Source organism: Taudactylus pleione, unplaced genomic scaffold, assembly GCF_031769625.1.
Source record: "Taudactylus pleione unplaced genomic scaffold, aTauple2 ptg000303l, whole genome shotgun sequence".
NCBI lineage: Eukaryota > Metazoa > Chordata > Amphibia > Anura > Myobatrachidae > Taudactylus > Taudactylus pleione.
Window position 1 is genome coordinate 4,513,317 of NW_028284704.1, and position 144,179 is coordinate 4,657,495.

A 144,179-nucleotide genomic window follows, 5' to 3' on the forward strand; every position below is an offset into this window, starting at 1 on the left:
TATAATCTCACAGGCTGCATGGGTTAATGTCGCATCACATGGGGGCGCTCTGCGATTGGTGAGGAGCCAGAAACTATAATGATGCTGATAAGAGGGGCTGTGTTGAGAGGGGGGGACTCCTGAGAGGTCGCTGTATCCTTTATTACTGTACATTCCCCCACCTAGCACAGTGACCTCCCGTGCAGCGTACATGGGGTGTTGCTGCCGGGGTAGGACGAGGGTCTGTGCATGCACTGCAGGAGATCTATAAAGGGCACAGTGTTACCCTGCTGCAAGTCCCACTCCCTCCCAGAACAAGCAGTACTCAGTGACGCCCATACTTGTGGGTGAGATGTCCACAGCTTGCTTATGTGTCTCCAGTGGGACAAGTGTCCAAACAGTAAGGTTGGGTACACACGTAAAGATTTTCTGTCCAACCATCTAACTAGTTGATTGGTTGGAATGAAAATCCGGATAACGTGTGGGAGTAACTGATGATCAGCAATTTGCTCCCAAACGCTGGAAAATGGACGAAAACTGTTGTTTCAACAAATTGTTTAGATCAAACATTTAACAAACTTGTCTGACGACCATTTTCATCTGTTTTCTGCCATTTAGGAGCAAATTGCTGATCATCAGTTACTCCCATACGTTACCAGATTTTCATTCCAACCAACCAACTAGTTTGATGGTTGGACAGAAAATCTTTACGTGTGTACCCAGCCTATGTGTAACTGGTGGGGTTGGGTGGTGGTGGGCTGATGTTCTGGTTGGTATGGGGCCCCCACAAGTTTGTTGCCCTGTGCCCCCAGTTGGAGTTCTCTCTCCAGAACCAAGAAGCCTAAGAAGACACTAAGGGCCAAATGTAATAGGGTGAGAGTTTAGAAAATGTGAGAGTTTAGCAGTAAACTCTCACATTGGTTGAGTTTTATCTTCAAAATGGGAAAACATCTGAATGAGATTTTAAATCGTGAGTGTTTTTTAAATCTAAAAAAACATGCAAGTTCGCTCTGTTACTTTGTTTTTGTTTTTTACATTAGCAAAGTTTAAAAAGTGTCAGAAACTCTCACTTTTCTAAACTCTCACCCTATTACATTTAGCCCTAAATGTATGATAAGTGGTTTTTCCACATCTACGTGTAAATCTACTAAAAGGGGTAATTTTTTTAATTCAAACCAAAACACATCGGGTGCAGTGTTTAGCTCAAGCCAGCAGAATTCAAACTGCAGGACTATTGTTAAGATGTACGCAGACAGGCGATTGTTGCGTACTGCGATCATGGAGTCCACGCAGAGCCATCGCAGAGTGATTGACAGGCAGTGAGCTTTTGGGAGTGGTGACGGGGGGGGTGGTCAATGACCGTTTGAACGCCGTTGCATGAGCGTGCATAATTTAGCCATTGCAATTGCTTTCGCAGCTTGAGTACTTGCTGCGTGCAATGAGGTTAGCAATTTCTAAGTAAGGTCAGGGCTGCTGTAATTCTGCGTGAGGGGCCGATGGTACTCGATGTTACCGATGCTTATGGACAGTGGCGTAACTAGGGCAGGGCGGGCGGGGTTCATGCCCTGGGCGCCGTTGGACCAGCGGCGTGGGGGGGCGTCGCCGGCCATGGTATCGGCCCGCCCGCCCTAGTTAGCCAGTGTAGCGCTGACCGCAGTGAGTGCGGTCAGCGCTACACATTTACACAGGACCGGCGCTAGGCTTCCAGCGCCGGTCCTGTGCTGCACGCCTGAGCCCGTTCCCTCCCCCTGAGCGCTTGCCCAATAGCGCCAGGAGGCGGGCTCAGGCTGTGCATAACACACGCATCGCCGCCAGCGCTGGCAGCGATGCGTGTGTTAAACAGCAGCCAATGAGAGTCAGATAGACTCTCATTGACTGCTGCAGCACCCACTGCAAGAGCAGTGGGTAATGGGTCTGACGTCATGACGTCTGTCCCATAATGCTGAGCGCGCCCGCCCGGGCGGGAGCGGCGTCGAGAGCAGGAGCAGGATCAGGACCAGGAGCAGAGATTCAGGTAAGTATATTTTTATAGATATATATATATATATATATATATATTATTTTTAACCTATCTGCACAACGGGGGAGGGGGTGGCTACTACTGGGGGGACCTCTCCACTGGGGGAGGGGTGGCTACTACTGGGGGGACCTCTATTGGGGGAGGGGTGGCTACTACTGGGGGCACCATTGGGAGGACCTACTCTACTGGGGACTACTACTTGGGGGGGGAACTACCACTGGGGGCATTATAAAAGGGGCCTACTAGAGGCACTGCACTCGGGGGACCACTACTGGGGGAAATAATAGGAAGGGCCACTACAGGGGGCACTGGATAGGGGAGATCACTACAGGGTGCCTGCATAAGGGGACCACTACTGGGAAAACTGCATGGGGGGAGACTACTGCTGGGTCACTATATAAAGGGCACTGCATAGGGGGGGGGACTACTACTGGGGGCACCATATAAAGGGCACTGCATAAGGGGATACTGCTACTGGGCGCACTGCATTGTGGGGACTGCTACTGGGGACACTGCATAAAGGGGAACACTACGTGGGGCACTGCATTTGGGGGGCCACTACTGGGGGTACTGAGTAAGGGGAACTAATTGGGGGCTGTATAAGCGGGACCACTACTGGGGTTACTGTATAAGGGGCACTACTATGGGCCTGCATAAGAGTATGCACAACTGCACAACTGCATACTGGGGGTACTGTATAAGGGGTACTACTGGGCTTAAGGTGCATATGGATAGGAATGTTCAGCGTGAAAATAAAGGGGTGTGTCATGTTGACACGCCCCATTTTTATGTGACTACGCCCATTCTTTCCGCGCACGCTTTCGGCGCGCGCACATATCGGTGTGTTAGTGGGGGGGGGCTCCGTTTTCAAATTTGCCGTGGGCTCCAAATACCCTAGTTACGCCACTGCTTATGGAGGTTTGCAAGCTATTACGGATGTGAGATATCGGTAGTGGAAGGCAGTGGGCGTTTCTTTGCTGGCAGTGCGATAGCAATCATTAGCATATTTTCACAGCAGACCTGCGTGCGATTACGGAGCTGCGATCGCAATAGCGATCGTTAATTAATCAGACCCTGAGTCTGAATATGCAAAAGGCATCGGATGCCTGGCGGGTTGAAAACCCCTTAAGCACATGCAGTTTAGGCATAATTGCATGAGGTTTATAATGTGCTGAGTGACATTTCAGACAATTGCTACTCTTATTAAGACCAGTCTTCTGGGTTCCTTTTTTTCATCAAGAGTAACAAGACCAAATCCTGCATTTAAATAACAGAAATCACATTTGTATAAGTCAAGATATTACATAGATAGATACATGATAGAAAAAAGTCACATAATACATCTTACTTTTTAAAGAAAACTCAAGAAAATGTATGAGTTATAATAAATGTTAAAACTCACAAAAAACTATACCACAGAATAATCACATTAGTTCCAGTTGTAATGATGCCCACTTTGTGTAATTAAACTCATTTTTGTGTTTTGTAATCCTTGTAAGCCTTAGTTGTATACAGTGAGATTTCATGGTAATGTGTGAGCAAAGGGATGCCAGGTTATGTGCATACAATCAAGCTGAATAAGCTTATCTACTGTATATGTGGTACCCTGGGTGTTGGTGTGGCCACAGATAAGTTAGGTATAGATGATACCTTACAGCTGAGACTGGAGCTGTAACTAGGGGTGTGTGACGTCCCGTTGCACAGGGCGGAGGGCCCTGGGGAGGGCAGCCTGTAGCCAGTATCGCTGCTGCAGTGCCACCCAGATCATCCTTTGGACACTCCAGGCAGGCATCCTGCACTCTGGGCCTGATTCAGACCCAGCGCTCGCAACCCGGTCGATGGTGGCCCACAGCACATGCGCACGATGGAGCCGGCTCCGTCGTGCGCATGCGTGAGACCCGGCTAGCGACAGGCACTCCGTCGCTCCGGGTCTCGCAACAAAGGGGGCAAGCTGTCAATGTTGAGTGACAGCTCGCCCCCTTTGGTGGGCGGGCCGGGGGGGGTGGCTGCCCAAATGGAGGCGTTTGGGAGTGGCCCCACTGACATCACGAGTGATGTCAGTGGAGAGATTTTGGCCTGTTAGACCCGAAATCTCTCTGGGGCTTGCGGCCACGAGACCCTACCACAAGGGTCTCATCGCAAGCCCGATGCTACGATGGCCTTGACCATCGCGACCATCATCATGGCCACTCGCAGTAGCTGTGGGTGGTCACCCACAGCTATGCGATCGGCCAGGAGGCCATTCTAAAAAAAAAAAACCCGGCCCTGATTCAGAGCGAGCGTCATAGCGACCGGGTCTGAATCAGGCCCTCTGTGCCCTCTGTGCCGGCCCCGGGAGAGTCCTCAGGATGCTGCAGGCAGTGCTGCACTTCCTCATGCTGGCAGTCCCACCCCCTTCTGAGCACCCGGCCAGCGTGTTGTGGTGCTGGCTGAGACAACAGCACCAACTAATCATCCTTCTTCTTTGGAAACGATTCCACAAGCTTTACCCACCTCAGGCTGTAGCAGAGAGGCTAGCTCCATGGCACAGTACGATGACGGCCTTGATAAATAGAATAATCAAGTAGATTTATTAAAGGGGGGTAGGAGAACGTCAATCATCTTATAATTCACACACAATGGTTGCCACACTGGTAGACTCAGAGAACAAGATGTATATAACGCTGTCTGTACAAACTCAGTCTCTTGCACAAGTTAGAATTACATTGCACAGAGCCTATGCTTCTTAATATCCTTTCTGTATCTTTCAGAAGATCTCAGTATCTCTCAAGAGCTCTCGGTATCTGTCAGTAGCTTTTAACATAATTAATATACTCTCTCAAAGGCTCTGTAATAGTTCTCAACAGCTCTTAATCAGTTCTCAGTAGCTCAGTAGGGATGTCTCCCTTTTACAGCTCTTTTACCCGCCACTCACAGCCTCACACTGTCTCTGGCTCTCAGTCTCACTCTCTTCTGGTGTCTCTGCAGTGGTCACTCAGCACACCATCAGCGGGCACTCAGTGACTTCTGTCACCCTTACTGATTCAGCGATAATGCTTTCCCCAGTCTCTAGTCTCTAACAGCAGACCTGAGGCACCTCACCCCACTCTGCACTCTGCTTCTTGGAAACTCCAGCACTCAACTGCGCATGTGGTTATGTTTCTGGCTTGTCTCTGTTTTGGTGCACAATGGCTCCATATAGTGGCAGCCTCCTAAATTACAACATCCATTGGCTCCTATGGAGCCATGGGTAACACATATATAATAATCAGCTAAAGCCCATTCCATCTCTGACAGGTGCATTCCCCACCCCAACAGCTCCCACTACAACAATGGAACAGACCAGCAGTGGGGTCAAAGGACCACTCTGTGCTTGGAACAGGGTGTGGTAAGTATACTGTGGGGACAAGGTGGAATGGAGCAGTGAGGGAGGCAGGTTTGGGGACAGCAGGGATGTGGGCAAGGTGGGGGTTGAACATGGCTGAGAGGAGGTGGGGCAGGGGTTGAACGGGTTTGGGGAGTGGAGCAGGGGGTGGGCCATGAGGACACAGCATATGCCATGTCTCTTTGCTAGTATTATGTATGCTAATCGCTATGTAGCTGGTATGCATAGCTAGCATATGGGTACTGGGGATTATTGACTAAGGGGTGCTCGCTCATGCAGGTTTTTCTTTGCTATCTCATCTCTGCAGCACTTCCACTCAGACTTTGGGGTTCTTCAGTTGCCTCAGCTCTCCCTCACTTAGGTCTTCATCCCCTAATTTTCTCTATCATGGGGCCTCCAATGACCTGTTTAGATTCACAAGTTGCCTCTGCAGTGACCCTTCCCATTACTGGATGCTGAGGGCTTCTGTATGTGGGTACTTCCCCCTCTTCTTTAGTTACAACGTGGGGCTCTCACTACTTCTCTCCAAAACTGGGTTCATGTCCCCTCTTCATAAATGGGCTCTTTACCCCTGCTTTGTGTGGTGTTATCCCCTCACAAAATGATTGAGAGTGACACTTTCGACTGATTTGCAACTGATGCTGTGTCTTTATTAAGTTTCAGGTGGCGAGATGACATCCAAGATGAAATGGCAGAAATACATTCAGTGACACGGACCAATACAGATGGTGATAAATCTGGAGAGGATAGGTAGATTTGAGTATCATCTGCATACAGATGGTACTGAAATCCAAAAGAGCAGATTAGTTTGCCAAGAGAGGTGGTATAGATTGAGAATAGCAAAGGACCTAAGACAGAGCCTTGTGGTACTCCAACTGATAGAGGTAGCGAAGAGGAGGCAGAATCAGAAAAACGAACAGAAAAAGAGCGATCAGATACGTAGGAAGAGAACCAAGAAAGAGCTGTGTTCTTAAGACCTAGGGATTGTAATGTTTGTACGAGAAGAGAGTGGTCAACAGTGTCAAAAGCAGCAGAGAGATCTAGATCTACCAGGAGACAGCAGCAGCAGCGGCCTTAGCGTTCATCTTTGCATCATGCCCAGAGTTTGGGTAGGAGTAGTACAGCAAAGCGAGTAATAAATACAGCAGCTGAAATACATACAATTACATTTATTTTATCTTCATTCGGTGCACCACAATTAATACTAGTTAATTTGTCATGTTCTGTTTTTTTTCCCAATGGCTAGTGGCTAAGGGCATCAATGAGTCTTTCATTCACAACGAGTGATAAAACTCATTGCATATGATAAATGGTGCTCCAGCCAATCAGCTCCCAGCTGTCATTTTTCCTAACAGATGACAGTTGGGAGCTGATTGGCTGGAGCACCATTTATCATACGCAACAAGTTTTATCACTCGTTGTAAATGATAAAACTTGTGGCTAATTGAGGCCCTAAATCACTTAAAATGGGTTTCTGCGGTCATTCACATTGGAATGTTGCTGGCAAGTTGGCTTGTTGAAATTCATTGCATTAATTGTGATTCTGGGGATAGGTAGGCTTAAGATGTACCTGGTGCTCAACTTCCTGGCTTCCTGTACTATGACGTCATGACATCATATGCATACCTCCCAACTTTTCAGAGCGGGAAGGAGGGACAGGGCGCGCGACAAAGGCACGTACACCCGAAAAGAGGCGTGGCTTCCGAAAAGGGGCGGCACCAACTGAAAATGGGGCGGAGCCTCGCGGCTTCCCCCCATTTTCGTCAATATAGGGGGCGTGCCCAGCGCTCTCCGAGATGCTGGGCAGCCCCCCAGGCTCTCCCTACGCTAGTGAACAGATGTCGTGCGATGCGCACGGCATCTGTTCACTTTCTGCACACCCGCTGCTCTGCTAGGCAGAGCAGCGGGTGTGCTCTCCCCAACTTCCCCCCCACCGCGGGACACTGCGGCCCGCAGGCAGGACAGCGGGACAGTCGCATAAAAACGGGACAGTTTGGAGGTATGATATGTGCTGGGGGTGGCAGAGCCCACCTAGGGCGTGGTAAAGCCCTGCAAGCAGAAATACGCCGTAACTGCTTCTGCCTTCTGTACAGGGTACTAAGGATCTCATTCAGACCCGCTCGCTAGGATGCATACTCTCGCTGCTGCCGATGGTATGAGGTGTGTGTGCATCGTGCGCATGCATCGCAGTGCGCGTGCACATATCTTAGCAAAAGTTCACAATGCATTCGCTCGCTGCACATAGACAGCTCAGCAGAGTGAGTGACAGGGGAAGCATTTTCTAGGTGGTAACAGGGGCTGGCCATTAAAAATGGGGGAGTGGAGGTGCAAACGCAGGCGTGCCTGAGCATCTCAACGGCGTATTAGAGGTGTGCATAATTATAAGACAGCATCACAGTACACATCACCTGGCTTGTTTTTACACTGAAGTGCTCCCAGTGCTTGCGGCAGGGTATAGTCAACCTCAAGCGCTGCGATAGCATCCGATGTTACCCGATGTACCGATGGTTGCATACACTTCCTGGACATGACGTGCACAAGTGGGCATCTTAAAACAGGCTGGTGGGTGTCAGTATACACTATGTGATCGCGCTCTAACTCTAACGGTAGCAATGCCTACGCAATTTGCATACACATCGTGCGAGCGATCGCATCTAGCGAGCGGCTCTGAATCAGGCCTTAAATGCATATTCAATTTCTTGCACATACTGTATAGGGGTAAATGTACTTAGCCTTGGAGAGAGACAAAGTGGAGAGAGATAAAGTACCAACCAATCAGCTCCTAACTGTAATTTTTCAAACACGGCCTGTAAAATTACACTTAGGAGCTGATTAGTTGGTACTTAATCTCTCTCCACTTTCTCTAAGGCTTAGTACATCTCCCCCATAAAGAGTTGTTCGCATCTTTGAGAGTGGACCACCCTTATGTCTATACTTGGATTGATACCAGTCATCATCATCAGTGCAGAGATACACCCAGAAAATACATATTATTTATGCACCTGCCCCCTTGATACAGCATGCGCAGAACATTACCTACACGAAAATGCCTCATTACAGCCCAATTCTGCCCATTCAAATGTAAGAATAGAGTAGATGTGTCTGGAATGCGCACAGCCCCGCCTCATGCACACTTGCATACACTTAGTTCTGGAGCATGCGCAGGGCGAAAACACTCAAGGGGCGGATGCAGCAACGGGAGAAATGCGGTCAAACCCCCAAAATGTGGGTTTGACCACATTTCTCATATGCACCAAGCCCCAACTAGGATGCGGTGGGTAATGCCATCTTCTGATGGTGTAACCCTATAGAAGCCAATGGGCTTCTATTCGGAGAGTGCTGTGAGAGGGATCCAATCGGATCCCTCCCAGCACCCCCGCCGCATTCTGCGCATGTGCAGAAAGACACCAGAGGGACTTCTTGGTCATAGACCTGGACATCTCTAATTTGCAAAGTGCCACTCTTACCCGTAAAGCTGTCCTTTGTGATTTTGTTCATGCATTCCGGCATAGCTAACGCCGGCGTGCATAAGAGTGGTGGGACGCATCGCATACCGATGCATCATGCATTCCATTCATTATATGCTCAGCAAGTGGTCATACTTTCAATTCTGCAAAAGCCCTATTACGTCACACAACATTCTGCATTTTAGCACTGATAAAAGTTTAGGACAGCATAGTTACATCTGTAGCAAAGATGCAGGACGTCAGCTGGGATTCATGCAATTCAATCTGGAGTTTGTGTACCAGAGGAATTACTAGTAATTAAGCAATTTGAAACAGAAAAAGAGTGTGGTGAAAATGCAGAGCCAGAACATGACTGCTAAGAGATTGAAAATGTAAGCAATCAAACTCCTAAGGACGCAGCTGCACTGGCACTTTCAGCAGTCTTAGCAGAATCTATCTAGCCTTGATGAGGTAAATGAGGAGGAAAATAGTCGTTCTGAAATGAGAAACACAAGTTCTGTGGAACAAGCTGTCTTATGCATTGGTGGCATTAAATGACTGAAGAGCAATCCCGAATCTCCCTTAGCAAGAACAGCACCTAAACAATCTTAAGTATTTATTGCCCTACATGCGGTTAAAGGAATAAAAAGCAAGGGATTTATTTTTTATTGGTGTCCTTACATTAGTGTAGACAAACTGGACTTGCATTTGTTAAAAAAATGAATACAATTAGCATCCAAAAATATATAATTGCCCATTTCTAAAGAGCTACTGTAATGCAACGTTGTGATCCTGAAGACAAGTATAATGATACTGAGAGACACAGAGGAAGAGGAAAGAGGCATAGTTACTGTACTTTGGATAAAGATTGTGGGGTCTATTTACTAAGCAGTGTTAGGAGACAGAGTGAAAAGTGATAAGGTGCCAGCCAATCAGCTCCCAACTGTCATTTTTCAAACACAGCCTGTGACATGGCAGTTAGGAGCTGATTGGCTGGCACCTTATCACTTTTCACTCTGTCTCCTAACACTGCTTAATAAATAGACCCTTAAAATATTGATGTGGAAAGTAAGGGTACTGATGAAGATATGTCAGGATGTCTCTTCCATCCTTCCTTGAATACATTGGGTACTATCTCTACGTGAAATGATAATGGATAGATTAGTTTGCCATTATTTTCCCAGTCATTATCCCTTTGCGATATCCTTCCACATTCCACTAACATACAGCGCTTCTGCACCACCGATACAGTTCTGCTATGTGTGGTTACGAATATTAGTTTAGTTGCACCACTGCCTGCCACCAGTGATGATAGCAATGATAAATCTGCTAGCCCTAAGTTTGGTCCTTGTATTTCTGCTGACAAGTCACAGTTAATTTATAATAATTGTGTTAATGTAGTTGGAGGGAATGCTCCGAAAACAACCTACTGTATAGTAAGCAATGCTTCAAGAAAGACAAAAACAATTATGTGTTACACTAATGCTGGCCATACACGCTACAATTATCGAGGCGATATCCGCGGATTGCCCCAATAATTGTAGTGTGTGTGTGGGTGACCGAGGGTTAAATATTGCTCGGTCGGTCATGCCGGATTGTCCAGCATGCCCGTCCGATGCGATATTTATGAGTTAAACTGTCGGCTGCATCGGGCTGTGTATGCCCAGCCGTGGCCGACAGACAGACATTTCCTGTGTTCCTTACCATGGAAAGAACAGAGAAATGTCTCCTCCCCGGGGGCGGAGCGCAGATGTTGGGGCCAATACACGTGGCTGGCGCAGGCGTTTTTTTAAATCTGCTAAAAAAAAACGGCTGTGCCAGCGACGTGCAATTTTTAAAACACTCTGAGATACCAGACCCAATATGTTCAACGCATTTTTCACAAAAAAAATAAAATGATTTGACCGAAATTTCAGTGGTCGTCTTTCGCCAAAGTACGTAACTTATGAATTTTTTTTCAGCTAAAGTATCATTACGGGGGGCTGTTCAAAGGGTTCTGTAAGAAATCCCCACATTTTTACCCAAAAGTAGGGATTTTGCAAATTTTTTCCCCATTTCTCGAAATGGAGAAAAGTTTTCTCCAATTTTACATAAAAAAATCAGAGTTAATTTTTGCCGATGCGATAATATCGCAGAAAAATCGGTGATATTATCGCGGGTGCAATAATATCGCCGCTACTTGAATACCGGACAAGTACTTTCAAATCAATAGCAAAGTCACCAGTTCAGCTGCACAGGAAGTGGGTCACCTCATGTGGGTGCCACGGACAGGTTGGATTCAGAATGTGATACCTATGGCAGCTTTGATATCATATGCAGGAGCAGAGTGTGCTCCTCAACCTCACTCACAATCCTCAGTACAAGAAACTCCAACACCTTCATCACAATAAACACTAGCACCAAGGTTGCCCGAGGAATCCTTGCTACGACCATCCTGCAGTGATCTGTCATGTTTCACTATTGTAGGAGTAAAACTGGCGTACACAATTATGGATAACAGAGCAACCATAATAACCATTGGAAAAGAGTGAAAAGGAAAAATAAGAGGATAATGAAATGTAAAAGCAGCAGAATAGTCACTCCCAATAACAACTCAATATTTCTTCATTGCGTAAACAACAACATACGCTAGGCGATATTACCATAATGCCTCCATTAAGTGATCATTTTGATGATGGTGGTACAACTGTGGGTTCTTCCTACTCAATGACTATGGGCTTGTTTCAGAGGTGCCTGCAAGTCCTGCCAAACTGCAATTCCGTACACAGTAGTTTTGCAAAAATATGCAAATGCTGCAGCTGCTGGTAGTTCTACTGAGACGCCCACTGGTGGTGACTCAAATAAACCGCTTGTGTACAAAGACGCACCATCGATCTTCTTAGAAACCCTATGGTCGCTCAAAATGTCCCTAAAACAGTTGCGACATTCCTGCGTTTGACTCAACACCCCCCCTTACCTCCCACAAATGCTACATGGCTGTTAGTCATACTGTATCCAAGTCCTCACTGCGACCGCTGTTGGTCATCTAACTTGGTACGTGCGCAGTAAGACTCATACTTATGCATAGTATAAAAATAATCGCCCAACTGCACAACCATCAGCAGTGCGGCCACCTCTGATTCAGGACCTATATCCTCTAATTCGGCTGTGACCTATATGCCCATTTTTACCTACCGACCTTCCGTGACTGAATCAAAACATTTTTAACTCACATAATACATAATAGGGTACTTTTGGCTAAATTTCAAGTCCAGGAACTGATGTCCTATAAATGTGTGGGACACTCATCATTCTGAGCTGATGTTGCACTCAGAAGGGAGGTGGAGATTTCCCAGTAGGCACTGCTTTTCATGTACGGCCATTCTGCATCTATAAAAGGACTGTCTACCTGTCAGACAAGTCACTTAGCCATTGACATGTGGAGTACTTACAGTTTGCCCGTCTCAATTGTAATCATGTGCAGCTTCAGTCCCGGATAAATTAAGATGTACATCATCATCAGCAAGGACCGCAGTGTTAGACTGACAGTTGTGTGCACATTTCCTTTGTGCAAACACTACACACTTGACCATTGATGATTTTCGGCTTAGAATGGTGACTAGCCTTTTACATAATATATGGGTTATATTTTTTTAATTGGGAACATTTTTAAAGATGAAGATGATGGAGAACTAGCAGCCATGACACTTTCTAATACAACATTATTACGTTTTACTTACAGTATGTTTTAAATTGCACTTATATTCACAATATAATGTGTTTTAGGTGAGGGAAGAGTGGTTGGTTCTATGTAGAATATAAAATAAACATAGGAAAATTAGGCAATACTGCTATGTACTAAATGCACACAGAACAAAGGTAAAGATGAGAATAAACTCTATATCGTCATATGACAGATGAACCATAACTAATAATCTTAACACTATACAGTTCACTAAATAAAGACATGAGACCGAATGTGCCGTTCAAAAATAAATGGTCAGCTTTATTTATTACAACAGAAGAATGGTGGCAGAAGAAAGAACGGCAGCATATTGAAACCACTTGACTTTGGAAAATGGTGTCACAAATTGCGAGGGCCAACTATCCCATTGTCAAAGGCAAATGTGAAATTACAACTTGCAAGGGTCAACTCTCCCTTTCTAAGCACTGGGGAGGTATCCGACACCCATGCCAATGCACTATTCAGGCCCACTCAGATGAGAGGCGCCGCTGACCCTAGTAGGGTGAAATCAGCCTAACCAGTGCATTGAAGGGGAGTGCACCCCCCATACTGCAGAAAGCTGGCCGCCAAGTTGCCGTTCTATCCCTGCCCATCAATAAAGCTGACACAGACAAGACACAAAAGGGGAGGGGGGTGGGAGATCAAATCAAAGAGACTGGATAATACCATCAACTGACCTAAAACCTCTCTAAACCCCACCCTAAAGATGATGCCCACCAATCCTACTTCTACAGTACCTGTGCTGTCCATCAACAATAAAAACAACCCACCTAACTTTTTAACTCATTCTGTCCCTAACTAGAGGTTAATGAGCCTTCAGTTCTAGGGCAAACTTCAGTTACCGCATCACAAATAATAGCATTCTTAGGTGTTTTTCCCTAGAGCACAGGTTCTCAAACTCGGTCCTCAGGACCTCAAACAGTGCATGTTCTCCAGGTCTTCTCACAGAACCACAAGTGAGATAATTAGCTCCACCTGCGGATCTTTTAAAATGTGTCAGTGAGTAATGAATACACCTGTGCACCTGCTGGGTGACCTGCAAAACGTGACCTGTGTGGGGTCCTGAGGACCGAGTTTGAGAACCACTGCCCTAGAGCGATATAGGATGAGCGACAGAAGAGCTGTAAATCCCCTTTATCTGGCTGCAGACATTTCTTGATCCTTGCTGATTGGTTAATTTATCTTCCATTCACTGTGATTGGTCTGAGTGCATATTGAAAGTAGATTATTGTTAGACACCTTTTTGCTAACTCTGGGAAGATTTAATTAATGAATCCTTGAGATCTAACTGAATTTCAGAATCAACTGAGACAATTCACCCAGGTTTACCAGTTGTCCTCACACATTTAGGGGTCTATTTTCTAAGCAGTGTTAGGAGACAGAGTGTAAAGTGATAAGGTGCCAGCCAATCAGCTTCTATCTGCCATCTCACAGGCTGTGTTTGAAAAATGACAGTAGGGGAGCTGATTGGCTGGCACTTTATCACTTTTCACTCTGTCTCCTAACACTGCTTAGTAAATAGACCCCTTAGTTGTTTAACACAACCACATCTAGGGCCAGTACATTCTAATCAGTTACAGCGCATACTCTATATTAGTTCCTCCAGGGAGACTTGAATCCCTTACCAAGATGGCCACCATCTGTAGTTTCTATGCATGAGGGGCACCATGTTGTCAATGTGTTAGAGTGCCACAGTGGAAGACCCTGCGATTACTGCCTATCCAACCCTCTCAGAGACGCTGATACCACTTGCATCCTGCACCGGACCCACATACAGTCACTGGCTGGTGACCTGTATACTCCACTTGCAAGCAAGAAGTCTGTGCCCGGATAACTATGAGTACGGCTGCACATTCACATTGTTACTAAATAAACCACCTCGCTAGTTAAATACTGGGCCGTTTATTGTCTCACACATATTCCAGCAATCGCCTGAAATGGTATTAGGACTTGTTTGATCTAATCCAATTATGGTTTGACCTGCCGATTTGATACTTTACAGTAGAGATGTGCGGGTCTGGTTCTCAGATAACCGACAACAACCGAATTGAGGGGTTCTGAGTAGTGATGAGCGGTTCGGATTCTGAGGAATCCGAACCGCTCCGAACAGGTGGAATCCGAGTCCACCCGAACGCAAGTTCGGGTGTTCCCGCCTGACTCGGATTCCACCTCGAGGCCGAACGTCACCCGTCCGGCGTCGGATTCTCGCGAGAGCCGAGTGACGTTCGGCCTCAATTAAAAGGCGCGGCGCCCGGCAGTCGGCGCCATTTCTCGCGTGACGCGTAGTTAGGTAGTTAGCTAGTGCGCTGTCTGTTCTAGTGTTAGATAGATTAGAGTAGGCAGTGCTCTGTGACTTTACTGGGCATAAGCCCTTGTGTGTGCTCCGTGACTGGGCATAATAAGCCCACTGTGTGTATGTGTACTCTACTACTCACTGTATTATACAAGCTCCGTGACAACTGACAGGGCATAGCCCACTGAGTGTATTATACAAGCTCAGTGACAGGGCATAGCCCACTGAGTATTATACAAGCTCCTTGACAGGGCATAGCCCACTGTGTCTATTATACAAGCTCTGTGACAGGGCATAGCCCACTGTGTCTATTATACAAGCTCCGTGACAGGGCATAAGCCCACTGAGTGTATTATACAAGCTCCGTGACAGGGCATAAGCCCACTGAGTATTATACAAGCTCCGTTACAGGGCATAGCCCACTGAGTGTATTATACAAGCTCCGTGACAGGGCATAGCCCACTGAGTATTATACAAGCTCCTTGACAGGGCATAGCCCACTGTCTATTATACAAGCTCTGTGACAGGGCATAGCCCACTGTGTCTATTATACAAGCTCCGTGACAGGGCATAGCCCACTGAGTGTATTATACAAGCTCCGTGACAGGGCATAGCCCACTGTGTCTATTATACAAGCTCCGTGACAGGGCATAGCCCTCTGTGTCTATTATACAAGCTCCGTGACAGGGCATAAGCCCACTGAGTATTATACAAGCTCCGTGACAGGGCATAGCCCACTGAGTGTATTATACAAGCTCCGTGACAGGGCATAGCCCACTGTGTCTATTATACAAGCTTCGTGACAGGGCATAGCCCACTGAGTATTATACAAGCTCCGTGACAGGGCATAGCCTACTGTGTATATTATACAAGCTCCGTGACAGGGCATAGCCCACTGAGTGTATTATACAAGCTCCGTGACAGGGCATAAGCCCACTGAGTATTATACAAGCTCCGTGACAGGGCATAAGCCCACTGAGTATTATACAAGCTCCGTGACAGGGCATAGCCCACTGTGTCTATTATACAAGCTCCGTGACAGGGCATAGCCCACTGAGTGTATTATACAAGCTCCGTGACAGGGCATAAGCCCACTGAGTATTATACAAGCTCCGTGACAGGGCATAAGCCCACTGTGTCTATTATACAAGCTCTGTGACAGGGCATAAGCCCACTGTGTCTATTATACAAGCTCCGTGACAGGGCATAGCCCACTGAGTCTATTATACAAGCTCCGTGACAGGGCATAAGCCCACTGAGTATTATACAAGCTTCGTGACAGGGCATAGCCCACTGAGTGTATTATACAAGCTCTGTGACAGGGCATAGCCCACTGTGTCTATTATACAAGCTCCGTGACAGGGCATAAGCCCACTGAGTATTATACAAGCTCCGTGACAGGGCATAGCCCACTGAGTGTATTATACAAACTCCGTGACAGGGCATAGCCCACTGTGCCTATTATACAAGCTCCGTGAAAGGGCATAGCCCACTGTGTGTATACAAGCTCTGTGACTCCAGTTCATAGTGATAAAGTAATATGGATCACGAGAATGAACTGAGAGGAGAGCAGAAACAACATGTAAATGCTAGCATTGCAGCGGCTGGAAGTCCATCACTTTTATCTAAAGCTGATGCTCAAGGGCGTAGAGGCTTTAAAACCTTAGGGAACCTGAAATCAAAAAATTTAGATTTTACAGGGGTAAAGACAAAAAAAAAACCTCTAAAGACTACTACTTTTGCAGAGAAACAGAAAATTGGCAACATACCATTCACCACACGTAGCGGCAAGGAAAGACTCAGGCTTTGCCCTTTATTTCTGAGTGGTGGTTCTGCAGCTGTCAGTGAGGCATCTTGTGCCTCTCATGATGATAAAAGACCTTTTCAATCAGACTATAGAAGTGTGAAAAAATTTAAAACCAATAAGGCAGTCGAACAAACTGTGTTTTTTGAAACACAAATGTCAGAAATCCCTGAGGAGAGTCTAAGTGGGTCCACAAGTGACATTTCTATGTGTAAGCCTGACCTTTCAGAGAAGCCGCCCTCCACAGTTTCTTTTCCATCTGTAGTTGTGGGGATGAGCAGTATTGCCGAGGACATAGAAATTGAGGATGCCACCGTGGAATTGCAAGAGGATGAGAGGAATATATGTGCAGCTGATGCTGGCACTAATGAGGATGTTGAGGATGAGGATATTATTTGTATAAGTCAGGCACCAGTGGAAGCAGCTCTTGGCCAAGATAAGAAGGCCATTGCCATGCCTGGGCATAGAACCAAGAAATCCACATCTTTTGTGTGGAATTACTTTTACCCAAACCCTGACAACGTTTGTCAAGCCATTTGTAGCCTCTGTGAGACCACAGTTAGTAGAGGTAGGGACGTTAAACATCTAGGAACCTCTACGCTATTACGTCATCTGCAGCGAGCTCATGACAGGTGTTTGATAACAGAAACTACTGCAAAAAAAATAACAACAAGCAGTCCAGCATTAGCTAGATGCCTTCTCTCTACTAAATCCCAGCACCTGCAATCTCCGCCGACAACACCTTCCTCCTCAATATCCTCAGGAATGATCAGTGGTAGTACAACATCCAATTTGTTAGTGCTAAGTCACGGTGACTCCTCCAATTTCCAGGACACCTCAGAAGAAACTGAATCTTTGAGCGCTAGGCCTGCTGCTGCTGCTGCTGGTGGATCTTCATCCCAGAAGTGGACAAAGAAGACTACTAGTAGTATACCAAAAAAACAATTGACTGTTAAAGAATCTCTTGCAAGGGGAAGCAAGTATGACAGCTCTCACCCTGTCGCACAGCGGATCACTGACGCCATGACAGCTATGCTAATATTAGATCTGCGTCCAATATCCTCAATTAATGCAGTGGGATTTACACAGCTAGTTGAGGTCATGTGTCCCCGGTACCAAATTCCATCTCGGTTTCATTTTACCCGAAAAGCCATTCCTCGGCTGTACCAGGACGTTAAACAGAACCTAATTATTGGTCTGCAAAATGCTATTGTACCCACTGTCCACTTAACCACAGATATGTGGACAAGCGGTAGTGGACAAACTAAAGATTACATGACTGTGACAGCCCACTGGGTGGGTGAATCGCCTTCAGCAGCAGCAGTATCTAACAAACAACACCAGCTCATTCAGAGGCAGGCAACTCTGTGCATCACCGGATTCAATAAGAGGCATACCGCTGACAACCTCTTAGAAAAACTAAGAGATGTCATAGAAACATGGCTTACCCCACTTGGACTCTCCTCAGGATTTGTGATTTCTGACAATGCTACAAATATAGTGAAAGCATTACAGCTGGGTGAATTCCAACACATCCCCTGTTTTGCTCACACAATAAACTTAGTGGTGCAGGGTTTTTTAAAAAACGACAGGGGCGTTCAGGAGATGCTGTCTGTGGCCCGAAAAATTTCGGGACATTTTCGGCATTCAGCAACAGCGTGCAGGAGATTGCAGCACCTGCAAGAGCAGTTTAATTTGCCCTGCCATCAACTGAAGCAAGAAGTGGTAACGAGGTGGAACGCAACCCTGTATATGCTTCAGCGGATGGAGGAGCAGCAAAAAGCCATCCATAGCTATACGACAAGCCATGACATTGGGAGAGGAGGGGGAATGTACCTTACCCCAGCACAGTGGAGAGTACTTTCTGTCTTGTGCAAGGTGCTCAAACCATTTGAAGTTGCCACTTGTGAAGTGAGTGCTGACACTGCTAGCTTGAGTAAGGTGATTCCCCTGATTTCGCTTTTGGAAAAGCAGCTGGAGAAATTGAAGGATGATATTAAACAAAGTGATTCCGCAAAGTATGCTGGACTGATAGATCAAGTCCTTTGTTCGCTTCGCCAGGATCCACGGGTGGCCAAGATCTTGAAATCTGATCATTATATTTTAGCAACCATTCTTGATCCTAGGTTCAAGTCATATGCTGTGTCTTTCTTTACAACTGACCCAGATCTTAAAAGAACCAAAGCGCTCCTGGTGAGCAAGTTGGCAGCTGAAGTGACACATGGCACTACGATGACGTCTCCTCCTTCGGTTTCTCCAGCAGCAGCCAGAAAAAAATGCACCTTTTCCAAAAGACCCAGTGGTGATGCAGATAAGTCAAGTCAACATTTTGACATCTGGTCGGGTCTAAAAGATTTGCCCAACACCAGTGACACCTCTACCGCAACTCCATCTAATACGATTACCATCCAAAGAATGGTGGAGGATTATTTTCAGGACACCATACACGTAGACATGTCACAGAGTCCCTTCGAATATTGGAAGAAAAAAAAGGCAATTTGGAGACCCTTGTATAAACTGGCTTTGCATTATTTAAGCTGCCCACCCTCCAGTGTGTACTCGGAGAGAGTTTTCAGTACAGCCGGGAACCTTGTGAGTGAACGACGAAGGAGGCTACTTCCACAAAATGTAGAAAAAATGATGTTCATTAAAATGAACTGGAAATTTCACGAGGAAAACCTTTCCCACCAATCACGTCACAGTACAGATACTTCTGTAATGGTAGATTCCAGCGGGGATGAATTGATATTGTGTGAGGAATCGGATGATGTACACACTGATGAGGGTGAGGATGGCAATGATGGTGACATCATGCCACTGTAGACCTGTTGCCTTTAGTAGATTGGAAGATTTTTTTGTGGGGGCCCAAACAAACCAAGCACTTCAGCCACAAAGTGGCAGTACCTGTCGCTGAAATGCTTTGTTTGTTAAAGTGTGCATGTCCTTTTTAAGATCCAACATAAAGGGTGGGTGGGAGGGCCCAAGGACAATTCCATCTAGCACTACCTTTCATTTCTGCCACTGCTGTGTGGCATAGTTTCATAGATGTGCTTTAAACTGTGGTGTCTGTGCCACTGCGCCGCTGCTCTGACGCTTGGTCACCAGTCAGCTCACTGCAACCTTTGGCCAATAATGGTGAAACCAATAATTTAAGCTGTGAGGTGGTCTAAATTGACTGTAAATGACTGGAAATTAATGTTATTGAGGTAAATAACACTCTAGGAAGAAAAAAAAGCCCAATTTATGTAATTTTAGCTTTTTTTGCCAATTTTGGCAAAAAATCCAAATCCAAATCCAAATCCAAAGCCAGTCACCGCAGTTTGGCAAATCCAAATCCAAAGCCGGATGACGAATTAGAACCAAATCCAAATCCGGCAAAAATGGTCCGGCGCACATCCCTAGTTCTGAGTCAAACCGAGTCCGAGTTCAGATCTTCCAGCGGCTCGGAAATCTGATTTAAAAAACGAAGTCGGGTTTTGCATTGCATGCTAACAGATCGCAATGACGTAATTTTAGCTGTTTTTATTATTTATTTTGAAATACAGATCCAAAACCAAAACACGAAGATAAATCCGGATCCAAAACTAAAACCAAAGCCAAGGGCACATCTCTACTTTACAGCTTATACAAATTTTGGCACAAGAAAACAGCACATTTGTAGTCTCCACTTCAAAATGTCTTACCTAGTATTATCACCATCCATCAACTTACCTTAGTTAAAACACCATCCTTCTAAGAGCTGATAAGTGTTTTTTATTTGTCTGGCAGGAAATAACAGATTTGCATCCAGGCTCTGAAACTTTGAACAGATGTACTAAATTGAATTATGCTGCATGTATATTTTCCATTCCATTTCCATAATAGCATAACTTAGTATAAGAGAAATTAAAGAAATCAATTAAGATGACACTGGGTATGCTTTAGCTCCACACTTTGAATTGAATTAATGAATGTAAGATGGAATATTCAATATGAGAGTGATAACTATAATAGCTTCTTGCACATTTAAGTCATCAGTAGCTGGTTGGCTCATTTATCCCTAATGTTATACTTTCAAGTACTCCTAGGGATTATTTAGGGTTAACATCTATTTTATGAGCATACTTCTTTTTTCTCATAAATACACGTTTATTTCATTATTCTAATTCAGAGACATAAATAAAATGTAAGATTAATCGTCCCTCATTATAAACAGATAAAATCATGTCATTTTTGCAATCCAAAACCCGACATTCGGATGTAAAATACGAATTCCAAACGGCAGTAAATCAGAATCGTGACCCGGATCAGTACGGATCTCCTCAGGAGATCAGAACCGCGACTCGGATCTGTCCGGATTCACAAAATTTGTGTGTATTCGGATTTCTAGATTACCGAAACGCAAACGTAGGCCTGGCGGAATAAGGTTGTTTTTTGGGGGGAAATATATATATATATATATATATATATATATATATATATATGTATCAATGATATAAGTGGCGCACAAAGCTCAATAAAACACAAAAAGATATATATACATATACAGTGCAATCAAATGATAAAAAATACAACAATTTAAACACTCCCAAATTGAGGTGGCAGCCGATAACTTCCCTGGGATAGTTAAATCAGTAAACCATCAAAATGTGAATGTGGGAAAATTTGTGGAAGACAGGCGCCTTCAGTGTACCAGTCAGTTGGACAAAGTTCACAGAGGATTTTTAGATCACAGGATCCTTTGGGAAAATTCCTGAAGTGTCCTCACATAATGACCTTCTTGATGTGTGCTCATTCACACTTGAAATGGTGAAAATACATTCAGTGAAAAAAGCACTTCAAACGTGCTCACAACAAGCCAGGGTGCACAGGGTGTAGCTTCCAGCATAGACCAGCTCCTTGTCCAGATGAGAGACAAGGAGCTGATCTATGCTGGAAGCTACACCCTGTGCATGCTGTAGTATAAGTGAGACGTGAAACAATACAATCAGACACTGAAAGAGGCGCTATAATATGGATTTGAAGGAAGTCCAGGATAACTAAAGAATCTGATATATGCTAAGTACAAAGACAGATAGTCGGTGCGAGTTTCTGATATTATTGGTGCAGGAAACTGGCTTGTTGTGAGCACGTTTGAAGTGCTTTTTTCACTGAATGCATTTTCACCATTACATCCAAGGCATGTAAAACAGCCCTTTTTACATGAAAGAAAATGCGTCGTATCAACGGTAGAACGGCTAGAGATGTCCTTGCGTACATCCCAATCACCTATGTTCTTAACCTGGTAATAGTCTGGAATTTTTCAATGATGGAAAATCAGACTTGATCAATGGCCAGAATTGTTTATCAGATTCCATCACAGATTGTGTGGTATCATTATAATCATTGACCCAGATTACAGTATTAGTGACCCTGAATGTGCTGGTCAAAAACGCAAGCCTTTTTTAGGGAAACCACCACCTGGAGTCATCACCAGAGCCAAAAAAGATCAAAAACCCAAGGACGCACTAGACGAGTGGGCCAGTGGGACAGGACACTCAAAAAAAAACACAAAAAAAGAAGACTTAGTATATAACTTATCTTCTAGGGTCCTGTCCCCAATGGAACATAAAGTCCTGAATAAAGGACTTTCGTTCGTCCCCACAGATTCTTTTGATTTGTTCCAGAGCAAAATTGACCCATGCAGACTATAAAGACAATTGCGCATTAAGGAATTCTTTGGCAATAAAGATATACAACAACGACGAACATTACCAACTTGTCCCATCAAGACGAAGTCTAATTTTTATCCTGTCAGTTACAATACTACCATTAAGAGCTTCACCAAAATGATGGATTATAAATTAGACTCAAATAAAGATTATAAACATAGGAGTCACAATAATCTTTCAGGCCCTGAAAAGAAAGCCCTCAGAGACTTGAAAAGCTATCAGGACATAATTATTCGTGAAGCCAACAAGGGAGGCAGCATCATAGTTCTAGATATGGAGGAATACAAAGCAGAGATCTATCGCCAATTGGCAGATGTTACTGTCTACGGGCAGATCCTACATTAACCTTCTTGAAAGATTTAAAGGATATTATTGCTGAGGCAGTTTGCAATAACATCATTGATGACAAAATAGGACAAATCCTCATTCCCTCGCATGCGCTGGCACCAATCCTTTATTCATTACCAAAGATACACAAGGACCCCGTGCATCCGCCAGGGAGACCGAAAATATCTGTAAGAGGGTCTCTTTTATATAATGTAGCACAATATCTGGATAACTATTAACAGACAGTAATTCAATCACAAACCACCTACCTTCAAGATACTACCAGCTTCATTACCAAGTTAAAAAATCTACTTGCATTGCCTAAATATTGTTTGTTATGTTAATAGATGTAATAAGCCTTTACACTAACATTCCGCATTCACGTGGATTGGCAGCAACAGAGAGATTATTGATCAACAACCCTAATTACACAGGGCCTGATTTTAATTTTTTTCTGGGATTATTACATTTAACATTAAAGTGGAATTATTTTTTGTTTGACAGTAAATTTTTCATCCAATTGATGGGATGTCCCATGACATCTTCCGTGGTACCATCATTCGCCAATACATTTATGTTCTCATGTGAGAAGGACTTATTTTTTTCTAATCCAGAAGTTGATTCGAATAATTATTTTTTTACATGATATATTGATGACCTATTTATAATCTGGTCTAGTACAGAAGATCAATTTCGGAGTACAATGGAGAAGATCAACATGCAAGATGACAACATTAAGTTTGCATATGAGGTAAATAACAAATCCATCCATTATCTGGACGTCCAAATCTCCTTCCGTGAGGACCAAATCCATACCAACATCTTTCATAAACTGACAGACAGGAATACTGTACTACATATGGACAGCTTCCATCATGCTCCATTAAAGAGGGGGTCTTCCCTTCGCTCAGATTTTAAGGATACATCGTATATCGGACGATATCAAGAAGAACTCCAAACAAATAGATTTATTGATTAATAAGTTTATTGAAAGGGATTATAATACTAAAGAGTTGCAGAGAACAAAATCAAAAGTTCTACTAATTCCAAGAAATTAGACTCTTAGTTCCAAAGTCAAAAAAGACTTCTCTAATACTGTAATCTGGGTCAATGATTATAATGATACCACACAATCTGTGATGGAATCTGTTAAACAATTCTGGCCATTGATCAAGTCTGATAAAGATCTTCCATCATTGAAAAATTCCAGATCATTACCAGGTTATCGCCGCGGCAAGAACATAGGTGATTGAGTTGTACACAAGGACATCTCTAGGCGTTCTACCATTGATACGACGCATTTTCTTTCGCGTAAAAAGGGCTGTTTTAGATGCCTTGGATGCACCACTTGGTGATACATGGAAATAGGAGACACATTTGTACATCCCTATTCAGGCAAAAAGTTCAAGATTAATTTCAATTTAACCTGTACGAGCAGCTATGTCATCTACTACATTAGATGCCCTTGTGGGCATCTTTATGTAGGAAAATCTTGTCGCAAGTTTAAGGAAAAAATGGCACTCCACCGATCAGCAATTTGCCAAGCAAATGAAGGTAAATCTATTGATCAACCGGCTGCATGTCATTTTAAGGAGTCCAAACACAATCAATTTATCTGCTTTGAAATATAAAATCATAGACTTTGTGCCCCCAAACCTGAGAGGAGGAGATCGGGATCGAGCTCTTTTGCAGCTGGAAGCTCGCTGGATTTTTAAATTGAACACTATTCAACCATTTGAAAGAAAATTTGTCCTTCAATTGTTTCCTTTAATACAATAGTTTTCTCTAACATATGTAATATGTCTACCTCTGTGTATAACACTTTAGATTACTTATGGAAGTTTAAAAGAAGAGGCTATTGTTTAGCCTTTTTGTCATGTCCTGTTTTATTGTAGATTTTGGGTGATGGGTGTGCACTTTGTTTTACAGCGTCTGCTCCCATAGCAACCTCCCAGCTGGGTCAGTGACATAGCCAGAGGAGATGGGAATCACATGCCCGGCTCTCACTGATGTCGTCAGCCAGCCGGGACGGGAGGCGTGAGCGGGACGCTGTACAGCACTGGGTGTCTTTACTACTTAAGGGTAAGTCATGCATGTATTGTTTGTTATTTCCCTGACGAAAATTCTGAATATGAATTGAAATGTTGGAAAGCATCTGCGTGTCTGCAGTTTTTTGTTTATTATTATTAAGTCCTGTGAGTGCCGCCGCCCTGCTTGGATCTCTCTCTCTCTCTCTCTCTCTCTCTCTCTCTCTCTCTCTCTCTCTATATATATATATATATATATATTTTTTTTTTTTTTTTTTCCCAAAAAAAACAACCTTATTCCGCCAGCCAATGAACTCCCAACTGTCAACTGTTAGAAAATGACAGTTTGGAGCTGATTGGCTGGAGCACCATTTATCATACACAGTGACATTTATCACTCCTTTTGGTGATAAAACTCGTTATAAATGGGGGGCCTAAATCTGTAAAAGGCTGGAAATATACCCTTTGTCCTGGTTCCTAGACAATGTGTTAAAATCCGGGACAATCCAGTCGAAAACTGGACAGGTGGTAACTCTAATCATACCACTTTAACAACCTTCCATAAGGTGTATAATCACAAATTGTACTAATCTAAGTCCTTTATATCAAGCAAAAGTTCATCTGTAATTCCAAATCCTTTTAATGGACCAGAGACTTTGAAGGTTACAGCAAAGGATGAAATTATCCGTGCTAGGGAATCTTCTTGAATGGTCAAGTGAAGAATGCAAAAGACCTCTTTGTGAATCTGAAATCAGATCCTCACACCAAAAACACCCAAAAAGATGGCCAAAGGCCGCACATTAATTACTGTTAAGAATGTTTAATCATAAAAATGTTTTTGAGTTATTGACATAAAAAATGGGCTTACATAACTCTTTAATAATATGTAGTGTAGCCCCACTAATGGTGAGATGCTAACAGCCTTCTGTCTCACCCTATCATAGGTTGTGATCTCCTGACAGTAACGGCACCTAGTGTGTGGATTCTTCTGTAACTTCATGTTTCGTGCTTTTGGAGACTTCATCAGGGGTAGGTCAATAACAGATGATGTATCTTATTATTGCAAAGCGCTGTATCTTCACTTCTGTAGTATGGTTCTGGCAGGCAGATAGCAACGGGACAGAGTGTTAAAATAAAGCAACACATTTATTCATAAAATACATAAAACAAACATGAAACATATATGAAAAATATATGGCATTACAATCAAAATGCAAGGATAAAAACAGTCCAACTAGGGACTTTTAGCAGATTGATGAAACAAGCAGACTGCAGGCATGTTGTTATATATAAGCAGCCATGTTGTTATATATAACCAGGTAGAAACTCCAGATTTTCTGCTTCAATTTTTCAGGCAGCAAAACTACAGGGAAGGTTCCCTCCTGGTTGCCGAAATGAGGAGGTTTCCAACGCATTTTGAGACTCCTGTCTCTTCCCCAGGGCATATTGCTCTGCTCTCCTGGGTGTGATTTAAATAGTGAGTGAACTATTGTCAAACTTTTCTCACTTTCAGCCTGCAGGTGAAATATAATATAAAGGACACAGGGGGAGAGTTAATTAAGCATGGAGGGCTCTATTTATTAACATTATTTTGAAATAAAATAAAGTGAAAAAGGGTGTTTTTACACCCTTTTCACATTATTTTAGTATCTCCTATAGTTATTACAGGGCAATTGGAGTAGAATTCGTAAAATTCTACTCCAACCCCTAAGTATCACTTATTTTTAGTAATCAGATCGCATTTCCCATAACTGTAATGGGAAATGTGATCCGACCAGAGTTACTAAAAATAAAATGTGAAAAAATATCGGGGAAAGCCTGGAGGTGGCGTTATCCAGGGTCTCCCCCGGTTACCGGACTCCTGGCCTGCTCTAACGGGGAGAACAGAGCTGGGAGTCGGTCCCTGTAATCAGCTGTGTGGTCTATACAGACCGCAAGCTGATTACTGTAAAAAAAAGAAAAAAAAATAGTAAAAAAGAAAATTGACTTACCTGACTCCAGGGACCGGTGATTGGGCCTCCGGTGATGACTCCCCTCCGGTCAGCTGGTCTCCCATAGTGCACTGCTGCCCGGTCATCAGGTGATCGGGCCCCAGTGCAGTATGGGAGATCACCTGACCGGAGGAATGGAGAACATCACCGGAGTCCCGGAGCATGCAGGTAAGTGTAATTAAGGGAGAGGGGGGTCGCGAGAAGGGGAGGGGGGGTCGCGGGGGTCTACGATTGCAGGGGCGGAGTTTAGCGCCGGGGGCGGGGCTTAGCGCCTGGGGGGTAGCAGCGGCGACCGGTTGGCGCATGTGCGGGCACTTAATCATGGTAATTTTTTGTGAAAATACTGTGATAAGGCTGTGGAAGGGATTCGCAGGGACAGAGCTTTATCGCAAGTAAATCCCTGTGATATTGCCTGAATTCGTAATGCGAATTCAGTCGTTAATATCACATTACAATCTGCATTCAATATGCGGATTGTAGTAAATAGAGCCCGGAGAGAGATAAAATTGGAGATAAATAGCACCAAGCAATCAGCTCCTGTCACTTTACAGACTGTGCTTGAAAAATGACAGTTAGTAGCTGATTGGTTGGTCCTATTTACCTCCAATTTTATCTCTCTCCAAACTTTATTAAATCTCCCCCACAGAGCCATAGTAGGACCCCCTAGGCCATCACACCCAGCCCCCTACCCACATCAGAGAACAGCGCCGGGGGAGCAGGAAGATCATTGTTGGGTTGGCCTTTCAAGGTAGCGGGGTATAGCACCCTGCAAGCTGCAAAAAGGTACCATCAGGGCAGGGGTGCCCCCTTAGCCTTACACTCTGGGAAGTGCCAACCGTTGCACACCCCACGTAATGTCCCTGGAAAGACTATGGGGTCTATGTACTAAACAGTGATAAGTGACAGAGTGAAAAGTGATAAGTCTGTTATAAGTGCCAGCCAATCAGCTTCCAACTGTCATCTCACAGGCTGTGTTTGCAGAATTACAGTTGGGAGCTGATTGGATGGCACTTATCACAGACTTATCACTTTTCACTCTGTCACTTATCTGCTTAGTACATAGACCCCTATAACATTTAAAAACACTAATAATAAAATACTAACCCATGTTCATTAAAGTAAAAGCAACTACACAAGGTTACTTGATGCATATTTATTGACACTGTGCAATATGTGAAACACCATCTGGCTTCTCCATTTTTAAATACTTATTAAAATCTTGAAATACTCTCAGTTGGCTGAGCCTTTCTGGTTCTCACAAACCTCCCACACTGCAACTGATAGAGAAATTACTTCCAATATATTACAATTCCAACATACCAATACACTAGGAGCCGTATTCAATTTCAGCGGACCCGCCATACTTTTTCACCTCCCCAGACTTTTCGCCTACTTCGCCTATTTTGCAGGCAGAAAAGTATCTCACGCATGCCCGCGTATCGCCGTATTCAATTTGAAAGTAGGCGAAAACGGGACACGGCGAAACTTAAACAAGCGGAAAGTACTTTCAGATTTGGGGAAATCAGCCTGACCTCCCAAAAAGATGCTCTGACATGGAGGTTCCCTATGGTACCCCCCGATTTGGCTTGCTGAAGGTGTTTGGTGTTTTTAAATGGGCTCAATAGCTGCTAAATAGCGTTTATGTATTTTAAAGTTGCTAAAGTTAAGTTTGAAAAATTGTGAAAAATCCACCTGCCGCAAGCCCCTGCAATGTAAAAAACACCTGGGGCACACTTGGGGACCCCCCCAGAGTCAAGTTTGCTAGTTTTTAACTTTGTCCCCCAACATTTTTTTTTTTCGCCCCCAAATTCAAAGTGATTTTTTGGGGTGATGTTAAGTGTTTTTTTTTTGACACAGTTTACCTTTGGGGGACTGTCTGAAGGCTGCACGGGGGTTCCCGCAACGTTGCACCCCAAAACCCCAATTCTGCATTTTTTTCCACCTGCTATTCATAGGAGAAACTTTTCAGCCTATTACATTGCATTGACTTTCCGCCTAGGCGAAAAGTCTTCCAAATGGAATACGGAGTAGGATCAAAACAGGCGAAAATGACGTCATCTGCGAAGAGTTTCCGCCAAAAACACGCGAAAACGGCTTTTCGCCTCAAATTGAATACGGCCCTTACTTTGCAAACATTTCAAGATTCCTTTTATTGCTCTTTTCACTTTTTCACATATTGTAAATAGCAAACACATTCTGCTAACTGACAGTATTGTGTGTTCCATGGTCACTGTTTTACTGTTGATAGTTATACAAGTGTAATCTGCATGGAAACAGATGTTATTTTCTGTCCTTGCTCAGTTTCCAGCATCATTTTCCCTTACATTCTGCCTATTACTAGCATCAATTAAATAAATTAAATTTTGTAAGAGAAAAAAAAACTATTTGATTAAAGAAAGAACAATTGTAACCACATAATGTCAGTTAGAAGATATACAAATGGAGTACATTTGTTTTTGAGAAACGACCATTATACAGTACCTCCCGAATTGCAAGAGTGTGCCGTGTTGTGTCACATCAAGTGACAGGTGCTCGGCTGCAATCTCCACCTCAAATAATCATGTAGACAAACAGACGTAAACCTAATATTGTGACACTTATATAAAGACAGACCTAATGTCACCTTGTTTTTATGAGTAAGCATAATAAATAAGGCTATGGAATAGGAATGTGTTGAAATTAAGCAATTAGCTGAAAATGCTACAAAAAAAAGGCTTGATTACCTCTAATTAGAAGATGTGCGGTGACCCCAGTTTTTTTTGTTTTGGTTTTGGATCTGGATTCATCTTCGTGTTTTGGTTTTGGTTTTGAAAAATCACCCTCAAGTGTTTTGGTTTTGGATCCGGATAAAAATCGTCCAAAAATCAATAGAAAATAGATAAAAACAGCTAATATGTCCGAATCCAAAACCTGAGTTCGTATTTTAAATCCGGGTTCCGAACCAGCAACAGATCCGAACTGGGACTCGGTTCCAACTTGGTCACAAAAATGAATCCGAACCTTGACCCAGTTGTACCTGGAACCCCTAAATTTGGGTGTGTTCGGATTTCAGAAATCCAGACCCGCACATATCTACTTCTAATACAAATAAGAATTTTCTTTATTGGTAAAACGTGTTCCCATTAGTTATTTTGTGCAGCTAACAATTCATATTTAAAACATGACAATTAATTAAATATCCTGATATATAATAGCGCATCCTATATCTCTATTAGGCAGTGGGCAGTGTGTGTACAAACACCCTGATTTAAACTATGTTCCACTTATTGTAAGTTATATATGGACAATGGCTGTTGGGGCTTTTTAATAAATGAGGGGGTCCGTGTGCAAGATGTTTGCTTGGACCCCTTCCCTCCAGAAATATGGCGCCTGTGCAGAAGAAGATAACCGAGATCAGAGGGCACATAAACCCCTAGACAGGAATGCGTGGAGTTAATAAAGTTGGGCAGGAGTGTTAAGTGTTGTAATGGGCATTGGCACTGAGTCAGAGATTGGTGAGTGTTTTGTTGTTAAGGAGGAGTGGTTAATAGGAGTGTGGGTAGGGCTGTAATGTTATACTGCCTCTTTGAATTTTATCTGCCACCAGTATGAGCGGTGCACCCCCCTTCAAAGCACTGGTTAGGCTGATTTCACCCTACTGGGGTCAGCAGCGCCTCTCGACAGAGTGGGCCCAAATAATGCATTGGCATGGGGGTTGGACACTGCCTCACTTGCTAAAAAGGGATAGTTGGCCCTTGCAAGTATTTATATCACTCTTACACTTGAATTGGGATAGTTGACCCTTAGTGAGTGTTTACATCTTTTACTTAAATCAAGTGGGTGTCAGGTCATTTGCCGTTCTTTCCTCTGCCACCATACTCATTATTGTAAAATAAATATAGGTGACCATTATTTTTGAATCGCGTATAGTTGGTCTGTGTCTTTATTTTTAGCAAAGTTTGGTTAATGAGTTTATGGGTTTTACACATTATCTGCTGATAGGGAGTATATAGAAAATACACAGTGCATATTTTCGGTGCTCTCTGTGGAGACAGTCAAAGCACTTAGGGTCTCATTCAGAGGCGGTCGGAGGATGCAAGCGGTCGCTCAGAAACTGGGCGGCCACTTGCATCCTGACCGCCCGCCTCTGTTGTGGTCGTTAGGCTGTGGGTTAACACCCACAGCTCTAACGACTGCTCCGGTGATGGTCTCGATGGTCAGAGAACATCGCGACCATCGGGGCTTACGACGAGACCCTAGGGTAGGGTCTCCCTTGTCGTAAGCCCCGGAGAGCTTCTGGCTCTGTCTGAGCCGGAAGCTCTTCACTAGTGATGTCAGTGGGGCCGCCCCCAAACGGTAGGCGTTCCCATGGGAACACCTCCGTTTGGGCTGCCACCCCCCTGGCCCGCCTTCCAAACGGGGCGAGCTGTCAATCAACATAGACAGCTCACCCCCTTTGGATCGAGACCTGCTACGACCAGCGCTGTCGGTCGTAGCGGGTCTCACGCATGTGCATGCTCTGTGGGGGGCCATCGACCCGGTCCGAGCGCATCGGTGCTAACGACCGGGTCTGAATGACCCCCTTAGTTCCCTTACTGTTCTGGAGAGAACTTTGCCAATATAATGATGGTGCAGAAGATAGTGTAGACTGGCACTGATATCAGAGCCTTTGCTATCTTCTGTGCAGATGCAGGGGCTATAATTCTAAAGAATGCATTAGAAACCAGTGGCTGCTGTGAGACACCCTGCTCTAGGTGCACGGTGGGCGGCACATGCCCTCTTGGCTCAAGGGCCCATATGCACCTGAAAACTGTACCCATTGTAGATATGTACTAGGCACATGGGGCAAATGCAGAGGGTATCATATACCCCCAGTCATTGCGAGATATCTGTCCAGCCAAAATAAAATAAAGTTGCACATTAAGTTGCACGGTGTATTCCCGTGGGTGAAGTTCCTGGAGCTATACAATCCTCGAGCAACCCCAAGACAGCATTTAAAGCTTGTTTTTCCACATATCCTTCATTTTGGATAAATCAATCAAACCTAGCCTAAGCCAATAACAGCTACTTAGATCATTTCTATTAACAATTCAAAGCTGTCTTCTTCTTAGATAAATATTAAGTCAACATCTTTCCAATTAAAAAAAGAAAAAGAAAGAAAAGAGAAAGCCCAGATCTGGAACAGTTTTTGTGCATATTAAACCATTATTTTTATAAAAAAAAAAAAATCACATTCCTGTATTTTTTATTTTATTTACATGGCAATTTTTGAATATTAGTTTTAAATGCCCCATGGCTTTTGATAACTAAGATTCAGTCATGCTCACTCAACCTTTATTTTTTTGGACACACCTCATTAATATTGAGGCAATCGGCATTAAATGTCAATTACGCAAGGTTACCAACATGGCACGCCACATAAAGTGATGACAGGCTTTGAACTTTTATTTTCAAATATCAAGTATCCTAGCCTTATACTATCTAATTATTCCAAACTGAAATGTAAAATTAATGAGCTTGAGCCCATACAGGGCAGTATATTATATTTAGTGCTGCTTAAAAAAGTGAGTACATTTTTAGTTGTATATAACTTCAAAGAATGTTTATAGGAACAAACCCCAAACCCTCCTAAAATAAGACAGCCTAGTGCAGAGCTGCACACATGTCATTTGTAATTACACCCACATTGCGCTGATCTATGTGATTGCACCTTCTCTATCTGTACACTTGTTTTCATAGCCGTTATCCTGGCACCAGGTCTGTCCTTGATGCAAGTAAACCATCTGAAAACAGCCGCAATATGTACTCAAAACTCTTTATAGCCAGCAATTTCATCAACATGCCACCAGGAGCAAGTGGATATACCAGGAGTAATGGATGGAAAATCGGCAGGTGACATCACAGAGCAGGGAGAAACGTCTTGTGCGCTTCAACATCTGCAGTTTTGTGCATGTGCATGTGATGCCCATTTCCTTTCAGTTATTATTTTGTGGAGAAAATAAACAATCTACAATTTTACATATTTATTTTGCCACAGTCCCAAAATGGTATTTCATTACACATACTGTATAACGGCAGGCAAGGTGATAGAAAGGTACAAGCTTGAGCATACATATTTGCTAATTAAGAATACTAGGCAATGCCTGTTCCAAATACAGCTCTGGGTCCAAAAATGGTAAACACCAGTGCAATTTTCCTTTAGTATCACTGTGATACAAACGAAAAATTTACTGGTATTTACCAATACTTACACCTCCGGCGAGGTCCCGCAAAGTCCTCCTCCTCCGCTGGGCTGTTGGCAGTCTAACGTTGCCAGTGTTATGCGCAAGCGCAACGGTCCGTCTGCGCATGTGCATAACATGGGGACTCGGCAGTGCCTGGGAGGCATTGCTGAAGCTGGAAAGGCACCACTGGGTCTCCCTTGCTGGCATTGGGGACCGCATCGCTCTCGCCATCTAAAAGTTTCAAAGTTGCACCCAATTTTTTTTTTTAAGCAACTGCGCATGCGTCAGAGCCTGCATACACAAATTTTCATCTATGGTCTATTCAGAGTTGTAATCTCAGTCACATTCAGGGACGAACTAGGGGTCCAGATCAGCACTGGCAGTCCCCCTGCGCACATGCCGCTCACAAATGGGGCATGACCTCGCCACAAAAGTGGCGTTGTTACCTCTTATGAAGCGGTGCAGCGAGTCACGGGGGCTTGGCCTCATGGCACGCCCCCGTCTTCCAGTATCCTGGCCGAGCAGGTCAGGGTTTAACACTGCACCGGCCCATCAGGCCATTGGCCCTTCTGGCATTTGCCAGAAGTGCCAGATGGCCAGTCTGGTCCTGGTCACCTCCATTTGCAGATTAGTGGGTGTAACTGGGGCAGCGTCGGTTCATTCACACATTCTGTATGATGAAGGGGCAAGTAGGCGGCAGATTTGCAGGCTATTCGGAAACAACACAAAAGCCATCAGCTAAACATCAGCTGCTGTTATCAAGTATAGCTAAATGTTTCATATATTACTTTTTGGCTGCATTTTTTTAAGCATCTTTCTAATGAAGCATGTACATCAATACAAGTTGAATTAGCAGTAAATAGATTGCATACATGGTTGAGAAGAATTACTGTATATAAAAGACATAATAATACAGCGTACAACTCAAGGTGTTTGACAAATTACATGAGGCACAGTATGTGATATATATAACAAATATTCATATAGGATACAAAAGGATAGACCAAAAATGAAACAAACATTCACCACAGACTGATAAAGTGATACAATACTTCTAACACTAAAATTTTCTAACCATAACAACAACGGAAGCTACTACTGCAGCTCGCGTCCTGAGAATATACTGCATACTACTAAAATATAACATAAAATGTGACAAGTGTTGAATGTAGAGATATAGGAGACATAAATGAATACTGAAAAATACTAGAAACGTAATGTGAGCAGGATCTATTTGTATAAACAAGACCTACAGTAGAATACCTCAAAACCAAAATGATATGCTGGTATACATGCATACAGATAACACCTAAGTCAGACAATAAAGATATCTGAGATGCCTTAAAATAAAGATGCACTTAGCCTTGGAGCATGATAAAGTGGAGAGAGATAAAGGGTCTCATTCAGAGGCGGTCGGAGGATGCAAGCGGTTGCTCAGAAACTGGGCGGCCACTTGCATCCTGAACGCCCGCCTCTGTTGCGGTCGTTAGGCTGTGGGTTAACACCCACAGCTCTAACGACCGCTCCGGTGATGGTCTCGATGGTCAGAGACCATCGCGACCATCGGGGCTTACGACGAGACCCTAGGGTAGGGTCTCCCTTGTCGTAAGCCCCGGAGAGCTTCTGGCTCTGTCTGAGCCAGAAGCTCTCCACTGACATCACTAGTGATGTCAGTGGGGCCGCCCCCAAACGGTAGGCGTTCCCATGGGAATGCCTCTGTTTAGGCTGCCACACCCCCGGCCTGCCTTCCAAAGGGGCAAGCTGTCAATCAACATCGACAGCTCGTCCCCTTTGGATCGAGACCCGCTACGACCGGCGCTGTCGGTCGTAGCGGGTCTCACGCATGCTAACGACGGCGCCGGCGCCGTCGTGCGCATGCTCTTTGGGGGGCCATCGACCCGGTCCGAGCGCATCGGCGCTAACGACCGGGTCTGAATGACCCCCAAAGTACCAACCAATCAGCTCCTAACTGTCACATTACAGGCTGTGTTTGAAAAATGACAGTTGGAGCTGATTGGTTGTTTCTTTGTCACTCTCCAGTTTTTCATTCTCCAGGGCTTAGTGCATCTCCCCCAGTATGTTTGCACATAAGTAAATAAGACTGTCAGGGAAATAACCACAGCTGAAAGGCCTAAAAACAAGTGATAGGTATATGACAGGAGAAAAGCCTAAACAAAATGGGCAAGGACTAACAATGTAAAATTTTAAAATAAATGAGAGGTCTAAAATAAAAAGGACAAAAAGGTATAAGGATATAAAACGTCAGCTTAATAGTATTACCCATGTGTCAAAACTCTGAAGGATATCAGTTATCAATAACCATATCCAAGATATTGAGCATAACCCCAATGTAAAAAAACATGAGCAGAAGAGTAACTAGGTATTTAGAAAGTATTGTGGTCTCTCATCAGCTTAATGATATTGCCCAGGTGCTTGTAAAGGGCGGGGTTTACACTGAACCACAGAAAAAAAGGGATATTCCCTCCTGCACAATGCAGCAATATTAGCAAAAATACTTAAATCCTACATGATAATAGAAATTCAGGGGTATTAGTTGCATACATTTGCAAATATATGATTAAGCACCGAGCCAGCATCAAGGCTCCTCTATACCGGCATCCCTAACATTAAGGGGTTCACGTCTGAGGCGCAGGGCACCTCAAAAGAATCCAGCCAAGGACCATCCCCAGGGCATCACACGAAAAAGGGAAAAATGATGATAGTGTAGTGTAGATTATATTTGCAGTTCTGAGAGGCATGAAGGGAGCCAGCATTGGGAGGATGTGCTTGTCCGTATAGTGCCATTTGGAGGTTTCTGGATTACCTCCTAGTTGAGTCAGCGCTCAGCTTATACATGTGTTGTTATTATGCAGTACATTCATTGTAATTATATGACCCAGAGTGGATGCTACTATTAAGTATTAAGTAGCAATAATTATTTAAAACTCTCCAGTTTTTCAATAACATTCATCTCCAGTCATTTTTTTACAAACTCACAGCACCTGAAGCCATGATGGTGAAACTTAAATGCAATCCAAAACATGAGAGAACCGGTTTAATTTTTACTGCAATTTATGACATCATTATTAAATAATTTTTAGCACATTAAAATAACCAGGGGCGTATTAAGAGAGGAGGGGGCCAGTGTTCACTCCCCATCTGGGGCCCCCTCCTCTCTCCTCGGCTGCCGTCAGTGAACTGGCAGCAGCGATAGACTCCGGGCACTAGAGTGTGTCCGCAACATTTTCCCGGTGATTTCCTATTGCGTGTGCGCAAAACGCCGGGAAAATTTTAATTTTTCAGGTGTTTTCTGTAGCGCTACTCCAGGGAACATCGGAGAGGTAAGTCTAAAAAAAAAGTATGGATGCAGGGTGTGCGGTGCACATGGGCCCCTGGGTCCAGAGGGGGTCCCCGCACACCCTGCACCCATTATAAATAAGTCCCTGAAATTAACCCCTATCCTTCATCACACTGCTCCTGTTACAGTATCCTCCATCTTATTCTCTCATTCTTATTCATTCTTATTCATTTTATGAGCAGTAACCTTTCATTAGCTGTGATTTGAAAATGGATTTAAAAACCTACTGGTTCTCAATGACAATACTTTGTAGGTGTCATTTGTAATACAGGCAAATCTGTTGATTTATTAGGGGACTGAATACTTTTACAAGCTACTCTACATAATTTTATGAGACATTAGTATTATTAGTTTTAATATAGTTTATAGCAACATTTCTTTCCTTTGTAGCTATTTCATTTGTGAAATGTGCAGATGTACAATCAAACCTGATAGCGTCCAGGCTAGACTATATTATTCAAAATAAAGGTGGGGATAGAGTAGGTGCTATATGTTATAGGGACGTGTGCTAGAGTTATTTGTTAATGTATGGTGTATTATATATCTGTATACTGTATATATGTTTCAGAAATAACATCAATGTGGGCAGTGTTTACCAGTATTTTAAGATTGATAATGGCAATCCACATTGGGGGCATGTGGTTAGAATTGTTATTAAATAAGTCTACTATTATAACTGGTGGGCAATATCTGTAGGCAGGATTTTCAAGCGTTTTATGTATACATATTTATACCCATAAACCAATAGTTCTTATGGTCAGGTGGGCAAAAACTTTAGGCAGTGTTTTCAGTATAGCTTGAATATTCAAAAGTCCTGAATAATGTGTTATAAATTGGTAATTCCTCCTTTTAACCATGTCTTATGTACATCCTCCTCTTCAACATCCCACGGGTACCTCAAAATAATAGGTGCAGTATCAGTGTGGTGTGGGCACTATTAGTGCAGATATTAGGTAAGTTGGATAATACTTACCAAACGGCTTCTGCTGGTCCTCTGGTCGCCAGTTTGTACTCACGTGGGTGTTGATAGGCACTTATGGGGGTTAGTGATAGTGGTGGTAATTATAGATATATAATAAGACTATATTATTAATTATTAACAATTATGTGGCGCGCACATAGGGCCTGATTCAGAGATGTACGTTTATCCGAGGATGAATGCACTTCTCCGATGTTTGGGGGTGTGTGTAGTATGGGTCCTGCAATCTCACTCGCAGACCCCCCAAGCCGCAGCATGATTGAGGTGCTCCAGTGTTTGGGGGGCGGAGTGGGGGCCTGGTCACCGTTCCCGGAAACGAAGGCATGCCATTTTGAGGCCAGGGTCTATGTTGGTGGACACAGATTCCTGGCCTCTTGCGTGACCAGACACCGGCCAAGCTGCGGCAAGCTTCAGCTCCTGCAGCCTGACGGAAGGAGCAACCATCACGACTATGGTTCCGATGGTGATCCCAGCCTGCGAAGTCAGATGCAGTGCTGGGATCGCAAATGCAGTAAGGAAGTGTCTGACACCTCCTTCTGCATTTGCCGCTTGTGTGCGGCTGTGTAAATCCGTCCATCTCTGCCTTAGACCCATGTTACACAATGCTATATAGGGAATATTTCAGTCATTTACATCAGTCCCTGCCCCAGTGAAGCTTAGAATCTATATACCCTATTGCATGAACACACATACACACAATAGGGGTAATTATTTGTCTGAATAAAATTAACCTACCAGTATGTTATTGGAGTGTGGCAAGAAACCCACTCAAACATGCAGAGAACATACTGTACAAACTCCACACAAATAGTTCCTTGGTCAGGAATTGATCTCATGACCTCAGTGCTGTGAGGGAGCAATGCTAACCACTGTTCTATCCTGGACCTCGTCTTACTTTTCAAATCACTCTTTCAGTGTTTGTTTCCCGGATCCACCTCCTCTCCTCTTCTTTTATCAGTTGGAGTACTACAAAGCTCAGTCCTAGTTCCTCTGCTCTTCTCTATCAATACCACGTTGCTTGAAAAACTAATAAACTCATTTGGATTTCAGTATCAGCTTCATGCACATAATACATTACCCAAATGTACTTATGCTCTCTGGATCTCTCTGACTCTTTATTGGCCCGTGCTACTGACTATTTATTTGACATTTTATCTTGGATGTCATCTTGTCACTTCATGGTTGATATTTCAAAAATGGAGCTTGGAACTGTCATTTGTTCCACACATTCAACCTGTCTCCAAATCCTGTTACATATACCTAAGAAAAATGTACAGAATATTCACATGTCATACACATTAAATTGCAAAAACTTTAATCTGTGCGCTCATTATCTCCCCTGTTGACTATTGCAATAACCTCCTACACTGTACTTGACATCCCCATAGCAGACCAATGCCCAATATTTCTACAGTACTAACATACAAAGCCATAAACAAGACCACACAGACATACATCTCTTGCTTTGTCTCAAAATATATTCCAGCTTAATCCCTATACTCTGCACAAGGTTTGCATCTCTCAGCCACACTCTTTACCTGCTCTTATTCATGGTTATAGGACTTTACCCGGGCTGCACTCACTCTGTGGATTGCTCTCCCATGCACAGCAAGACTTTCCTTTAGCCTCTAACCTTCAAGCATTCCCTGACAACTCACCTTTTCAAGCAAGCTTACCAAATTCCAGAAACACCCATATAACCTCTCTTTTACTTAATTACTTCCCTCCTACACAGTTCAAACTAAATTTACATGTGTTCTTTCCATATTAAAAACAACCTTCTGATCACAGGCCAACATTGCTGTGTGACTGGATCATCTTTAATTCAACTTATAGTATACCTATGTTGCTATTGTTGCAAATAACCGCCAAATGCTCTATTTAGAGATTAATAATATTATGCAATTAAAGCAAACCAAGCCAGCTTCTGTTTACTATTCTAGACTTATTATATTTGACATAATGTCTCCTTATGATAATTTCTATTTAAAAACGTTTGACATTTCATTATGTATTGACTTTCATTTTTTTATAACATCATAGCTAGTCAATTAGAATTTTAAATGTGAAAACCTACTGTGTTGAATACATTGCATCGATTGTTTTGAATATAACTGTCCCTTTCTACTGTACTTGTAAAAGAGACTACTCTTAGGGTGTGATTCAGCAAGGATCGCTATTCTGCTCATACGCACACAATGCAGTTCCTAATATCAGCGGTTATATATAAATGTTTGCATTCATATTGCGATTACAGCCTGACATAAGGATGGCTACTTCCCCTTACTCACATCCGTATACTTTAGCAATATAGCGAAATAATCGGTAACATCGAGTAACATCGGACCCATACCCACACTTGCACAAGCTCAGACCTTACTCAGAAATTGCGTATGGTATCGCAGTGGCTAATTTGTGCACGCCCCTGCAATGGCGTGTGAACGCAACTGGCACACCTGCGTTTCTCTGACCACTCCCCCATTACCACTCACAAACGGCACTTCCTGTCCATCATTTTGCGATGTGTCTGCGTGGGTCAGCGTAGCCGCTGCGGTCGCAGTCCCGATTGCAGCGCCCAGCCAGCGCACGCTCACTGCAACAATCGGACGATTGCGTGCGTATTAGCAACTGCGAACCAAGCTAAATCAGGCCCTTAGACATTGACCAGGAGTATATCTTTGTAGGACAAGTCTCAAAAAATAGTAACTTTACGGCATGTCAGCTATTTTTGAATATGAAACTTGTTGAGATATCTCTGGCTATTCCCATGTGTGAGAATCTGATTTAACTGGCATTCAACAACTTCCACAGTTTAATTGGCAGTTTGACAGTAACATAGTTCAGGTTGTGTAGGCAGAGACCGTTTTAAATTAAAGTGAAGTTAGAATTAGAGTAATAATAGCAGTGTAGCACTGACATTTGCTCAAACATGGTGCATTATGGGTCAGCACTGACTGTTACATCTCCACTGGAAAATGCAAGAATAATTGATTCACTGTTGACCAAGTAAGATAAAGCAACGACAAGAGACGATCCATAGGGCAGGGATGCAAACAGTCAATATTGTCAAGAACAAGCCAAGGTCAAGTTTCAAGACAGAAACCAGAGCTAGTAAAGTGTGGCCTAAAAGTGCAAGTCTATCATATTATCCAACAGATGTTTATAGTTGTAGCTGCTACCTTATTGTCTGGCCAACTGCGCACATGTGCTGCTCTTAATAAACACGTGGTAACTGAGAAAAGATAAAAGGAGATTGCAGCATATCACTATGAGAAAGGAGCACATCTGACAGGTCAGTTGGTAAGTATACGGATAGATTTTGCCAGGAAACAAAAGTTTAAATCCCAGAGCTGACATGACACTATTCCACGTCTAAGTATTAAGGTCCGTGGATGTAACTGAGCATTGACATTGAAATATATTATGTTGCTCATTACTGACCTAAGCTGTGGTCATCATTATGTTTGAGGCTGCAAAGACTTTGAAATGAAAAACCAGAACATATGCGAGCTGCAGAATTCATGGCCCTTCATTGCTTCCCCATTCTATACTTCCTGTTAGGCACCATAAAAGGTAAAACTTATCCCAGCCTGCTAATTAGACGTCTGCAGGAGTTCAGTGGGAAAATTAATATTCACAGTTACATTGTAGTTGGTAAACCATGAGACATGGGAGCCCTAACTGTGCAAATTAAACACTAGTGGGGTACATTCGGGGAAGAGTGGCAGCAGATTTAGGAGTAATAATACAAGGTAGCAGCAGCTTCAAAGTTACAGAATCCCATTTATGTATACGTGGGCAGGCTGGCAACTTTCAACCTTGGGGCAAACACAGACATGTGGTCCCAGCTTGTCTACCAGCAAACTGTGATGGAAAAATGAGTGTAACAAAAATCTAGCAGGAGGGGTTTATCTAATTTGGGTGTGGTTTAAGCAGATATTTAAATGTATAAAAAGTTATTGGTTAGCAAAACACAGTTAGTAAAAGCATTGCCCTTTTACATTTCAGGCATTAACACTATCAAAAGAACCGAGTTTTGGAACCCGACACTTAGTAAATAAACCGCCAATTTGACCGCCTCTCTTTGCTCATTAAAAATTATATGCCAGATTTGACCCCCCTTTGTTTAAAATCAAACCAGACCCCAGATTTCACTGACCCAAACCACCCTTATTAAAATTCATGTCCCCCAAACACAATTCCCTCAATAAAAATAATGCACTACATTTGCCCCCACATACACACACACACTCATAAGAAAACAACTCCATAATTAAAAACAATGACACAAATTAAAAATCTTACCCAAAATCTAAAGCTGGGTACACATTAGACCAGGGGTCAGGGAACTTTTTTACCTTTTACCCAAAAATATATTTAGATACACCGACGTTACCCCCTTGATTTGAAAGGAAGGAAATCATATAGTAGTGCCCCCATATAATGCCCCTGTAGTAGTGTCCCTGTAGTATTGCCCCCATATAATGCCCCTGTAGTAGTGCCCCCATATAATGCCCCTGTAGTGCCGCTTGTACAAAATAAAAAAAAGCCCACTTACCTTAATCCCCGCTCCTGCATCCGCCGCCGTCCTGTTCGCCCGGCTCCACATCGGAACTATGGGAGAGATGTCATGACGTCTCTCTCATAGTGCGCATGGAGAGAGCCGGAAGCTGGAGTTCAGAAGAGAACTCTTGCTTCCGGCTAATGCGGCGCTGCAGGGAAGGAGCTGGGCACCCGCTGGTAATAACATCTCAGCGGGCATCTGGCTTAGAGCCTCCCTACAGCACAGCCGGGCATGCATATGAATCATTCTATATTATAGAATGATTCATATGCATGCCCAGCTGTCCATCCATTACCCAAAGGAATACAATTTTTACCCCATGTGGGGTAATTTGCCCCTGTTCCCTGACCACTGCATTAGACGACATGTCATCCGATCCCACAGATCGCAGCAACATATCGGGTACATCGGCTAGTAGTGTGTACTAGAGATGTGCACTGACCCTCGTGTTTTGGTTTTGGATCTGGATCTCCCCTAGTTTTGGATCTGGATTGGTTTTTTCAAAACCTCACCTCCATGTTTTGTTTTTCGGTTTTGGTTTTGGATCTGGATTTTTCCTTAAAAAATCATAAAAACAGCTAAAATCACATAAAATGGGCCTTTTTTTGTTCCTACAGTATTATTAACCTCAATAACATTTATTTCCACTCATATCCAGTCAATTTTGACCACCATACAGCTCACAATATTGATTTTTTCAAATAGTTTAGGCCCAAAATTTGCACCAAGATAGCTGGCTAACTAAGCTAAGCTGCAGCAGTGGGCGGCACAAACACATGGCAATTCAACTTTAAACATGGCACATCAGGAAACACTTTTATTATTCAAGAGAGGCCTGAGGGAGTTGGAGAGTATATGTAGTTGAAGGCAAGGGGAGGAGGCATTTACTAAAAAAATGTGATACATTTACATCAGTCCTTGCCACAGAAGAATCCTTGAGCATGGCTGCTGCTGCTGGGAGTTGATTTTCTCATCCCAGAAGGGGACCAGGAAGAGTGCTTTCCAAAAAAAAAAAAAACAATTGACTTAAATAATCCTTTGCAAACCTTCTATAAAGGCATTTCCCAACCTGTAAAGGGACATAAAAAAACATAGTAAGTTAGTGGCCTCAAAGTGCCACTTAACCAGCACAGATATGTGGACAAGCGTAAGATCTATGATTTAAGGACAGGGGTAGCCAACCCTGGTCCTCGAAAGCTACCAACAGTGCATATTTTACAGGTCTTCTCACAGAATCAAAACTATAATAATGAACTCCACCTGTGAATCTTTGTAAATATTTTGGTGAGTAATAACTATACCTGTGCACCAGCTAGGACATCTGGAAAACTTGAGCTCTCGAGGACTGAGGTTGGCTACCCCGGATTTAAGGCCTTACATTGTGTCTTTCTTGAGAATCCTGTGCCTGCTTTTGCGGCTAGGAGTGGACCAGGAACAGGAAGCGTGCTTTCCAAAAAATAGATAAACAATTGCCATAAATAATCCTTTGCAAACCTTCTGTTCTGTAAAGGAATTTCCCAACCTGTACAGGGACATTAAAAAAACAGTTAGTTGGTGGCCTTCAAATTGCCGTTGTTCCAACTGTCCACTTCTTAGATATGTGAACAAGCGGAACAGAGCATTAAATGCAAAATTTCAGTTTAAGGTTTAAGTTTTATGTTGTGTCTGGAGATCATTTAGAAAGCAGAAAAAGAGCTCCGCCACAAGCGGCAGATGACTAAACTAACACACAAAGGTTTAATAGAAATAAATACAACACCAGATCAGATGTTTACCCTGGAGAATCTGTCTGATTCATCATGGTGCCCCCAAGACCAAGATTGTGCAAATTCTACCAAAAGAGAGACTGACACCATGGCTAAACATAAGAGTCACTGTCTGGATGGGAATTGTCTCATTTGCATGGGGAAAACTCAACCCTCAGATGAGATGGATCTCAGCCAGTGGACAACACTGAAATCACCATTAAAAAGTCACGATGGAAGACTACAGTGTGGAGGATCTTTCTTCACAGTCAGGAGAGGCCTTAGAGAACATGAAAAAAGATGCTCTAGGTGCTGAACTTCAAGGGATTTTTCCATCATGTTCTGCAGTGTGGAAAGGTTTCATTCACATGTTTTCTATAACGCAGTTCAAAGTTACAGCCTTCAAAGTGTCTGGCTATAACACCCACCTTTGCCAGGAATTACCAAAGATTATCACAAGCAAAGGATTCATCCCATCTGTCTGGGAATTCATGGATCGTATCTGGCCTGAATGCACTAAGACATCCAGTGATTCTGTGTTTTGTAGCCGACTTTATTCCTACCTGAATCGCAAACTGAAATACGGAATAGTGAGCACAGACAACATGGAGGCCTTTGTTATTCTGTTGCCTGCATGCCAACCAATACCTCCCAGACTACACCCACTGGGGGGACCAGGTCTTGATAATGACCATCCCCATCTGTTGCTAGGCCTTCTTCCAAACCATCCATCCTGGACTTCCTGTCCAAAAAGGATGAGCAGAGTACAGAAAGAGGAGCTAGATGCCCCCGATTACATTTTTTTTCATCTATAATAGATGATGTGGAGAGAGAAGAGCTTCAAATGTTGGAACAGGGGCTCCCACCTATTTGTCTTCCCTCCAGAGAACAGAGCTCTGTTCCTCAGGAAGTGTCTATGCCTAAGCTGATAGGTAGTCTCTGTCTGTTGGTAAACACCCTTCAGGAGATGGCAACCCAAAATAACAACAACTATAATAATAAAGTGTCCACTGATAAGTAACCAGCCAGATCAGTGGGACATACCCCATATGGCCAACTCATCTAACATGACACCCAGTTTGCAGCCTCCTCTTCCTTATGACACTAATCCAGTCGCCATGGTTGATCAATCAGCCATGTGTGGTCCACCCAATTTTTGGCCTTCAACAATCTAGCATCATAATAACACACTAAAACACACTAGATTTATTTTCTTTGCTTTTGTTTACATTTTTGAATAGAACAGTTTTAGAATTTAGGATGTCCTCTCTATATAGGTTTGTAAATAAATATAGGCTTTAGTTTTTTTAGAGCATATAACTTTATAAGCTGTTAGGATAACATTTCTTCTATGTTTAAGATAAAAAAAAACTTTTTGTAACCCAATAACTTAAAAAAAAGTTTTCATTGCAATATTCATGCAGCCCCTTGACAGGCAGCAGCACAGCACCCCTGCGCAGCTACGCCGATGACAGGTGTGGCTAACACGCACAGAAAAATTATTGTTTATTTTTTGGGCAGCAGGCCTTTGACAGACAGGAGCACAGCACCCCTGCACAGCTACGCCAATGACAGTGACAGCCAGGTGTGGCTGACAACGTGACACGCACACAAAAAAAAATAGTTTTTTTATTTTTGCTCAGCAGCCCCTCGATAGACAGCAGCACAGCACCCCTGCGCACCTATGCTGATGACAGGTGTGGCTAACACGCCACACTAAAAAAATATATATTTTATTTTTCTTTAACACTGGGGTGAACCCCTGAAAAGAGGCTGCAGCCCCTTAACAGACAGCAGCACAGCACCCCTGCACCGATGACAAGTGTGGCTAACATTAATTTTTTTAATTTTTTACACAATGGGGGTGGGTGAAGAGTACCCCTGAAGGACAGAGTACCCCTGGACAACACAGCACTATAGCCAGCCAGCCAGCCCCTATGGACAGGACAAGTACAACAGGCAGCCCCTATGGACAGGGCAACGATAGCCAGCCATCCCCTATGGACACGACAACGACAGCCAGCCCCTATGGACACGACAAAAGCCAGCTAGTCCCTCTATAGAAGACAACAGCCAGCCAGCCCTTATGGACAACAGTAGCCAGCCCCTAACACAACACAACTGCAGAGCAGCACAGCTCCCAGCTCCCTCCCTCTTCACTCTCCACAGTCAGAATGAAAAATGGCAGCGAATCGCGGGACCTTTATAGAATCCAAAACCCGTGAGAATCCGACAGCAGGATGATGACGTTTTGTCCCGTTTTCAGATCCAAAACAGGCGGGAAAACCCGAGCCGACTTGTATCTGCCTCGGATCTCCATAATTCGGGTGGGTTCGGTTCTCAGGGAACCGAGCCCGCTCATCTCTAGTGTGTACCCATGGTAAGTGTGCTGACGCGGGTCACTAGCAACATCACCCGTCGGTCCTACTGCAGTGCCGATGGGGAATGTTGCTAACTATGCCATGCTGCAGAATGACACGTACAGTAACTCCCACCGTCGGACCCAGCAACAGCAGGCGTATATGTACTTGCTGCATGCCAGGTCCTGTCACCGGCAATGTTGTGCTGGGTAAACATTGTGGAGAGGAGTGTTGATTTAACAAATAAACAAATGGGATTTATTTATTTTGGAAGTAAAGGCTCGTTAGGTATAGTACAAAAAACTACAAGGCCAATACAGAGACTTGTGTTTCCATTTGACATAGCAAGGTTTTGCCATCAGCATTACATAGAAACATACAATTTGACTGCAGATAAGAAGCACTTGGCCCATCTAGTCTTGAAAGAGAAGTCACAGTAAGGAAAATCAGACTGTGGAATTCTTTACCGCAGGAGGTAGTGATGGCAAACGTACTCAGTGGAATAAAAAAACAAGTACAGTGCATGGGTTATATGTATTATAGTTATAATAAGTTAACAAAATTTGTGTTTTTGGTCCATTTATTGTTGTTGTAAGTGATGTATTTGTATTAGGAGTATTATAATTAGGGATGTGCGGGTTCAGATTTCTGAAATCCGAACCCCCCCGAGGCCCTCCGATCCGAGTCAGGAACCGAGTCCGGCTCGGGTTTTCCCGCCTGGCTCAGATCTAAAATCGAGGCAAAACGTCATCATCCCGCTGTCGGATTCTCGCGGGTTTTGGATTCTATAAAAGGTCCCCGCGTCGGCGCCATTTTTCACACAGTGAAGAGAGATGGTGGAGGTTTGCTGTGCTGGTGCTGCTGTTGTCCATAGGGGCTGTGTCCAAAGTCCATAGGGGCTGTCTGGGCTGTCTTGTGCAGTGCTGTTGTCCCATAAAGGCTGTAGTCCTAAAGGGGTGCTGTAGTGTTGTCAAGGGGGTGCTCTGTCCATCAGGGGTGCTCCCCCCAAGTGTAAAAAATATATATATATTTTTTGTTGTTTGTGTGCTCATTAGCCGCACGTGCATCAACAAAGTAGCAGCGCCAAGCGTGCACCTGTGTCATAAGTCAAGGGTCAGCTGGTCTTTTGAAGGGTGATGTAACCCCCAAAGTTCTCCAAAAAATAAAAAATAAATATTTTTCTGTGTTTGTGACTTGTGTGCGCCTTAGCCGCACGTGCATCAACAAAGTAGCAGCGCCAAGTATGCGCCTGTGTCATAAGTCAAGAGCCGGCTGGCTCATCTGTTGAAGGGTGGTGTAACCCCCAAAGTGCCGGAAAAAAATGTAAATAAATTATTTTTCTGTGTTTGTGACTTGTGTGCGCCTTAGCCACACATGCATCAACAAAGTAGCAGCGCCAAGCGTGCGCCTGTGTCATAAGTCAAGGACCGGCTTGCTCATCTGTTGAAGGGTGGTGTAACCCCCAAAGTGCCAGAAAAAAAAAATATTTTTCTGTGTTTGTGACTTGTGTGCGCCTTAGCCGCATGTGCGTCAACAAAGTAGCAGCGCCAAGCGTGCACCTGTGTCATAAGTCAAGGGCCGGCTGGCTCATCTGTTGAAGGGTGGTGTAACCCCCAAAGTGCTCCAAAAAATAAATTATTTTTCTGTGTTTGTGACTTGTGTGTGCCTTAGCCACACATGCATCAACAAAGTAGCAGCGCCAAGCATGCGCCTGTGTCTTAAGTTAAAGGCCGGCTGGCTCATCTGTTGAAGGGTGGTGTGACCTCCAAAGTGCCGGAAAAAAAATAAAAATATATTTTTCTGTGTTTGTGACTTGTGTGCGCCTTAGCCGCATGTGCATCAACAAAGTAGCAGCGCCAAGCGTGCACCTGTGTCATAAGTCAAGGGCCGGCTGGCTCGTCTGTTGAAGGGTGGTGTAATCCCCAAAGTGCTGGAAAAAATTTAAAAAATATATTTTTCTGTGTTTGTGACTTGTGAGCAGCGCGCCTTAGCCGCCAGTGCATCAACAAAGTAGCAGTGCCAAGCGTGTGCCTGTGTCATAACTCAATAGCCAGCTGGCTCATCTGTTGAAGGTTGGTGTAACCTCCAAAGTGCTGGAAAAAATTTAAATAAATTATTTTTCTGTGTTTGTGACTTGTGTGCGCCTTAGCCGCACGTGCATCAACAAAGTAGCAGTGCCAAGCGTGCGCCTGTGTCATAAGTTAAGGGCCGGCTGGCTCATCTGTTGAAGGTTGGTGTAACCCCCAAAGTGCCGGAAAAAAAAAAAAAGTATTTTGTCCGATAAAAATAAAATAGAGAAAGATCAAGAACCACTTCCTCCAAGTGCTGAAGCTGCTGCCACTAATCATGACATAGACGATGAAATGCCATCAACGTTGCCTGCCAAGGCCAATGCCAAATGCCATAGTAGAGGGCATAAAACATCCCAAGTTCAGGAAAATTACCTTAAAATATAAATTTAAATCATCTGAGGAGAAATGAAAACTTGCCAATATGCCATTTATGATACGGAGTGGCAAGGAACGGCTAAGGTCCTTTCATATGTTCGTGACTAGTGGTTCAGCTTCACATGAAGATGGAAGCCCTTCTCCTGCTAGAAAAATTAAACGAGTTAAGCTGGCAAAAGCACAGCGAAGAACTGTGCATTCTAAGAAGATATCACAAATCCCCAAGAAGATTCCAAGTGTGGCGGCAGTTGTGATGCCTGACCTTCCCAACACTGTACGGGAAGAGGTGGCTCCTTCCACCATTTGCACGCCCTCTGCAAGAGCTGAAAGGAGCACCCACAGTCCACTTGCTGATATTCAAATTGAAGATGTCACTGTTGAAGTACAACAGGATGAGCATATTGGTGTAGCTGGCGCTGAGGAGGAAGTTGATGAGGAGGACTCTGATGGTGATGTGGTTTGTTTAAATCAGGCACTGGGGGAGACAGGTGTTGTCCGTGGGATGAAAAAGCCCATCGTCATGCCTGTGTAGAAGACCAAACATTCCACCTCTTTGGTCTGGAATTATTTCAGTCCAAATCGGGACAACAACTGTCTTGCCATATGTTGCGTATGTAAAGGTGTAATAAGTAGGGGTAAGGATGTTAACCACCTAGGAAAATCCTCCTTTATATGTCACCTGCAGTGCATTCATAAAGTGTTACTGCCAAGTTTCAGAAACTGTGGCTAAGACCATAAGCAGTCCAGGGACACCTAAATCCCTTTGTCCTGTTGTATCCAAGCGCCTGCAAACCACACCGTCAACTCCCTCCTCATCAATTTCCTCATCAGTCAGGATCAGAAGTAGTCCTGCAGGCCATGTCACTGGCATGACTGACTCTCCTATCCAGGATTCCTCCGGAGGATCCAGCATTGCTATTACTACTGCTGCCGCTGCTGATGTTGCTGCTGGGAGTTATTCATCATCCCAGAGAGGAAGTTGGAACACCACTACTACTTTTACTAAGCAATTGACGATCAAACAATCCTTTGCAAGGAGGATGCAGTATGACCGCAGTCATCCTCTTGCAAAGCAGATAACTGAATCCTTGACAGCTATGTTGGTGTTAGACGTGCGTCCGGTATCTGCCATTAGTGCAGTGGGATTTAGACAATTGATGGAGGTAGCATGTCCCATCTAGATTCCACTTCACTATGCAGGCGATACAGAGAATGTACAGAGACGTCAGGAAAAGTGATGTCAGTGTCCTAAAAAATGCGGTTGTACCCAATGTCCACTTAACCAAGGACATGTGGACAAGTGGAACAGGGCAGACTAAGGACTATATGACTGTGGCAGCCCACTGGGTAGATGTATCACCTTATGAAGCGACAACAGTGGCAGCATCTCAGAAAAGCCAGCTCGTTCCAAGGCAGGCTACACTGTGTATCACTGGTTTCAGTAAGAAGCACACCGCCGACAACCTCTTAGAGAAACTGAGGGAAATCATTGCCCAATGGCTTATCCCACTTAGACTCTCCTGGGGATTTGTGATATCTGACAACGCCACCAATATTGTGCGGGCATTACATCTGGGCAAATTCCAGCACATCCCATGTTTTGCTCACAAAAAATTTGGTGGTGCAGAATTTTCTGAAAAACGACAGGGCCATGCAGGAGATGCTTTGGGTGGCCCAAAAAATTTCGGCCCACTTTCGCCATTCAGCGACTGCATGCCGAAGACTGGAGCGCCAGCAGACACTCTTGAACCCTCCCTGCCATAACCTGAAGAAAGAGGTTGTGACACTGTGGAACTCAACCCTCTATATGCTTCAGAGGATGGAGGAGCAGCAAAAGGCCATTCAAGCCTATACATCCACCTATGACATAGGCAAAGGATGGGGTATGCACCTGACTCAAGCGCAGTGGAGAATGATTTCCGTGTTGTGCAAGGTTCTCCAACCCTTCGAACTTGCCACACGTGAAGTCAGTTCAGACACTGCCAGCTTGAGTCAGGTCATTCCCCTCATCAGGCTTTTGCAGAAACAGCTGGAGAAAGTGGAGGGGCTAAGACGGAGCGATTCTGCTCCGTATGTGGGACTTGTGGATGAAGCCCTTCATTTGCTTTGCCAGGATTCAAAGGTGGTCAATCTGTTGAAATCAGACCACTACATTTTGGCCACCGTGCTCGATCCTAGGTTTAAAGCCTATGTGGTGTCTCTCTGGCGGACACAAGCCTGCAGAGGTGCAAAGACCTGCTGGTGAAAACACTGTCAGCTGATGCGGAACGTGACATATCAACAGCTCCTTCTTCATTTTCTCCCGCAACTGGGGCTGCCAGGAAACAACTTAGACGTCCTAAGCTACCTGCTGGTGGTGATGCAGGGCAGGCAGGACCAAGTTTGGACATCTGGTCTGGACTGAAGGACCTGCCAACAATTTCTGACATGTCTACTGTCACTGCATATGATACTGTCACCATTGACAGAATGGTGGAGTATTAGATCAGTGACAGCATCCAAGTAGGCATGTCAGACCTGTACCTGTACTGGCAGGAAAAAGAGGCAATTTGGAGGCCCCTGTACAAACTGGCTCTATTTTACCTATGTTGCACCCCCCTCCAGTGTGTATCCGAAAGGGTTTTTAGTGCAGCCGGGAACCTTGTCAGCGAAAGGCGTAGGAGGTTGCGTCCACAAAATGAGACCAGCCTCCAGAAAGTACAGAGGGACCAGTGGTGGTGGATTCCAGCGGGGACGAATTAATACTCTGTGAGGATGAGGATGTACACAACACTGAAGAGGGTGAGGAATCGGTGGATGAGGAGGATGAGGATGACATCTTGCCTCCGTAGAGCCAGTTTGTGCAGGGACAGATTCATTGCCAGCTTGTTTTGTGCGGGCCTGAACAAACCAATCATTTCAGCCAAAGTCGTGTGGCAGATCCTGGCGCTGAAATGATTGGTTTGTTAAAGTGTGCATGTCCTGTTTATACAACATAAGGGTGGGTGGGAGGGCCCAAGGACAATTCCATCTTGCACCTCTTTTTTTTCTTTGCATTATGTACTGTTTGGGCCTAGTCTTTCAAACTGCCATCCTGTCTGCCACTGCAGTGTCACTCCTAGATGGGCCACGTGTTTGTGCCGCCCACTCGTGTCGCTTAGCATAGTCATCCAGCTACCTCGGTGCAACCTTTTGGACATAAAAACACTATTGTGAGGTGTGAGGTGTTCGGAATAGACTGGAAATGAGTGGAAATTAATGTTATTGAGATTAATAATAGCATAGGAGCAGAAAATCCACAAATTCTGTGATTTTAGCTGTTTTTATGCTTTTTTAAAAAAAAAATACAGATCCAAAACAGAAAAACCCAGAAGGGTGGTTTTGGCAACACCAATCCAGATCCAAAACACGAAGAATGATCCAGATCCAAAACCAAAACACAAAACACGAAAAGTGGCCGCTGCACACCCCTAGTTATGATACAGTATAATATAATATAAATAAGAAGGTGACAAATCCTGTTTAAACTGTAATACAAGCCTTGATATGTGTATGTCCCACAAACAACACAAGCACCTTCTTGCTGGCTTTCACTACAGTTTTCTATTGATCCCTTTAAATTATGAGTTAAACTAGTTAAAAAGCTGACCTTGATTAATGATGCAAAAATAGACTTTTGCTACCTCCAGCCAGAGGAAAAAAACTTTAATTAGCCTTTTGTTACTTATAAAGAGTGTCAATCAACTCAATTATAAATGGCAGTAAAAGAATTAAGTAGCTTATCCTTACAATTTCTGGTTTAACAGTCAATAAATGCTTTCAATGTAAAATCCATTCAATTTATTCACCGTGTCTTTCTTGCGATCATTTGAATGTATAAAATGATAACAATGATTAGGTTAGTGCCCTTGTAGCCTAAACGCAATGTATTGTGTCTTTTATTTTCCTGACAACAATCATCTGAAAAATGTAGAGTCCGGTCAGGGTAAATCTGGGAGGCGTTTAGACAGGCGGAGTGAGTATGGTTTGACCATAAATATGACAGATAATCAGTTTGCTAGAGGTAGGGGAGTGAGGGGGCAGTGTCAATGGAGGTATATTTACAGTACGTACGAAAGTGGGGATTTTTAGAAGTAGAGATGTTGCCCATAGCAACCAATCAGATTCTAGCTATTATCTTCTAGAAGGTGCAGAAGTAGAATCTGATAGGTTGCTATGGGCAACATCTCCACTTCTAAAAACCCGCACTTTTGTAAATATACCTCTAAGGGTTCAATTACCCACAAGGTTCCAATGATACTGATCAGTACTAAGCTGCCTTAGTGATACTGGCCCAGGGCAGTAAGCATTAAGTTACCTCTTTGCCAAGCCAGTCTTTGCCATTTGGGCTTTCAGTATCGCTAATGCTAATGTTGAAAATATGGTTCACAAATGTAAAATGTAAAAAAATAATAAAAAAAACCTATATAATTTAAAACTGCTTTATTCGGCGAATTAAACATTTTTTAAATTATTTCATCTTTTATCACCATAGTGATGGTGATAACCAGAACTTGTTTTTCGGTGGAATAAATTTTTAGCAGTGGAAGCATTTTGAATGCAATGCATTCCTCCAGTGATCGCATGCATACCGGTGTTTAGTAACGCCGCATGCATGAACATTTAAGCAAATGATAGTGCTCCCAATAAGAGCTGTCCATTTAAGGTGTGAGGACTTTCAGGTTGATGACCTGGGAGTCCTGTGCAAGGGCGGCCGTATGGACCAAGCTTTCGTGGAGCTTGGTGCATACGGTGACTGCAGTCAAACTTCCGAATATGGCATTTTTAAAAATTTGACTGCATTTTTAGCGTTGATACATCCCGTCTATAGGGTGAAACAAAAAATATCCTATTGCCAGTGAAAACTCTTATTTTATATAGACTGGTTGGCTTGTGAAAATATACACACCATAGACCAGAGGTTCAAATAATTATTCATTCATATAGTATTATAAAATTGCTATTAAAAACTTAGTTGTAAGTCAACTTAAGGCCAGTTTTTCGAAAAAATATGTGGTCTATGTATTAAGGTAATCAGTGGCGGATCCAGAGGTGAGGCTGCAGCACGGTCCAACATTCAAATAGGGGAACCACACCAACTGCCATTTCAAACGCTGCCAAACCTAGATGGCTGGGACTCACTGGCAGTTGGTGTAGTTCCCCTATTTGGATTTTGGACTGCACCCCTGGAGCCGCCACTGAAGGTAATTATGGAGGAAAGAATAGCTAACATTTTTCTATTGTTACCACTTACCTCTAATGATATGAGGTTAAAAGGCTGCAGGCCTGTACAAGGCTGCATAGGTTTTTATTTCAAAGTGTTTTTTTTTCTAAGTGGGACTACATGTACAGCATAACTTAAAGTATTAGACAGGAGTTCTTACTAGCTATATCCACTGCGATCAGTGAGGGATGATGATTTGACCGATTTTCCTATTCATTCATTGCAGGTAAACATCTACTTGCACCAGGCATCTATTATAGAAATACCAATGCTGTCTGGAATACACTGATTTTCTAGGTAAACATCTATTTGCACCAGGCATCTATTATAGAAATACCAATGCTGTCTGGAATACACTGATTTTCTAGGTATATTGTCTTTAATTAATATCTGTAAACTCCAGAGTGACATGATCTGACTATATAATTATGTATTATCTCCTAGATTCATGGGATGCTGTTTAGTCTCTGTTTGTATTAGAATTTTATGACTTGTATCTGGTGTGGGTGAGGTTATTGGGGGTGGGTGCAATCAGTGACTATACATGTTATGCTTCACTATATACTCAGTAGGTTACAAGGTTGCAGGCCTGTACAAGGCTGTATAGGTTTTTATTTCAAAGTGGGGTTTTTTTCTAAGTGGGACTACATGTACAGCATAACTTAAAGAGTTAGACAGGAGTTAAGCTGGAGGAAGACAGGAGGACAACATTTTAAAATAACTCTCTATAACTTGGAAAAAATTGCAAAGGATCTTCTGAGCTTCTGGATTCCCTGCAACTGAGCCACCAGCTTTCATTATAACCTGGACACACCTTTTGCCAACACCCTGCTTCAGCATTGCAAGCAACTAGCTGCTTGCTGAACATTTAATTCTTGTATGTTTGTGTTTCTACTCTACACTGTTTAAATCATTCCAGTACCACTGTCAATGTATCTCTATACCACTGTAGTATTTACCATTGTTTCACACCTATAATTTTTTTTAATAATCATACTTTATACTAATTCTAAAGTCCTGCAACTTTAACAGCTCTAAACTCCTTTTGTTTATAATATACTATTGTAGTTGTTCCTTTACATCTTCCAGCACTGTTCTTACTTTTATCTGATTTTGACATTTGAACTGTACTGCTCCTGTATCTCACACTCATTACTAATACTGACTCACCCCCCCAACTGCTTCATCTACACCATGTCTCTTTTCTTCTACTCCTCCCTCACTCAGCTGCTACATTATTTTCTCCTCTAACACCAGTTTTTACCTCTTTTCTCCATCCATAGTCCCCTCTACCTTCTCCCCCTCCTTCCCTTCCTCTGTCTCTCTTCATCACATATAAGTCTCTCCACTGCATCTCCCACAACACCAGTATTATTCACTTCTCTTCCACCATGGTCCTGCTGCACCCTCTCTTTTCTCCAAGTTACCTGTCCTTCCCCACCCACAGCACACTAAACCTCCACCTTACCCACCACCTGCTGTCACTCTTCCTCATTCAGAAGCCAGCCACATACCCCCACACTCCTTATCCCCCCTGCTCTAGATCAATATCACCTCCACACTACATCAACCCTAATATACTCATTCTCCTCTTGCCTCTTAACTCTGTCCCTCTATCCTGTTCCCTCGGGAAAGCCAGTTTTGTCTATAATAAACTGGTCCCGGTTCATGAGCGCTTCATCTGCAACGCCTTGATTCTCCTTGCCATCACCAACCCTGGATTTACCTATCTGACACCACTGCTCCTGCAGCTATCTCGATCTCCTTTGGGGGCCTCACATTCTCTCACACACCCTGGCCTGGAGGTTTCCATGGTGGTGGTCTTGGTGTCCTTCTATCCTTGGGTCACTTCTACCAACTCTTACCTTCTGAAACCTCCATCTCATTCTTTCCATTTGACAATCATGATATTTGCCTCTTCCAACTTCTTCGAGTAGCTGCCTTTTTTCGTCTCCCTGGCCTTCGCTCAAAATTCCTCCATCACTTGGCTTCCTGGCTCTTAATCTTCAAATGGGCTCTCAAGACCCATTTCTTCCTCAATGCTTTCCAGCACTCATCCTAACCCACTACTCTATGCTCCTTCCACACTATCTAGCCCATCTGTGTCATCTCTGTTGATCTGACCCTACCCTTTAGAATGTAAGCTATCGTGAGCAGGGCCCTCTTCCCTCACATACTTCTTCTTGCCTTACTTCTACTTTCATTTACAATGGCAATTAAAAATTGGTTACTGACTCCCTGCTGCTTATTTAGGTGTTATGTAGCATTGTTTATAAATCATGTACTTATCCTGCATTGTGTGTACTGTTAATAACTGTTGTCTTGTGTGCTTATTCGTATCTGTACTTTGTAAGGCGCTGCAGAACCCTTGTGGCATTATATAAATAAAGGATAATAATAATAATAATAATAATAATAATAATAAAATCCTCAGTGACTGTCTGCTGGGCAGGGAAGGTATTGCGGAGGAGCAATAAGGAAAATAAGCATTAAAATTAGGTTATAACTAGAGATGAGCGGGTTCGGATCTCAGAGATCCGAACCCACCTGAACACTTAGCGATCCGAGCTGAGATCCAAGTTAGCTCGGATTTTCCTGCCTGACTCAGATCTCAAAACGAAGCAAAACGTCATCATCTCGCTATCGGATTTTCACAGGCTGTGTTACTCTATATACTAGGAGCTGTGCTGCAGACAGAAGAGGGGGGGCTTTAGTGGCTCCTGTGTCACTGCAGTCCATAAGGGGTGCTGCTGTGTTGTCCAGGGGGTGCTCTGTCCATCAGGGGTGCTCTTCACCCCAAGTGTGAAAAAAATAATGACATTTTTTTTCTGTGTGTGTGTGTGTGCGCGTTAGCCACACTTATCAGCAACATAGTTGTGCAGGAGTGCTGCCTGTGTCGTTTATCAAGGGGTTGCTGCCTCGTTCAGGGTGCTCTCCCCCCCAAGTCCCCCAAAAAATTAATCCAATCAATCAATCAATCAATCAATCAATCAGTGTTCTTTTTTTCTGTGTGTGTGCGCATTAGCCCCACTAATCACCAGCAACGCAGCTGCGCAGGGGTGCTGCCTGTGTCATTTATCAAGGGGCTGCTGCCTCAATCAGGGTGCTCTCCCCCCCAAGTGCCCCCCCACCAAAATCCAATCAATGTGTTATTTTTCTCTATGTGTGTGTGCATTAGCCCCACTTATTATCACCAGCAATGTAGCTTTGCAGGGGTGCTTCCTGTGTCATTTATAAAGGGGCTGTTGCCTCATTCAGGGTGCTCTCCCCCCCAAGTGCTAAAAAAAAAATGAATCCAATCAATCAATGTGTTTTTTTACTGTGTCTGTGCGCACGTTAGCCATCACATCACAAATGCCTCAGCTGAGGTTTGCATAAACATTTTCAAAAGGTGAAAATAGAGCATATGGTTTAAAAAATGGAATACTCCCTACCCATGGCCCCTCTACCTGAATTTCAGCGAGTCAGAGGGGCAACTCCATGCAACCGTATTCCAGAGTGCAGCTGCTCCTCCTCTAGCCCAGGTCAGAAGATGTGTAAGGGGTGTGGTGATATGGACTAAAATGGAGCTCACATCCACTAAAGTTGACAATGACTCCCCAATCTAACAGGGAGCACAGTTGTAATTTATACACAACACATGATGGGATGATGATATAGGCTTGGGTGAATGTATAATCTGGGGTGATGTATACATCATCTTCTTCACACAATAATAATTTGTCCCCGCTGGAATCCACCATTACAGGTGCCTCTGTAATTTTTTGAACGTAATTGATGGTAAAGGTATTTCTCATAGAATTTGCAGTTCATTTTGATGGACATAATTTTTTCCACATTTTGGGGAAGTAGTCTCAGGCTGATCACTGACAAGGTTCCCGGCTGTGCTGAAAACTCTTTCTGAGTACACACTGGAAGGTGGGCAGCTCAAGTAAAGCAAAGACAGTTTGTGTAAGGGCCTAGAAATTGCCTCTTTTTCCTGCCAGTAGTTCTTTACATCTCTTCACATCTGTGTCTGTAAAGAAGACGAAACAATGTCTTCATCCCTTCTGAGATGAAAATCCACTCCCAGCAGCAGGCATGGTGCTCAAGTATTCTCAAGAAAGACACAAAGTAAGCTTAAACCTTCAATCTGAAATCTTACATTTGCTGCTCTGTTCTGCTTGTCCACATATCTTCTCTGGTTAAGTGGACAGTGGGTACAACGGCAGTTTGAAGGCCACTAAATGTGAGCACACGGTAGGGAATATAGATTGAAAGCTCCACTGGGGCAGGGAGTGATGTGAATGGATAAATAAAGCGCTGCGGAATATGTGTGGGCTTTATAAATAGCTGGTAATAAACAATAAATAACTATGTTGTTTTTAATGTCCCTGTACAGGTTGGACAATGCTTTTCATGTAGAATCTTTGCAAAGGATTATTTAACAGTCAATTGTTTTGGAAAGTAGTAGCACTCTTTCTGGTCCCCTTCTGGGATGAAAATCCACTCCTAGCAGCAGAAACAGGTGAAACAGGTGCAGGATTCTCAAGAAAGACACAACGTAAGACCTTAAGGGCTAAATTTAATTAACTAAAGTGAGAGTTTTTAGAAGTGAGTTTTAGAAGAGATGTTGCTTGCCCAAAGCAACCAATCATATTCTAGCTATTATCTTCTAGATAGTGCTAGGTAAATGTTAAGTAGAATCTGATTGGTTGCTATGGGCAACATTACTTCTAAAACTCACTTGTAAAAACTCTCACTTTAGTAAATTAAATTTACCCCGGCTTAATCTTAAATCTTGCACTTGTCCACATATCTGTGCTGGTTAAGTGGCAGTTTGGAGGCCACTAACTAACTGTGTTTTTTTTAATGGTTCTGTATAGGTTGGGAAATGCTTTTTTATGTGGAAGCTTTGCAAAGGATTATTTAACAGTCAGTTGTTTTGGAAAGCACTACTAGTAGTCTTCCTGGTCCCCTTCTGGGATGAGAAAATCCACTTCCAGCAACAGCAGCAAGCATGGCGCTCAAGGATTCTTCTGGGGCAAGGACTGATGTGAATGAGTAAAATATTTTTTTGTAAGTGCTTCCCCCTCCTCCCTCATAAATTTATTTCCAATCAACCCTTCCTGTCCCTGCCTTCAGCTACATACATACTCCAACTCCCTCAGGCCTCTCTTGGATAATAAAAACATTTGTTTCCTGATGTGCCATGTTAGAAGTTCAACTGCCACGTGTTTGTGCTGCCCACTGCTGCCACTTAGCTTAGTCAGCCAGCTAGCTTGGTGCAAATTTTAGGCCTAAACTGGATGAAAACTATATACTGAGCTGTGAGGTGGTCAAAATTGTCTGGAAATTAGTGGAAATAAATGTTATTGAGGTTAAAAATACTGTTGGAACAAAACAGGCCCATTTTATGTGATTTTAGCTGTTTTTATGATTTTTTTAAGAATAAATCCAGATCCAAAACCAAAAACCTAAAACAAAACACGGAAGGAATGTTTTGATCCAAAACCAGAGGAGATACAGATCCAAACCCAAAACCAAAACACAAGGGTCGGCGCACATCTCTAGTTACAATCACATGGTGTGTTGTGTCGCTTTCTCCCATTCCATCCCTAGTCACCTCTGTGGTGGTGGGAATTACCTCTGTTTTTGAGTTCATTTATGTTATATGTAATACTTAAAATCACAATGTTTGACCAATGGTTTGTCACACATTTACCAGGTTGGAAAAAACATTCAGGACCAATTAATAGCAGGTTGATAAAGAATCTTTTTTCATTGCTGTCAAATCACCTGTTTATATACTTTATAATTTCTAATAATAATAATTATAATTGTATTTATATAGCGCTTTTCTCCAGCAGGACTTAAAGTCGCTTTACAAACATCAAAAACAAAGAACAGAGAGCATTACAGAATGAACAAACCAAACCAACAATAAACATCATGGGTATAATAATCATAATACAGGGTTGGAGCAGCCATTTTAGGTAATAACTTCCACAAGTTATACATGCAACCCCCGAAAGGTACCAGGCGAGGCAGCCATTTTTGGAGTGCTACATAGGTAACCCTGGGTGGAATAGACAATGCCAGAAGAGATATCACAAAATGGGCAAGTTGCAGCATACTAAAGCTAGGAGTAGGGCCCTTAGATAACCATGAGATCCATGTATTTTTCATCCCATCCTCAGGCATACCAGATGAGGCAGCCATCTTGGGCATGCTGCAGGGGTTACAGTGTGTGAGGTAAGCCATTCAAGCAGTGGCAAACAAAGGATTTCTAGAGGGGGGTTTCCAAATGCTTGATTTTAATGTGATGTGTCCATGAAGAGGACATAATTATTACTTATGCAGCTTTAATATGCATCATGCAAATTGCAGTGTATGTCATAATTCCCGCATATACAGGACCATAATTCCCGCATATACAGGACCATAATTCCCGCATATACAGGCCATTAGATACGGCGGTAGAGCCATCCTGCCTGAGCTGAATGTTTTTATTATTTCAGAATTGGGCAACATTCCAGAGCCTGGGAGCAAGTCCGGGAGTCTGGGGGAGCAGCAAAAGAACCTAGCACTGCCTGGACATATATGTACATATTGGTCTCCTTATGCACTGGATAACAGTATTAATAATTAACCCTGTAAATGGTCTATAGCAGTCAACCCTAACAGTGCATGTTTTCCAGATCTCCTAGTTGGTGCACAGGTGTATTTATTACTGACTGACACATGTTAAAAGATCCATAGGTGGTGCCTATTATTTAATTAGTGATACTGAGAAGAACATGCAACTCTAAAATGCTATTATATTACTATTTCTATTGTGGCCATGGTGTGGGCTGGGGAGGGGGGGTTTCCAGGCAACCGGAACCCCCCATTCCGCCTGCGTTTGCCTATGACAAGTAAATAAGGTATTTACGGGTAGCTGAAAAATATGTAACATAGCCTCTATGTTTCTGCCTACAGCCAAATTTGCACAGGAATTGATAGTATAGATTATAAATAATAGTATACAAAGGTCATAGGTTATGTATCACAATATAATATTGTAAGACAAAATGGATTCAGAATGAATCAGATAATCTGGGGACAGCTGCATTTAAGGGTAAGGGGACTCAGGCCCTGAATCAGAGCCGAATGCTCTGACAGAGCGCTCGCTCTGAATCACGCCCGGCCTTCTTGTTTTTTAGAGCGGCCTCCTGGCCGCTTGCATAGCTGTGGGTAACCACCCACAGCTATAGCGAGCGGCAAGGAAGATGGTCGCGATGGTCAAGACCATCGTGACCATCGGGCTTGCGACGAGACCCTTGTGGTAAGGTCTTGTTGCCGCAAGCCCAAGAGACATTTCGGCTCAAACAGAGCCAAAATCTCTCCCACTGACATCACTCGTGAGTGGGGCCGGCCCCAAACGGAGGCGTTCACATGGGTATGCCTCCGTTTGGGCTGCCACTCCCCTGGCCCGCCCACCAAAGGGGGCGTGCTGTCACTCAACATCGACAGCACGCCCCCTTTGGTACAAGACCCGGAGCGACGGATTGCCCATCGGTATCTGGGTCTCGTGCATGCGCACGACGGAGCCGGCTCCATCATGCACATGCGCACTGGGCCACCATCGATCCTCTTGCGAGCGCATAGCGCTCGTGAGCGGATTTGAATCAGGCCCTCAGTATTCTTAATGAGAAGAATAACTACAAGGCTGTCTTAAGTAGACACCATGATAGCTCAGCTGATAGGAACACAAGTCACGTCATCAATACATATTAGAAACTTACATCTTTGTTAATATTTTAGTATTGTTTTTAGCTCATAATAATCTCAGCACAATGAAAGATGGTTTCTTATATGATGACCTTCAACTGCATCTCAGTTTAAAAGAAAAGCTACACTTTCTCATGCATCAATACTGTCATTTCAGGTTTATGCGGGATAACTTTATTTTCCGAGTGTTCTCTTGCTTAATGTGATTTAAGCATGACCTTTCAAAAATTCTAAGTCTTTCATTTGGATATTAAATTCACCTGAACAGTTACAACTGTTAATGTCAATTTTTTAACTAATGTTAAAAAGCAAAAATACTCAGCTATGTGCCGTTCATATTTACACTCTTTGACATAAAATCATGATTTCTAAATTAGTTTTTTTTTCTAAGGTACAAGTTGGTTCAAAATGTAAGGTAACAAGATCTCTCTCATGTTTAATGTTCTCTATTTCATTGTAATTTCCCACCAGGCCAAAGCAGGTAGACGACTGTTTTCCCTCACGACCATTAGACTGCGCCTTATATCAATCATACTGTCCCAACATCAGTTGTAAGTTGGTGGGGCTGGCGGAAACATGGTCACACATTGAGGTGCGTAGTGTGATCAGATTTCTTTATCTAAAGGGCACATCAGCAGCTGAAATTCATCACCAGCTTGTCGAGGTGTACGGTGACAACGCCATGTGATTTTTGGGTTTGGTGCACTGCCTTTGATAACGGCAGGACAGACTTTCAAAATGAGCAGCGATCCGGCTGGCCAAACATGTCCACCACAGATGACAATTTGTGTCACATTGAAGGTCTGATTCAGGAGGACAGACGCATTCCAGTTAGTGAGTTAGCACCTGGGTGGAAGGCGATTTGCAACCGATGGTGAAGTTCAGCAAGCTGTCATGTCCTGGCTTCAGGCGCTTGACATTGATTTCTTCAATGCCAGCATAAATGCCTTGGTGTACCATTGGAACAAATGCTTAGACAAGTATGGGGACCATGTGGAAAAATAATCTATTCCAAGGCCATACTATTGATTATACGTATATGTACGAGTTGAATAACTTTACGCAATGAGGAGTCTTGTTATCTTATTTATTGAGCCACCCTCGTACATAATACAAAAGTATTAAGTGTCAGTGTAGAGCACCCCTCAGTTTTTCTCTTTTGCAGTCTACCATTATTTTATAGCCATTATAATCTATAAATGTCTCTAGAGAAACAGAGAATGTTGCCATACTACAAATACAGTGAACACTGAAATATTCACATTGATCTGTCTCATTTTAAGTTAATATTTAGAAACCCATAAATTTCCCCTATGAAGCACAGCCATATTTTTTTTTTGTGTAGAATATCTTTATTGGGATATTGGTTACATTGAAAAACAAAACAGATAAATCAGAAAGCAAGAACAAATATGGCATATGCTATGAACAAATAATGCCTTGAGCAGTGATTTCTTTATGTGTAGACCCTGAAACCTGAAGATGTACAATACTGTGCAAAAGATTTAGGCAGGTGTGGAAAAAATGCTGCAAAGTAAGAATGCTTTGAAAAATAGAAGTGTTAATAGTTTATTTTTATCAATTAACACAATGCAAAGTGAATGAACAGAAGAGAAATCTAAATCAAATCAATATTTGGTTTGACCACCCTGTGCCTTCAAAACAGCATCAATTCTTCTAGGTACACTTGCACAAAGTCAGGGATTTTGTAGGATTATACAGGTGATAAAGATCATCACTTTCATATGTAGGTTGAAATACAGTCATTAACTGAAATGGAAACAGCTGTGGAGGAAGTTTAAAACTGGGTGAGGAACAGTCAAACTCTCCTACAAAAGTGAGGTTGTGGAAGGCCATTTCATGTCACAGGTCATACACAATGACAAGACTGAGCACAGCAACAAGACACAAGGTAGTTATACTACATCAGCAAGGTCTCTCCCAGACAAAGTTTTCAAAGCAGACTGGGATTTCAAGATGTGCTGTTCAAGCTCTTTTGAAGAAACAAACAATGTTGAGGACCGTAGACGCAGTGGTCAGCCAAAGAAATTTGGTGCATCAGATGAAAGACACATCATGCTTACTTCCCTTCAAAGTCGGAAGATGTCCAGCAGTGCCATCAGCTCAGAACTGGCAGAAACCAGTGGGACCCCGGTACACCCATCTACTGTTCGGAGAAGTCTGGCCAGAAGTGGTCTTCATGGAAGAACTGCGCCCAAAAAGCCATATCTTCGACGTGGAAACATGGACAAGCGACTCAACTATGCACAAAAACATACAGTAGGAACTGGGGTGCAGAAAATGACATTAGATACTCTGGACTGATGAGTCAACATTTTAAATATTTGGCTGTAACAGAAATCAGTTTGTTCGCCGAAGGGCTTGAGAATGGTACAATAATGAGTGTCTGCAGGCAACAGGGAAGCATGGTGGAGGTTCTTTGCGAGTTTGGGGCGGCAATTCAGCAAATAGAGTTGGGGATTTAGTCGGGAGTATTGGTGTCCTCAATGCTGAGAAAATAGAGGCTGGTACTTATCCATCATGCAATACTATCAGGGAAGCGTCTGATTGGCTCCAAATTTATTCTGCAGCAGGACAACAATCCCAAACATACAGCCAATGTCATTAAGAACTATCTTCAGCGTAAAGAAGAACAAGGGGTCCTGGAAGTGATGATATGGCCCCCACAGAGGCCAAATCTCAACATCATCGAGTCTGTCTGTGATTACCTACATGAAGAGACAGAAGGATATGAGGAAGCCTACATCCACAGAAGATCTGTGGTTAGTTCTCCAAGATGTTCCTTCAAACACTGTGTGCAAGTGTACCTAGAAGAATTGATGCTGTTTTGTAGGCAAAGGGTGGTCACATCAAATATTGATTTGATTTAGATTTCTCTTCTGTTCATTCACTTTGCATTGTGTTAATTGATAAAGATAAACTATTAATACTTCTATTTTTGAAAGCATTCCTACTTTGCAGCATTTTTTCCACACCTGTCTAAAACTTTTGCACAGTACTGTATATGTCAGTTACTGTAACATTAGTAACAAAAAAAACCCAGGAAATGCACATGCAGGAGTGCTGACAGGCGGGCTCTCTGGACCCAACCTAGTTCTGCCTAAGATGGCATGTACATGCCCCCTACTGTAGAGGGCACCCATTGAAGGGTGGATTTTACAACATCTTTTCCCCCAGTATGCGACCTAGGCTTATGCATGTACAAGCAAATGGAGACTGCTGCCGCGCAATACAGAAAAGCTTTTACCATCAGACATCCCAAACTATGGTAAAACAATCAACCATCAGGAGGTCCACCCGAGTATGATTTGAGGTACAGAATTGTTACTACCAATATATATGTAACAAGCAGAAATGCAGATTAAATAATACCAGCTTAAATGCTCTTTAGACATGACATTTTCATTACAATCAGTTTGAGAATTAGAAAACCAAAGATGGAAAGTTTTTTGTGTCTTATGTCTGTGTCACCAGTTCCCAGAAGAGTTTTATGAATAGTATAAATTTTTTATTACTTTGATCAAGTAAAAATCTGTATCAGTTTATTACATTTGTCACAGGCTGAACTGTAAAATATGATTAAGATAAAGTCTAAAAACTCTTAAATCATCATTTTTTTTCAGACTGTGTGGTTGAGATTTCCAGCATCAAAGTGGCTAGAAGATGCTGATATAGTAAGTTTCTCCCTGTGGGTAGTAATACATCTGACAGCCCTGAAGCAGTATTACAATGACTTACTGTAGTTTTAGTTTTATTTACAATTAGCTCCTAAACATATCAACACATATCTGAAGCTTTGCACATAAAGGGGCTGATGCAGAGGGGTGGTATATTTTGTCGATATTCATAAGTTTGACATGCAGCATGTCGACATGCTTGCAATGTTGATATTGACCAGATCGACATCCACCATGTCGATACTGATGAAATGTTGACATGATTAGAATGTTGACAAAACATCCTTGGTGGTCTAGTGGTGACTTACCTGATATGGCGGGTCCGGAAGCTCATGCTATGTCTTCCGGGTCAGGCGGTCAGCTGAAAAGGACTTCTGGCGGATCCACGGCACTTCCATTGATGGGTACCTCTAACCCCCTCCCTTGTGCCAATATGTTCAATGCTGACATTTTAACGAAGGCAACATCACAAAATTGTAAATATCAACATTCTAACTACATCGTGATATATTACGCCAGTTGCCGTAGTGCATGGGCATCGGAATGGGGGGGAGGGGCAAGGGGGCAGCTCGCCCCCCAAACATTTGAAAGGCCGCGGATGGTCAGAGGCTATGCTTTAAAGCAATAGGCTGCACGGCCCCTGCACCGCACGGAGGAGGAGGTGTAATGTGCAGTCTTTAAGTTAAAACACTGCACATAACGTCTGATACAGGACCTCATTCAGAGTCGGTAGAAGCGGCCGCACGGTCGTACGCCACCGATGTTCGCTATACTGCGCATGCGTAAAGGTCGCAATGCGCGTGCGCAAACTAGCCGCTATGATCAGAAATATCTCTCTCCTTGAACACAGCCAGGTCGGTAGTTTGAGTGACAGATTGAGGCGTTTGTGCGTGGTAACAGGGGAAGGTGCTTGAAAACGGGGGAGTGGAGATCCGAACGCAGGCGTGCCTAATTATGCGAACGGCGTTTTATGGGAGTGCATACGGTTTATGGGAATGCATAATTAACAAAGTAGCGTCATGGCACATGTGACATGGGAGGTTTTTACACTGACATGATCGTAGAGCTTAAGAGATGGTATGGTCAACCTTAAGTTCTACGACCAGTTCCGATGGTTCTCGATGGTCTCGATTAATCCTTATATGCCCGTTGATGACGTGTAATGCGTACGAGAAGGGGGCGTTTTTTTTTGTCTTCCGGCCGCTTCCTCCCCTTGGTCGGCCAGCTACCGATCCGGACTTAGGGACGCAACTTGCGAGGGAATCATTTGCATATCCGGCCCCTTTTCCCGTACGACCGTGCGGCCGCTTCGACCGACTCTGAATGAGGTCCACAGTCCCTATAACGATTTTATGTTGCTCCCCCCAAAATAAAATCATTCTAATGCCCCTGGTGTAGTGTATCTTACATGAATTTATGCTGTGCTATGCGGACATGGAGAAAATTACACTTTCACTCCTGAAAAAGAAGTGGTAAGGTGCAGGTTCAAATAATGGATGATGACTGACGTTGGCGATTGGCTGTTTGCGAATGCTCACAAATGCTGATTGGTGATCTCTGTGGCGCTCAGGTATGTATTGTATGTTTGTGTAAATGCAAAACTTTTTTTTACTGTGTACAATAGGTAGGAAATGGTTTCTGCTATATTACTGATTTTATGTTTAATTGATGCATGGTAGAAAGTGATTGTTATTGTTATATATTGGAATCTGGCTCTGCCAGATTCATTGTTTAATTTAAAAACAGACATGTAGTGAACCAGTGCAGTAAGAAAACCAGTCCTGCTTGATGACGCAGAAGTATCTATGACGATCTATACTTCTAAAGGCAGCTTGTATGTGACGGTATGATGCCAAAAACTTACCTACAGTAATGATACTCTCACGCATTCGCATCAAGGTATCTTTTTCCAGTTGGCAATAAAGTAACAGCTTGCTAAAAAGAAAGAGTGACACTTACATTAGTATTCTCACTCGCCTTCCTAGAAAGGTATCTTTATACTCCCTAGCTGGATGTAGACTGCCACTTGTCAAAATAAGAAAAGTAACATTTATTCACATGAAGGTAACAGTAAAAATCTTTCCTTCTGTGTCATCAAGCAGGACTGGTTTTCTGACTGCGCGGGTTAACTACATGTCTGTTTTTTAATTATATTTCTGTGGTTACCTTTGGGTGTGCCTACATTGCATAGTTTACTAGCTGCTAGTCACTACAGCACAGGTGGATCTTCTTTCTTCATTTTAATTTGGTCATTGTTGTTTAATGCCTGCAGTACCATGTCTTACCACTGTGTTATAATCACTGCATTGTTTGACAGCACTTGCGTGTGAAGGGGGGCGTGGTTAAATTCAGGGGTGTGTGCAGCGAGTCACGGGGGCTGGCCTGGTGGCTTGCCCCCATCTGTCCCCGGCCCAACACAGCAGACGCTGGCCCATCCATGCCTCCACCCCTTCCGTCCCCGAGATATTACAGTAATTCCGTAACCGTGGGGTGGAGGGTGGGGTACTCTTCATTTCCCCCTCCTCGAGCCACTCCTTAGGCCATTGATGGCCAGTCCGGCCCTGGGTAAGGACCTGCTGTCATGGCTATGCACCTAGGCACATTAAGTGACTTTGACATAGAAAAGGATGACTGGCTTCTGTATACAAAAATACTGGAACAGTATTTTGTGGCAAATAATGTTGCTGAGGAGAAACAAGTACCAGTCCTATTAAGTGCTATGGGGGGAAATGCCTATGGTCTGCTCCACAGTTTAACAACCCCTGAGAAACCTGCTGCAAAGTCTTTTACAGATATTGTTAAGATTTTACAAGAGCATCTGTCCCCAAAGCCTCTCCTGATAGCAGAACGATTCAGATTCCATAAATGGAGCCAGGAAGAGGGGGAGTCAGTGTAGGAAATACAACAAAAAAGGGCATATTAAACGGGTTTGCCAGTCACAGGCATATCACCCTGAGGCCACTGTTGGGAGACCAAATCGCACTAAAGTACGGAATACATATGCTTTGAAAGACTACAAGGTAGACTCAGACAGTGACAATGATCTGGGCAGTTTGGAAGTGTTTGCAGTAAAAGGTGGTGACAAACAAGTAATTTGGGTCACTCCATGAGTAAATAACCAACCTATTAAAATGGAACTGGACACAGGATCAGCAGTCTCTGTAATGTCACAGTAAGAGTACCAATGTCATTTTAAAAATGTCAAATTAAACAAAACTTCAATGAGGCTTAAAACATACACTGGGGAGAAGGTAATTCCATGCGGGGTGTTGCCTGTACTCGTACAATATAATGGCCAGCGGAAGACTCTGGACCTATACATCATACAAAGTGTGGCCCAGCATTGTGGGTCTGGGAATGGCTGTGAAAAATTCAGTTAGACTGATCGGCCATCAAAAACCTAAGCATCACACACGCCCCACCTTTGTCCCTTAAGACAGTCCTTAACCAAGCTACAGTTGTTTTCCCACCAGGCATTGGGACTCTGCAACACATAAAAGGGAAGCTAGTGCTAACAGATGGAGCTGTTCCCTGGTTTCATAAGGCTTGTCTGGTACCTTACACTATTTGGCGGAAGGTGGAGCTGGAGTTGGACATGCTGGAAAGTGAGAAAATCTTATCCATGCTGGACTGGAGCCCTTGGCAAACTCCTGTCATCCCAATAGTAAAGAAAAATGGCACAGTACAGCTATGCAGGGATTTTTTTTTTTTTTAAACATTTTATTTATTAAAGCAGTGCATATTATCAAACAATATACAAAATAGTCAATAGGAATGACAATAAATGTTACAAATTGTGTCTTTTCAGAGATACAGTAAATAAATCAAATATTGCATGACAAACACTGTTTTCTACAGTTTACCATCATGAAAAGGGAAACATATGGAACAGACAATACAACAAGCAAAAAATAAATAAACAAAAAGGAATACATTTCAAAAAAGAAATATAACAAAAGATGTCTTTGCTAGCCCGCCTAATTCTGCCCCCACTTTACCTCCTCGAGCAGTACCCTTGAAAATGCTGCCTATAAACTAATATTTATACTCCAACTATGCAGGGATTTTAAGGTCACCATAAATCCAGTACTGAAGACAGATCACTACCCATTGCCAAGAATAGAAGATACAGTATATTTGCGAATCTGGCAGGAGGGCAAAAGTTTAGTAAGATTGATCTAGCTGATACGTACCTACAAATGGAGATAGAGGACGATTCGAAGGTGTTCCTTCACATTAACACACAAAGGTACAATCATTTTGGTGTTTGGCATCGCTTCTTCCCCTGCCCTTTGGCAGCGAGCCATGCACCAGGTGATACAAGGGGTTCCTGGTACCCAATGCTATCAAGATGACATTATCATGACAGGATCATCTGACGCAGAACACCTTCAAAACCTGAAGCTGGTGTTGCAGTGGCTTGAACAATATGGTCTCAGAGCCAGAAGAGACAAGTGTGAGTTTTTCATGGCCTCTGTTACATACCGTGGCCACACTACAGTATTAATGCCAATGGACTGCACAAATGTCAGGAAAAAAGGAAGCAGTGTTAAAGGCTCCCCCGCCAAAAGATGTATCTCAGCTTCACTACTTCTTGGAGTTCATTAACTATTACCACAGATTCGTGCCTAACAGTTCTGCATCCATTATATCAGTTGCTCCAGCAGAGTCAAAAATGACTATGGTCAAAAGACTGTGCCCCCTCAGTATGGGATGTAGTTATGGGATGCCGGCGGTCGAAATGTGAACTGCTGAAATCCTGACAGTGAAAGCCCGGCATGGGACTAAAGATAGGCATCTAAATACTGACGCCTATCATTAGCCCCACGCTGAAATCCAGACGCCCGCCATACCGAAAGTAGGTAAGCCAGTTGCCGGGAGCTGTTAGCCACGGGGGGGGGGGGGGGAAGGTTAGGTTTAGCGACTCCCGGACGATGATTTAGGCTTAATCACCCCCCCAGGAGGGTTAGGGTTAGGCTCGGGAAAGGGTGGATTAGGCACCACCAGGTTAGGTTTAGGGTGCGGGGAGGAGGAGGTTAGGTGTAGGCTTCCCTGGGGGGAGGTTAGGGTTAGGCACTAGGTGGGGAGGATAGGGTTAGGCACGACTAAGGGAGGGTTAGGGGGGGAGAGGGGAGGGTTAGGGCACTTACCCTATTCGGGATCTTCATCTGCCGGCCGGCGTCGGGATTTCATCCGCCTGGCGTAGGTCCGGCGGTATTACATACCGATTCCCTCAGTATAAACCTGGCCATGCTGATGTCTCAACAGCCAGGACTGTCTTAACAGCATTGTAGCCTTGGGCAAAGTGATCCACTGGGGCCCCTACCCACTCATTCACGGGAATACAAATGTATATGATCAATAAAATAAAACCTTTCGATTTATTGGTACTTTCAACAAAATCAATGTTTAAACATTCAAAAAAGTTATGTAAAGCGAGGATTATGGACTCCACCTCCCTCTTCTCTTCTCCAGTTCACAGTGCAGTTCCTGCTCTGCACTGCAGCTGTGATTAAAGTATGGGCGCCCCCTGAGTAACGGTAGCCTTGTGGCCCCTGTTCCCCCACCTTCTAAATCTATTTTTGGAGGCTGGGAGGCAAGTAGAGAATGCTGAATGGCTGCTCTGATTGTATGTAATTCACAATCAGAGTGGCCGGCGATCATCTTTCTCTGCCTGCCTCTCAGCTGGCTGCCCTATGCACTGAGCGAGTGGCCGCACACTCCATATAGATAGCCCTCGGCCCAACCTGCCCCTGGTCGAAGGCCCCTAGAATCGTGGGGCCCTGGGCAGCTGTCCAGTGTGCCTATAGGTTAAGATGGTCCTGTCAACGGTCCTGCCCTCACTCACATTTGGGCACATACTTTGGCCTTATGTGTTTTGCAAGGAATTTCCCCTATCATTTCTGTTCCACTAAGACTTTTCCCTTACTGAAGCCCAACCATACCAGCAAGCAGTATAAATTAACACTGTTGTTGCCCCAGCTATATTTATGTATAGTTATACACTATAAATTTAGTGAAAATGCAGAATTTGCAAACACGGTGTAATTAAAGAAAAACAAATGCTGAGGATTGTATTACCGGAACATCACACTGCCACAGTGAAATTACATTTACATAAAATTCCGCCACAGTTTTACTCGTATCTAGTTCTAGGTATGCACAGCACATGCTGCAAAGATGACTGGAGAATATATGAGTGGAGTGGGTACTGGGGATGTGATAAAACAGTATTGGGCACCGCGCAAAGTAAAAGGAGCATCTCTCCATGAGAATCCACAGGTTGCCGCTGTGGAATAAATTCTTGGTAATTGAGATGTTCAGATTAAATTACTATTTATAGTTACACATCAGATAACTGTGGGATGACTTAAATAGAGACGTTTTAGTTGCCCGATAAAATGAAACACTAGCGAGAAAAAGGTTACATCAAGCAACCCTTACATTTATGTCTGAAACTCTGGCAGCAACATGCAAGAACTTGCCTCAAGGAACAATGTGATATTTCTTTCTTGCATTATGGAGGAAGTTCTCAAAATTCTAAACAGACCATCTGAATTCTTAATACAGTTTCCTTCTTCATAGAGATGTCAAAGGATTCTTTGGATCTTTTGTTGAAAAGAAAATTCATGCCTTTGAAAAAATGTGACAGTATAAGCAAAACCAAGACTCAAACAAACATCAAGTGTTTATATCAGTATTATACTGTGGGTTCAATCTGCGGTTATGTCTCAGGTAAAGAAGAGTTTAATATGTTGTGTTACTTTGCCTTTGTTTCATATTTTACCTTAAATTAGCTATGACAACAGGGCTTCATTACTATAATTGGTCTGAAATCAAGCTCACCATGTAAAAAAAAAGATGCAATGCACAAGTAAAGCATATAAATGCTTTATGTTTGACATAAACTGTAGGTTGCACGCAGTATCAATACGATCATGTGTTTTCAGAGGCAAATGCAGGGGGGGTTTCCAGCTGCCTGGAGACCCCCCCTTCCTAGCCCACACCATGACCACAAAATACATCATATATAATACTATTTTACTAGTGCTACATGTTTCCCTAAGTATCACAAATGAAATAATTAGCACCAGCTGTGGATCTTTTAACATGTGTCAGCCAGTAATTAATACACACGTGCACCAACTAGGGTTGCACTGCTATAGACAATCTATAGGGTTAATTATTAATACAGTTATCCAGTGCATAAGGAGACTGATATATACATACGAGTATATGTCCAGGGTAGTGTTAGGTTCTTCTGCTGCTCCCCAGACTCCTGTTTTGATCCCATGCTCTGGAAATGTGCCCACATCTAACAGCTTACAGTGATTGCTGGTCCTATATATGTTGGACTTATGACATACACTACATTTTGTATGACACATATTAAAGCTGATTAAGTGCTAAGTATTCCCTCTTCATGGACAGGCCACACTCACTCTAAAATCAAGCATTTGGAAACCCCCCTCTAGAAATCCTGCGTTTGCCACTGGTTTTTGCAAATGAGTGGCAAAAAATGCTCCCACTAATTTCAATGGCCTATTTATCATGGGATACCAGAGTATAGGTTTCATGCAGAAGTCCAATTGAAACAAACATGCAATTGAAAAGATTGGGAGAAGCTCTACACATTAAAAATAAATAAAAATGGATGACGTGCCCCTCCAAAAATCTTATCAGACCCCAGTGCTTTGCATCCTGGGCTGTTTCCCACTATTAATAGAAAAAAACCCAGCCAGAACTAGCCTAGACTAGTAAGCATTACAGATGAGAAGTTCGGATTGCTTGTAATTCGAATCCAACTGGACTCCTGGTGTCCAAGGCAATCCGAGTACGGTTCGGGTCTTCCCATCTGACTTGGATTCCACTTCGAGGCAAAACGTCATCCTCACTGTGTCGGATTCCTGCGGGTTTTGGATTCTATATAAGGTGCCGTGGGCAGGACACAGCACCATTTCCCTGTCAGGCACGCTGCTGTATAGGCTGTGCTGTGTCCAGACTCATTCACTGCTGTGTCCAGACTCATTCACAAGGCTGTACTGCTCTTAGTCAATGTGTAATGTGTATAGGGGTGCACAGTGCTGTATCCTGTGCTGTACTCTGCTGTATATAGACTGTGCTATGTCCAGACTCACAAGTGGCTGTGCTGCTCTTAGTCAATGTGTATAGGGGGTGCACACTGCTGTATGCTGTGCTGTACTCTGCTGTATGTGGACTGTGCTCTGTTCAGACTTACAGGTGGCTGTGCTGCTCTTAGTCAATGTGTATAGGGGGGCACACTGCTGAATGCTGCACTATACTCTGCTGTAAAATGGCTGTGTCTATCAGTAAAGACGTTCACGTGCATATATAAGCCCTGTGACTCCATGCAGTTTGAATTGAGCTGCGGATATCAAAAAATCAAAATAAAATAAATTTGTTAAATTCTATTGTTTTTAATGTTTGGTGTGCTTTACCCTAGTGTGCTTTGTTCACATAAGTACAATAATCAGATTAGGTCGGTGCTACACTAATGCAATATGAAAAAAATGAAATCCAATTAGGATAAATGCACTACACAAAGTGATATGGATCAGCGCTACACCAAGTCAGCGCTGCACTAAATGTGATGGAGAATAAAATAAATATGCTGCACAGACTGGTTTAATCCAATATACTCAGTATATATTTATTTGTAAAAATCAGGGTCACAATGCCCTTATATGTTATTTTTAGGAGTGAAGTGCACTGTTGTGAGTGAATGTAGATACCTATGGAAGAACCAAGACTGTAGGTATCAGTTAGGATAATAGTCTATGAGTCAATGTCCTGGGTATACAATAGGTATTCTAATAGTATTATGAAATGGTAGACTACTTGTAGTCACCAGTAGTCTCTCTGATATGCAGATAGTAAATGTCTGATGATGTACGTGGGGTGTTGTAAGATTGTGTCTGGCGAGGCGGCGTCCCATATCCCCCAGGTGCACAAAATTACCATCAGCGTCCTTTACCGCTCACCTCCGGGTGGGCGACATCCACTTCTTCAGTCTTCTGGTCCCTTGTTCTGCTATGTCTGTCAGCGCGCGTGGATACACGCGCTGACTGGGAAACAAAGTTCTCACCGTGGGTCTGCGAGACTTCCGTGTAGTGAACTCTCGCGAGATCGTGCACTTGCCAGGGCTCAGCAGTTCCATCGCGGTGGCTCGACTCGGCGCCGCAAGGAGACTTCAGGAATGGGACTCGACGATGTATATGATTTTCTTAGATGAAACAGCGGGTGTCCTCCCAACGCGTATCGGCTATACAGCCTTCCTCAGGGGTTAATGTGCGCCATCTTGTGTGTGGCTTTAAGTACTCTATGCCGGCAACCATCTTTGTTGAGGTATAAGTGATCATATGGTTGCGGTGGCCATCTTTGTTGTGGGCTAGTAAATTAGTCTCTGTATGGATGTTGTTTATTTCCTATTTAGGTACCAAGGTGATATCTATATATTGGTTAGATACAAAGATGCATATGTAACCATCTCTTATATAACCAGAAGTGGGCGGTGCATACTTAACAGGAGAAGTCTGGGGATGGATTATTGCATTATAATAGACCTAACTTCATTAACTGCATTGAGACCCTGTGGTATATAGGTTTTTAATGTGTAGATCCATTTTAATTCCTCTCTATTCAGTGTGCCTTCAAAGTCTCCTCCTCTCCAGTTATTTTCCATGCAAGCAATTCCTATGTACCTCATCCCTTTAGGGTCCTGTCTATGTGCTTCTTTAAAGTGTAAAGAAAGGGAATGAGTTTCTAGTCCCTTCCTTATATTACAGCGATGTTCAGATATGCGAGTTTTCAGGTTACGCTTGGTCCGACCCACGTATTGAAGGCCGCAGGGGCATTCTATCAGATAAATAACCCTGTATTGTTGCAGCTAATATGTTGTTGTATTTTGTATGTCATATTAGTGGTAGTAGATGTAAATTGTTCAATTCTTTTGATGCTACTGTATCCTTCTCTACAGTTTTTACATGTTCCACAGGGGTAAAATCCTTTCCTGATCCCTGCGTTTCCTAAGGTCATTTGTCTAATGGAATGGGTCTTGATGTGGTTTTTGACCAATTTTTGTTTCAGGTCGGAGGCTTTTCTGTATATTATTTGTGCTCTGGCTGGTAGCAAATCTGAGAGAATATCATCTTCCTTAAGAATGTGCCAATATATATTCAGAATCTTCTGAAGTTGTTTAGTATCCTTGCTGTAGAAGGACGGGCACCTTGAAAAAGTCAGAGATTTGGATGAAACGCGTTGGGCCACGCCCCCTTTTTTAACATAGAGACCCATGAATGGGAATGTTTGTGCAAGGCACCTGTGGACATTGTTCTTTTATTACCAGTAGTTTATAACTGGTTTATAACTGGTTATTTGTGATTAATTGCAATATTAAACAAGTGTTGTATGAGACCAGAGTTCTGAGTTTTATATAGTGCATAGCCGCATATCACATCACCTCCATACCATCCATCACTGCCATCACTGCAAGCACTGGAACTTTGGATACCAGCAGGAATCGATCACGCATTTGGTAGGTACACACCATAACTTGCCTATCCTGCAATATCGTGTTTCAAAGTTCCTGATACTGTGCGTATGTATTATATTTGAGGCGGAGAGGAGGAAGAAGAGGCGTAGCACTGATATCAGAACACCCTTCCTACAGACATCACGAGCTATTACTCTGGGACTATCCACAAACTATATATATATTTATTGCTCCCCAAAGAGTGTTTTTGGACTCTGGGATAAATAATGACACTTTCCCAGTTAGGGAAAAGATTTAACTGAATTTACAGTCAATTGCTATTAAGAACACCCTACCCACAGATTGACTTTTTTGGACTTGAGCACACATTTCTTTTCACCATAATACAGTAGGATACACAAGACTTATTAGGAAGATCTCTGAGCGCACCACAATTGTGTATATATGATTTTTGTTCTTTAAAGGGATTGGGATATCTCTATAGGTGGAGCGGCTGGAGAGATCCTAACCAAAAGATTTAGAACGCTGTATTTTCTACCTATAATATATAGTATCCTTGCTGAACCTAGTGATAAATGCAGTCTTGAAGCGGTTATTATCATCAGTTTTTTAATTTTTGTATTTGAGTAATGATTGTCTCTCCGTATTTTCTATTCTCTGGTATGCTTCCTCCACCACTTTACTGTCATACTGTTTGGCTAGGAATTGTTCCTTCAAATTTTGACTTTGTGTTTTGAACTCATGTAATTGGGTAAAATTTTGTCTAATTCTGGTGAATTGACTAATCGGGATGCTTTTGAGCCAATTATGGTGGTGTCCACTAGTTGAGAGAATATAGCTATTCACGTCAACCGGTTTGGTGTATGTTCTAGTATGAAGTTGGTGATTCTCTGTGTATTTGGTTATATCTAGAAAATTGACGCTGCTATGGTTATAGTCAGTGGTAAATTTGAGATTCTAGTTGTTGTTGTTAATGTGGGCCAAAAACCTTATGAGTGAATCTTCATCATCTTCCCAGATGAAGAACACATCATCTATAAAGTGCCGCCATAGGACCAGACCCGTGCCAAAGTCATGCCCGTACCAGATGTGATTGTCTTCCCAATAACTCATATAGAGATTGGCATAGCTTGGCGCAAATCTGGTTCCCATGGCGGTACCGGTTCTCTGGCAGTAATACTTCCCTCCGAACCAGAAATAGCTGTGATGTAAAATATAGTCAATAGAATCAGTGATAAATTGTATTTGTTCCGCTTGTAAGGTGTAATCTTGGGCAAGAAAATGTTTGATGGCTTCTAGTCCCTTTGTGTGGTCTATGACTGTGTACAGGGACGTAACGTCACTAGTACACAGCCATAGATCATCTCTCCATTCTACCTCTTGTAGGGTATTTAGTATGTCTGTAGTGTCTTGTAAAAATGATCTTTGTTTTTTGACATACAGTTGAAGATTTGTTCACATGCTTATATAAGCACTATGACTCCACTCAGTTTGAATTGAGCTACGAGCTCAAAAAAAAAAAAGTTAAATTCTAGTTGTTTATTTACTGTTTTGCACATTTTACCATAGTGCGCTTTGTTTACGTACATATATAAACCCTGTGATCCACGCAGAATGAATTGAGCTGCACCGCCAAAAAATCTAAATAAAAAAATAGATAGTTAAATGTTATTGTTTGTACTGCAATCTCTACCACCAACACCTTCATCCTCAATATCCACAGTAATGATCGGAGGTAGTCCTGCATCCAGTTTTCTTAAGGCTAGGTGACTCCACCCCTATCCAGGATTCCTCACAAGAATCCTTCAGCGCTAGGCCTGATGCTGCTGGGGTGGATCTTCATCCCAGAAGGGGACCAAGAAGACTATTATTTTAAAAAACAACTGACTGTGAAACAATCCTTTGCAAGGGGAAGCAAGTATGACAGTTCTCACCCTGTCACACAGTGGATTACTGATGCCATCATGGCTATGCTAGTATTAGATCTGCATCCAATATCTGCCATTAATGCAGTGGGTTTCACACAGTTAATTGAGGTCCTGTGTTCCCAGTGCCAAATTCCATATTGGTTTCATTTTAGCCAAAAATTCATTCCTCGGCTATACCAGGACATTAATAAAAACTGGTTATTGGCCTACAAAATGCCAATGTACCCACTAACCACCGATATGTGGACAAGCGGTAGTGGGCAAACAAAAGATTACATGACTGTGACAGCCCAATCAGTGGGTGATTCATCTTTAGCAGCAGCAGCAGTATCTATCAAAAAACACCAGCTCATTCAGAGGCAAGCTACTATGTGTATCACCAGCTTCACTAAGTGATGTCATAGCAAAATGGCTTACCCCACATGGACTCTCCACAGGATTTGTGACTTCTGAAAACACCACCCAGCATTACAGCTGGGTGATTCCAACACGTCCCATGTTTTGCCCACACAATAAACTTGGTGGCACAGGGTTTTTTAAAAAATGAAGGGCGTTGAGGAGATGTTGTCTGTGACCTGAAAAATTGTGGGACATTTTCGCCATTCAGCCACAGCATGCAGGAGATTGCTGCAGCTGCAAGAACAGTTGAATTTGCCCTGCCACCAACTGAAGCGAGAGGTGGTAACCAAGTGGAATCATAAGCTATCCACAGCTATACAACAAGCCATGACATTGGGAAAGGAGGGGGAGTGTTCCTTAGTCCAGTGCAGTGGAGAATGCTTTCCATCATGTGCAAGGTGCTCAAACCCTTCAAAATGGCCACCTGTGAAGTGAGTTTAGACACTGTTAGCTTGAGTCAGGTGATTCCCCTAATTAGGCTTTTGGAAAATCAGCTTGAGAAATTGAAGGAGGAGATGAAACAAAGCAATTTCGCTAAGTATGTCAGACTTGTAGATCAAGTCCTTTGTTCACTTCACCAGGATCCAAGGGTTGCCAATATCTTAAAATCAGATTACTACAATTTGGCGACTGTGCCTGATCCTAGGTTTAAGTCGTATGTCGTGACTTTCTTTCCAACTGACCCAGATCTTAAGAAATGCAAAGAGCTCCTGGTGAGAAAGTTAGCAGCTTAAGTGGTGCACGACACAATGACATCTCCTCCTTCAGGTTCTTCCGGCAGCTGCCAGGTAAAAGCTTAGCTTTCCCAAAAGACCCAGTGGTGATGAAGATGAGTCAACACAACATTGGGACATCTAGTCGGGTTTAAAAGAATTGCCGAAAATTAGTGACACCTTTACCATCACTCCATCTGATACGGTCACTATCCAAAGAATGGTGGAGGATTATTTTCATGGCACTGTACACATAGGAATGTCACAGAGTCCCTTTGACTACTGGAAAGAAAAAAAGGAAATTTGGAGGCCCTTGTACAGACTGGATTTGCATTACTTAAGCTGCCCACCCTCCAGTGTGTACTCAGAAAAAGTTTTCAGCAAAGCCGGGAACCTTATCGACGATCAATGTAGGAGGCTACTTCCTCAAAATATGGAAAAGATGATGTTCATCAAAATTAACTGTAAATTCCATGAGGAAGACTTTTACCGCCAATTACGTAAAAAAAATACAGAGGTACCTGTAATGGTGGATTCCAGTGGGGTTGAATTAATATTATGTGAAGATTATGTACACACAGATGAGGGTCAGGAATTAGATGAGAATTACCTCTTCCAACTGTAGAGAGGATCAACAATACTGTTAGCTCCCTTATGCCCATTGGTAGCTTGTTTTGTGGGGGCCCAAATAAAGCAATCACTTCAGCCACAAGTGGCAGTCCCTGTCGCTGAAGTGATTGCTTTGTTAAACTGTGCATGCCCTGTTTAATATATACAACAGAAGGGTCAGTGGGTGGGCCCAAGGACAATTCCACCTTGCACCTATTTTCTTTGCAGTTTGCACTGATTGGGGTATTGCTGACTTTGCATAGACAACAAACATTTTTTATATATAGTATATTAAACTTCCATCTTGTCTGCCACTGTAGTGCCATTCTTGTTTCCTAAATGTGCCATGTTTGAATTTGAACTTCCACAGCCTCTGAAATCTTCTACATGCTATTTATGAATGCCAAAAATTTCCAGAATTTTTTATAGCTGCAGAAAGCATCTCCTGCATGCCCCTTTGATTTTTTTAAAAAAATTTGAACCAGCAAAGAGCTCCACTAAGGCAAGGACTGATTTTTTTTGTAAATGCCTCCCCTCCTCCCTCATAAATTTACTTCAGAATATAAAACTTAAAATAAATTTGCTACAAATCAACCTTTTATTTCCCTGCTTTTAACTACATACATACTCCATCTCCATTTGGCCTCTTGATTAATAAAAACATTTGTTTCCTGATGTGCCATGTTGGAAGTTGAACTGGCACAGCCATTAAAATCTTTGACATGTGGTTGCTGAATGCAAAAAATGTTCAGATATGTTTATGGCTACAGACAGCATCTCTTGCATGCCATTTAAATTAAAAAAATTTTTTTACCAACAAGTTGATTTTGTGGGCAAAAAATGGGACATGTTGTTCACCCATGCTCTCCCCTCCTCCCTCATAAATTTGCTTCGGAATAAAAAAATTTAATTTAATTTACTATGAATCAACCCTTTCTTTCCCAGCCTTTTATTATTATTATTATTATTATTATTATTATTATTATTATTATTATTATTCTTCTTTATTTATATGGTGCCACAAGTGTTCCGCAGCACCTTACAAAGTACATAAACATAACTGAACAAGAAACCAGTGACTTACATTACAATACAGTACAAGGATATGCTACATTAGCGATTATAACACTCAGCAGGGTGTCAGTAATCAAGTGTTAGATGCTGTTGTGGGGAGTAAGGAGTAGAAAAAAGTATAAGGAGAAGCACATGAGGGAAAAGGGCCCTGCTCATGAGACCTTACAATCTAAAGGGGAGGGGCAGACAAACAGGTGTGACACAAATGGGGTAGACAGGTAGGAAAGAGCATGTAGTAATGGGTTAGGATGAGAGCTGTTAGGCCGTGATGAAGTAATGGGTCCTGAGAGCCCATTTGAAGATTTGTAGAGAGGTGGAGAGTTTGATAGGGAGAGAGTTCCAAAGGTGGGGAGCAAAATCTTGGAGGCGGGAGTGGGAGGAAGTAATCAGTTGGCAGGAGACACAGCATGCATTTGTTGAGCAAGGTGGATGGACGGGATTGTGAAGGGAGATGAGATGATGCCTTTTACTACTACAGTAAATGCCTCCTCCCTCACAAATTTGCTTCGGAATCCAAAACTTAAATTAAATTTACTACAAATCAACCCTCCTTTCACTGCTTTCAACTAGATACATACTACATCACCCTCAGGCCTCTTGATTAATGAAAACATTTGTTTCCTGATGTGCTATGCTGGAAGTTGAACTGCCACGTGTTTGTACCAACCCCTGTTGTGGCTTAGTTTAGCCAGCTAGCTTGGTGCAACCTTTTGGTCTAAACGCATAATTAGCATGTAAGCGTCATTGTACACGTCACCTGGTTGTATTTCACACTGGAGTGATCGCAGTGCTTGCGGCGGTGTAGGGTCTACCTTAAGGGCTGCAAGAAGCTCCGATGGCTCTCGATGTTATTGCATAAAAAGAAAAGTGGACGTCATTACACCAGCGAGTGTTCACTCTGCCGTTGGACTCTAGGACACAGAGGGCGTCCTTTAGCCTGGCTGTGCGACCACGGCATTTGCATATACGCCCCAGACAGCTGCGAGAGAGCGCAGCATAGCGTCTGGGTCTGAATCGGCACAAAAGTACCAGCCAACCAGCTCCTACCTGTCATTTTCCAAACACAGCCTGTGACATGGCAGTTAGTAGTTGATTGGCTGGTACTTTATCTCTGTTAACTTTAACTTCATCCAAGGCTTAGTAAATAGACCCCACAGTTACTGCGGAGGGAACTTTCCATACTCAGTGTATAACACCCTGATCCATTATGTGAAAACAATGTTGATGTGCCGTTGCAACTTTATTTGAAAGATGACAACCCCAAAATACATTTTCCATGATTTCACCCCTAGATCATATTTTTTAGTCTGCAGTTTCTTAGTGGTGTATCCTATAATATGCGATATAGGGTATTCCCTATATATGGCCTAGGAGCGCAACAAGTAACAGGCATCTCTGGCATTGCCACCAGTTTAATTTTCCCCATAGAGTCAAGAGCAAGAACAGGAAAGTGTACAGAAAATAGCTAATAGCAGCACAACAACCCCCTATCACATGACCAATACCCTGTAAAAGTACTGTCTACCCTGTTGCCAATTTTTTTTTCAGTTTCATCAAGTGTTAACGCTGTTAGTGCCACCGTCACAGATAACCTTCTCTAACACATACAGATGTGTCCTCCTACACCGAGCCTCAGTGAGCGCTAGAAGTCGACACGATTGAGTCTCTCCAAGAGGAGTAGCAAAGCATTTTTTTTTCTAAATTTTGCGTGTTATACGCATTACATACACAGAGAAACACCACTCAGAGTGTCCTAGACGCTGGGTTACAACTTTATCCACACATGTATTAGCTTTAAAAATGTTAAAGTTTCAGGTGAAGTACAACGGAACTCGGTGTGAGCAAAAGCCGCAGCCGCTGCATCATAGCACTTCGAATAGAGATTCAGACTCATTCACACACAGATGTTGCACATAAAATTGGATGTAGTTAGGTGACTGCAGCATGGGATGCCGGCGGTCGAAATCCCGGCGCCGGAATCCCTACCCACGGCCGGTAATCCGGCGCCGGATTCCCTAATGTAAGTATAGCCAGCCGGGTTAGCTCATATCTGCGCGGGTGGGGGGTTATGTTTAGGCACCATTGGGGGGGGGTTAGGATTAGGCTGTGGACAGGGGGGGTCAGGTTTAGGTACCACCGGGGGGGGGAATGGTTAGACACTAAGGGGGGGTGGGTTAGGTTTAGGCACTAAGGGGAGGGTTAGGATACTTACTAAGCCCCTGTCTAGATTCTGAGCATCCCGACTGCCGACCCCATAAAATTGACCAGTGAAATTTAGCAAAGTAGTTTTGTCGCTTCCAGTTTTATTTGTGTGAATAAGATTTTGAGATAAAAATATGGTCTGCCAAGTCGTGCGGGACCTAGGCCCTCACTCAGAGGCGGTCGGAGGATGCAAGCGGTCGCTCAGAAACTGGCCGGCCGCTTGCATCCTGACCGGCCGCCTCTGTTTCGGTCGTTAGGCTGTGGGTTTTCACCCACAGCTCTAACGACCGCTAGGGTGATGGTCGCGATGGTCATAGACCATCGCGACCATCGCGGCTTACGACGAGACCCTAGGGTAGGGTCTCACTTGTCGTAAGCCCCGGAGAGCTTCTGGCTCTGTCAGAGCCGGAAGCTCTCCACTGACATCACTAGTGATGTCAGTGGGGCCTCCCCCAAACGGCAGGCGTTCCAACGGGAACGCCTCCGTTTGGGCTGCCAATCAACATCGACAGCTCGCCCCCTTTGGAAAGAGACCCGCTACGACCGGGTCTCTTTCCCAAGGCGTTCCAATGGGAACGCCTCCGTTTGGGCTGCCAATCAACATTGACAGCTCGCCCCCTTTGGAAAGAGACCCGCTACAACCGGCGCTGTCGGTCGTAGCGGGTCTCACGCATGCAAACGAAGGAGCCGGCTCCCTCGTGCGCATGCGCACTGGACAAACATCGAGGCAGCCGTGCGGTCGTAGACCGTACGGCCGCCTCTGAATGAATCCCCTAGTATGCCGAGAGGGGCTATTTGGTGCGACTGAAGCCACAGTATATACGGACATATCTGTATGTTGCTGCTACTGCTTAAACCTGCTCTACTGTTTTGAACTCTCCATAACACACGACAATCTCTGCATGTATTAATTTTTATTTGATAGCAAATGCTGTTACTATTTTAAAAGAACCTGATTGTCTCCTCTATAAACATATAGGTTCCGTCTGTACAAGAGGATTCGGCGTGTCTGCTCATTTTACCATCCTATGTTTGCTTGTCTCATACTTTAGCTCAGTAACAAGGTGACTGCATTAGCTGCTGAATTTCATTAATAAAGTCAAATCTTATAACCTTTACACCAAGGGGCATTATTTGTTCCTTGTTTTTTCGGCATTGACATACATTTGTGTTATTAACCCATCAGTAGGAGTCCCCTGCCGAGGGTTGTGGAGCCAGCAGTATTTTTATGAGTGGAGTCACTCGGGTTCGGTATGACATACCACCGGACATAAGCCCGGTGGATGTAATACCGACGCCGAAAGGCAAAAGACTGAAGATCCCGACAGGGTAAGTATTTTAACTATCCCTAACCCTCCCCCCCTAACGCTCCCTTAGGGGTGCCTAACTCTAACCTCCCCCCTAGTGCCTAACCCTAACCTCCCTCAGGAGTGCCTAAACCTAACCCTCCATCCCTGCTCCCTAAACCTAACCCTCCCTCCCCGTTCCCTAAACCTAACGCTCCCGGGGTGTGCCTAACCCTAACCTTCCCCCGGGGGTGCCTAACCCCAGGGGTGCCAAGAGGGGGGGGAGTGGGTGCAATTTACCCGGACCCGGACTTCCAGAGGGTGTGCTGGGATGCAATGGGAGATTGCTCGCGGCTGCTAAGCAGCAGCCACAGCAATCTCCTATGCCTTAGGGGGGAGCGATCACACTGATAGCACCCCCCCCTGGCTTTGCGCTGGGCTGGGGGGCTCACAATACCCCCTCCCCGGCACAGCACCACGCCTCCCGTGATTAGGCTACACCCCTTCTTTACGGGGGCCCGGCAGCGCTTTCTACGCCCCTGCCTAACCCTAACCCCCATTCCCCTAGCCTAACCCTCCCAGGGGGGTTGCCTATCCCTAAGTCCCCCCCGGGAGCCCCTAAACCTAACCCACACCCCCCATGGCTGTCCGCTCCCGACGCCCGGCTTACCTTTGTTCAGTATGCCGAGCATCGGGATTTCGGTGGGTGGATAATGATAGGCGTCGGGATTTCTACGCCTATCATTAGTCCCATGCCGGGATTTCAGTCGGGAAGGACTCTTTTCTAAAATATTCTAAGCTTATCCCCCACACATTTTAATTTCACTTAGGTTTACCCCCTTATTATTTTCAGATTCCTGGACGGAGGCATGGCCAAAACTACAGTAGGGTTGCAACAATTTTCTTTGCTTTCAGGCCATTTTCTTACCACTCTAATAAAGCCCCCTAATTTCCCTTTATGTGCCCTAATATGCTGCTGTATGCTGCACTGTATTCTGCTGTATATAGGCTGTGCTGTGTCCAAACTCACAAGTGGCTGTGCTGCTCTTAGTCAGTGTATATAGGGGGTGCACGCTGCTGTATGCTGCACTATACTCTGCTGTATATAGGCTGCGCTGTGTCCATCAGTAAAGATGTTCACATGCATATATAACCCCTGTGACTCCACGCAGTTTGAATTGAGCTGCAACATCAATAAATCTAAATTTCCAAAAATAGTTAAATTCTATTGTTTGTACTTTTTGATGCACTATACACTAGTGCATGTTGTTCACGTGCATATAAAAGCTGTGTGAATCCACGCAGTGTGAATTGAGCTGCGACATCAAAGAATCAAAACAATAAAAATTAGGGGTGAGCGGGTTCGGATTTCTGAAATCCGAACCCCCCCGAGCCCCCCCTATCCGAGTCCGATCCGAGTCAGGCTCGACTTTTCCCGCCTGACTCGGATCTGAAATCGAGGCAAAACGTCATCATCCCGCCTTCCGAGTCTCGCGGGTTTTGGATCCTATATAAGGTACCCGCGTCGGCGCCATTTTCTCACTCGGCTGTGGACAGTGAAGAGGGAGGGTGGGAGTTAGGGCGGGCTGGGCTGTGTAGTGTAGTGTAGTGCTGCTGTTGTCCACTACTTCAAAGTCCATAGGGGCTGGCTGTGTTGTGCTGTGCTGCTGTTGTTAATAGGGGCTGTGTCCACTACTTCAAAGTCCATTGGGGTTGGCTGGACTGTGTTGTGCAGTCAGTTCTCCATAGGGGCTGTGTCCACTCCAATGTCCTGTGCAGTGTCCCAGTCCTAAAGGGGTGCTGTAGTGTTGTCCAGGGGGTGCTCTGTCCATCAGGGGTGCTCCCCCCAAGTGCTAAAAAAATAATATATTTTCTGAGTTTGTGAATTGTGTGCGCAGTAGCCGCACGTGCATCAACAAAGTAGTGCCAAGCGTGCGCCTGTGTCATAAGTAAAGGGCCGGCTGGCTTGACCGTTAAAGGGTGCTGTAACCCCCAAAGTACACTCCAGTCCAAACCAAAAAAAAAATTATTTTCTGTGTTTGTGAATTGTGTGCGCAGTAGCCGCACGTGCATCAACAAAGTAGTGCCAAGCGTGCGCCTGTGTCATAAGTAAAGGGCCGGCTGGCTTGACCATTAAAGGGTGCTGTAACCCCCAAAGTACACTCCAGTCCAAACCAAAAATAAAATTATTTTCTGTGTTTGTGAATTGTGTGCGCAGTAGCCGCACGTGCATCAACAAAGTAGTGCCAAGCGTGCGCCTGTGTCATAAGAAAAGGGCCGGCTGGCTTGACCGTTAAAGGGTGCTGTAACCCCCAAAGTACACTCCAGTCCAAACCAAAAAAAAAATTATTTTCTGTGTTTGTGAATTGTGTGCGCAGTAGCCGCACGTGCATCAACAAAGTAGTGCCAAGCGTGCGCCTGTGTCATAAGTAAAGGGCCGGCTGGCTTGACCGTTAAAGGGTGCTGTAACCCCCTAAGTACACTCCAGTCCAAACCAAAAAAAAAATTATTTTCTGTTTGTGAATTGTGTGCGCAGTAGCCGCACGTGCATCAACAAAGTAGTGCCAAGCGTGCGCCTGTGTCATAAGTAAAGGGCCGGCTGGCTTGACCGTTAAAGCGTGCTGTAGCCCCCAAAGTACACTCCAGTCCAAACCAAAAAAAAATGATTTTCTGTGTTTGTGAATTGTGTGCGCAGTAGCCGCATGTGCATCAACAAAGTAGTGCCAAGCGTGCACCTGTGTCATAAGTAAAGGGCCGGCTGGCTTGACAGTTAAAGGGTGCTGTAACCCCCAAAGTACACTCCAGTCCAAACCCCCCAAAAAATTATTTTCTGTCTTTGTGAATTGTGTGCGCAGTAGCCGCACGTGCATCAACAAAGTAGTGCCAAGCGTGCGCCTGTGTCATAAGTAAAGGGCCGGCTGGCTTGACCATTAAAGGGTGCTGTAACCCCCAAAGTACACTCCAGTCCAAACCCCCAAAAAAATTATTTTCTGTGTTTGTGAATTGTGTGCGCAGTAGCCGCACGTGCATCAACAAAGTAGTGCCAAGCGTGCGCCTGTGTCATAAGTAAAGGGCCGGCTGGCTTGATCGTTAAAGGGTGCTGTAACCCCCAAAGTACACTCCAGTCCAAACCAAAAAAAAAATTATTTTCTGTGTTTGTGAATTGTGTGCGCAGTAGCCGCACGTGCATCAACAAAGTAGTGCCAAGCGTGCGCCTGTGTCGTAAGTAAAGGGCCGGCTGGTTTGACCGTTAAAGGGTGCTGTAACCCCCAAAGTACACTCCAAACCAAAAAAATATATATTTTCTGTGTTTGTGAATTGTGTGCGCAGTAGCCGCACATGCATCAACAAAGTAGTGCCAAGCGTGCGCCTGTGTCATAAGTAAAGGGCCGGCTGGCTTGACCGTTAAAGGGTGCTGTAACCCCCAAAGTACACTCCAGTCCAAACCCCAAAAAAAATTATTTTCTGTGTTTGTGAATTGTGTGCGCAGTAGCCGCACGTGCATCAACAAAGTAGTGCCAAGCGTGCGCCTGTGTCATAAGTAAAGGGCCAGCTGGCTTGATCGTTAAAGGGTGCTGTAACCCCCAAAGTACACTCCAGTCCAAACCAAAAAAAAAATTATTTTCTGTGTTTGTGAATTGTGTGCGCAGTAGCCGCACGTGCATCAACAAAGTAGTGCCAAGCGTGCGCCTGTGTCGTAAGTAAAGGGCCGGCTGGCTTGACCGTTAAAGGGTGCTGTAACCCCCAAAGTACACTCCAAACCAAAAAAATATATATTTTCTGTGTTTGTGAATTGTGTGCGCAGTAGCCGCACGTGCATCAACAAAGTAGTGCCAAGCATGCGCCTGTGTCATAAGTAATGGGCCGGCTGGCTTGACCGTTAAAGGGTGCTGTAACCCCCAAAGTACACTCCAGTCCAAACCAAAAAAATATATATTTTCTGTGTTTGTGACTTGTGTGCACTGTGGCTGCACGTGCATCAACAAAGGAGCAGCGCGAAGCGTGCGCCTGTGTCCCATAAGTAAAGAGCCGGCTGGCTCATTTCTTAAAGGGTGGTGTATCCCACAAAGTGCACTACTCTCCAGCAAAAATAAAAAAATATTTTCTGTGTTTGTGTGCGCTTTAGCCGCACGTATATATCAATATAACATAAAAGGAGGACCAAACTTTCTCAGATAAAAATAAAATAGGGAAAGATCAAGAACCTCTTCCTCCTAGTGCTGTTGCTGCTGCTGGGAGTTGTTCATCATCCCAGAGAGGAAGTAGGAACATCACTACTTTTACTAAACAATTGACCCTCCAACAGTCCCTAGCGATGAGGATGAAGTACAACAGCAGTCATCCTGAAGCAAAACGTATAACTGAGGCCTTGACTGCTATGTTGGTGTTAGACGTGCGTCCGGTATCCGCCATTAGTGCAGTGGGATTTAGACAATTGATGGAGGTAGTGTGTCCCCGGTTCCAAATCCCGTCTAGATTCCACCTGCATCCTCAAAGCAGCAGCGACAAGCGTGCGTCTGTCTGTTAAAGGGTGGTGACACCCTCAAAGTGTGCTACACAAACAATAAAAATATTGTTCTTTTATTTTCGGTCTTTGTGAAATGTGTGGGCTGTAGCCGCACCTGCATCCTTAAAGCAGCAGCGACAAGCGTGTGTCTGTCTGTTAAAGGGTGGTGACACCCTCAAAGTGTGCTACACAAACAATAAAAATATTGTTCTTTTTTTTTCTGTCTATGTGAATTGTGTTGGCTGTAGCCGCACTTGCATCCTCAAAGCAGCAGCGACAAGCGTGCGTCTGTCTGTTAAAGGGTGGTGTAACCCTCAAAGTGCGCTCCACAAACAATAAAAATATTCTTCTTTTTTTTTCTGTCTTTGTGAATTGTGTGGGCTGTAGCCGCACTTGCATCCTCAAAGCAGCAGCGACAAGCGTGTGTCTGTCTGTTAAAGGATTACATCGGTGACAGCATCCAAGTAGGCATGTCAGACAGTCCGTACCTGTACTGGCAGGAAAAAGAAGCAATTTGGAGGTCCCTGTACAAACTGGCTCTATTTTACCTGAGTTGCCCCCCCTCCAGTGTGTACTCCGAAAGAGTGTTTAGTGCAGCCGGGAACCTTGTCAGCGAAAGGCGTAGGAGGTTGCTTCCACAAAATGTGGAGAAGATGATGTTCATAAAAATGAATTTACAACTCTTCCAGGGAGACCAGCCTCCAGAACGTACAGAGACCTGTGGTGGTGGATTCCAGCGGGGACGAGTTAATACTCTGTGAGGATGAGGATGTACACAACACTGAAGAGGGTGAGGAATCGGTGGATGAGGAGGATGAGGATGACATCTTGCCTCCGTAGAGCCAGTTTGTACAGAGACAGATTAATTGTCAGCATGTTTTGTGGGGGCCCAAACCAACCAATAATTTCAGCCACAGTCGTGTGGCAGACCCTGGCGCTGAAATGATTGGTTTGTGAAAGCGTGCATATCCTGTTTATACAATATAAGTGTGGGTGGGAGGGCCCAAGGACAATTCCATCTTGCACCTCTTTTTTTTCTTTGCATTTGCATTATGTACAGTTTGGGGCCTAGTTTTTCAAACTGCCATCCTGTCTGCCACTGCAGTCCTACTCCTAGATGGGCCACGTGTTTGTGCCGCCCACTCGTATCGCTTAGCATAGTCATCCAGCTACCTCGGTGCAACCTTTTGGACATAAAAACACTATTGTGAGTTGTGAGGTGTTCAGAATAGACTGGAAATGAGTGGAAATTAAGGTTATTGAGGTTAATAATAGCATAGGAGCAGAAAAACCCACAAATTCTGTGATTTTAGCTGTTTTTATGCTTTTTTTAAAAAAAATTACAGATCCAAAACACAAAACCCAGAACCCAAAACACGGAAGGGTGGTTTTGGCAAAACCAATCCAGATCCAAAACACGAAGAAAGATCCAGATCCAAAACCAAAACACAAAACACGAAAAGTGGCCGGTGCACACCCCTAATAAAAATAGATATATTAAATTCTATTGTTTGTACTGCGTTGTGCACTTTGCCCTAGTGTGCTTTGTCCACGTACATATAAAAGCCGTGTGACTCCACACAGTTTGAATTTAATTGCAACATCAAAAAATCTAAATAAAAAAAATATATAGTTAAAGTCTATAGTTTGGTGAACTTTACCCTAGTGCGCTTTGTTCATGTGTATATATAAGCCCTGTGACTCCACGCAGATTGAATTGAGCTGCAACATAAAAAAAAATCAAAATGAAAAAAATAGATAAATTCTGTTGTTTTACTGTTTGGTGTGCTTTACTGTATTGTGCTTTGTCCACGTGCATATAAAAGCCATGTGACTCCATGTAGTTTGAATTTAACTGCGACATAAAAACTCAAAATCAAAATAATATATAGTTAAATTCTATTGTTTGTACTGTTTGGTTCGCTTTACCCTAGTGCACTTTGGGCCAGATTCAGACCCGGTCGCAAGCACTGAGTGCTCGTAACCAGGTCGATGGTGGCCCACAGCGCATGCGCACGACGGAGCTGGATCCGTCGTGTGCATGCGCGAGACCCGGCTAGCGACCGGCAATCCGTCGCTCTGGTTCTGGCACCAAAGGGGGCGAGCTGTCGATGTTGAGTGACAGCTCACCCCCTTTGGTGGGCGGGCTGGGGGGTGGCTAGCCCAAATGTAGGCATTCCCATGAGAACGCCTGCCATTTGGGGGCGGCCCCACTGACATCACGAGTGATGTCAGTGGAGAGATTCCAGCTCTGTTAGAGCCGAAATCTCTCTGGGGCTTGCGGCCAAGAGTCCCTACCACAAGGGTCTCATCGCAAGCCCGTTGGTCGCGATGGTCTTGACCATTGCGACCATCATCATGGCCGGTCGCAATAGCTGTGGGTGGTCACTCACAGCTATGCGAGCGGCCAAGAGGCCGATCCAAATAAAAAAAAGCCCGGCCATGATTCAGTGCGAGCGCTCTGTCAGAGCGACTGGGTCTGAATCAGGCCCTTTGTTCACGTGCATATATAAGCCCTGTGGCTCCACAAAGTTTGAATTGAGCTGCAACATCAAAAAATTAAAAAATACATGAATTAAATTCCATTGTTTGTACTGTTTGGTGTGCTCCACCCTACACTTTGTTCTTGTGCATATATAAGCCACGCAGTGATCTCCAAATTGAAAAATGGATAACGTTCAGTTTAGAGAAGGGCAACCAAATACTGTTGCTGCAGCTGCTGCCACCAGTCAAAATGACGACACTCGTCCTTCAACATCATCTACTAAAGCCGATGCTCAAGGGCATAGAGGGTCAAAGTCAGGGCATCTAAGAGCAATGAAACAATATACAGTGTTAAAGAAAAAACATCTAATAAAGGGAAAGTGTGGTGCACAAAAACGCAAAATTGCCAACATGCCATTCACCACATGCAATGGCAAGGAAAGACTAAGGCCTTGGCCAATATTTATGAGTGGTGGTTCTGCAAGTGTCAGTGAGGTATCTTTCTCTGGCTCTCATGACAATGCAAGACCTTTTCACTCAGAGTGTAGAAAAAATTAAAACCACTAAGCCAGTAAAACAAACTGTGCATTCAGAAACAGAAATATCACAAATACCTGGGAGTCTAATTGTGTCCACAATTGCTATGTATGAGCCTGACCTTTCTGATACTGTTGTACTCTCAGAGAAGCCACCTTAGACCATTTCTGCTCCCTCTGCAAATGTGAGAATGAGCAGCACAAATATAGCTGATGACATAGAAATTGAGGATGCCACCAAGGAAATGCAAGAGGATGAGGGGGATATTTGTGTAGACAAAGCCAGTGGTAATGAGCATGTTGAGGATGAGGATGTTGTTTGTGTAAGTCAGGCACCAGTGGAAGCAGCTCTTGGCCATGATAAGAGGAAGGCCATTGTCACGCCTGGGCATAGGACCAACAAATGCACCTCTTACATGTAAAATTATTTTCAAATCCTGACAATTATCAAGTCATCTGTAGTGTTTATAAATCCACAGTAAGTAGAGGTAGGGACATTAACCATCCAAGAACCTCCTTCTTGTTACGTCATTTGCAGCGAACTAATTAATTTATTTTCCCAACATCAGAAACTGGTGCTAAAAAAATAACAACAAGCAGTCTAGCATCAGCTAGCTCCATTCTCTCAAGGTCAACTAGATCCCAGCACCTGCAATCTCTACCCCAACAACTTCATCCTCAATATCCACAGTAATGATTGGAGGTAGTCCTGCATCCAATTTGTTAAGGCTAGGTGACTCCTCCCCTATCCAGGATTCCTCAAAAGAATTCTTAAGTGCTAGGACTGCTGCTGCTGCTGGGGATGGATCTTCATCACAGAAGGGGACCAAGAATACTACTATTTTAAAAAAGAACTGACTGTGAAAGAATCCTTTGCAAGGAGAAGCAAGTATGACAGCTCTTTCCCAATCACACAGCAGATCATTGATGCCATCATGGCTACGCTAGTATTAGATCTGTGTCCAATATCCACCATTAATGCGATGGGTTAAACACAGTTAATTGATGTCCTGTGTCCCCGGTACCAAATTCCATCTTGGTTTCATTTTACTCGAAAATCTGGGTGGGTGATTTGTCTTTAGCAGCAGCAGTATTTAACAAACAATGCTACAGTAGCTCATTCAGAGGCAGGCTACTCTATGTCTCATCAGCTTCACTAAGAGGCATACCGATGACAGCATCTTAGAAAAACTAAGGTATGTCATAGCACAATGGCTTACCTTACTTGGACTCTCCTCAGGATTTGTGACTTCGACAATGCCACCAATATTGTGAGAGCATTACAGCTGGGTGAATTCCAACAGGTCCCATATTTTGCTCACACAATCAACTTGGTAGTACAAGGTGTTTTTTTTTTAAAATGACAGGGGAATGCAGGAGATGCCGTCTGAGGCCTCAAAAATTACTGGACATTTTCACCATTTAGCCACAGCATGCAGGAGATTACGGCAGCTCCAAGAACAGTTGATTCTGGTCTGCCACAAACTGAAGCAAGAGGCTGTAAACAGGTGGAATTCCACCCTTTATATGCTTCAGGGGATGGATGGACAGCAAAAAGCCATCCACAGCTATACAACAAGCCATGGCCTTGGGAGAGGAGGTTGAGTATTCCTTAGTTCAGCACAGTGGAGGATGCTTTCTGTCTTGTGCAAGGTGCTCAAATCCTTCGACGCCACTTGTGAAGTGAGTTTAGACACTGCTAGCTTGAGTCAGATGATTCCCCTAATTAGGCTTTTTGAAAATCAGCTCCAGAAATTGAAGGAGAAGATTAAATAAAGCGATTCCACTAAATATGTTGGACTTATAGATCAAGTCCTTTTTTCGCTTCGCAAGGATCCAAGGGTTGCCAATATCTTCGGATCGCTACATTTTGGTGACTGTGTTTGATTCTAGGTTTAAGTTGTACATCGTGTTTTTCTTTTCAACTGACCCAGATCTAAAGAGATGCAAAGAGTTCCTGGTGAGAAAGTTGGCAGTTTAAGTGTACATGACACAAAGACATCTCCTGCTTCAGTTTCTCCAGCAGCTTTCCCAAAAGACCCAGTGGTGATGCAGAGGAGTCAACACAACATTGTCACATCTGGTTAGGTCTAAAAGAATTGCTTAAAATGAGAGACACCGCTACTGCGACTTCATCTGATAGGGTCATCATTCAAAGAATGGTGGAGGATTATTTTCATGACACTGTACAAATAGGCATGTCACAGAGTGCCTGATTCAGAGCCGGACGCTATTTGCGGTCGTTCGTTCTGAAAAAAGGGGTGGCTATTCAAATGAACCGTTCGCTCTTTGCGGTCTGTTCACGCCTCTATGTCTGAGCGAGCGAACAAAACTTGCGGTCGTTTTTTGGAAACTACGCGCCCTGGCCGCTCGCATCCTACGTCGTGTCCGCTATTTATTGGATTAATCGAGTACATCGACCAGCGTATGAACTGCTCGCTATTCTTGTGGTTGGTTTTTCCTATCGCAATCATGCGAGCAGTTCTGACTATAAAATAACCCAGTGACGTGGTCAATGACGCTGCTGTTTTAATTATGCACACCCATAAAACGCCCGTTTTGACCTTTAAGCACGCCTGCGTTCTGATCTCCGCTCCCTGTTTTCAAGCACCTTCCCCTGTTACCACCCACATACGCCTCCTCCTGTCACTCAAAATAGCAGGCATTCGCTATTTAGCGAACAAACGATTTTCGGCCACACTGACTGGTTCACACATGCGTATTACGATCCATATGCATGCGCAGTTGGGCAAACATCGCTCGGAACGAACGAGCGGCCGCTTACGAGCGGCTCTGAATCAGGCCCAGAGTCCCTTTGACTACTGGAAAGAAGAAAAGGCAATTTGGAGGCCCTTGTACAGACTGGCATTACTTAAGCTGCCTACCTTGCAGTGTGTACTCAGAAAGAGTTTTCAGTGCAGCCGAGAACCCTATCAGCAATCGCATAGGAGGCTACTTCCTCAAAATGTGGAAAAGATGATGATCATCAAAATGAACTGGAAATTCCATGAGGAAGACCTTTACCGCCAATTACTGTACGTCAAAAAAATAAAGAGTTACCGGTAATGGTGGATTCCAGTGGGGATGAACTAATATTGAGTGTGGATGATATACAGACTGATGAGGGTGAGGAATCAGATGAGATAAATGACCTCTTCCAGTTCCAACTGTAGAGAGAATTAACAAATACAATACTGTTAGCTGCCTTATTCCCATTTTTAGCTTGTTTTGTGGGGGCCCAAACAAACCAATCACTTCAGCCACAAGTGGCAGTCCCTGTCGCTGAAGTTATTAGCTTGCTAAACTGTGCATGTCCTGTTTAATATATACAACATAATGATGGGTGGAAGGGCACAAGGACAATTCCATCTTGCTCCTCTTTTCTTTGCATTATGTGGCATTGCTGACTGCCTTTTTGTGTAGATGACACACTTTTTACATATTGTTTCCTAGATGTGCCATACTGGAAGTTGGACTGCCACAGCTGCTGAAATCTTCTACATGCGGTTGATGAATGCAAAAAATGTCCAGATATTTTTTATGGCCACAGACAGCATCTCCTGCATGCCCCTTTGATATTTTTCTTTGTTAATTCGGAACCACCGAAAAGCTCCACTAAGGCAAGGACTGATGTGAATGATTCAAATATTTTTTGTAAATGCCTCCCCTCCGGCCTCATAAATTTGTTTTGGAATAAAAAACATAAGTTAAATTTACCATGTATCAACCCTCCTTTCACTGCTTTCAACTAGATGCATGCTCCATCTACCTCAGGCCTCTTGATTAAAAAATTATTTGTTTCCTGATGAGCCATGTTGGAAGTTGAACTGCCACAGCCGCTGTTGCTGAATGCCGAAAATGTCCAGAAATGTTTCGGCCACAGACAGCATCTCCTCCATGCCCCTTTAATTTAAAAAAAATTCTGATCCACCAAGTTGATTTTGTGGACAAAACATGGGACATGTTGTTCACAATTGCTCTCCCCTCCTCCCTCATAAATTTGCTTCGGAATCAAAAAATTAAATGAAATTTACTATGAATCAACCCTTCCTTTCCTTGCCTCCAACTACATACATATTCCATCTCTCTCAGGTCTCTTGATTAATGAAAACATTTGTTTCCTGATGTGCCGTGTTGGAAGTTGAACTGCTACGTGTTTGTACCGCATACTGCTGTTGTTTAGTTTAGTCAGCCAGCTAGCTAGCTCAGTGCAACCTTTTGGCCTAAACTGGATGAAAACAATATTGTGAGCTGTGAGGTGGTCAAAATTGACTGGAAATGAGTGGAAATGAATATTATTGAGGTTTATAATACTCTAGAAACAAAAAAGGCTCAAATTATGTGATTTTAGCTTTTTTGCCAATTTTTGGAAAACCAAAACTGGCAACAAATTAGAACCAAATCCAAAACCAGCAAAAATGGTCCAGCGCACTTCTCTAGTCTGGGATGAGCAAATCTCCAGGCTCTGGACAGAGCTTCTCAATTCCTGACTGTCTAGAGCAGAGCTTCTCAAAATCTGTCCTCCAGACCCCTCACAGTTCATGTTTTCCAGGTCACCCAGCAGGTGCACAGGTGTATTCATTACTCACTCACATATTTTAAAAGTTCCACAGGTGGAGCTAATTATTTAAGTTGTGATTCTGTGAGGAGACCTGTAAAACAAGCACTGTTGGGGGTCCTGAGGACCGAGTTTGAGAACCTCTGGTCTAGAAGAATCTAGGATAGGTGGTAACTCTAATTTTACTGTACATATAGTGTAGAATAGTACAAATGCAGCTCACACACTACAGTATAATCATATCAAGGGAAACATTTTGCCATAGGATTATATATTTCTGATTAAAACAATTGCATGAAACCCAGACAGGCAATAACATTTTACTGTATATATTAATTAAAATCTAATAAAACATTTTATTTTTCTTTAAGTAGCAAAACACCTAGTATTGTATTGAATACAACTGCCCCTTTGAATCCAGAAGCCCAAACTACCAAAGACCTGGCAGCTTTGAAAAGCTTTACATGGCAAATTTAGACAATTTCCTGGCTACAAGACACATATACAGACAGATTATTACACAGATATAGGGTATGATTCAGAGGTGGACACAACGCCAATGTTTACACTGTTCAGCGATTATTTGCTACTCAGCTGTCCTGAATAGCCCTACGCAGAGTCCAGTGTTGCCATACAGAGTAGCTGGCATTAGGATTGGCAAAGCAATATAATGGGCATTCCTGGGGGGTGTCTGTGAGGTGGCTAAAGCTTAGGGGTGTGCACCGGCCACTTTTCGTGTTTTGTGTTTTGGTTTTGGATCTGGATCTTTCTTCGTGTTTTGGATCTGGATTGGTTTTGCCAAAACCACCCTTCCGTGTTTTGGGTTCTGGGTTTTGTGTTTTGGATCTGTATTTTTTTGAAAAAAAGCATAAAAACAGCTAAAATCACAGAATTTGTAGGTTTTTCTGCTCCTATGCTATTATTAACCTCAATAACCTTAATTTCCACTCATTTCCAGTCTATTCTGAACACCTCACACCTCACAATAGTGTTTTATGTCCAAAAGGTTGCACCGAGGTAGCTGGATGACTATGCTAAGCGACACGAGTGGGCGGCACAAACACGTGACCCATCTAGGAGTGACACTGCAGTGGCAGACAGGATGGCAGTTTGAAAAACTAGGCCCCAAACTGTACATAATGCAAAGAAAAAAAGAGGTGCAAGATGGAATTGTCCTTGGGCCCTCCCACCCACCCTTATGTTGTATAAACAGGACATGCACACTTTAACAAATCAACCATTTCAGCGCCAGGGTCTGCCACACAACTGTGGCTGAAATGATTGGTTCGTTTGGGCCCCCACAAAACAAGCTGGCAATTAATGTGTCCCTGCACAAACTGGCTCTACGGAGGCAAGATGTCATCCTCATCCTCCTCATCCACCGATTCCTCACCCTCTTCAGTGTGTACATCCTCATCCTCACAAAGTATTAACTCGTCCCCACTTGAATCCACCACCACAGGTCCCTCTGTACCTTCTGGAGGCTGGTCTCCCTGGAAGAGCTGATAATTCATTTTGATGAACATCATCTTCTCCACATTCTGTGGAAGCAACCTCCTACGCCTTTCGCTGACAAGGTTCCCGGCTGCACTAAACACTCTTTCGGAGTACACACTGGAGGGGGGGCAACTCAGGTAAAATAGAGCCAGTTTGTACAGGGGCCTCCAAATTGCCTCTTTTTCCTGCCAGTACAGGTATGGACTGTCTGACATGCCTACTTGGATGCTGTCACCGATGTAATCCTCCACCATTCTGTCAATGGTGACAGTATCATATGCAGTGACAGTAGACATGTCAGAAATTGTTGCCAGGTCCTTCAGTCCGGACCAGATGTCCAAACTTGGTCCTGCCTGCCCTGCATCACCGCCAGCGGGTTGCTTAGGATACCTAAGTTTTTTCCTGGCAGCCCCAGTTGCGGGAGAAAATGAAGAAGGAGCCGTTGACGTGTCACGTTCCGCTTCAGCTGACAGTGTGTTCACCAGCAGGTCTTTGCATCTCTGCAGGCTTGTGTCGGCCGGAAAGAGAGACACCACATAGGCTTTAAACCTAGGATCGAGCACGGTGGCCAAAATGTAGTGGTCTGATTTCAACAGATTGACCACCCTGGAATCCTGGCAAAGCGAATGAAGGGCTTCATCCACAAGTCCCACATGCCGAGCGGAATCGCTCCGTCTTAGCTCCTCCTTCACTTTCTCCAGCTGCTTCTGCAAAAGCCTGATGAGGGGAATGACCTGACTCAAGCTGGCAGTGTCTGAACTGACTTCACGTGTGGCAAGTTCGAAGGGCTGAAGAACCTTGCACAACACGGAAATCATTCTCCACTGCGCTTGAGTCAGGTGCATACCCCCTCCTTTGCCTATGTCATAGGTGGATGTATAGGCTTGTATGGCCTTTTGCTGCTCCTCCATCCTCTGAAGCATATAGAGGGTTGAGTTCCACCGCGTCACAACCTCTTGCTTCAGGTGATGGCGGGGCAGGTTCAAGAGTGTTTGCTGGCGCTCCAGTCTTCGGCACGCAGTCGCTGAATGGCGAAAGTGGCCAGAAATTTTTCGGGCCACCCAAAGCGTCTCCTGCACGCCCCTGTCGCTTTTCAGAAAATTCTGCACCACCAAGTTTATTGTGTGAGCAAAACATGGGACGTGCTGGAATTTGCCCAGATGTAATGCCCGCACAATATTGGTGGCGTTGTCAGATATCACAAATCCCCAGGAGAGTCTAAGTGGGGTAAGCCACTGGGCGATGATTTCCCTCAGTTTCTCTAAGAGGTTGTCAGCGGTGTGCCTCTTACTGAAACCGGTGATACACAGCGTAGCCTGCCTTGTAACGAGCTGGCGTTTCTGAGATGCTGCTACTGGTGACGCTGCTGCTGTTGCTGCGTAAGGTGATACATCTACCCAGTGGGCTGTCACAGTCATATAGTCCTTAGTCTGCCCTGTTCCACTTGTCCACATGTCCGTGGTTAAGTGGACATTGTGTACAACGGGATTTTTCAGGACACTGAGGACACTTTTTCTGACGTTTCTGTACAGTCTCGGTATCGCCTGCCTAGTGAAGTGGAATCTAGACGGGATTTGGAACCGGGGACACACTACCTCCATCAATTGTCTAAATCCCACTGCACTAATGGCGGATACCGGACGCACGTCTAACACCAACATAGCAGTCAAGGCCTCAGTTATACGTTTTGCTTCAGGATGACTGCTGTCGTACTTCATCCTCCTCGCTAAGGACTGTTGGAGGGTCAATTCTTTAGTAAAAGTAGTGGTGTTCCTACTTCCTCTCTGGGATGATGAACGACTCCCAGCAGCAGCAACAGCAGCAGCGGCAGCAGTAGGCGTAGCAATGCAGGATCCTCCGGAGGAATCCCGGATAGGAGAGTCAGTCATGCCAGTGATATGGCCTGCAGGACTACTTCCGATCCTGACTAAGGAGGAAATTGACGAGGAGGGAGTTGACGGTGTGGTTTGCAGGCGCTTGGATACAACAGGACAACGGGATTTAGGTGTCCCTGGACTGCTTACGGTCTGAGCCAAAGTTTCTGAACTTGACAATAACTTTTTATGAACGCGCTGCAGGTGCCGTATAAGGGAGGATGTTCCTAGGTGGTTGACGTCCCTACCCCTACTTATTTCACCTTTACATATGGTACATATGGCAAGACAGTTGTTGTCCGGATTTGGATAGAAATATTGCCAGACCAAAGAGGTGGAATGTTTGGTCTTCTGCCCAGGCATGACCGTGATGGGCTTTTTCATCCCACGGACAACAACTGTCTCCCCCGGAGCGTGATTTAAACAAACCACATCACCATCAGAATCCTCCTCGCCAACTTCCTCCTCAGCGCCAGCTACACCAGTATCCTCATCCTGTTGTACTTCAACAGTGACATCTTCAATTTGCATATCAGCAAGTGGACTGTGGGTGCTCCTTTCAGCACTTGCAGGGGGCGTGCAAATGGTGGAAAGAGCCACCTCTTCCCGTCCAGTGCTGGGAAGGTCAGGCATCGCAACCACCACCACACTTGGACTCTCCTTTGGGATTTGTGATATCTTCTTAGAAAGCACAGTTCTTCGCTGTGCTTTTGCCAGCTTAACTCTTTTGATTTTTTTAGTGGGAGGAGTGCTTCCATCGTCATGTGAAGCTGAACCACTAGTCATGAACATACTAGGGATCGACCTTAGCCGTTCCTTGCCACTCCGTGTCGTAAATGGCATATTGGCAAGTTTACGTTTCTCTTCAGCTGATTTAAATGTCTTTTTCAAGGTCATTTTCCTGAACTTTGCCATTTGGGATTGTATGTGCCCTCTACTATGACATTGGGCATCGGCCTTGGCAGACGACGTTGATGGCATGTTATCGTCTATGTCATGACTAGTGGCAGCAGCTTCAGCACTAGGAGGAAGTGGTTCTTGATCTTTCTCTATTTTATTTTTATCGGAGAAAGTTTGGTCCTCCATTTATGTTATATCGATTTGATATATACGTGCGGCTAAACACAGAAAATAATTTTTTTTTTGGTTTGGACTGGAGTGTACTTTGTGGGTTACAGCACCCTTTAACGGTCAAGCCAGCCGGCCCTTTACTTATGACACAGGCGCACTCTTGGCACTACTTTGTTGATGCACGTGCGGCTACTGCGCACACAATTCACAAACACAGAAAATAATTTTTTTTTGGTTTGGACTGGAGTGTACTTTCGGGGGTTACAGCACCCTTTAACGGTCAAGCCAGCCGGCCCTTTACTTATGACACAGGCGCACTCTTGGCACTACTTTGTTGATGCACGTGCGGCTACTGCGCACACAATTCACAAACACAGAAAATAATTTTTTTTTAGGTTTGGACTGGAGTGTACTTTCGGGGGTTACAGCACCCTTAACGGTCAAGCCAGCCGGCCCTTTACTTATGACACAGGCGCACGCTTGGCACTACTTTGTTGATGCACGTGCGGCTACTGCGCACACAATTCACAAACACAGAATATAATTTTTTTTTGGTTTGGACTGGAGTGTACTTTCGGGGGTTACAGCACCCTTTAACGGTCAAGCCAGCCGGCCCTTTACTTATGACACAGGCGCACGCTTGGCACTACTTTGTTGATGCACGTGCGGCTACTGCGCACACAATTCACAAACACAGAAAATAATTTTTTTTTTGGTTTGGACTGGAGTGTACTTTCGGGGGTTACAGCACCCTTAACGGTCAAGCCAGCCGGCCCTTTACTTATGACACAGGCGCACGCTTGGCACTACTTTGTTGATGCACGTGCGGCTACTGCGCACACAATTCACAAACACAGAAAATAATTTTTTTTTTGGTTTGGACTGGAGTGTACTTTCGGGGGTTACAGCACCCTTAACGGTCAAGCCAGCCGGCCCTTTACTTATGACACAGGCGCACGTTTGGCACTACTTTGTTGATGCACGTGCGGCTACTGCGCACACAATTCACAAACACAGAAAATAATTTTTTTTTTGGTTTGGACTGGAGTGTACTTTGGGGGTTACAGCACCCTTTAACGGTCAAGCCAGCTGGCCCTTTACTTATGACACAGGCGCACGCTTGGCACTACTTTGTTGATGCACGTGCGGCTACTGCGCACACAATTCACAAACACAGAAAATCATTTTTTTTTTGGTTTGGACTGGAGTGTACTTTCGGGGGTTACAGCACCCTTAACGGTCAAGCCAGCCGGCCCTTTACTTATGACACAGGCGCACGCTTGGCACTACTTTGTTGATGCACGTGCGGCTACTGCGCACACAATTCACAAACACAGAAAATAATTTTTTTTTTGGTTTGGACTGGAGTGTACTTTCGGGGGTTACAGCACCCTTAACGGTCAAGCCAGCCGGCCCTTTACTTATGACACAGGCGCACGCTTGGCACTACTTTGTTGATGCACGTGCGGCTATTGCGCACACAATTCACAAACACAGAAAATAATTTTTTTTTTGGTTTGGACTGGAGTGTACTTTCGGGGGTTACAGCACCCTTAACGGTCAAGCCAGCCGGCCCTTTACTTATGACACAGGCGCACGCTTGGCACTACTTTGTTGATGCACGTGCGGCTACTGCGCACACAATTCACAAACACAGAAAATAATTTTTTTTTGGTTTGGACTGGAGTGTACTTTCGGGGGTTACAGCACCCTTTAACGGTCAAGCCAGCCGGCCCTTTACTTATGACACAGGCGCACGCTTGGCACTACTTTGTTGATGCACGTGCGGCTACTGCGCACACAATTCACAAACACAGAAAATATATTATTTTTTTAGCACTTGGGGGGAGCACCCCTGATGGACAGAGCACCCCCTGGACAACACTACAGCACTCCTTTAGGACTGGGACACTGCACAGGACTTTGGAGTGGACACAGCCCCTATGGAGAACTGACTGCACAACACAGTCCAGCCAGCCCCTATGGACTTTGAAGTAGTGGACACAGCCCCTATTAACAACAGCAGCACAGCACAACACAGCCAGCCCCTATGGACTTTGAAGTAGTGGACAACAGCAGCACTACACTACACTACACTACACAGCCCTAACTCCCACCCTCCCTCTTCACTGTCCACAGCCGAGTGAGAAAATGGCGCCGACGCGGGTACCTTATATAGGATCCAAAACCCGCGAGACTCGGAAGGCGGGATGATGACGTTTTGCCTCGATTTCAGATCCGAGTCAGGCGGGAAAAGTCGAGCCTGACTCGGATCGGACTCGGATCGGGGGGGCTCGGGGGGGTTCGGATTTCAGAAATCCGAACCCGCTCACCCCTACTAAAGCTTAAAGCAAAAAAAAAGTCTGTCTCATGGACATGTTATGGAAGTATCATGGGCGTGTCAGCGATCGCAGCTACATTCCCAAATGCAGACCCACAGCCACAGAGGCAATGTTTAGCTGGAGTCCAAACTGGTGCAAGTGTCAATGGTGAACACGATGGTGTGCCAATGGCGAAGTGTTTAGGATTTGGCTTGCACTGTCTGACGCACACTAGTACACAAGGGAAGGCTGACACTAGCATTTGCATATTAAACAGCTGCAATTCCACAAAACAATCGCAAGTACGCATGCATTAGCGGCCACCTCTTAATCAGGCCTATGGTCTCTCAGCTTCTCAGTATATAGCATAACGATAGAGGGATATGGGGGTGTATTTTACAGTGAAAACAGAACTCAGATTGACTATCCAAAACTCTCTGCTCATTTATCATGTGCATGTGACTGTAGTTGTCATGGTAGTCACATGACAATAAACTTCAGAGGAATTTTAAATCATTACTAGCAAACTGAAGAAACAGAAACTAAGTAGAAAGAGTACCAAGATTCTTCTTAAAGGCTGGCTGATGCCTTAATTTAAATAAATTAAATTTTCTGGTATATTATTACATGGAAAAAATATGCCTAGTTCTGCCAAATTACCATAGCCTGATCACAAACCCAGTGAGGTGTTCCTGTATAATACCACTATACAATCTACACATTTAATAGTTTGCAAACATTCAATTCCAAGTACAATATTATGAATATTATTATGGAACATGTCCTTGCACAGGTTAAATGCTTTAGATATAACATTATACATTAAATAAACACACAATTATGATTGTTGAAACTTTTACGTAGTGGGTCCAAGCATGTCGTAGAGAAGATTTCTCTTAAGTACCATTTCTAAAAACTTCTCACACTGAATTCTAATTTATATTTTACTCTTCTTATCTGAAGCAGTCACAGATGGTCTTCTGAAGAATCAATATTAGATGGCAAAGATCTATTTCCAAAAAAAACCCTTTACACTACAGAGAACACATTTAGAGATACCAGGGAATAAAAAGTAGCTGACACAAAGAAAGGAAAACATTTTCAAATAAACTAAAATATAATTTTGAAATTACATGGGTATTGCAGGCATATGTCAACAAAGCTAGTCCTACAGTGTCAGCTCTCCACCTTTACGAGCAATTCTTTCTTGTGTAAATGTTATTTTTCCAGCTGAAAAGTAGTTATAGGCTGCCTTTTGTCACAATACACCGACACATACTGTATTATTTAAGATTTGTGTGTTTGTGTGCTATGTGTAGGCAGGTGTTTCAGTAGGGTTTGGGGAAATTTTATAGTACGTTAAAAATGGAACAGTGCTCAAAATGCAATTATTTAATGTTCTGTTTAAAATAGGTGAATGTAGCTGAACGAAACTGAAGAACCCGGTTGGAAATTTGTATATAAAACTGAACACCAGACATTGATCTGCAAATTGGACTTTCAACATATTAGACTTTACTCTAGATGTGACTTTGTATAACAAATCTATGATTCTCAGGGATGCTGTCATAATCCCGACAGTTAGGAGGCCGTCGCTTAGAATGCAGGCACCCGAATACCATCACCTGTAAGAATACCAATGCCGGCATCCTGACGGTAAGTACTGGGGTTAGGGGGAGGGTTACTGTTAGGGGCTAGGGGTTAGGCACTAGGGGGGCAGGGTTAGGTTTAGGGCGTGGAGGGGAGGTTAGGTTTAGGCACTAGGGGAGTTTAGGTTTAGGCATTGAGGATGGAGGGTTAGGGGTAGTGACAGGTGTCGGTATCCTAACCCTGTCAGGATGCCGGCATCGGTATTCTGACTGCCGGGATCCCGAGTGCTAGAATCCCGAGTGCCGGCATCTCGTACCCCTAAAAAGTCCTCAATATTAGACTGCACAAGATATGATTATGTTTGTATTGTAGGGTATGACACCAAATATGGCCCTTGGTCATACTTGCCTACACTCCCGAAATGGCTCCCAAAAATTGGGCGGCACTCCCGGCCACCCACGTCCAAGGTTCACAATTTACATCTTCTTAGAATGTAAGCTCTCATGAGCAGGGCCCTCACGTGCTTCTTTTCCCTACTTATACTTTAATTTACAACAGCACCTAACACTTGTTTGCTGAAACCCTGATGCTTATTTAAGTGTTATGCAGCAATGTTTATAAATCATGTATTTGATCTGCATTGTTTGTACTGTTAATAACTGTATTTCTTGTGTGCTTATTTTTATGTACTTTGTAAGGCGCTGCAGAACTCTTGTGGCGCCAAATAAATAAAGGATAATAATAATAATAATAATAATAATAATCTTAGCCCCGACAGCCACTATATGATGCCTGTTTTTTGGGCACTGTATAGAGGAGGGCAGGGTCATGATGACGCAATCGTGCCGCCACGCCATCTGTACCGTTCACTTTCCCGGCCACCACACCCACTTTCTGCAGACATGGCTGACCCCTCCTGGAAGAGGGGGCAGCAAACTAGGCAAATATGCCCTTGGTATTAGATTTGACATCAGATATGGCACTGTACGTCAGACTTTTCACAAGAGGCGACAAAGGTGGCAGGGGAACATTTTTCCCTGGTCTGGTCTTTCCTGCAAACAATGTATTGGACAGAGCATAATGGAATCTGTTATAGTCAGTATATGGTACCAGTACAGTGTGATATCCACCAACAGGCTGCCATCAGGAATTGTGGGGTCCGGGACTAACAAAATAGACAGGCTCACCTCCCAAGCCCTCCTGCCTCCCCCACATCACCCCTTCCCCCACTGCCTGGGAGAAAGTAACCAAAGAATAAAAAAGCCTCCTAACCAGTCCCACTCCCCACATCTGCAAATTCTGACATGCTGCAATAATGCAAGAAGAATCACTTACCTTAGTAACCTCGCTCCTTCATTTGTTCTGGCTGCTCCGGCTCTTCAGTCCCCACCCCACACACACGTCACGGCTCCTCTATAATTCAGTGGCGCGGCGTGATGTCATGACATCACGCCGCACTGGCTCATAAGTAAAACTTGATTACAGCTTAGGTAGGAGGCGGAGCAGGAGGGTGGCCCTGGGTGGCTGGGTAGTTATATAGTGCGGTGGAAGGGGTTAGTAGTGGGCAGTTGTTAGGAGCGGGCCCCCGGCTTGGCCTGTCACTCATTATCGAGGTGAAAGGAGCGGGCAGGCAGTCACTTCTGTTGTGCAGCAGCAGGGGGTAGTAGCAGACGGGCCACCCGAGTGTCCGGGCCTGGGACTCCAGTCACGGCAGTCCCCCCTGATGATGGCCCTGTCCACCACGCAGCTTCATAGTGTAACCCAGGTCAAGGGTTAGAGAAATATACTGCATTAATAAGAATGTATACAATATATGGGTTTATATGGTGTGAGGATGTGCCCCAGTGTACGGGATGTACAAGCACTATAGAAGAAGGGGGCAGAATAATACAGCTGAGAGTGAATTGGTTCCTGTCAGAGAAAGAGGGTCCAGTTAGAGAGTGGTATATAACAGCTGTTTAGGACAGCTGAGAGGCAGACTGCTGTACCCTCACACACACCCCCTGTGTCCTGGGCAGATGCTGAGCTATGAACATTGGGCTCTAAACTGGCTGCCAGGCACAGGGGGGGTGAAGCCAGTGAGGGAACCCAAGCTGTGCTCCGGGAAGCCAGTGACAGGCAGTTGTTAGGCAGAGCCGCATAGGGGATTTCTTAGTGATAGCCTTTGCAGCTGCTAGTATAAGGCTCACAAAAGCAAAGACAAAATGGCGCTGAAGGATGGTGAGATACAGTAAGTGTTAAATTAAGGAGACAGCCATCAATTAATGCACTATAGGAGCCTAACAACTATAGGGCAATAGTTATACCTAACAAAGCCCTGTATATTGATTTACCAATACATTGCACCCGTATAGAGGAAGAGCATAGGACTGAGTAGAGGGGAGGAGCAGTCATAATTTAATCAGTTGTGCTTAATCACATCTCACTATCCAAGGATAGCTTGTGGTCTCTGGGCTCAATTCAGACCCACTCGCAAGATGCGTTCGCACGCACCCAACGTATGCAAATCTGCAAAGGCAGGCGATTGCATGGCAATGCATTAGCACGCCAACTATGTCTTAGCGTGTGATCGTCCACCAGCGAGCAGTCTATGTGCAGCGAGCGAACACTTCGCGATCGTCTGGATTAGTTCATGCACTGCGATGCGTATGCATGCACAGATTGCAAAAAATCGGCTGGCTGCGTGCGAACGCAGCCTAGCGAGCAGGGTCTGAATCAGGCCCTCAGCTGGTAAAAGCACTCTACAGAAACTATGTGGCTAATGGTATAGATATGCTAGAATAAAACAGATGTCCAAGTTTTGCTAAAATTAGGCTAATGCTGCCCATCCACTAGGCGATTATACCTAGCGATGGAGCAATAACAACGGTTGTTATCGCTCCATCGCTTGGTAATTGCCCGCAAATCGGGCAGTAAAAAGTTAAAAACGACCAGCGATGCGCCTGCCCGCTGGTCGTTTTTAACATTAATCATTGCCCGAACATGATGGTCAACCTGACGACCGCCGTCACTGTGTATCTGTGTATGCAGTTCACCCCGCGGGAGACGACGGTGTCGTAATCGTGCCGTCGTCCCCCGCATCGTTAAATGGCTGGGCAGCATAATGCATACATTGGAGCAGAAGCCAAGCCAGATCATAAGAGATATCACAATATATTTGTTACCCAGGACAGAGGTAAAACAGCTTTTATTTTACATTTCCGTAGTGAGGGAGTTAAATATAAATATACTGTGGTAATTCTTATTTTTCCCTCTGGACTTAAAGAGAACTGAGATAAACTGTAAGGGATTTGTACTGGAATTACTTTTCACAATACCTCGGCAGTAACATTTCATATATAAGGTTACAGTTCCGCAGGAAAAAGAAGAGACCCCTTTCTTCACCTGCTAATACAACTGCAGTTGCAATTTAGAATATTACTTATGTTGCCAGGATTTCATTCTGTCGCGCAGCATAAAGATAACTGTTATGGTGCATACACACGATCAGATTTTTTCTTCAGATATGGACGATAACGATTTAACAATCGTTCAGTCGTTCATATCTGAAGGAAAATCGTTCATATCTGACATGCCTGAACGATGGACGATCAACGATGCGCGTTCCCGTTTGTCAGATAACGATATCTGACATTTGATGTGTTTGCAGTCAGACTTGGACGATTCCATCAATTTTAATGCAGTCAAAAATCATTCAATCGTTCAAATCGTTCAAATCGTTCAAAACTTTGGTAAAATCGTTCAAATCGTTCAATCGTTCAGTCGTTCATCTGACAAATCTGACAAATCTGACCGTGTGTATGCTCCATTACAGATTTCAAGAGAAAATAGGGACAACCAAATAATTGATTCCTTAAAAGGATTACAGTGCTGGAGAAAGTGGTTGTGGGAGTTTCCATTTTTATACCTGAACTTATGAACTCTGGGCCTGATTCAGAGCCGCTCGTAAGCGGCCGCTCGTTCGTTCCGAGCGATGTTTGCACAACTGCGCATGCGTACGGATTGTAATACGCATGCGCGAACCAGTCAGTGCGGCCGAAAATCGTTTGTTCGCTAAATAGCGAATGCCTGCTATTTTGAGTGACAGGAGGAGGCGTATGTGGGTGGTAACAGGGGAAGGTGCTTGAAAACGGGGAGTGGAGATCCAAACGCAGGCGTGCTTAAAGGTCAAAACGGGCGTTTTATGGGTGTGCATAATTAATACAGCAGCGGCATTGACCACGTCACTGGGTTATTTTATAGTCAGAACTGCTCGCAAGATTGCGGTAGGAAAAACCAACCACAAGAATAGCGAGCAGTTCATACGCTGGTCGATGTACTCGATTAATCTAATAAATAGCGGACATGAGGTAGGATGCGAGCGGCCAGGGGGCGTAGTTTTCCAAAAAACGACCACATGTTTGGTTCGCTCGTTCAGACCTAGAGGCGTGAACAGACCGCAAAGAGCGAACGGTTAATTTGAATAGCCACCCCTTTTTTCTGAACGAGCGAGCACAAATAGCGTCCGGCTCTGAATGAGGTCCTCTGTTATTGCTACTATTGTCCAACCATAAACACCTGCTTATGTTACAGCATCACCCATAACCTTACTGTAATACTTATATTGATGTATTATTGAGGGGCTAATGTTTGGAAGGGATTGCATTCTTAACATTCTGTGGTAAAGTGTTTATGTAAAATAATATTATTGTTATGCAAAAAAGGAATGCATATACATGTTTAAATTGATATCTATGAAGAGTATTTAATTATCTGTACATGAGAAGTCAATATATTTAAAAAGTGAAGATTTCCACCAAGGGAGTAGAAGGTATAATGCAAAAGTTTAATTCACACTATTCAACACTATTGGTTACCAACTTATGGGTTTTCCCAAGTAGGCCCATTAATACATTCTGATACTCAGATCAAGGCACTGATAAAAAAATAAAAGATACACCACTTAATACGTTGTTTCGGGTGGGTACATATAGACATCAATGTAACTTGTAACCTAGGGTCCCGTTGGTGAGAAAAAGAGGATTACAATAGGATCCTTCTACTGGTTACGATGCCTACCTGGCAAATGTTCTCTTGAGACCCAAAAGATCTGCATTGGAATGGCACCAGAGATTTCCAGGTGAGCATTGTACAGTATAGTCACCTCCAGAAGTGGCATTTTACTTTACACAGATAACTAGAGTGCCCTCAATATTGTATATTGGGTGCTAAGATAGTCTCTACTTTCTTCATTTGTCTGATATCATTTATTTTGTAAAGTACATCTAGAATACTGAAGTGCATGTGGAAGGCACAACATAGGTGACATTAAGGTATATGCCAAGACCTGCAGATTACCGGTTCTGAAATGGTGCAAATTTACATCCTTTTGTGGAGTGGAAATGTACATTCACCCATTGACACAGCAAAGAATGCCCTCTCCATTCCTATATTACATTAATAACATTCTCAAACTGATATCCCCCTCTGTACCCACTCCGCATAGCTTCTACCAAATGTATTCATCTCGGAAACCTTGCATTTTGCTTTGTTAAAGGCTTTGATGGAAAACCAGTCGCATTTGTGCAAGTAAAAACTTAATCTACTGCGAGTTGGGTACGCGATCCCGGCGCTGCTAATGCTGGCGGTCAGAATCCTGGCAACATAATCCTTATGGTGGAAATCCAGATGCCTGCTGGTAAGTATTTTAACCCTTCTTCTAACCCTACACCTAACCCACCTTTCCTGCAGCCTAACCCTAACCCTCTCCCTAGTGAATAACCCAAACCAGGGCCGCCATCAGGGGGGGACTGCCGGGCTGGATCCCGGGCCCGAATCTGAGAGAGGGGGCCGCGCCCTTGGTTCCTTCCACCCGTGTTGATTGGCCCACTGGGAGCTCAGGACAGGTCCCGCTGGACCAGGCCATGTGTCCCATCAGTAGCATGACACAGCCCCTGGTTCCCTCGTGTGCAAGGCTGACTCACATGTCCAGTGACAGGGGCATGTACTTGGTCCCTCTCCTTCCAGCGAGTGGTTCAATAAAGGTTATTTCTTTATTGCGGCACAACGCGTGGGGCTATAGAGCCAGAAGGGGGCTGGAAAGACATTATGGGGATTGAAAGACATGCTGGTGCTGGAGTGACATGCTGGGGCTGGAGAGACACTGGGGAGCTGCATTGGAGATATAGAAGGGGGCTGGAGAGACAAAAGGGGGCTAGAGAGACACACTGGGGCTGGAGACACACAATGGACTGGAGAGACAGGCTAGGGCTGGGGAGGGGGGCCCTGCCGATTATGTCAGTCCTGGGCCCCACAATTTTTGATGGCAGCCCGGACCCTTACTCTAATACTCACCATCTGGATCACAGTCATCAGTATTCTGGATCTGGGATCTTAAATGCTGTCAGGAGTCCAGCACCAGGACCTTTACTCTAATCCTCACCATCTGGATCGCAGTCGTCAGTATTCTGGATCCGGGATCTTAAATGCTGTCAGGAGTCCAGCACCGGGATTCTATCCGCCGGCATTGTCTGCGCCGTGGTGGTGACTACGTCCCCCTACAGCAATATGGCAGTATAAAACATTGAATAGGAACATTTTCTGGTGTAAAATGTTGGAAAAGATTGGTTAAAAGAGGGTTAATTGTAACATACTGTAATAACAATGCACTACATACATTGCAATGATTAAATATAGGGCCACTATATATAGAACTTTGAGCAGATAAGGGATTGGGGTGTTCTCATAGAAACATTCACATATGTCAAAGTTTTTGAAAAAAGTGGAGGATTAAAGCATTTTACAAAGAGAGAAGAATTACAAAAAGAGAACATGCACTAAAACTGGAGGGTAGAAGGTTTAAGACAAATGTGAAGAATAATTATCTTTCAAAGGGTACAGTAGATAGGTTGAAAAGCCTTTCAATAGAAATGGTGCAGGCTAATACTGTAGGGGGTCTTTAAAAATTGTTGGGGTCTTTAGGAATCCAAACTACTGTACTTGTTATATAATTTTTTTTTTCTATGTTTTTGATTTGTAGATTACAATGTCGGCATCTGTATGTAGAGGGGGCAAACGTTCGTATCTGTGTTAGGACTGCATGTCCTAACTCAGGTATTCTGGACCTGGTTCCTGCAGTATACTTGGCTACCAGCGGCATTAGTGTTTCCTTGTTCTATACTGTTCTGCCCTGCAGCAGTTACTTACACTTCTGCTCCTGGTTATAGCCTCATAAGGCTGATTCACTGCAGTCGCAAATGCAGGATTTTTAAAGGGGGGTTTCCAAATACTATGTTACAGAAACAATGAAAAAATTCTAACCAGAATAAGCCTGCAACATACACTTTATTGTGTAGTTCAAGTGTTATAAAATATATCTACAGTATATTCCCCTACACCGACAGTGAGTGCCTCACCTGGCCAACTTCATTTATTAAAGACTGCCCACCCCCACCCCGGGGGAAGTTACAGGGAGAGCAGGGACACTGAGGGGGTGTTACAGGATAACAGAGGGCAGGGACACTGATATAGACAGACACACAAACACATACACAGTATATACACTTGTCTTTTCAGAGTCTTTCTAGCTGTGATGGCACTACAAGTCCCAGCACATCCAGTTGACAAAGTGTGATGGGACTTGTAGTCTCATCACAGCTGGACAGACAGTCAGTGGACGAGTTGCACATACTGCCGTAAAGGACACCTGCTTCTTACCTTTCCAAGTAGAGCTCAAGCAGGTCATGTTGTTACAGTGCAGCTGCAGCAGGGTCCAGTATCACTGTGCTCAGACCGGGCTGGACCGCTGGGAAGGGGAGCTCAGAAGGATGAGGAGTCGCCCCACCCCCAGCTACTTCCGCAATTGCGAACCCGCTCCAGAGTCCTGACAGCTTTGTCTCGGCGTTGCCTGCTGTCCAGTCCACACTACTAAGGGGTGGTCTTCTGCTTAATCGGACGCCCCTTGATTTCATACGCAGCTACTCGCTGCGCCTGCATTGGTTCCCTGGCTGGAGCACAAGCTCCATACACTCCGCCCCCGCTCTCCTGGCTAACGGCAGCCTGAAGTGCCTATTATCTGTAGCACAGAACAGCCTCCTATTTGCATTCCACGCTGTGGAACTCAATTCCAGGAAGCAGGCATCCGGCACTTAGAAGGTTTACTATGAGGCTCAGCAGGCGCATTACAAACACAGCCTGCCTGAGCTCCTTTAAAAAAGAAAAATCGGTCAGCTGCGTGGAGGGATCAGCGGACAGGGGCGGTTTCTAGGCACTCGGAAACCCCCCCTGCGTGCGCGTATGACTGTGCAATCTGGGAAGTGCATACAATTTATGCCTGAATTCTGCAGTTCCCTGCTTCCCCTATGTGATGTCTAGATGCTGATTTTTCTGTTGCTGACATTGGACTGTAACTGGACTATGGGCCTGATTCATTAAGGATCGCTATTGGTAAAGCGTACGCAGACGGACGATTGTTGCATACTGTGCATGTGTATGCATTGCAGTACGCGTGCGCGAAGGCACCACTGCGATCGCACTGCGATCACACAGACCAAGGAGAGCTATCGCAGAGTGACAGGCAGTCAGCATTTGGGGGTGGTGACAGGGGAGTGGTTGGAGAAACGCAGATGTGTCTGTCCATTTGAACACCATTGCATGGGCGTGCATAAATTAACCAGTGCGATTGCATACGCAGCTTGAGTACTCACTGCGTGCAACGAGGTTAGCAGGTTAAGTAAGGTCAGGGCTGCTGTAATTCTGTGTGAGGGGCTGATGGTACTCAATGTTACTGATGTTTATGGAGGTTTGCAAGGTGTTACAGATGTGAGATAGCGGTAGTGGGAGGCAGTGGGCGTTTCTATGCTGGCAGTGGTAAGGCATTGCGATAGCATTCATTAGCATTCTTCACCTGTGTGCGATTACGGAGCTGTGATCGCAATAGCGATTCTTAATGAATCAGGCCCTATGTTGTTTGCTGCCTGCACTGACCTCCTTGCATGTTTTTCTACTTTTCTTGTCTGCTGCCCACCCTCACTTTGGCCATTTCCTTGGAGTTGATTTTGCTATAGCCAATGGTACTGTCCATCTCGTTCCTTGCACCAGACAGCTATGCAAACACTGTAATTTAATTTAAGTCTGCCTTTGTTTATATACAAAAGGACAAATTGCATCCCGATGGCTCACTGTTCTGTTGCCCATCAGTTTGCCTTTACTCAAGTATTCAAATATACTGTCATCTTGTTCCTTGCTGTAAGACAAAGATCTGTGTTTCTCTGCCACTGGATCTCCATAATTATATGTATTGGTAAATAATAAAACAAATTATCAAGAAAGGGCAGAGCTTTGTGGATTGTACCCTTGTATACCGTTTGTATAATCATAATGTATATTGTTTTGCTTGTACTATGACAAAAATGACAAAAAAGTTATAAAACATTATCAGGGGTATTCAATATGGGAGCGATAACATCGTTTTTGCGTTAATATCGCACTTTTGACGTCATTATGCAGGTTTGACTTTTACACCGTATTCAATTTCAAAGACTTATCGCAGTTTTGAAAAGTCTTTGATAAAAAACGGGGATAACTTTTCACCATTGAATAGGTGTCGAAAAAAAGTGCAGAATTGGGGTTTAGGGGTGCAGGCTTAAAAAAAATAGCCTGCACCCCTGGGAATGACATTTAAAAAAGAACTGTTTCAAAAAAAGTAAAAAAAAAAAAATAGGAACACCCCAAAAAATTAATTTAAAAATTGAGGTGAAAAAAAAAAAAAATGGGAAAAAATTGTTAAACAATAGGGAAATAGTTTCAGGGCTATTCTGCAAGTATGCGGCAGGTGTTTTGAAGAATAGAATTATAGCGGCAGGTGCACAAATGTAAAATTTTTAAAAACTAACTTTAGGTACATCAAAATATGCTAGTACCCATTTTCATGTACCCCAAATTTGATGGGACCTCTTAAAAAAACTAAAAAAATAACCTAAGTGCTCTTCTGCATCACTTCTTCAATGTCAGGAAAAAAACACCTGCTGCGGCTATTTAAATCCCCGACTTTCAATTAAAGGCTAAAACGGGGGTACCCATAGTGATCCCCCATGTTTTTACAACTTTAGGGGGGTTTTACAATTTTTTTAAGTAAAAATTCGTAACTTTACGCAAATCCAACTTCAGAGTTTCCCGTTTTAGTTAATTTTATATTGAATACGGGTATAAGCGGGAGCGCGCCCGATACTTTAACGCAGGTAAAAACTCCGATATGAAACGTTAACTTCGACAGTGAAGTTAACGTTTCATATTGAATACCTCTCTATGTATTGCGTGACAAGATTTTATAAAATAATATCAAAAAGGTTGGTAAGACAGCATTAAAAGTAAAACATGCTCTATAGTGTATGATCTTCTCACATCTCACATGTAGTGGAAATCAGGTGTCTGTCCATACTTTGATGATGGTAAATTTCATTTTTGGAGTATTTCAAGCAAAGTAACATAACGATTAAACCACAGTACTGCACAAGTAATCCTGTATGTCCTGATCATAACATGCATCTTATGTGAGCATTTGTTTTCAGTATTTTTTTAGAGGAAAAAAAGGAGGTTGAAATCAATGGAGTTAGGAATAATAGTAAACTGTGATAACTTTAAAGTAGAGATGTGTGGTTCAGTTTTCCTGAAAACCGAACACACTCGAACTTTGGGGTTGCGAGACAAATCGAGTCCTGGCTCGGATCACTTTTGGGGTACTGAGTAGAACACGCTGTAAGTCCGGAACTAGGGTTTAAAAACTGGGGGCCTGATTTACTACGGATCACAGCTGTGATTACGCACGCAGGCTGACTGCGATGATCTGCTAATCCATTGCGATAACTATGCTGTCGCAGCATTAGATAGTGACACCCACCTCACCTTACACACATCCGTAATGTTTAGCAAGATTGCAAAACCATCGGTAACACCGAGTACAATCGCAGCCTCACGTACACTTGCACGAATTCTGACCTTACTCAGAAATGCTGACCTCATTGCACGCAGTGAGTACACAAGCTGCGTATAGCATACCAGGGGCTAATTTATGCACGCCCCTGCAACGGCGTTCAAACGCACTGGCACGCCTGCGTTTCGCTGACCACCACCCTCCGTCACCTCCAACAAAAGGCACTTCCTGTCAATCACTCTGCAATGGGTCTACGTAGTCCTGATTGCAGTGGAGATTGCAGTGGAGTGTTTGTGCACTTTCTCTGCGATGCACAGAATGCAACAATCGTCTGATTGCATGCATAATCACAGTTGCGATCCGTAGTGAATCAGGCCCTGAATCTCGGCTTTGCATTGCACGGGGGTCCGCGCACATCTCTTCTATAAAGTAACGCTTTCCATTATGTGCATTTCTGTCTGTGGGGGAGATGTACTAAGCCTTGGAGAGAGACAAAGCCGAGAGAGATAAAGTACCATCCAATCAGCTCCTAGCTGTCATTTTTCAAACACAGCCTGTAACATGGCAGTTAGGAGCTGATTGGCTGGTTCTTTATCTCTCTCCCCTGTATCACTCTCCAAGGCTTAATACATCTCCCCCTCTGTCTGATAATCTGCAAAAAAACCTCTCAAAGTTATTACAGCGGCAGGAAAGGGAATGTAGGTTTGCACCTTGTTATGTATCAGGCAAAAAATAGGTGCATGCACTCAACTCTAAAATGCTTTCTAGTTCGTAATTGACAGTGAGGAAGAAAATGAGGTAAAATAAATGTTTAGCAGAGGAGTGGGAAAAGTTTTTTTTTTTTGTAGATTGACATTGCCTATAATTTAGGGAGATTGAAAAATGTCATTTTTTTTTTTTTTTGCAGAGTGACATCCCCTATAATTTAATGGATTCTGCTGCCTCTACAAGTATACAAATATATATTTCATGTGCTAAAGTGGAAATAGTTGTGACATTTTTTTACTTTTTTTTTAGGTTTTAAGTCAGGCGCAGAGAGCTATAATGTGCTTCCAAAAATGACAGCTCATCAACTAATCTATGCTGTATGGAAGCCTGCACTTACTGTACATTTATGTAAAGGGTTCAGCTAAACCTGGACTGGATGAGGAAATTACTCTTTATAACACAAGCTGTTCTGCCACTTGTGAGTATATATGTGGAAAATAGAAATATGACAAGCAATCAGAATTAAACACCACATAAAACTATGTAAGCGCATAACAAGGTACACTTTGCCCATTCTGCAGGACTAATATAGATGATGGAAAAATTATGTTTGAAAGGTTTGATTAGTGCTTTCACACTCTAATGTGTATGGTGATAGCACTTTCCTGAACTCTATTAATTTGATCCTTAGTTTAGGATCTCTATTATGTGCTCATTTTTACATGTTCATTGTTTACAACAGGGACAGAATGTATTTTAAATGCCGGCACCGGAATCTCTGCACCAGTCAGAATCACGGCGCCAGCATCCCATCCGCCGGCATCCCGATGGTAAGTAGTGGGGTGCAGATTTGTGCAATAAGTGGCCCTCCAGCTGTTATTGAACTACAAATCCCAGCATGCCTTACAACAGTTTTAGCATGGCCAAATAGCAAAACTGCGACAGGGCATGCTGGGATGTCTTCATTGATCATCATCTTCAACCAATAGTTAAAGGTAACCCGTTGTACCTAAGAGACACCACTGACACTTTAATTAAATTGAAAGACATAAAATGGGAAGAAGATATGTATATGGTATTGGGGGATGTTACATCCCTATACACCATAATTGATCATACCAAGGGTTTAGAAGCTGTCTTGTGGTTTTTGGATTGTACTGATTTGGATAACAACAAGAAAGAGTTCCTGAAGGACAGCATATGATTCATTTTACATACAGTAACAACTATTTTTGTTTTAACAGAGATTATCACACCCAGTGAATTGGCACAGCTATGGGTACCAGGTTTGCCCCCAGCTACACTATTCTCTTCCTTGCCAAGTGGGAGGAAGATAACATCTGGTGTCACCACACGTGGGGGTCAAACCTGGCATCCTGGAACCGATATATCGATGATGTCCTGTTTTTCTGGAGAGGACCATTAGAAGATCTCCATGCTTTCTCTCACCATCTCAACAATAACCTGTTGAATATCAAATTCACTTTTAATCAGCAAAGAGGAGGTACAGTTCCTTTATCCAACTAATACAAATAGTTTATACATAAAGACAGTGAGCACTTGAGTCGGTGGCTAGATTGCATACCAAAAAGCCAGTTCCTAAGAGTCAAAAGAAACTGCACTGATGAAAAAGTTGCGCTGAACGGTTTCCGCTCCAAAGGCTACAACAAAGAGAATATAGATTCCATAAGAAATTAGGTTTTGATTGGGGATCATGCCTCTCTTTTTACATCCGATAAAAAGAAGGAACAACTGAAAAACAGTGTATTTGCTTTTATTACTAAGTATGGTTCCCACCATTTAATACTGGAGAAAACTTTTAAACGACACTGCCACGTTTTACAGAAGGATCCGATTTTAACTACTGTTTTACCTCCCAGACCCAGATTCATTTACCAAAAGGTTGACTGTCTCAAAACCAAACTAGTGAAAAGCGCTGCGGCATATGTAATATGTGCAAAACAGTCAGCAGACAAGAGAGAAAATTCACTAGCTTCTATATAAAGGGGAAGGAATACACTATCTCAGATTTTATCACATGTCACACTCCAAATATGGTGTATATTATAGAGTGTGACTGTGGCCTGTTTTACATAGGACGTACATCGAGGGCCTTGAAAACTAGGATGACAGAACACCTCAGAAATATTAAGAAATGTGTAGACATCCATTCACTGCCTGATCATTTTAAAAAAAGTCCATAATTGCTCTATTGACCACATAAGAAAACTTTCTGGGCATAGAGAACGTAAAGAACACATGGAGGAACAGAGATTAGGAAACCAGACTAGCACACAGAGAAATGGAATGGATATACAAAGTCAACACATGCGTGCCAAATTGACTCAACAAGACTTTGAGCTCAAATGTTTTCTTTAATCCTAGTCGTCCCTTTTGTGGAATTTTCTTTTTATTACTTTTAAAAGAAAAATTCGGTGGTTTTAATTTAAACATCTTTAAATATTTTATGCATTTTGCCTTCTAATATTTTTACAGGGCACCATCAGTATATTTGCCCTGTTTATTTTATTTCAATTGCACATTGTCACTTTCCTTGTATTTATATACATTTCTCATTCATATGTTTTCATTTTGAGGTAACTCTGCAAGATCAACAATATGAAACACTGCAAGGATCCTTCCCTAACAACCTGTGTTTAACTCCAGGGAACAATTTGCAACCATTAGAGAACAAAAATCCCTTCAATGACATTGTTTACACCGAAGTGGACGGGTAAAGCACTTCCGGTTTTCGGCATTTAACTGTTTCTGACTATTGGATACTATTCCTGGACATATCCGAGGTCCCCGTACTGTTTTCTAACAATATATAGGCCCGTATTCAATTTGAGCCGAGCCGCGATACTTTTTCGCGTCCCGAACTTTTCACCTACTTCGCCTGTTTTGTAGGTCGAAAAGTATTGCGCACGTGCCCACTTTACCCCTTATTCAATTTGAAAGTACGCGAAAACGGGACCCAACATAACTTGAACAGGCAGAAAGTACTGTCAGATTTGGGGAAATTAGCCTGACACCCCCCAAAAGATGCTCTGACATGGGGGTTCCCTATGGTACCCCTCGATTTGGCTTGCTGAAGGTATTTGGTGTTTTTAAACGGGCTCAATAGCTGCTAAATAGCGTTTTTGTATAAGTGGTGCAGAATAGTATTGAGGAGTATTTTTTCCAGAAAATAACTTATCCCAGCAAATTTGGGGTACTTGAAAATGGGGGTCAGCATATTTAAAAGTTGCTAAAGTGAAGTTGAAAAAATCATTAAAAATCCACCTGCCGCAACACCCTGCAATCCAGAGTCAAGTTCGCTAGTTTTTAACTTTGTAGCCCAAATTTTTTTTTTGCCCCCTTTTTCAAAGTAATTTTTGGGATGTCCATAAGTGTTTTTTTTTTTTTGACACAGTTTACTTTTGGGAGACTGTCTGAAGGCTACACGGGGGTTCCCACAATGTTGCACCCCAAAACCCCAATTCTGCACTTTTTTCCGCCTGCTATTCATAGGCCAAACTTTTTTGCCTAGTACACTGCATTGACTTTCCGCCTAGGCGGAAAGTCTTTCAAATTGAATACGGGGTAAAAGCAAAACAGGCGAAAATGACGTCATCGGCGACAAAGTATCGCGGATCCGGACTTTTCGCCTCAAATTGAATACGGGCCATAGGAGGGACAACAGGGATACAAGCCCATACCAACAGCACTAGATGATACTCGCGAACCGGAAGTCTGAGGAAGAGCCAGAAGAGACTCACAACTCATTGGCCCACCTGTGTGCAGCTACATCAACCAGGACTGAGACTTAAGCTGGCCACACACTAGACCAACTTACATCCAACCAGCCAACTTGTTGATTGGTTGGAATTCAAATCTGGAAATGTATTGGAATAAATGATGATCAGCAATTTGCTCCTAAATGCCACAAAACAGATGAAAATGGTCTTTCAGACAAGTTTGTTAAATGTTTGATCTAAACAATATGTTCAAACAACAGTTTTGGTCCATTTTCCATCGTTTGGGACCAAATTGCTGATTGTATACCTTACCAGATTTCCATTCCAACCAATCAACTAGTTGGCTGGTTGGACAGATAATCTTTAGATGTGTGGCCAGCTTTATGCATGTGAGTGTCTGGTGTGGGTTTTATCCAGACAAATCCACACCTTTTACATACCCGGAAAGACACTCACCTCCTCAGACAGGTAAAACTTGCTCATATTTTGAGCTATTACTTGTTGCTCCCATTGAGCTAATTATTGTACTTGTTTTAATTGTTTACGTTTTCATGTTGCTCCATAGAGAGTTAATTTTATATTTGTATTAATAAATGCATGATTTCTACTTTACTGCTTGCTGAAATTTATATCCTTAGCACAATATTCACATTGCTCCAGAGAGAGCTTACTTCATATTATATATATTATACTTATTTATTTTTATTGCCTTTGAAAACAAATACCCCCAGCGCCCAGGTAAACCACTAACTTATTTGCTTTATACTATTTAATGGGGAAGGGATACCCATAGCTGTAGACTGAGGCTGCATAGGGAGAAGGTGCTCTCTTATAGTTTGCCAATCACATCTTTTAATGCTGGAATGTGCTTACGGGGAGGGTTAAGATTAGGAATTGGGGGCAGAAACTAGGTTTAAATGTGGAAAAATATGGGCGCCCACCTGTCTGCAATTAAATAGAACACAGGCAGCTCTCCTAGGGGTCTTCCAACACCCTGATAAAATAGAATAATGAAATTGAGAATGGATAGCACCACAGTGTCTGACCCGGACCAAGAAGACAGTAAATCCAAATATAAATGTGTTTTTATTTTGATAATTCAAAGAAAAAACCTTAGTTAATCTAAAATTTCAGTATGAAGCCATACAAATGTAAATAGCACCAATCAATATATATTGTCAACAATCATAAGTAGTCATTAATAACAAATGAGATGGCCTAAAACAGCATAAATAAAATTGGCACCAGCTGTGTGCCCTGTTCGCAAACAGTATAAGGTAGCTGTTAATATCAGATACAAACTAACTAGGGGTGAGCGGGTTCGGATTTCTGAAATCCGAACCCCCCGAGTCCCCCCGATCCGAGGCCGATCCGAGTCAGGCTCGACTTTTCCCGCCTGACTCGGATCTGAAATCGAGGCAAAACGTCATCATCCCGCCTTCCGGGTCTCGCGGGTTTTGGATCCTATATAAGGTACCCGCGTCAGCGCCATTTTCTCACTCGGCTGTGGACAGTGAAGAGGGAGGGTGGGAGTTAGGGCTGGCTGGGCTGTGTAGTGTAGTGTAGTGCAGAGTAGTGTTGTGCTGTGCTGCTGTTGTCCATAGGGGCTGTGTCCACTACTTCAAAGACCATAGGGGCAGGCTGTGTTGTGCTGTGCTGCTGTTGTTAATAAGGGCTGTGTCCACTACTTCAAAGTCCATAGGGGCTGGCTGGACTGTGTTGTGTAGTCAGTTCTCCATAGGGGCTGTGTCCACTCCAAAGTCCTGTGCAGTGTCCCAGTCCTAAAGGGGTGCTGTAGTGTTGTCCAGGGGGTGCTCTGTCCATCAGGGGTGCTCCCCCCAAGTGCTAAAAAAATAATATTTTTTCTGTGTTTGTGAATTGTGTGCGCAGTAGCCACACGTGCATCAACAAAGTAGTGCCAAGCGTGCGCCTGTGTCATAAGTAAAGGGCCGGCTGGCTTGACCGTTAAAGGGTGCTGTAACCCCCAAAGTACACTCCAGTCCAAACCAAAAAAATATATATTTTCTGTGTTTGTGAATTGTGTGCGCAGTAGCCGCAAGTGCATCAACAATGTAGTGCCAAGCGTGCGCCTGTGTCATAAGTAAAGGGCCGGCTGGCTTGACCGTTAAAGGGTGCTGTAACCCCCAAAGTACACTCCAGTCCAAACCAAAAAAATATATATTTTCTGTGTTTGTGAATTGTGTGCCCAGTAGCCGCACGTGCATCAACAAAGTAGTGCCAAGCGTGCGCCTGTGTCATAAGTAAAGGGCCGGCTGGCTTGACCGTTAAAGGGTGCTGTAACCCCCAAAGTACACTCCAGTCCAAACCAAAAAAAAAAATATTTTTTGTGTTTGTGAATTGTGTGCGCAGTAGCCGCACGTGCATCAACAAAGTAGTGCCAAGCGTGCGCCTGTGTCATAAGTAAAGGGCCAGCTGGCTTGACAGTTAAAGGGTGCTGTAACCCCCAAAGGACACTCCAAACCAAATAACAAAATATTTTTTCTGTGTTTGTGAATTGTGTGCGCAGTAGCCGCACGTGCATCAACAAAGTAGTGCCAAGCGTGCGCCTGTGTCATAAGTAAAGGGCCGGCTGGCTTGACCGTTAAAGAGTGCTGTAACCCCCAAAGTACACTCCAAACCAAAAAAAAAAATATTTTCTGTGTTTGTGAATTGTGTGCGCAGTAGCCGCACGTGCATCAACCAAGTAGTGCCAAGCGTGCGCCTGTGTCATAAGTAAAGGGCCGGCTGGCTTGACCGTTAAAGGGTGCTGTAACCCCCAAAGTACACTACAAACCAAAAAATATATATTTTCTGTGTTTGTGAATTGTGTGCGCAGTAGCCGCACGTGCATCAACAAAGGAGCTGCGCGAAGCGTGCGCCTGTGTCCCATAAGTAAAGAGCCGGCTGGCTCATTTCTTAAAGGGTAGTGTAACCCACAAAGTGCACTACTCTCCAGCAAAAATAAAAAAATATTTTCTGTGCTTAGCCGCACGTATATATCAAATCGATATATAACATAAATGGAGGACCAAACTTTCTCCGATAAAAATAAAATAGAGAAAGATCAAGAACCACTTCCTCCTAGTGCTGAAGCTGCTGCCACTAGTCATGACATAGACGATAACATGCCATCAACGTCGTCTGCCAAGGCCGATGCCCAATGTCATAGTAGAGGGCACATACAATCCCAAATGACAAAGTTCAGGAAAATGACCTTGAAAAAAACATTTAAATCATCTGAAGAGAAACGTAAACTTGCCAATATGCCATTTACGACACGGAGTGGCAAGGAACGGCTAAGGTCGATCCCTAGTATGTTCATGACTAGTGGTTCAGCTTCACATGACGATGGAAGCCCTCCTCCCACTAAAAAAATCAAAAGAGTTAAGCTGGCAAAAGCACAGCGAAGAACTGTGCTTTCTAAGAAGATATCACAAATCCCCAAGGAGAGTCCAAGTGTGGTGGTGGTTGCGATGCCTGACCTTCCCAGCACTGGACCGGAAGAGGTGGCCCTTTCCACCATTTGCACGCCCCCTGCAAGTGCTGAAAGGAGCACCCACAGTCCACTTGCTGATATGCAAATTGAAGATGTCACTGTTGAAGTACAACAGGATGAGGATACTGGTGTAGCTGACGCTGAGGAGGAAGTTGGCGAGGAGGATTCTGATGGTGGTGTGGTTTGTTTAAATCAGGCACCGGGGGAGACAGTTGTTGTCCGTGGGATGAAAAAGCCCATCACGGTCATGCCTGGGCAGAAGACCAAACATTCCACCTCTTTGGTCTGGCAATATTTCTATCCAAATCCGGACAACAACTGTCTTGCCATATGTACCATATGTAAAGGTGAAATAAGTAGGGGTAGGGATGTCAACCACCTAGGAACATCCTCCCTTATACGGCACCTGCAGCGCGTCATAAAAAGTTACTGTCAAGTTCAGAAACTTTGGCTAAGACCGTAAGCAGTCCAGGGACACCTAAATCCCATTGTCCTGTTGTATCCAAGTGCCTGCAAACCACACCATCAACTCCCTCCTCGTCAATTTCCTCCTTAGTCAGGATCGGAAGTAGTCCTGCAGGCCATGTCACTGGTATGACTGACTCTCCTATCCGGGATTCCTCCGGAGGATCCTGCATTGCTACGCCTCCTGCTGCAGCTGCTGCTGTTGCTGCTGCTGGGAGTCGTTCAACATCCCAGAGAGGAAGTAGGAACACCACTACTTTTACTAAAGAATTGACCCTCCAACAGTCCTTAGCGAGGAGGATGAAGTACGACAGCAGTCATCCTGAAGCAAAACGTATAACTGAGGCCTTGACTGCTATGTTGGTGTTAGACGTGCGTCCGGTATCCGCCATTAGTGCAGTGGGATTTAGACAATTGATGGAGGTAGTGTGTCCCCGGTTCCAAATCCCGTCTAGATTCCACTTCACTAGGCAGGCGATACCGAGACTGTACAGAAACGTCAGAAAAAGTGTCCTCAGTGTCCTGAAAAATGCCGTTGTACCCAATGTCCACTTAACCACGGACATGTGGACAAGTTGAACAGGGCAGACTAAGGACTATATGACTGTGACAGCCCACTGGGTAGATGTATCACCTTATGCAGCAACAGCAGCAGCGTCACCAGTAGCAGCATCTCAGAAACGCCAGCTCGTTCCAAGGCAGGCTACGCTGTGTATCACCGGTTTCAGTAAGAGGCACACCGCCGACAACCTCTTAGAGAAACTGAGGGAAATCATCGCCCAGTGGCTTACCCCACTTAGACTCTCCTGGGGATTTGTGATATCTGACAACGCCACCAATATTGTGCGGGCATTACATCTGGGCAAATTCCAGCACGTCCCATGTTTTGCTCACACAATAAACTTGGTGGTGCAGAATTTTCTGAAAAGCGACAGGTGCATGCAGGAGATGCTTTGGGTGGCCCGAAAAATTTCAGGCCACTTTCGCCATTCAGCGACTGCGTGCCGAAGACTGGAGCGCCAGCAAACACTCTTGAACCTGCCCCGCCATCACCTGAAGCAAGAGGTTGTGACGCGGTGGAACTCAACCCTCTATATGCTTCAGAGGATGGAGGAGCAGCAAAAGGCCATACAAGCCTATACATCCACCTATGACATAGGCAAAGGAGGGGGTATGCACCTGACTCAAGCGCAGTGGAGAATGATTTCCGTGTTGTGCAAGGTTCTCCAGCCCTTCGAACTTGCCACACAGGAAGTCAGTTCAGACACTGCCAGCTTGAGTCATGTCATTCCCCTCATCAGGCTTTTGCAGAAGCAGCTGGAGAAAGTGAAGGAGGAGCTAAGACGGAGCGATTCCGCTCGGCATGTGAGACTTGTGGATGAAGCCCTTCATTCGCTTTGCCAGGATTCCAGGGTGGTCAATCTGTTGAAATCAGACCACTACATTTTGGCCACCGTGCTCGATCCTAGGTTTAAAGCCTATGTGGTGTCTCTCTTTCCGGCCGACACAAGCCTGCAGAGGTGCAAAGACCTGCTGGTGAACACACTGTCAGCTGAAGCGGAACGTGACACGTCAACAGCTCCTTCTTCATTTTCTCCCGCAACTTGGGCTGCTATTTTACCTGAGTTGCCCCCCTCCAGTGTGTACTCCGAAAGAGTGTTTAGTGCAGCCGGGAACCTTGTCAGCGAAAGGCGTAGGAGGTTGCTTCCACAAACTGTGGAGAAGATGATGTTCATCAAAATGAATTATCAACTCTTCCAGGGAGACCAGCCTCCAGAACGTACAGAGGGACCTGTGGTGGTGGATTCCAGTGGGGACGAGTTAATACTCTGTGAGGATGAGGATGTACACAACACTGAAGAGGGTGAGGAATCGGTGGATGAGGAGGATGAGGACGACATCTTTCCTCCATAGAGCCAGTTTGTGCAGGGACAGATTAATTGCCAGCTTGTTTTGTGGGGGCCCAAACGAACCAATCATTTCAGCCACAGTCGTGTGGCAGATCCTGGCGCTGAAATGATTGCTTTGTTAAAGTGTGCATGTCCTGTTTATACAACATAAGGGTGGGTGGGAGGGCCCAAGGACAATTCCATCTTGCACCTCTTTTTTTTCTTTGCATTATGTACAGTTTGGGGCCTAGTTTTTCAAACTGCCATCCTGTCTGCCACTGCAGTGTCACTCCTAGATGGGTCATGTGTTTGTGCCGCCCGCTCGTGTCGCTTAGCATAGTCATCCAGCTACCTCGGTGTAGCCTTTTGGACATAAAAACACTAGTGTGAGGTGTGAGGTGTTCAGAATAGACTGGAAATTTGTGGAAATTAAGGTTATTGAGGTTAATAATAGCATAGGAGCAGAAAAACCAACACATTCTGTGATTTTAGCTGTTTTTATGCTTTTTTCAAAAAAATACAGATCCAAAACACAAAACCCAGAACCCAAAACACGGAAGGGTGGTTTTGGCAAAACCAATCCAGATCCAAAACGCGGAGAAAGATCCAGATCCAAAACACAAAACACGAAAAGTGGCCGGTGCACACCCCTAAAACTAACATGTACAGGTTGAGTCTCCCATATCCAAATGTTCCGAAATACGGAATATTCCGAAATACAAAATATTTTTAGTATGAGTGAGAAAGTGAAGCCTTTGCTTTCTGATGGTTCAATGTACACAAACTTTTTTTAAAGCACAAAATCATTAAAATACAGTATACAATAATCTTCAGGTTGTGTGTGTAAGGTGTATATGAAACATAAATGCATTTTGTGTTTAGATTTGGGTCCCATACCCAAGATCTCTCATTATGGTATGCTAATATTCCAAAATACGTAATATTCCGATATCCAAAATACCCCTGGTCCCAAGCATTTTGGATATGGGAGACTCAACCTGTACCATAAAATGTATCTATTCCATGAATTACAATGTATTACTAGGTTGCAACCAATCCCTATTGAAGTCCAAATGCCTGAATATATGGATGTGTGGGGCTAATAATCCAGAGAAAAACTGTGTCTGTTTGAGGGATCAATGAGCATAAGATGTCTCCATGTACAAATGGTTGAATTGATGGGAGCAAGGAATCAATATTGTACTGTCCCGCTTATTAGCTTGATGTGGAGATAGCGGACAATGAGACAGCTCACCTGGTTACACACGTTATTTAGATTTTTGTTTATTTTTAATTTAATCTTTTTAGTTATGATTTTTTTCATTGCTTACTACAGATCTGCCCAGCTATTTTGTTGCTCATGGCGTGGCGTGAGTCGCGCCACGGACTTGTGGCGTGGCGTGCAGGCCTCTGAGTCACGCCATGGACTTGTGGAATACCGTGGTATTCTTCAACGAAGGATATGGTACGGCATGTAATACAGTGCTTAACCGCTGGGTGGCGAGTGCTCCACTTTTGTAATTGCATGTAATATAGTGCTTAACCGCTGGGTGGCGAGTGCTCCACTGTACTGAATGTCTATCATATTCACAGCATTTGCATGAACGCACAACCCATACTGTATTTTTAATGTCGCATAATATACTGTACAAATCACTGCACATACTGTATTGTACATACGGTACGGCGCAGTAACTGAATAGTAGAGAAGTTGCCGGAGTTGTTGTCACGGTATAACTGATACTGTAGAATAATTAGATGCACGCACAGCTTTCACTGATATGGGATGCATTACAGTATGACATTTTATTTTTTTTTAATTAAAAACAGCAGCGGGAGGAGTGCACAAGGATGAGGCCACTCTCTGTGGTTCACTGTACTGTAGCTGTCGTGTGGGCTAGTGGTTAGGTGATCACTTTGGTAGAATTATGGTCCGGGGTTCGATCCCTGGAAAAGAATATACTGTACTGTACTGTATATTTTTTTTTTGTCACTGTCTGCTCTGGACACTGTAGTGCCCAGAGAGGGCTCTGTACTGTACTGTATTTCACTGAATAGTGATTTCATACTGTGGCTATGGTGCGCCCAGAAACCGCAAAACGCAAACATGCGACAACGCATATGCGGGTACAAAATAGCGTTGCATCCCAAACTGATGACATTGGTGATGCTGCTCCAACCTTGCACACTAAGTACGGTAGTAGTGGGATCTGTAGGAGAGAGAGCTCTCTGTATTACACGGTTGGCGCTACGGTGGCTGCAATGGATTAGAAATGGAGGGGGTTACAATGGGATCTGTGGCGCCAAGCCATACGCCATGTAGCGCTATGCTATCACTGAGCATGCGCAGTTGGCTGTATTACTGCAGTCGGTACAGTATTGTATTCTGTTGCATTTCCATCTCTGGCGGGCGCATGCCCAGTAGGAGGGTTGCGATGGGATTTCTGGCGCATGCCCAGTGGGCCGAGAGTCATACACAGTGCATCAGGTCCCTTCCCCCAAAGCAAGCCAAGAGCCTCACATTACCATAATAAAGGAAGCTTTGTTAATCCATTTACTGTAAGCAGTCAGCTCTGCCCTAGTGTCCTGAAAAATGCTACGAATTGTCACCATTGCCAAAGACACCATCCCCCGTCTGCTAGGACAACTAGTGTGCCGCTATGAATGTGCCTGTACTGAATATTCAAAAGTGACGGTGCCCTACAATTTAGCACCACAGAATAGTGATTTCATAACTGCAGGAACTGTTAGTGAAACTACTGTCTAGAATGTGAGACAGGCCTCTGCATCACAAACTGTGCGCCCAGAAACCTGCAAAACGCAAACATGCGACAACGCATATGCGGTCTCAGCCTTGCCGCTATGAATGTGCCTGTACTGAATATTCAAAACTGACTTTGCCACTACGGTTATGACTACATTACAGTGCACCACAGCCGCCTGCCGTGACAAGAGAATTAGTTTCGGCGTGCATCGTGCGTCGTGCGATGTACGACATGCATCACTGGCTAGTCAAAATGTCTTCTGTCAGGGCAAGACGCTACTCGTCCGGCGAGCTCTTTGTCTTGGTTAAGTGGCGGGACCAAGCGTTCGCCACTAACCAAGACAAAGTACTCGCCTACAGAGCCGCGAGTAATGAGATCTACAGGCTATATGGCATTCGCCGCTCAGGTCGCACACTGCAGCGCAGGTGGAGTGACCTGCTTCGGAGGGACAGGCCTCGCCTACAGCGAATTCGGAGGCGAATAATTCGTAGTAAGTACAGCATTGCTGTATAATCACATGAATTACAGTATACTGTACAATAACGAATACAGTACAATGCACGACTCTGACATACTGTACATTACTGTACACTGCACTGTACAGTAATCTGCCATGCCATTGGACCACAAGGAAGTGCATATTTCAAATACACCAATCAGCGGCCAGATTTTCTGCGGGAAGGAATTCTTTTGTATTTGGTAGCATAAAACAGCGTCTCAGACCGCACTAGCTATCCACACTGTGAATCTGCTACTTAACTGTACGGACTTTCTGCTCGGATTGTCTCATCGGCACGTATCAACAGTACGAACCCTTGAGATACTGTACTACTACCTGCAACGCTGCCTGACTTCTAAGTCGCTGTTGTTGCTGCTCATTACCGTGATCTACCTCTGCAACTCTGCCTGACTTCCGAGTCACCTTTGTTGCTGTACCGTGAGCTTCTACAGCTGTTTCCTACAGTATCAACCCGCTGGTACTGTAAGTATGGGAGCTTGCTAGGTTCACGGTCATTTTGCAGTTTGCTGTGTTAGACGCTGATTTGCGCAGCAACTTTTCAATGCATATACGGTACCGTTTTGTTTTGCTCGGCGACCATTTTTGTTTCAGTCGCAATATTGCTGTGTTTATTGTCCTGTTTGTCTCCTTCATACGGTACTGTAGATGCATATTTGCGTATTTAGAGGCATACTGTATGAAAGCTTGATGTGAGATTAAATTGGGAAATATATATCACAAATTAGCTCAAAACTATCATTTATTAAACACAGCCTGCAAAATGAAATTTACTAGCTGGTTATACTGTACATGTTATGGCTCATGTACAGTAAGAATGTAATAACCCCCTGTGTTTAAGATACTGAACATTACATTACTGTATGTACTGTATACTGTACTCAGTCTGTATACTCAGCAACAGTACTGTAACGTATTTCTCTTGTTCTTTACACAGATTTTGTCGTCAAACATGGCAAAAATCAGCAAAGCCATCAGCAAGATAATTGCAAGCATGAAAAAAGAACACAAAACAACACGACAGATCCATGCCTGGCTGAAAGAGTGTGGTGTTCTTGTTAGTTTACAGACTGTGCGCTATCATGCATTTGAGAGAACGCGGACCAGATATAGATTTCCTTCTAAATGCACATGGTAGGTACTTTACATAAACCTTTTTTTATTACAGTATACTGTATGTTGCTAGATTGGTACTGTATTGTGTTCCAATTTCAACACTAACTGTCCAATAATTGCTATATGCTCTGTATGTGTTCTACCGTAGGAGCGTCAAAAAGATTGTGCACAAATTGACTTGTGAGGATGATGAGCGTACAGCTTTACAAATCAAACATATTCTAAAAGCAGAATGTGACCTGGACATCTCCTGTTCCAGCATCAAACGGATGCGTAAGGAACTGGGATGGACTTTTGGCCCTACAAGGTACTGTACATACTGTAAAATATATATACTGTATATTAATAATGCACTGATTTTACATGACAGTAAACTAAAACTTGTTTTTATTTCACAGGATAAATCCCATGATAAGGGATGTTAATAAAGTAAAGAGAGTTGAACAAGCACGACGGTGGATAGAGAGTGGAGAGAATTTTAATGACGTCATTTTCACAGATGAAACTTCGGTTTCTCTCGAGAGGTTCTCAAGACTGTCCTTCCGACACCGTGCACATCTCTCACTTAAACCACGTCCGAAGCATCCGTTAAAAGTCCATGTATGGGGAGGTATATCTCGTTGGGGTGCAGGACCGATCTATATTTTTGAAGGTGCAGTATAGTAATGCTTGTTTTAAAAATTATTTACAGTCCTGTACAGTGTATGCTTGTTACTGATAATTTCTCATCTCTTTAGGCATCATGGATAAGACCTTCTTCCAAGATAAAATAGTAGATTGCTGTATGGTGCCATTTGTGAGAAAATGCTTCCCATCAGGACATCGATTATTCCAGGATAATGATCCCAAACATTCGGCTTCAGCAAAATTCATGGAAGAGAGAAGGATAAATTGGGAACGCACACCACCAGAGTGAGTATTGTCCTATAGTACTGTATTAACTGTTTATTGTACCAAAAAGTATGTACAGTACCAAGCAGTAATTATTCTAGTACACTTTATACTAAAGTACAGTACTGTGACTGAATATTTTTTTTATTTTTACTTACCTGTAGGTCACCGGACATGAATCCCATTGAAATGGTCTGGGCCCAGTTGAAGAGGTTCATCAGGTCTGATGTGAAACCAACAACTAAACAGGAACTTTTGGATGGGATAATGAAGTTTTGGAGAACAGTATTGACACGTGCCCAGTGTAACAATTATATTGATCATCTCCATAGAGTCTTACCAGTTGTCATCGAAAGAAACGGTCAAGCAACTGCTATGTAGCTTATACTGTACTGTATATAATTTGTAATGTGGAGGAGGGGTTTAACTTCCTTGATGTTGCCATATGTAATGCAGATGTTTCAAGTTTTCAGGTTCCTTTAGTTCATATACACTACAATAGTAGTGGCTGCTTCAACATCCACATCCATAGTTGCAGACATACAGTAGTGGGTGCACCGTGAATTGAGAGACAGGCTTCTACTGTATGGTTAGAGCGGCGGTCCCTTCGACATCAGGATAAGGTGAGATTTTTGGTAATGTTAGTGTTCTGTTATCGTATTCACACAGCTGGTGTTCACCTCCATCTGGAGCACCCAAATACTGTTTTGTTTCATGTATTTTTTTTTATGTTATATTATGGTGCACTCTGATGCACGGTAGAGTCTGCACCTGGTATAGGTGAAACTCTGAATCTGAGGCCAAAAGTGCCAGTGATGATTTTAAATTAAAAGCCAACTCTTTTTGTGTAGTCCTCGGTCCCCCAGTAAGGGCTAAAAAAGTCCCCCCCCCCTCTGTAAAGCATGTTACTGTAGGTTAAATAAAAATTGTCATTAATTTATACAATTGGTGCTTGTACTGTATGTTTACGTCATTTTGCCAGGCGTGAAATTATCGCTGTATTCAATTTGAAAGCTTTTCTGCCTACTGTAGGCGGGAAGTCAATGCAATGTACAGTAAGACAGTATGTAAAAAAGTTTCGCCTACTGTATGAATAGCAGGTGGAAAAATTTCGTGAATTGGGGTGCAATGTTGCGGGAAGCCTTCAACGTCCCCTAAAGGTACTGTAAACTGCGTAAGTTTTTTTTTAAAAAAGTCAGAACACACTAAAAATTCACTTTCATTTTGGGGGGTGGAAGAAAAAAAATTGGGGGGAAAAAGTGAAACTTGTAGGGGTAAATTTACTAAGATGGGAGTTCTATTTAAGAAGTTACTGTACTGTATGTTGCCCATAGCATCCAATCAGATTCTACTGTACTTAGCATTTATCTACAGTAGCACCTTCTAGAAGATACTGTACAGTAATACCTGGAATCAGATTGGTTGCTATGGGCAAAATCACTTAATAGCACTACCATCTTAGTACATTTACCCCCTAATATATAAAATGTACTGAGTTTAGTAAAAAAAATAAAAAGCGCTAAATGGGTATACAGTAGATCTGGGCATGCGCCTGAGATATGATGACGTACAGTATTGTAGGAAACACTCAAGCCAGGTGCAAACTTGGTATTGCAGGCGGCTGTAGTGTAATGGTAAATAATCAAACCAATACATTACGCTGCCTGTACAACCCTTTTGCGGGTTCGAAGCTTGAAAGGTTACACTTTTTATTTTTTATTAACAAGGTTAGACTTTTTGGTCAAAGTACTGTGGCATAGAAATACCAGAATTTCTGGATAATGTACTGTATTAGTGAAGATTTAAAACAAAATAAAATTACCGTATAAAGTATGTACTTTAAAGGTCTCGAACCAGTGGTACAAGAAAATGGTAGATGCAGTAGGGCTAGGCATTAGCCCCCTAGACTACTGCATCTACTGTACTGTAGTTCCTAGAGTCAGGGAATCACTACAATGTCTACCGTTTTGTACTTACAACTACAGTTATAAGTACCGTATAATACAGACAACTGGGCATGCGCAGTGCTATGAGACTCAATACGCCACAGTGTAGCGCGCAACAATGCGGTATACTGTATGGTGTACCATATGGAGCAACAAACTACAGTACTGTAGCTGGGCACATATACAGTACAATAGATTGATTTTTGTAAGGGTTGGATAACAAGACTGAACTACAGTACTATAGTGAACATTAAAAAAATCCATTAAATTATAAAGGTCTCGAACATAAGGAGAGAAGTGTAAGCAAGACGGATCACCTAAGCCATTGCTCACAATAATGCTTAATAATAAAGCTTTTCATTATTATTAGACAGTCAAGGTTACACTTTTTATTTTTAATATTATTATTACACAGTCAGTGTAATAATAACACACTTTCACTGTGTGTGAATCATGACCTGGTACTGTACAGTATGATATTCCATACTGTACGCCATGGCGTACAGTACATAGCCATAGCGCTACAAGGGTATGGCTATGGCGCAGCACCACCTGCAATGCATTGCAACCCCGCCACTGGGCACAAGCCAGAGATCCTATTTGTACCGTAACCCATCAGAACTGGCTATAAGTTACCACAACGCAAACTGTGCTGACAGTTGACGCAATTTTGCGGTTTAAACGCCGAGTCAGTTTGTACTAGAGAGACCCCTCTCTTATACACAGTCAACTATCAGTTACTAAACATATTAAATTAATAATGTTACCAAGTCTAAGACAGCATTTTCATTGACGCAAGTTTGCGCTCTACATCTGCCCTACAAACTGCTGTTAGTCCACTACTGTAGCACCTTATGTACTGTAGTAATGAATTTACTATTGTGTATACTGTGCGGTACTGTAAGTCTCGGACAGTGCAGAATGGCACTAGTGTGAAAATTCAACAGTACTGTTGGCAATACAGACAACTGGGTATGCGCCATAAAATAGCGCAACTTAATGTATGGCTTGGCTCCACTGGACATGGGGCACACATTCCATTGTGATTAAAATCCGACCACTGGGCACGCGCAGACACTGACGCAATTTTGCGGTTTAAACGCGCAGTCAGTTTGATATACAGAAACCAGTTTCTTTAACAGGGCCCATTGCCACTTGATGGTCATAATAAATAACTATAATGTCCGCGTTCATGTCAGCGCCGGCATTGACGCAAGTTTGCGTTCTAAGGTACAGTACTGTATGTACAATAATAAAAATCCTAGTTTCGCTGTTTGACTCCCGAAGCACTGGGCAGACATGCGCTCCACATGTACTGTATTGAATACTGAATATTTTAAGTGAAGATTTTAAAAATAAATTAAAAAAACATACTGTATTTTCAAGGTCTCGAACCCACGGAACAAGAAGAGAGGAGAAGCAGTGAGACTAGGCATTAGACCGCTAGGCCACACGCTTCACCCATTAATAGAGTTCTGTAGTTTGTAAAGTCTAATGTCTAAGCTTCTGTCAAACAATCATCGGCCGGTGATACAGAACATACCGTACGGTACATTGGAAAGTGACACCTGGTGGGCAAAATGTTGTATTACACATCATGAAATCACACACATGCGCTATGTAGTTTAGGAAAAGTGACACCTGGTGGGCAAAAAGTTGTATTACACTTAATGAAATCTGATGCATGCGCTATGTAGTTTAGGAAAAGTGACATCTGGTGGGCAAAATGTTGTATTACACGTAATGACTTTTTTCACTAATAAACTTTCTTTGTGGCGCGACTCATGGCGTGGTGTGTGGCACGCCATACGTGGCGTGAGAGATAGCGCTGTGATGCCACGTTATAGCTGGGCACATCAGTATGTGTCATAGAGATATGCTGTTTTATTAAATTATACCTTTTATTTTGACTAGATTCTTCCGTATTTTCTTTTTTGCATATATCCTTTGTTGGAGTTCATCCAGTTTTCCCCTATTGTGGTGGCCAGCTGTCATTTAGGTGGATTTTATTCATAGTGCATTTATATACATATATGTATGCTATTTAAGAGATGGTTCATGATTAATTTATCAATTTAAAAGCGTATTTTTTGACATCCTATAGGTATTAGCACCTTGGGTTTACTTATATTTCTGTGTGTGTGTGAGGCTATGGGAGCAGGGTGTGTGAGGCTATGGGAGCAGGGTGTGTGTGTGAGGCTATGGGCGAAGGGTGTTTGTTGAGGCTTTGGGAGCAGTTTGTGTGTGTCAGTCTATGGGAGCAGGGTGTATGTGTGAGGCTATGGGAGCAGCGTGTTTGTGTGAGGCTATGGGAGCAGGGTGTATGTGTGAGGCTATGGGAGCAGTGTGTGTGTGAGGCTATGGGGGCAGGGTGTGTGTGTGTGTGTGTGTGTGTGTGAGGCTATGGGAGCAGGGTGTGTGTGTGTGTGTGTGTGTGTGTGTGTGTGTGTGTGTGTGTGTGTGTGATGCTATGGGAGCAGTATGTGTGTGTGTGAGGGTATGGGAGCAGGGTGTGTGAGGCTATGGGAGCAGGGTGTGTGTGTGAGGCTATGGGAGCAGGGTGTATGTGTGAGGCTATGGGAGCAGTGTGTGTGTGTGTGTGTGTGTGTGTGTGTGTGTGTGTGTGTGAGGCTATGGGAGCAGGGTGTGTGTGAGGCTATTGGAGCAGGGTGTGTGTGTGAGGCTATGGGAGCAGGGTGTGTGTGTGAGGCTATGGGAGCAGGGTGTGTGTGTGAGGCTATGGGAGCAGGGTGTGTGTGTGAGGCTATGGGAGCAGAGTGTGTGTGTGAGGCTATGGGAGCAGGGTGTGTGTGTGAGGCTATGGGAGCAGGGTGTGTGTGTGAGGCTATGGGAGCAGGGTGTGTGTGTGAGGCTATGGGAGCAGAGTGTGTGTGTGAGGCTATGGGAGCAGTGAGTGTGTGTGAGGCTATGGGAGGAGGGTGTGTGTGTGCGGCTATGGGAGCAGTGTGTGTGTGAGGCTATGGGAGCAGCGTGTGTGTGTGAGGCTATGGGAGCAGGGTGTGTGTGTGAGGCTATGGGAGCAGGGTGTGTGTGTGAGGCTATGGGAGCAGGGTGCTATAGGAGCAGGGTGTGTGTGTGAGGCTATGGGAGCAGGGAGTGTGTGTGAGGCTATGGGAGCAGGGTGTGTTTGTGAGGCTATGGGAGCAGTGTGTGTGTGTGTGTGTGTGAGGCTATGGGAGCAGGGTGTGTGTGTGTGAGGCTATGGGAGCAGTGTGTGTGTGTGTGTGTGTGTGTGTGTGTGTGTGTGAGGCTATGGGAGCAGGGTGTGTGTGTGAGGCTATGAGAGCAGTGTGTGTGTGTGTGTGTGTGTGTGTGTGTGTGTGTGTGTGTGTGTGTGTGTGTGTGTGTGTGTGCGTGTGTGAGAGAGAGAGAGGGTATGGGAGCAGAGTGTGTAAGGCTATGGTATTAGTGAGTGTGTGTGAGGCTATGGGTCTAGTGAGTGTGTGAGGGGGGTGGAGGGGCTGAGGGCTCCAAAGGACCTGGGCTCCACTTGGCCTAGAACCAGTAAAAGCCTTCTATATGGTCCTGCTATTTCTTTATGCACTTCTCCCTGGCCACTTTGTGTAGAAAATTCACACACCCCCACCCCGTGTACTGCAAATTGCCATTTCTAATTGAATCTCGCATTTCTCAGGTCCACCATTAGAGTTTCATGGAACAAACTTGCTTTCGCGAACTTGCTCCTAATTGAATTGACCCCAAAGTGTTAATTTTTATGCATGTTTCCGCATTTTCCATGCAAACATGTACAGAAAATCCTTAATGATAAAAACAGGTAAATATAGTGAAAGGAAAAAAATATAAAAATCATTGCATACATCTTATAACAGTCTGTTTCTCCAAATACTGTATGCTTAACTTGCTTAAAGCTCGGGGAGTAAATTACACTTTAAAAGCCACAAGTTGGAAAGTTGGTTTAACACAGTGATAGAGAGAAAACTATTGGCTAGGCATTTATCTCTTCTGCAGTTCAACCCAAACATTTTACTGTAAGTGTTTCTGAGATATATGTATCTGCTTTACATAATTCCCTACATAGATGCATCTATTCCTCCACTCTTCAGTAAGCTGAGTGTGTACAGCAGATGGGGGAAATTATGTTATTTCAGATGAAGGCGAATTTAAACTGTAGCAATATTTCACATTGCATATTCCAATGCTCAAATAAATTATTACACAGTTTTTGATATATAGGAAATCCATTTTGATATATACTTTGCCCCAAAACATTAGTTTTATTCAATTGAGACTGCAATTTTTGCAGTTATTTCATCTTAAAAGAATTTTAACATTTACCTCTAGAAAAACCCAACATTGCCTTGCTGTCCAGAGGTCGGATAGAGTTCAATTTTTCTCCAATGTTGGAATTGTAGAGAAGATATGGCACTCTACATAAATGGATTTGGTTAAATAAAAACTGAACAGAATTTTAAAGAGATTTGTTCCCCCAATGTCAAGCTTGCAGTAATGCATAGGCAAGTGTCATCTTTGAGTAGACCATAACAAATATAAAAATAACTACATATTAGTAATAAAATAATACAATACTATGACAGATGCTGTGCCATTTATAAAAAAAATAAAAGCTGATTCAAATTTATTTAAAAATGCATAGAAAATCATTATAAATTATAAAATAAACATTTTTTATTAGAATAATAGATTTTTTTTTAAAATGTTTCAATTATTTTTTTAACCTGTAACTAACATTTTTTTTTTTTAAATAAAATAAAATATATGGGGCATTTACATCAAAACAATAAACACATTTTTAATCTCTGCCCGTGTTCACCCACTCTGCTTGAACTGCCCTAGAGCCAGCCCTGAGAATAGGACAAAGATAAGCAGAACTCTCACCATTCAGCCTGTAACACCTGCTAACCTGTTATTTGGCTCTTGTGACTTTTTACCCTCAAATGCGTGTTATTGATGCTAATAAGTAGCACAAGCATCTTCTGCTGATTAAAATGATATGCAGCATGCCTATTTTCTGTAAGCAACTGCTGGTGTAACTGCAGGCGAAATGCTACATTACAGTGTCAGCGGCTGTAACAATGTATCATAGCATTTCGCGTGCAGATACACCCGAAGTCGCATACAGAACATAGGCATGCTGCATATCATTTTATTCAGCAGAAGCTACTTGTTCTACCTATTAGCATCAATGTGCGAATAAGACTCATTTGAAGGTAACAAGTCACACGAAAATACGCTCGGCACTACCGAGTCACACAGAGCTCCTGCGTTTCATGTAGCGGAACTTGTAGGGCACAGAGGATAGATGTATATGGACACATCTGTAGGGGCTTTTTGATAACTTGAATGACTCTCTATGGGTTGGCCATGCATAATCTAAATCAAGCAATTGGAAACCTACCTCAAGAAATCTTGAATTTGTCCCTAGTACCGCCTCTGCTCTCTATGTCTTGCTGCATGTCCACTGCAGATAGGGAGACTTTATGAATATCACAGCTCCTCTCAAGCTTTTGGAGCTTACTGAACTCTATTGAACTAGATTCTCTGCCTCATTATCGACTTGACCAACACTGACTATGTCGGTACACACTACCTATCTCATCACTGAGAGACGGGCTGCCAAGGTACCTCAGATTAACACACTTACTCTAACGGTCCTGGTGGCTCCCCTTATATACTGTAGATGTGTCCTCTTACACTGAAGGCGGAATATAGGATGTGAGTTTATGTGCGAGTGCAAACTCACACCTGCTCGCTGTGTGTACGGTGCAAGTTTGTTCTGCAACTAGCACTTGGTAATAGGGTATGTTTTGACAGTGTTGTTAAAGCAATAACTTAATGAAGTGAATGCTAAAACCACCTGTGCACAAGCATGGATATCCGCAAGACATGTATTGTTAGGAGGGACAAATCGCTAGGGACAGTGTTTTTTTTTAACCCAAGTATGAAAACTTGCCATTATTTTTTACTTTACAGGTCCTGCTCGTGCGGCTCCTTTAAGACCGGTAGTGATTGAGGAGTATACTGACCAGCAGGAAATAATCCAGCAGATGAATAACATCAGTAGTCACCTGCAGAAGCTAACCAATATCACAAGAGTGGCACAGGGTACAAGAAACTGAATGGCCCACAGCCTAGACATGCGCCTGTTAGACATCAGTCAGGCTATATGGGCCCAAACAGAGGCCCTTATTAGCCTGCAAAGGGAACTTGCAGGCCAAAGGGCAACATTAGAAGCTCCCGGTGTGTCTTCGGTAAGCAGCCAGACAAGCGCCCCACAAACCACATCCCCAGTCCCCCAAGGCGCAGTGTGCACACACAAGGTGTGTCTACAGGAGCAGGTACTATAGGGGAAGAGGTAGCTCAGGTCCTAAATAATAATTCACTTTTTTGCTACGTATGTATGTATGTATAGCCTAATATAATATATATTTCATACTTCTGATCAATTTTTGTTCCATTTTCTGTGTTCAGTAAAATGTTTAAATAAAACATTAGTGTCTGTCATTATTTTCAAAGTAAGTTATATATGTAATGTAGATGTTTCTTAACTTACATCATACTTGCCTACCCTCCCGATTCGTCCGGGAGCCTCCCGTAAATCGCGTGACACTCCCGGCTCCCCCGAAATGGCAGGCAAGCCTCCCAGCCCCAGTGAGTATCGCAGCCCCGCCCCCTGCTTCACAATGCCATTTATCTCGGCACTGTGAAGAGGGGGCGAGGCCATGATGACGTGATCGCGCTGTCACACCATATGCCCTGCCCCCAATGATGCTGCATACTCCAGGCCACGCCCCTTTGACAGCAACACGCCCCCCCGCGTGGTTGCCCGACAGCCCCCTCCCTGAAGGAGGGAGACGAATGTCGGCAACCCTGACTTACATGTGTGTTTAGATATGTTTTATTAGAGGTAATGGCCTTTTTCTGAGTTCATTGATGACTTACAGTAAGGTGCCAGTTTGAACTTGCCTCATTGAAGCAGGTCTATTTTTTCACAATTTTTGTTACTAATTCTGTGTTAGTTTACAACTCGCACCCTGTGACATGGGGCCTGATTCATCACCGATCACTATTGCAATTATGTACGCAGGTCTGCTGCGAAAATATGCTAATGAATGCAATCGCAAAGCTGTCACACAGCAAGCGCAGAGACACTTACTACCACTATCTCTCATCTGTAATACCGTGCAGTTCTGCGTAGACATCGGGAATCTCGAGTAACAACGGCCCCTCATGCACAATTACAAAAGGTCTGATCTTACTCAGAAACTGCTGCCCTCGTTGCACAAAGTGAGTACACAAGCTGCGTATGCTGTCGCAGTGGCTAATTTATGCACGCCCGAGCAACGGCGTTCCAACGGACAGGCACGCCTGTGTTTCTCCAACAACTCTCCTGTCACCACCCTAAAACGCTGATGTCCCGTCCCTCAGTTTGCGATAGCTTTGCATCTGCGTAGGTGATCTCAGTGCGATCGCAATGCTAACTCACACATGCGCACTGTGGTGCATAAGCATGCGCAGTGCGCACCATCGGCCAATCTGCGTACACTGTTGCAGTTGCGAACCGTGATGAATCAGGCCCCTTGTGCGAGTCATAGGTTATTAATGCGAAAACATCTGGATGCGAGTCTGGGCCATGCGAGAAGTGGAAATATTGCGAGCTTGCATGTTATCACAGTATATCACGCTGCATACATGCACGTTTTGCAAACTCGCACACTACTTACCGCCCTGAATGTCTTTACACCATAAGGCGCAAGAAATTTGAAGCGATTAAGATGCTCCGAGATGAGTAACGAACAGTGGGCCTGATTCAGAGCAACTCGCTCACGCTGTGTGCCCGATGTTCTGCGTACGCTTCGTTCTGTGCATGCGCGAACTACATAATGCGATAACATCCCTCTCGCTCGCCCAGCAAAGGCAGCCCAGGGTAATGAGTGACAGGAGAGGCCATCTTTGGGTGGTAACATTGGCAGGACACTAATAACGGGGGGTTGGAGATGCGAACGCAGGCGTGCCTGAGTGTTTCAACGCCGTTTTAGAGGCGTGCATAATTAACAGCCAGCGTCATAGTACACATCACTTGGCTTTTTTTTGTTGCACTGATTTCCTCGCAATGCTTGCGGTAGGATAAGCTACCTCAAGCACTGCGTTCACATCCGATTTTGCTTGATGTACCAATGTTTTAATACACTTCCTGGAGATGACGTGTTGCTGGTGGGCGGCTCTGCCTGTGTGATTGGGCGTACGCATACACAAAGTGGCCACTCGCTAAGACATGGTGGGCGTGCTTATGCCTTGGCAAGCGTTCGCTTCCCGTGGCATCACTTTGACAAATTTGCATACGCATCCAGCGAGCAGATGCAGAGTAAAGCCACTAAGCTTCTTCAGCTGCTCATAGCCCAGGTCGCTCCCAGCTGCTCCTACTCTGGCGAAAAGTGAGAGCTTCCTTCTGCATACAGTCTTGCCCCAGTCAGCAGAGGATGCCAGACTTGTAGTTTCGCCATTGCTCAAGGTTAACCCTCTCACTGCTGATCAAGCACAAATGTGAGGGGTGTTAACCAGTTTATTCTGGTCACAAAACACTGATTTTTCTTTTTATTCATTTGAAATTTGACAATACATTTAGCTCACTGTAAAACAAGTTCAAGGTCAAGGCATCCTGAGAGAGTGTAATGTTCCCAGTGGGATGTTTATAACACACGGTTATCGGTGAAGAAATATCACGTAATTGATTAAAGATATGTATAACCAGATTTATAAGGTTATAAATACAAACAGCAGTATATTATCAAAGAACAAAACAGAAATAGAAATACAGTCTAACAGTGCAGCAATACTCAACTTATGTGTGGTCAGATATGTCCTTCATATCTTCATTCATGGGAGGTTCGCTTCATATCGATAATGGATGGTCACACTTGAAGACATCTAAGCAAAGTGCATGATGTCATTCCACTGCCTTACAGGAATCACCATTCTTCTTTCCAAAGGATTCTCTTCCTACGACCTCCCTTCAGACAACTTACCTCCTCATCATGGGATGCCACTGTTCATATACTGGGGTCTATTTACTAAAGGTGCGTATCCACTAGGCGATTAAAATGAGCAATTGCATGATAACGACATCGTTATTGTTCAATCGCTCATTAATCGTTCATAAATCAGGCATTAAAATATCAAAAACGACCAGCGATGCGCGATCCCGCTGGTCGTTTTCGACATCAATCATCGCCTGAACATACTGCCCGACCTGCCGATAACGACAGATTGTGCATGTTCGGGGATGGGGGAGGGTGCCAGCACTGAACGACATATCGCTCAGTATAGGCACTTTACAGGATGAGGAACGATTGTATGATTACAATGTTGTAATCGTACTGTCGTTCCTCTATCGGCAAGTGGATATGTACCTTTAGACTCCACATACCGTGGAGATAATGCCACTCCTGCTTTGCCTGACAACGCTGCGAAGCAGGAGCTGGCTACTGCGGGTATTACTAATAATAGACGCGTCAAGCTGGGTGAACGTTAAGTCACCCCCTCGGCAGTGTAAGCAGCATAGTAAAGAGACACAGGACTCACCATTACCAGGTCTCCGGAGTCCCGTGCAGTGTTGCCAACTCTGAAATGTAAAATAAGCAACCTATAAGTGAAAAACAAGCCCAAAACAAGCCCAAACCAATCATAAAAAGCCCAATAAAAAAGCCCAATTTATGGGGGTGTCTCTTTGTCCTTACTGTCTACCTGCCTAACTTACTTTATTCCCCCCTTCACTAACATAAATATGTTAGTGTGTGCACAGCCTTATCTGCCTATATTGCTTTTCTCCCTCTACACCAGCCTCCATATTTTTACCTCCTCCCTCTTTCATACCTCATTCCCTTGCCAGTCTTCAGCTGGGTACGCACTTGCCGATGTGTGTTCCCAGCAATGAGCCGCCTGACCACGCAATATATATTGGACTGTCGATACATACTGCACAATATGGTGACCGAATGCCCGATATGTCGGGCAAAAGCTCCATCCACTATGCCAGCGTCGGCATCTGGGTCGACCCATCGGCCCTACATGCAGGCCGACAGAACGACCCTGATGGGACGACCTGCGGGAGTGCGCAAGGTCGTGCATAGTGGGTACACACTGGCCGATGTGGTCGATATGTCAGCCCGATCAGCAGGATCGGGTGACATATCATCTAGTGTGTACCCACCTTTCCTTTCCCTGACTCCCCATTCCTCTCACCCCTCTTCTTTACCTCCTTCATTACTGTTACCTGTCTAATTCTATTATCCCTTCACTATAACAGCCTCTGTAATTTTAACTCGCCCCCATGTACCTGCCTCATTTCTATCATCTAGTTTACCTCTCCTGCATACCTGCCCCCTCCAACTTCACCCTGTCAACTGGCTACTGCCCTCTATTCCCCAGACACAGCCTCCTCAGTCACTATTGGTGTAAAAAAACACACACACACACACTTACCTCCAGGGGCGCCTCAGCAATGCACACAAAAAAACAAGCCCAAAAACAAGCTACCTTTAAAAAAGAAGCCCAAAAACAAGCAACCATGATAAAAAAACAAGCAACTCTTGAAAAAAAGAAGCCCAATTCCGCTTGTTATAAGCGGACTTGGCTACTATGGTACAGTGCAGCGGGAAGCAGAGAGTTTTTTTTATTCCAACAAACTTTATTACCAAACGTCCAAACTGACACAGCTCAAGTCCTGCTTCTCCAGTGAGAAGAAGAATGAGATACTGGTAGCTACAGGAGGTGGTATCAGCACTGGAGAAGACGCCTGACAGTAAGTGACCTCTCCCCTTTGTAATACCTGGGACAGGACACTTAGTGCTGCCATAGGTGTCTATGGCAGCGCTAAGTGCCCCAAGTGCAGATATTGTAGCCTGCACTTAGCACTGGCAGAGAAAATCCCTTTAGTACATATTGAGAAGTGGTATGTACAGGGATTTCCTCTGTCATTAGCATTTAGAGACCCCACTATCTTTTTAGCTGACCACACTATTCTGTGTCCATCTAACACTGACCATTCTTAGCATGTGGTTTGCTCACACCATATAAGGTACTTCTGTTACCGACTGTTTCTTACGAGCTCATTGTACCTAGGTTTCTGAATGTCCTTTTTGACCTAACAGTTGCCCATTCTCTAAAAATAAACATGAACCAATACTGCATGGTACTGTACATTTGCTGCTTGAGACATGTACAAAGTAACTTATTCAACCTATGATTACATGGGACAATAGATGAGAATGACAGTGGAATATAACAATGAAGATTTTTTTTAAAAAGTTACACTTACTGTATAATAAAACATTCATTGTTTTAAAAACCCAGTCATTTTTTAAACTATTGCATAATAGTTTGTCCTTTTCATACAGGTGTATTCATTAGCACTTTATAAGAAACACACAATGTTAATGCCTTTAATGGCAACTAGCATTTATATTCACAGATGACTATGCCATAAACTTACACATTTTTTTAAAGGAGAGAATATAATTTAAACCTAATATCATTGGTTTACAGAATAGTAATTTTCAAACG